This window comes from Phyllobates terribilis, unplaced genomic scaffold (assembly GCF_046119375.1).
Source record: "Phyllobates terribilis strain yellow unplaced genomic scaffold, ASM4611937v1 Scaffold_235__1_contigs__length_3068650, whole genome shotgun sequence".
In the NCBI taxonomy this organism is placed as follows: domain Eukaryota; kingdom Metazoa; phylum Chordata; class Amphibia; order Anura; family Dendrobatidae; genus Phyllobates; species Phyllobates terribilis.
Window position 1 is genome coordinate 1349154 of NW_027362995.1, and position 135813 is coordinate 1484966.

The window sequence follows — 135813 nt, forward strand, 5'->3', positions numbered from 1 at the left end:
GACTGCGGAGAAGTTTCTCCACCGGTTCTGCAGGTGGAGATATGTGGAGATCCCCCATTACTGGGCGCAGGGGGCATTAACCCCTTCAGCACGGAGACTCTTTTGGGGTCTCTGTGTGGTGTGAACAGTGAGGTAACAGCTGTGGACAGAATGCGGCTTAGCTGGTTCCCGTCCACATTAGATCCATTCAGACGACTGCAGGATGAAGGACAGAAGCCCAGAGAAGTCCTCACACAACGCCATTATTCCTCTCCTAGTTCTATCACAGAATACTGTATGTGGCAGGTACTCAATGGATCTTCTGCTTTCTGGACCGGTTCCTCCTGTAAGTCCTATTAACCCTTTCTCCCCAGAGCCTGTTTTTTCACCTTCCTGAGCAGTAGCACTTTATGAGGTAATAACTCTGGAGCTTCAGCGGACCCCATTGATTCTGAGATTGAGTTTTCTTGACAAATTGTTCTTCATGTTAGTGGTAAATTTAGGACGATATTTTTTGCTTTTATTTGTGAAAATATCAGAAATTTGGAGAAAGTTTCACAATTTTCAAACTTTTAATTTTAATGCCATTGAACCTAAGAGTTCTGTGACACAAAATAGTTAATAAATAACATTTCCCACATGTCTACTTTAGATCAGCACCATTATTGAAACATAATTTTTTTATGTTAGGAAGTGAGAAGGGTTAAAAGTTTATCATCAATTTCTCATTTTTCCAATGTGTGGTGAGCACCTTGAACCCCAATGTGCTTTATGAGCCGTGAAAATAAAAAATATAATTTTCCCCACAAAAATGTTGTTTTAGCCCCAATTTTTTTTTTCACAAAAGTTACAGGAGAAAATAGACTCCAAAATTGTTTGTGCAATTTCTCCTGAGTAAGCTGTTAACCCATATGTGGTGGAGGAAAACTAATGCATTACACGGCTCAAGAAGGGACGCCATTTTGGCTGGAATAGGTAGCGGACGCCATGTCTCATTTGAAGAGCCCCTGACATGCCAAAACAGCAGAAACCCCCTCAGGTGACCCCATTTTGGAAACTACACCTCTAGAGGAATTCAACTAAGGGAGTAGTGGGCATTTTAACCCTCAGGCGATTCACAGAATTGTATAACATTGAGCTGAGCAAAATAAATAATACCATTTTTTCCACCAAAATGTTACTTTGTCCCTAAGTTTGTAATTGGAGAAAACAAACAATAAAATTTATTATGCAATTTCTCCTGAATACGTCAATACCCCTTACGTGGTGAAAAATTACTTTTGAGGCACAGTGCATAGCTCAGAAGGGAAGGAACGCCATTTTACAGTGCAGATTTTTCTGTTATGGTTTGTGGGTGCCATGTCACATTGGCAGAGCCCCCCCTGAGGTCCCAGAACAGCAGAATCCCCCTTAAGTGAATAGAAGAATGGTAGCACTCACCATAAGTATGCGGGATCTGCAATATCTATTTGGATAAAGACATAAAGGAACAGCGGTGCAAGAGGAGTGCGGGGGAGAACGTTACTGGACTACGGCCGTTTCACGCTTGATTTCACTTCTACGGGTCTACATCCGTATAATGTACAGTGGACCTGTAGAAGCGCAATTAAACGTGAAATGGCCGTAGTCGAGTAACGTTCTTCCCCGCACTCCTCCTGCACCAATTCTCCTTTATGTCTTTATCCAAATAAAGATTGCAGATCCCACATACCTATGGTGAGTGCTACCTTTCTTCTATTCACTTACTGCATATACATGGACTCTGGGTATTAGCACCGCTGACCCTAGGCTGATCCTGCAGCAAATCTCTCCTGAGGACGTCTGCTCTGGATGAACGAGTCCTGGTGCTAGCTTAACTCTTTCATAGACCCCCCCTTAAGTGATCCCATTTATAAACGACAACTCTCAATGAAGACATCTATGGGTGCAGTGATCATATTGACACCAGAGGTGTGTCACAGAATAGTATGCACCATCACTGCAATGCATCACACCAGTGTTACACTGACATAAGCCTCTTACACCATGCTACTGGCATCTTGCAAAAAATGAAGGTTCTTAGCACATAAATTGGCAAATGTATGTATGCCCATCAACCACTGCAAGGTGACCTCCGCGTGATGGGTAACTATCCTCCTAAACATGCTTCTTTTGGGCTATAAGCCTAAGAACCTTAATTTTTTGTAAGTATATTTTATTTAGCAATAATGCAGTTTAGCTGTTATGTTCTCAGTGTTTGCATATGTCTTGGCCCTTACAGTGTGCTGCTGTGCTTTCTTATTATATGTTATGCAGTCATTGCAGCGTGCACCTGTTCACACTATATGGAGGTGCTGGTCAGGTTTTTTGTTTTCTTGCAGTTTATCATGGAAGTTTTGACTGCCTCCTTTTCTGACTCTGCACTCCACCCATCAGCCCAAGGGTGCTTTTAATTAGTGTTGGTTTCTACCTGCCCACTTAAAATTGTAGGCTTATAGCCCAAGAGAGGCATGTTTAGGAGGATAGTTACCCATGCTACTGGCATGATCCAAGCAGACCACTGTTGCTGGCAGACTGGATGTCATCATGACGACCTCAGGTTGATTTGATAACCATAGGGCCCTCTCGATGACATTCTGGGGGCAATGATTGGACAGAAGAGGGAATCCCTTACCTCTCCTAGCCTACTAAATATTGTGATTGATATCGATCGCAGCATTTAGTCGGTTAAACAGCTAGGGACAGTGCAGGCACTGCACCTGGCTATGAGAATTGTGGCTTGGCTATCATGTAGCCAAGACCCCGGCAGCGATCACGCTGTCACAGCTTCTGTGCCACGCATGATACCCATGTCGTACCTATACAACATCAGTCGGGAACCCCATCCGACCATGATGTATAGGTACGTCAAATGTCATGACGGGGTTAAGGATTAGGTGATAACTAATCGCAGCCTTCAAACTAGTTCTTTGTTCTCCTTTTAATGCATGGGGTGATACAGCATTCAAATATGCCAAAACAATAAAACTGTTCTCCAGGGGTTCTCCGGCAATGTGATAAAGATGGCCTTTGTCACATATTTCAGAGTGCAGTCTGTCCTAGTCACGTGTCAGGATGGGTTGCAGAATGAAGAAACACAGCTTGAGAAGTGTCTTAACTTTCAGAGAAGCAGCGTCATGAACAAACAAATCTCCGACAGCCAAAGAGCAGGGCTGTGACATGAGAAAAAATAAATCCCCCCGCTGACTGAGCACAACAGGGGTTTTTCTTCTGCTTCATCCTCCTCTATGCTTAACTGTATACCCGTTCTGCTCTGTCTGCCTGACGGCGTTACAACAGGGAATGGCGACGGACTGCGCATGTAGAACTGAGTCTGGAGAGAAAAAAACCCTGTTGTGCTCAGTCAGCGGGGAGGTTATATTTGTTCTCATGTCACAGCCCTGCCCAGTGGCTGAGTGACTTATGGTTGTTCAACAATTACCCCACGCAGCTCCTCTGACAATTGTTGCCTCTCTTGAGCTGTTTCTTAAGTCTGCAACCCACCCTGACACATGAAAAGGATGGGTTGCAGTTTGAAATATTTGATGAGGACCATTTGTAAACTTCGGTTTCCCTTAATAGTGAGATCTTAGTATTATGTATACCTATCCATGTACTATAGATTTGGGTTACTGCAAATCATGTTGGCTAAACATACTCATCAAAATTGCTAAGAGGAGTATTTTTACCCCTCTGTAAAATATGTAGCATGACCTCTTCCAGAGCCTGTCCTATGGAACAGTGGGGGTACCACCAGTCAGACCCTCAGCCAAAAGAAACTTATGTCACTTTACAATAAAGCTGTAAAAAATGTTTCATCCCATATGATCTCTGCAATTAATCAGGCTGCATGGGGCACATGAAAGGCCGGAATACACCGGGAATCACTGGCAGGACCTAACACCTTGGTTGTATAAGCGAATATCATGGATGTTTTTGTTGTTGTTTTTAACAGGTACTCCTGAAGACAGAACAATTGTCAGCAAGATCTGAACGACTTAGTGCAGGTCTACTGGTGAGGACTTTGCTGCAGATAGTTTCTGCAACAAATCACACTGTGTGAACGCACCCTGATAATGATCCAACTGGTAGTTACTGTTCTTTAACCCCTTTCCAACGACGTCAGTAATAGTACCTAGCTGCGCCCTGGGACTTATGGACCAGCTACGTACTAATACGCATAATGCGATCGCGCCCGCGCTCAAGCGCTGCGGGGCGATCGCCGCCGTGTGTCAGCTGATTGTCACAGCTGACACCCGGTGCTATGTGCCAGGAGCGGTCAAACACCACTGCTGGCACGTTAGCCCCCGAAATGCAGCAATCAAAGTCGATCAAAAAACAAAATACTAGAGCTCCAAATCATGTCTCTATTAAAATGAGGCATAAATAAATTGTTTAAATTGTAATTTTATTAGGAATAAATATAAAACATACATAAAATAAGCAAAGGTATCAGAACATGTAGCAATCAAATAGCAAAGCATATGACGGAATAGATTTTAAGTATATAGTGTTTTATAATCATCCCTAGAGGAGTATAAATGCCAATAAATATAAATGAGCAAGACGTAAAAAAGTATTAGAAAGTGCTAGTGCATAGATATATATATATATATATATATGATAGCAGCAAAATTAAACAAAGTGCAAAGTGCCAATGTGTGTCAGAACATAAATAAGTAATGAATAAATAAGATGCAAGTGCCTAAATTCATTTACATTTAACACATACTATCAGCTAGTCAAGATATTGCACATAGGGAAGTCTGAAAAAAAGAGCAAATTTATCAAGTCAAGCATAATGCCACTTACATATTGTAGTTGAGGAGCCTTGCTATCCAGCCACCACCCCCGAGGGTGGTGGCCGGATAGCAATCAATCAATCAACATTGATTTGATTTCTTCCTCAGGTCATCATGTGATAAATAAATGTTCACTGTTTTTCTACACCTTCTCATCTTGGTTGTAATCGTGACAGCACCCACCACAATGCCTTATTTTCTGATTTTTTGCCTCGCAACAGCTTCTATAAAGGGAATTTTGAGGAGAAGTTGCCTAAGAAGATCAAAGGGAGGCTATTGGAGAGCAATAAAAAAAAAAGGTCCCAAAGTTCCACCAATTGAATGTAAGGAGGGTGCAATGAGCCACCTCCTGTAGGAAGGTCTTAACCTGTTTGTGAAATGCTAGTATATAATGAAAAAGTATGGAAAGGGCAGAAACCTGTCCCTTCAAGTAGGAAAACTTTAGCGTAATATAGGATCTTCGTATAGTGGAGGATCTGGAAGTGGAGGGCTTTGTGGCCTTAAAATGGGTGTGTGAGGAAGGTCTAGGTTTGAATGAGGGCTGCCTGGAGTTGGAGGGTCGAGAGGAGTTTGTCGTCTCTGTAGGAATAGGAGTCACGAGAGGAGAAAAACCTCTGGGAGCACCTATATGGCAGTGAGCATAGAGGGAGACGGGCTAAACACATGGCAGACATTTGTCACAGCGCAAACAAAGACAATAAGTAACTAGAGCCACAGGAGGCTGCATGTGGGGCTCCTAGGAAGAGGACATGGTGCCTGGAAAATTGAAAATAGGCCCAAAATGGCACCTATTGCTAACCAGTAAAGGTGCAGGCATGAAAGCATGCTACTGTGTCCTCAAATGGCAATGGTGACAGATGGCACCTGGGTCTTCTGTTTGGATGCTTACTTAGGAAAGGAAGAGTGTGAGAACAGGAGAAGAGAGTCAGCAAGAGAGTCTGCAGCAGAAAACCCAGGAAAATAAGGCTCTCCCCAAGTAAACCCAGTGAAAACTGCTTGAAGGGAGAAAAATGCCAGTCTCTTATTCCACCCCCCACCCTCCCTTCGCCTCCGTCATACCACTCCACCACTGCACCCAAGCCAGGTGGGGGAGGTTGGAGTGGTATCATGCCACCCTATAGGCGGGACAAGATTTCAGACCTAGCCGCAAGAAAATAAACAGCACAGCCAAAGCAATGAAAGGAACTTTAAAAATTCCCCGAATAATTCATTTAGAAACAAAGCAAAAATGCAATGGTATTGATCAGCCAAGATCGCAAGGAAAATGCACACATGGGATGCAGCAGACCCCCTTACTAGAAGAGATAACACAGGTGCAGAATACTGATGAACAACCACTCTCAGCCTCTTCATCCATTGAGGGGGGCGATCGCCTTGCATTAGAACTGCACATAGATGAACTTGCAATATTGTGCAAGTCACACACATGTAGTACAGTACCTAGCCAGCAGCCAGGACCTGGGTGGGCCCCGTACCACCGATAAGACTTCCTCGAACTTCACAAAAAAGCACATGAACCCCCGAAAAAAGCCGCAGAGAAGCATCAAGAAAGTACAGAAAGGGAGAAAAGAATGGCCCAACGGAAATAGAAAGTTGGGAGACCCTCAATGGACAGACTCAAGCAAGCCAATAGTAATAAAGAGAAGGGGAGGGGGAGTTTGAAGGGATTATACTCATCTACTGTATCTGATTTCATTGGATGCTCACAGGGTCACCGCTTCCGTGACCTCACATGGATTGTGGAGACACCAGCACTCCACTGCGGTAGCAGTCATGGTGGACAATGGCCAGTGATGAAATGTAATTCGCAGGGAGATACACTACAGTGAAGTGAAAGGGATGGTGAAAAAAAGATGGAGGAAATCCGCACCACCTGGGAAAAAAATTGTGTAGAAGATTCAATGCAATTTGTGCCTAACTACTATGGACACTGGGCTAAAATTGAGCTGCACAGTGTCTGACTAGGGAATGTAGCCCGTTATGTGGAGCAACATTTTTTTAATGCAGTTTTGAGCCTCCAGGTGACACTGTGTGTACCCACGGTTCTGTGTCCCCCAATACTATTAACAAGAAAAAACATTTTATGTTCAAAACATGACTCACTCCTCACCTCTCAGCCCCTTCAGGCAGATATCCATGTAAATAACATTAATCCCTTCCTTCAGATAACCAACATCACCCCCATTCCTGTGACGTCCCCACCCCGCCACGTAAGTAACCTCACCCCTTCCCTTCACATAAACACCACCTACCTGCAGCCTCATGCAAGTAACATCCCCTTTCCTGCGAAGCCCCCAGCATGCAGCACCATGCAAGAAACAGCCAGCAGCCGCTGCCCTGTACAGTCTCCAACATGCAGCCCTATGCAAGCAACATCACCCCTTCCTGTGCAAGCCACCCAACATGCAGCATTGTGCATGCAGTATCAGCACAATCCCTATGCAAGACCACCGACATGTAACATCACCCCCTTCCCTGTGCAAGCTCCAAATTTGCAGCTCTTTACAGGCAGAATTGCCCCACTGCCTGTGCAAGCCCTCCCATATGCAACAATAGCCTTTCCCTGTGCAGCCCAGTCAACATGCAGCCCCGTGCTTACATCCTCCTCCTCCCTGTGCAAGCCCCCCAACATGCAGCATCAGAATATCCCTTATAAAAGTCCACTGACTTGAAGCCCCATGCAAGAAATATTAACCACTTTTCTGTGCTCTCAAAATACAGTCTCGGACGACTCACACATAGGACGCAGTCAGACAGCCGTATAAATCATGCATAGTGTAGCGTCGGCGTCCCTGCCTCCTGCTAGGCAGGGACGCTGTTCCCCTCACCTCTCCGCTCCGTGCCCGGCGTCTTCCTCCCGCTCTGCTGGCAGCGCGCGCTCCTCCCCGGTCACTGTGCTTAGGGCGCGCGTGCACTCCCCCTCTCTTAAAGGGGCCACGCGCGCCGCCCTAAGGAGTCCCCGGCCAATGGCCGGAGGACCTCTCCATATATAAGGCACCTCCTCCAAGATGGAGGTGCCCGAGCAATGTTGTTGCAAAGCCTTCACTCTGCTTCAGCCCTCAGGTCCCGTTACCAGTCACCTGCTTGTTACCTGCCAGTCACCTGCCAGATTCCTGCTTGTTACCTGCCAGTCACCTGCCAGATTCCTGCCTGTTACCTGCCAGTCACCTGCCAGATTCCTGCCTGTTACCTGCCAGTCACCTGCCAGATTCCTGCCTGTTACCTGCCAGTCACCTGCCAGATTCCTGCCTGTTACCTGCCAGTCACCTGCCAGATTCCTGCTTGATACCTGCCTGATATCCGCTTACCTGCTTGCAAGCCTGCGGTCCGACGGTCTGCCTTCCGACACCTGTCAGTCTGTCTATGGACCAGCCTGCCCGCTCACCTGGGAGCGTCCACCTGCTACCTGCATGCTAGCCTACCTGGAGGCTCTGCCGTCACTTGCCGTGACCACCTGCCTGTCCAGAGACTCTTGCCCGCTCACCTGGGAGCGCTCACCTGCTACCTGCCTGCTAGCCTACCTGGAGGCTCTGCCGTCACTTGCCGTGACCACCTGCCAGTCCAGAGACTCTTGCCCGCTCTCCTGGGAGCGTCCACCTGCTACCTGTCTGCTAGTCTACCTGGAGGCTCTGCCGTCACTTGCCTTGACCACCTGCCTGTTCAGAGACTCTCGCCCGCTCACATGGGAGCGCTCACCAGCCACCTGCCTGCTGTCCTTCTACCCAGAGACTGTCCCTGTCACTTGCCGTGACTACCCGTCCTTCTACCCAGAGACTGTCCCTGTCACTTGCCGTGACTACCTGCCCGTCTTCCCTGGGAGCCACCCGCTTCCTTACAAGGACCGCCCCCTTGTATAGTTGCTCAGAGGTTCCGCCTCCCAGACCCGTTACAGTTTGCTCGGGCCATGGAACCCGGTGGCACCCAAGCTCCCTCGCTCTCGGACCTATGTCATGAACTGTCCCGTCAGAGGTCCCAACAGGAGTCCATCCTGAGTCACCTGCGGAATGTCAACTCTCGCCTGGACAATCTGACTGCTCCACCAGCAACCACCGCTAGTGTCGTGACTCGCAACCCGGCAGCGCCGCTGCCCACCAATACCATGGTATCCTGACCCCGGCTTTCTGCACCTCCTCGCTTCGGAGTTGACCCCGCTCAAGCTCGGGGCTTCATAAACCAGTGCACCCTGCACTTTGAACTCTTGTCCCACCAGTTTATCTCCGACCGGTCCAAAGTAGCCTTTATCATGTCCCACCTCACGGGGGAGGCTCTGGCTTGGCTAAATCCTCTATGGGAGAGAGGAGACCCCCTGGTGTCCGACCTGCCAGCCTTTCTCACGGCTTTCCGGAAAGTCTTCGACGAACCCGGACGGAGGACCTCATCCGCATCGTCTCTGCTATGCCTCCATCAAGGAAATCTCACCGTGGGCCAATATGCCATACGGTTCCGTACCCTTGCTTCGGAGCTGGCCTGGGATAACGACACCCTGGTGTCTGTCTTCTGGGAGGGTCTGTCCGGCTGTATTAAAGATGAACTCGCCGGTCGGGACATTCCGACCACTCTCGACGACTTAATAACACTTGCCACTCGGATTGACATCCGGTTCCAGGAGCGCGCCAAAGAGGTCACCCGTGAGAGGAGGTTTCCACGTCTAGCCCCTACCTTCCAGAAACCCGTCACTCCCTCCGTTACTCCCCAGGCACACTCACCTGAGCCTATGCAGGTCGACCAGACCAAGATGGTCAAAACCCGTCAAGACTTACGCCGTGCCGAGGGGAGCTGCTTCTACTGTGGCAGTAAGGAGCTCCGGATCCGTTCCTGCCCAGAGAGGTCGGGAAACGCCTGTGTCTAGGATCGCTCAGAGAGGTCACCCTAGACAAAAGTAAACCCTCTCCATCCCTGATGCTGTCAGTCTCTATCATCTGCGGAGAGAACCGCTATTTTGAACTGGCTCAACTTGACTCAGGAGCTGCTGGAAATCTCATCTCTCAATCCCTGGTAGAAAAATACCACATTCCCACCAAACCTCTGGCCGTACCTTTATCTGTCGCCGCCGTGGATGGGGGTCTCTTACCACATCCCATCCAACTCATCACCGAATCTCTAACTCTACAGGTGGGAATGCTGCATTCTGAGAGCATCTCCTTTCATGTTCTGCCTGGACTCTCTCACGCACTCTTGCTAGGCCTACCTTGGCTCCAGAAACATGCACCCGTGCTTGACTGGCAGACCGGAGAAGTCCTTCGCTGGGGACAGGACTGCCATAAGACTTGTCTAGTTCCCGTTCATCCTGCTCGTCCTTCTCCTACCCCAGTCAATCTACCCGGTCTACCGGTTCCCTATTGGTCTTATGCGGATGTCTTCAATAAAAAAGAAGCAGAGACATTACCCCCTCATAGACCATACGACTGCCCAATCGACCTGATACCCGGCTCTACTCCTCCCCGTGGGCGTATCAACCCTTTGTCCGCTGCAGAGACCCGGTCCATGTCAGAATATATTGAGGAGAATCTGGCCCGGGGATTTATCCGGAAATCTACCTCCCCGGCGGGAGCAGGCTTCTTCTTCGTCAAAAAGAAGGATGGCTCACTCCGTCCATGTATAGATTATAGAGGTCTTAACCAGATTACAGTGAAGAATAAATACCCCCTCCCGCTCATTCCTGAATTATTTGACCGTCTGAGGGGGGCTAGAATCTTCACCAAACTGGATCTCCGTGGGGCGTATAACCTGGTCCGTATCCGTCAGGGGGATGAGTGGAAGACGGCATTCAACACCCGGGACGGCCACTATGAGTACCTTGTAATGCCCTTCAGTCTCTGTAACGCTCCTGCCATCTTTCAAGAGTTGGTCAATGACATCTTCCGTGACCTTCTCTACTCCTGCGTGGTGGTGTACCTGGACGACATCTTGGTCTTCTCTCCGGACCTTCCTACTCACCGGAGGGATGTTCGTCAGGTCCTGCTCAGGCTCAGGCAGAACCACCTCTATGCTAAATATGAGAAGTGCATCTTTGAGCAGACCTCTCTTCCATTTCTGGGCTACATAATCTCTCAGACCGGCCTACAAATGGATCCTGAGAAACTGTCTGCCATCCAGAAGTGGCCCCGACCAGAGGGGTTGAAGGCTATTCAGCGGTTCCTGGGCTTCGCCAACTATTACCGCCTCTTCATACCGCACTTCTCTTCCCGGACTGCCCCTATTTCTGCGCTCACCCGTAAGGGTACTAATCCCAGAGAATGGCCGCCCGAAGCTGAGGAGGCCTTTCTTTCCTTAAAACAGGCTTTCTCCTCCGCCCCGGTGCTGCATCGTCCGGACGGCAACAAACAATTCTTCCTAGAAGTTGATGCTTCCTCCTCCGGAGCCGGGGCGGTACTTACCCAAAAGTCATCTTCCGGAAGAATGGTAACCTGCGTTTTTTTCTCCAAACTCTTCTCCTCTTCTGAGCGCAATTATTCTATTGGAGACCGAGAATTATTGGCCATTAAGCTGGCACTGGAGGAGTGGCGTTACCTGCTCGAGGGGGCTCTTCACCCGGTAAAAATTTACACAGACCACAAGAACTTGGCCTATCTCCAGAACGCCCAGAGACTTAACCCGCGCCAAGCCCGGTGGTCCTTGTTTTTTGCCCGCTTTGATTTCGTTCTTCATTTTCACCCGGCTGACAAAAACATCAAAGCTGACGCCTTGTCCCGATCCTTCCTGGTGTCTGATCTTGAGGAGGAGCCTAAACACATCATCGATCTCGCCAGAGTAATGCAGGTGGCCCCCATGAGTCTAAATCGTCTCCCTCCCGGTAAGACGTTTGTAACGGTACCTGATCGGGAGAAAATCCTACACTGGGGTCACTCGTCTAAGCTAGCTGGGTACGCCGGTCAGAAAAAGACCCTCCAGCTTATTACCCGGCACTACTGATGGCCTACCCTGCACAAGGACGTTATAGACTTTGTTTCTGCCTGTGTGTCCTGCGCCCGCAACAAGGTTCCGAGACACCTGCCAGCCGGTCGCCTCCTTCCTCTTCCAGTACCTACTGCCCCCTGGCAGCATATAGCTATGGACTTCATAACTGATCTCCCTGTCTCTGCCGGTTGTACGGTCATTTGGGTGGTTGCTGACCGTTTTTCCAAAATGGCTCATTTCATTCCCCTGCCAGGCCTCCCGTCTGCACCCGAGCTGGCTAAAGACTTTATCCGCCACATCTTCCGTCTCCATGGCCTGCCCCTCCACATCGTGTCGGATCGTGGGGTTCAGTTCACCTCACGCTTCTGGAGAGCCACATGTAAGCTGCTAGACGTCACCCTGGACTTCTCCTCCGCTTACCACCCACAGTCCAATGGTCAAGTGGAGCGGATCAATCAGATCCTGACCAGTTACCTCCGGCACTTCGTTAATGCCCACCATTCAGACTGGGTGGATCTCCTACCTTGGGCCGAATTCTCTTACAATAATCACGAGAGCGAATCTTCCTCCAAATTCCCTGTTTTTTGTAGTCTTCGGTCAGCATCCTCGGATCCCATTTCCCGTCTCCACCTCGGTGGACAATCCGGCTGCGGAATCTCTCGTTAGCAAATTTTCCTCCATTTGGGAGAGTACCCGATCCGCACTCCTTCAGTCGTCCGAGCGGATGAAAAAACACGCTGACAAAAGACGCCTGGATCCTCCACAATTCCGTCCTGGAGATAAAGTCTGGCTCTCGTCCAAGTATGTCCGGCTCAAGATTCCTTCCTACAAGTTAGGGCCTCGGTTCATCGGCCCACTGGAGGTTATCAAACAGATCAACCCGGTGGCCTATAAATTGAAACTCCCGGCCAACTTGCGGATCCCTAACTCCTTCCATGTATCTCTCCTCAAACCCGTGGTACTTAACTCTTTTTCCAAGTCTACAGGTACGCCTCCTGCTCCGGTTTCCGCTGAAAACGAGTTTGAGTTAGAGAACATTCTGGCCACCAAAAGGGTAAGAGGAAAGACCTTTTTTCTAGTAGATTGGAAGGGGTTTGGTCCTGAGGAGAGAACGTGGGAGCCCCGGGAGAACATCCATGCCCCTCTCATCCTTGGTAAATTTCTGTCTGGCCTAAAAAAGGGGGGGCCTAAAGGGGGGGGTACTGTAGAGTCGGCGTCCCTGCCTCCTGCTAGGCAGGGACACTGTTCCCCTCACCTCTCCGCTCCGTGCCCGGCGTCTTCCTCCCGCTCTGCTGGCAGCGCGCGCTCCTCCCCGGTCACTCTGCTTAGGGCACGCGCGTGCGCTCCCCCTCTCTTAAAGGGGCCACGCGCGCCGCCCTAAGGAGTCCCCGGCCAATGGCCGGAGGACCTCTCCATATATAAGGCACCTCCTCCAAGATGGAGGTGCCCGAGCAATGTTGTTGCAAAGCCTTCACTCTGCTTCAGCCCTCAGGTCCCGTTACCAGTTACCTGCCAGTCACCTGCCAGATTCCTGCTTGTTACCTGCCAGTCACCTGCCAGATTCCTGCTTGTTACCTGCCAGTCACCTGCCAGATTCCTGCCTGTTACCTGCCAGTCACCTGCCAGATTCCTGCCTGTTACCTGCCAGTCACCTGCCAGATTCCTGCCTGTTACCTGCCAGTCACCTGCCAGATTCCTGCTTGATACCTGCCTGATATCCGCTTACCTGCTTGCAAGCCTGCGGTCCGCCGGTCTGCCTTCCGACACCTGTCAGTCTGTCTATGGACCAGCTTGCCCGCTCACCTGGGAGCGTCCACCTGCTACCTGCCTGCTAGCCTACCTGGAGGCTCTGCCGTCACTTGCCGTGACCACCTGCCTGTCCAGAGACTCTTGCCCGCTCACCTGGGAGCGCTCACCTGCTACCTGCCTGCTAGCCTACCTGGAGGCTCTGCCGTCACTTGCCGTGACCACCTGCCAGTCCAGAGACTCTTGCCCGCTCTCCTGGGAGCGTTCACCTGCTACCTGTCTGCTAGTCTACCTGGAGGCTCTGCCGTCACTTGCCGTGACCACCTGCCTGTCCAGAGACTCTCGCCCACTCACCTGGGAGCGCTCACCAGCCACCTGCCTGCTGTCCTTCTACCCAGAGACTGTCCCTGTCACTTGCCGTGACTACCCGTCCTTCTACCCAGAGACTGTCCCTGTCACTTGCCGTGACTACCTGCCCGTCTTCCCTGGGAGCCACCCGCTTCCTTACAAGGACCGCCCCCTTGTATAGTTGCTCAGAGGTTCCGCCTCCCAGACCCGTTGCACATAGATCGAAATGCAATGATTGGACTGGCTGGCAGCTCTCCCGACACGAGCGTGACAACTTCATGTATTCCTATAGAGCTGTCACACTTGAGTAGGGAGAGTCGCCGTTTAACATTGCACTCCGATATACGTCCGATTAATATGGCTGTCAGACTGCGTCCTTAGTCCCATATTTAAAAAACAGAAAGACATTGTTCCCATCTCCTTACAGCTCCATGATGCAACGCCTTCCTCCTCTCATTGTCAGTATAGAGAAGCCTCATCTCCAGCCTTCTATCTCCGGCGTTAACACGCCGTTTGAACCCATTTTCTGCAACACTCACGGCTTGTTCTACCGACTCCGGCACGTGTCTATCACCTCTAGTTGCAGTTGTGACTTCTTCAAAGGACCCCTGGAAGCAGCAAGCGTATATCTTCATTTGGACTACCATTTTCTCTTAGACAGGTAGGAATCACTCTTTTGGTATTTTGAGTGGTTTGCAGCGCATCTCTTTTCTTTTTAGCATGCACAAAGTTATCTTCACATGAGTATGATCAGGTCACTTACCAAGGGACCCGACACGTGTTTCACCACAGACGAAGCTGTGGTGAAACATGCGTCGGGTCCTTTGGTGGGTGAGCTGATCATTCTCATGTGAAGATAACTGTATGTGCATGCTATATGAAATCCCTTATATTACTTAGCAATTGAAAGACACTTAGTAGGAACATTCAATATCCCATCTTCCTTTTATTCATACAACATCTTGAACCTCAACAAACAAAATCTGTATATCACCGAAGGTAGATGCAGCATTAGAAGTATGGGGTGTACTCACTAACAAAATAAGTTCTATGCTAACTGCGCTCTATAAAAGCGCCTATAGAAACTTTAGAGCAATAAAATCCAGATTTTGAACTTAAAAATTGGTAACTTTTGGGTATTACATCAATTGGAGATTTGTATAAAAAGGAGGAATCAACCTCCTTCTCTTCATGTACAATTAAATATAATCTACCATATAAAGACTACTGTACAGTGGCATGCAAAAGTTTGTGCACCCCTGGTCAAAATGACTGTTATTCTAATCTCTTAAAGGGCTAAAGTTAAAGATGACACATTTCCTGTGTGTTTTAGGCAAAAATATATATACTGTATATAGTCATTTTTTTTTCAATTTAACAATTACAAAAATGAAAATGGGTTGATGCAAAAGTTTGGGCACCCTTGAAAATTTGTGTGCTCAGATAACTTTGACCAAGGTTTCAGACCTTAATTAGACTGTCAGGGTTATAGCTTGTTCACTATCGTCATTAGGAAAGGCCAGGAGACGCAAATTTCGCAGCTTTATAAAAATCCAGCCTTTTCTAACCTTGTGCTAAAAAACAGCAGCCATGGGTACTTCTAAGCACCTGCCTAGTACACCAAAAATAAAAATGGAGGCGCACAAAGCAGGAGGCTTTAAGAAGATAGCATAGTGTTTTCAAGTTGCCCTTTCCTCAGTTAAGAAATGACAGTTAACAGGAACAGTGGAGGTCAAGATAAAGTCTGGAAGACCAAGCAAAATTACAGTAAGAACTACTAGTAGTATTGCTAGAGAGGCAAATCAGAACCTCTGATTGACTGCAAAAGATCTTCAGAAAGATTTAGCAGACTCAGGAGTTGTGGTTCATTGTTCTACTGTTCAGAGACACATGCACAAATATCACCTTCATGGAAGTTTCATCAGAAGAAAACCTGTTCTGCATCCTCACCATAAAATTCAACATCAGAAGTATGCAAAAGAACATATAAAACAAGCCTGATGCATTTTGGAAACAAGTCCTGAGGAACGATGAGGTTAAAATAGAACTCAAAATCCACAATAGACTACCCCTAAAAAGGCGCAAGATAAAGGTTTCACAACTGCCCTGATATGAACACCATTGAACATATGTGGCTAGACCTCACAATCGCAGTGCATGCAAGACGACCCAGGAATCTCACAGAACTGGAAGAATTTTCCAAGGAAAAATGGATGAAAATCCCTCAAACAAGAATTGAAAGACTCTTGGCTGGCTACTAGGTAGTAACCATGCACAGTGCCCAAACTTTTGCATGGACCCATTTTACTTTTTGTAATTTTTAAAAAGTAAAAGATGACATCACTGTCCCCAACTTCGGACAAATCAAACATTAAGAGGGAATCGGAGAGCAGTCAAACCCCTGGCTTCCTGTTGATGTCCAATACGTCCAAGGTGGGGACAGTGAAGCTGGCGCTGATTGGGCGCAGGGCTCGTGTGATGAAACAACCTTACGAACCCCGGGAACACGAATACCAACACCGCCACAACGGAGCTGGCAAGGAAGGTGAGTATGAGTGTTTTTATGTTAACGAGGTCAAACATGAGGAATGACAAGAGATTGTCCTAGTAGTGGGCAACCCCTTTAAAAAGTTTTTGTACATTTTTATGTTAAAACATATCCAACATTCTGATCATGAAAAAGCCTTCTCCCCTGTGTGACTTCTCCGATGTTTATTAACAGTTGATTTCCGTGTAAACCATTTCCCACATTGAGAACATGAAAATGGCTTCTCCCCTGTGTGAATTCTCTGGTGTTTAACAAAATCTGAGTTATTGCTAAAACATTTCCCACATTCTGAACATGAAAAAGGCTTCTCTCCGGTGTGGGTTCTCTGGTGCCTAACCAAAGCTGATTTATCGTTAAAACATTTCCCACATTCTGAACATGAAAAAGGCTTCTCCCCTGTGTGAATTCTCTGGTGTTTAACAAGATTTGATTTATGGTTAAAACATTTTCCACATTCTGAACATGAAAAAGGTTTCTCCCCTGTGTGGGTTCTCTGGTGGCAATTAAGATTTGATTTTTGGTTAAACCATTTCCCACATTCTGAACATGAAAATGGCTTCTCCCCTGTATGGGTTCTCTGGTGTCTTACAAGATCTGATTTCTGGTTATAACATTTCTCACACTTGGAACAAAAAAATCTATTCTCTGCAGTGTGGAATTGTTCAAGTTTAAGAAAGGACTTTTCGAAGGGAAAACTATTTCCATATTCTGAACTTGAAAATGACTTATTTGCTTTATGATCAGTTCGTTTTTTAATGCTTATTTTGTGACTTTGATTTTCCTTAGGAGTCGGTAATGAATCAGAAGACAGGACCTGTTTCAAAGGATCAGATAATAGCTCTTTGCTGTGAAGGGATGATGGTAAATCTGGAGTAATGGCATTCACTTCAATTGTATCCTGTGGGATCTCAAGATCATCTGATTTAAAAATTGAAGATGTCAGCTGTCCCTCTGATCTCCTGGTGCAGTCATCTGCCAAGGATAAAAACAATTATTATTTTAGAATAAAATATCGTTGAATTTTATATATTATGACATTTCTACTTAAACTGTCCGTAAAAACGGCAAGTTATGCAAAAATATGGAATTATTCACTAAGACACTGAGAGATCACAGTTTAATAGAAAACCACATATAATGAACCAGTAAAGCGTGGCGTTCAACTATTTGTTCATTCTGCTTCCCAAATATGGAATAAAAAGCCACCAATGTTATGTAAGCTAAAATAATACCAATAAAACTTCTACTCATCTCATAAAAAACAAGTCCCCACTCAAGTCATTCATCTGTCGGTGGAAAAACAGGTTTCCACATTATTAGTGGCTCAAAGGCTCTTGTAAAGCAACATGGCTTCCATAAACCAATCCAGCAATATCCACTCTCCCAAAGTCAAATCTCCCCCTCACTTCTGAGCCTTGCAGTGTGCCCAAACCACATTTAGCATCCACGTATTTGGCATTACTATAGTGAGAAGAACCCACTTAATTTACGGTGTGTGTCTCCTGGAACACGATCTGGGCACTAAGTGTTACATAGTTACATAGTTTATAAGGCCAAAAAAAGACAAGCGTCCATCCAGTTCAGCCTATTTCTTGTGCACTGCAGCTATTCCGCAGTTGATCCAGGGGAAGGCAAAAAGGCCAATTTACATCATTGAGGAAAAATTCACTTCCTGACTCCAATCTGGCAGTCAGATTAAATCCCTGGATAAATTAACTATCCCTAAGCATAAGATGTAATTTTATTGTTCTCAAGAAAGGCAAGAAAATGTTGGGTAATAAAATGGCAAATGTACAAGATTCATTCTCCAACATCCACTACGTGCTAATTTCCGGAAAGTGCATGTGGAGTCAAAATAGTCACTACTCCTATAGATTAATTCACTGAGGGTTATAGTTTCCAAAATGGAGTCACTTTATGGGGATTTCTACTGTTCTGGTTTTCTGCCATTTTGTCATATTAGGGATTCTGCAAATGGTGTGTCCTATCTTCTCTGGGATCTGCTCCCATGAAGTCTGCTTCTGTCACCCGACGCCTTATTCATTTTGCAGGTGTCGCTGGTAATGGAGGAGAAGTCAGAACCAGAAGTTCTGGGCGACGCAGGCTCTATCCAGCCACTAAGAATAGGGCGTAAGATAACACTAAGAAAATGGAGTAGATAGCGCCAAGCCTGTTCGTGGTGGCCATCTTTTGAGCTGCCAGGTGACCATGAACAGTGCCTCCAATACATTGTGTCTGCCAACTATTCCAGCAAGATCTGCATTCATATAGCTAAATGGCGCACCTTCCCTTCTTAACCTGCCATGTGCCCAGACAGTAGTGTACAACTGTATATAGGGTACTGTCAGATTCAAGAGAAGTTGGAAAATAATTTGTAAGGTCCATTTGTTTCCTACTATCCTTTGTGAAGAATTCCAAAGTTATCACCATATAAAGTGACAAACGTCAGATTCGAAAAATGAGGCCTGATTAGAAACACAAAACTGTCTGTGGGAAGGGGATAAATCTGAGTATTTTGGGCACAAAATACTGTAGTCAAAAACTGTGAGTATAGACAATAACAAATCATAAAAGTTAAGTTTGGTCATAAAGACTGGACCTGGTCTTGTAGGGACCATATGAGCACATTCAGCAGCACAGAAGGGAGAAAAGGTAGATTCATCTAATACGATATCAGGATTCTAGGAAACCAATAGATCATTACCCTCCGCTTTCTCTTACAGGCTCATCATAATGTTTTTCTTCAAGTGATTTTTTAACTTGTCAGCAAATTATACGTATGTTGTCATTTGGCCTTGTAGTTCACAAACCTGGGCAGGTAACGGTCAGCATCTTCTAATCCCAGGGTTAGGTGGATCCTCCAGGTTGTAAGTTCTACAGGAAAGGTCTTTCAATGCCCAAAGTTATTTGAACAGTTTTGGATGGAGGAGAATGTTGTGGTCTAGAGGCAAAATGGTGATCACACGATTGTGATACAGCCGGACTACACAACCGATAAAGGAGCCACAGCCGGTGACTGAGAAGAATTTGTGACTTCTCAGCATTTAGTGGTTACTACTCACCTGGGTAGTCATATGTAGGAATCTCCTCTTTACACCGCTCATCACCCCTCACATATGTCTCTGTAGTATTAATATGGGTCAGATCTTCACCCTGAAACAAACATTGTAAAAGTCACAGACAGATGGAGAAGTCCCATCTATGATCAGCTCTAATCTTGCCATCTCCACCGTTCTCATTAAACAAGTATAAAACACATAATACTGGTGGATAAAACAAGACTGAGCACAAGACCTTCACAGCTGTCTACACATCATAGGGGAGATCTCATGACACCTTCTCTCCATCTACCTGATGATCCTGAGGAACATTGGGGTCTTCTTGTTTACAGTCCTGTAGAAGAAGAGGACGGGGACATCTCTCTGGTGTTGTCCTCTTACTGGATAGATCTGGAGGAAACACATACAGGGACTGAATTCATTCTTTACATACAGATAATTATAGGCCGTGTGTATTTAGTCCTGTCTATTACCTAGAGATGTGAGGGGCTGGGGAACCTCCATCATGACGTCCTTGTACAGATCTTTGTGTCCTTCTAAATACTCCCACTCCTCCATGGAGAAATAGACAGTGACATCCTGACATCTTATAGGAACCTGACACATACAATGATAGTCATCCCCCCGATCCCTCCATAGCGTTACTGTATAATGTCCCAGTATTCCCAGCAGTGTCACCTCTCCAGTCAGCAGCTCAATCATCTTGTAGGTGAGTTCTAGGATCTTTTGGTCATTGATGTCATCATGTATCAGGGGGTGAGGTGGAGGCCCTGTGATTGGGCTCAGGGGTCTTCCCCATCCCTCAGACACAGGGTCCTGACAGCGCTCACTAGAGGTCTTCTTCACAACTGTGTAACCCTGGTTATGGAGAGACACATTAATAAATCTCACTCCAGACATTTCCAGAGTCCTCACCTCTCCAGTTCTGTCCATCTGTTATTCCCATAGATAAGAATGATGTAATGTGACGTCATCAGAATCTCTCACCTCTCCAGTAAGCTGGAAGAGGATCTCTAGGGTGAGGTGGAATATCCTCTCCGCCATCTTGTCTCTTTCCATATCCATCCCTAATGGGATGGATGATTCAGAAAAATTCTGTTATATAGAAGATCTCCACTGAGAGGATCCGATATTGTAGAGACCTGAATAGGAAGATGATGAGCCGATGTAACATCATAAAGATCCTGTGTAATAATACAATTACTGAAGACCATGGGGGAAAACATATCAGGAGATAGAACGTGTAGTTGTTGTATTCTCTAGTCTTGTATGGATGGAACACCAGTTGAATTGCTGACTATGACATCTCCTTCATGCACTTTTCTGTGTTTGTTATGCCAGAACTGTTGGAGGATTATTAAAGGTGATAGTTTTCCCACCAATTAGAGGGGACACCTGTGGATATCGGTGTTTTTGTACCTGCTAGAGTTCTGGTGATTTACTAGTTAAAGTGCTCTTGTGGCAAAGTGGACGTTGGACAAACATCACGATCAATTACAATCAGACTGAAGGAACATCGTCCTCTATTCGGGTCTATGATTCTAGGATGAAATCCACTGCGGCCGCTGCTAAAAAAAATTGAAAAAGAGCAGAAGTTTGGTGAGACCACCGTGGCCAGACATTTCTCGGAGATAAAAGTTCTGATGTGCGATGGTCGGTGTTAGAAGAGGTTCTATAAGACAGTGTTCCCCAACTCCAGTCCTCAAGGCCCACCAACAGGTCATGTTTTCAGGATTTCCTTAGTATTGCTCAGGTGATGTAATTATCACCAGTGAAATCCTGAAAACATGACCTGTTGGTGGGCCTTGAGGACTGGAGTTGGGGAACACTGCTGTAAGACCCAATACGACCGGCCAATCACAGTAATGCCAGTATCCAACATGGCTACCGGATTACTGTGTATGGCGCGCAATCCCCGCATATTTATTGGCTGTGTAACAGCAGCAATTATTGTGCTGGACGGAACTAGGAGAGGAATAATGGCGCTGTGTGAGGACTTCTCTGGGCTTCTGTCCTTCATCCTGCAGTCGTCTGAATGGATCTAATGTGGATGGGAACCAGCTAAGCCGCATTCTGTCCACAGCTGTTACCTCACTGTTCACACCACACAGAGACCCCAAAAGAGTCTCCGTGCTGAAGGGGTTAATGCCCCCTGCGCCCAGTAATGGGGAATCTCCACATACCTCCACCTGCTGAGCTGCCACCACATATATGGCTGCTCTGTGCGCACAGGAGGGGAGGAGTCAGGGGTCACATGATCAGGGGCCTCAGTGGATGCAGGACTCTGCTGTGCTGGTTGTCATGGTGCTGGATGAGCTGAAGTTTATGTGTGGGGTCAGGAGGGGTTTACAGTGTGGATGTAGCAGAGCCGCGTGTGTACGAGGTGTACGGAGCAGAGCCGCGTGTGTACGAGGCGTACGGAGCAGAGCCACGCGTGTACGAGGTGTACGGAGCAGAGCCGCGTGTGTACGAGGTGTACGGAGCGGAGCCGCGTGTGTACGAGGTGTACGGAGCGGAGCCGCGTGTGTACGAGGTGTACGGAGCAGAGCCGCGTGTGTACGAGGTGTACGGAGCAGAGCCGCGTGCGTAGGAGGTGTACGGAGCAGAGCCGCGTGTGTACGAGGCGTACGGAGCAGAGCCACGCGTGTACGAGGTGTACGGAGCAGAGCCGCGTGTGTACGAGGTGTACGGAGCGGAGCCGCGTGTGTACGAGGTGTACGGAGCGGAGCCGCATGTGTACGAGGTGTACGGAGCGGAGCCGCGTGTGTACGAGGTGTACGGAGCGGAGCCGCGTGTGTACGAGGTGTACGGAGCAGAGCCGCGTGTGTACGAGGTGTACGGAGCAGAGCCGCGTGTGTACGAGGTGTACGGAGCAGAGCCGCGTGCGTAGGAGGTGTACGGAGCAGAGCCGCATGCGTACGAGGTGTACGGAGCAGAGCCGCGTGCGTACGAGGTGTACGGAGCAGAGCCGCGTGCGTAGGAGGTGTACGGAGCAGAGCCGCGTGCGTAGGAGGTGTACGGAGCAGAGCCGCGTGCGTACGAGGTGTACGGAGCAGAGCCGCGTGCGTACGAGGTGTACGGAGCGGAGCCGCGTGCGTACGAGGTGTACGGAGCGGAGCCGCGCGCGTACGAGGTGTACGGAGCAGAGCCGCGCGTGTACGAGGTGTACGGAGCTGAGCCGTGTGTGTACGAGGTGTACGGAGCAGAGCCGTGTGTGTACGAGGTGTACGGAGCAGAGCCGCGTGTGTACGAGGTGTACGGAGCAGAGCCGGAGGTGTACGGAGCGGAGCCGCATGTGTACGAGGTGTACGGAGTGGAGCCGCGCGTGTACGAGGTGTACGGAGCGGAGCCGCGCGTGTACGAGGTGTACGGAGCGGAGCCGCGCGTGTACGAGGTGTACGGAGCGGAGCCGCGCGTGTACAAGGGGTACGGAGCAGAGCCGCGCGTGTACGAGGTGTACGGAGCTGAGCCGTGTGTGTACGAGGTGTACGGAGCAGAGCCGTGTGTGTACGAGGTGTACGGAGCAGAGCCGCGTGTGTACGAGGTGTACGGAGCGGAGCCGGAGGTGTACGGAGCGGAGCCGCATGTGTACGAGGTGTACGGAGTGGAGCCGCGCGTGTACGAGGTGTACGGAGCGGAGCCGCGCGTGTACAAGGGGTACGGAGCGGAGCCGCGCGTGTACAAGGGGTACGGAGCGGAGCCGCGCGTTTACGAGGCGTACGGAGCAGAGCCGCGCGTGTACGAGGCGTACGGAGCGGAGCCGTGTGTACGAGGTGTACGGAGCAGAGCCGCGTGTGTACGAGGTGTACGGAGCCGAGCCGCGTGTGTTCGAGGTGTACGGAGCGGAGCCGCGTGTGTACGAGGTGTACGGAGCGGAGCCGCGCGTGTACGAGGCGTACGGAGCGGAGCCGTGTGTGTGTACGAGGTGTACGGAACGGAGCCGTGTGTGTACGAGGCGTACGGAGCGGAGCCGCGTGTGTACGAGGCGTGAGGAGCGGAGCCGTGTGTGTACGAGGTGTACGGAGCGGAGCCGCGTGTGTACGAGGCGTACGGAGCAGAGCCGCGTGTGTACGAGGCGTACGGAGCAGAGCCGCGTGTGTACGAGGTGTACGGAGCAGAGCCGCGTGTGTACGAGGTGTACGGAGCAGAGCTGCGTGTGTACGAGGTGTACGGAGCGGAGCCGTGTGTGTGTACGGAGCGGAGCCGTGCGTGTACGAGGTGTGCGGAGCCGCGCGTGTACGAGGTGTACGGAGCGGAGCCGCAGGTGTACGGAGCGGAGCCGCGCGTGTACGAGGCGTACGGAGCGGAGCCGCACGTGTACGAGGCGTGAGGAGCGGAGCCGCACGTGTACGAGGCGTGAGGAGCGGAGCCGCGCGTGTACGAGGCGTGAGGGGCGGAGCCGCGAGTGTACGAGGCGTGAGGAGCGGAGCCGCGCGTGTACGAGGCGTGAGGAGCGGAGCCGCGCGTGTACGAGGCGTATGGAGCGGATCCACGCGTGTACGAGGCTTACGGAGCAGAGCCTCGTGTGTACGGAGCGGAGCCGCGTGTGTACGAGGTGTACGGACCGGATCCGCGTGTGTACGAGGTGTACGGAGTGGAGCCATGTGTGTACGAGGTGTACGGAGCCGTGTGTGTATGAGGTGTATGGAGCGGAGCCGCGTGTGTACGAGGTGTACGGAGCGGAGCCGCGCGTGTACGAGGTGTACGGAGTGGAGCCGCGCGTGTACGAGGTGTACGGAGCGGAGCCGCGCGTGTACGAGGTGTATGGAGCGGAGCCGCGCGTGTACAAGGTATACGGAGCGGAGCCATGTGTGTACATGGTGTACGGAGATGAGCCGTGTGTGTACGTAGCAGAGTCGTGTGTGTACGGAGCAGAGTAGTGTGTGTACGGAGCAGAGCCGCAAGTGAACGAGGCGTACGGAGCGAAGCCATGTGTGTACGAGGTGTACGGTGATGAGCCGTGTGTATACATAGCAGAGTTGTTTGTGTACGGAGTGGAGCCGTGTGTGTACGTATTGGAGCCGTGTGTGTACGGAGCGGAGTCGTGTGTGTACGAGGTGTACGTAGCTGAGCCGTGTGTGTACGTTTCGGAGCCGTGTGTGTACGAGGTGTACGTAGCGGAGCCGTGTGTGTACGAGGTGTACGTAAATGAGCCGTGTGTGTACGGAGCGGAGCTGTGTGTGTACGGAGCATTGTCGTGTTCGTACAGAGCAGAGCCGTGTGTGTACAGAGCGGATCCATGTGTATAGAGCCGTGTGTATGGAGCAGTATGTGTACAGAGGGGAGCCGTGTGTGTACGGAGCCATGTGTCTGCGGAACAGTGTGTGTACGGAGCCATGTGTGTATGGAGTCGTGTGTGTATGAGGCATACGGAGCAGAGCTGTGTGTGTACGGAGCGGAGCTGTGTGTACGCTGTATACAGCTGTATACCCTCAGGTTCGGTTGCAGACCCCGCGGCTCTTTATCAGACTGTAGAAGAACTGACTCTGGACACTCGGTAAAACTGCGCCCGGACGTCTCTTGTTTCTCGCACAGATACTGATAACATAAGATGGAGTCAGACGAACCCTCCTACAAAACCTGATAACAGTCATTACTACAGGACTGGATGAGAAAGGGATTTATTCTACAAGAAACCCTGGGGCCACAAATGAGAGAATCCGGGCCCCGTGGCTGGATACTCCGGACCCCCATCGTGTTAGGAGCAGACGGGGTCTTTGTCCCTGGAGCTTCTCTGCTCGGTATAATGAGACTCTGATCTTGTTCTTATAAAGAGGGTTGGAGTAAAATAGAAGCTGCCTGAATATGAGGACCTTGTCTGATCTCTATGTCCTTGTGTACAGAGCTATGGAGATAGCGCTATTCTCTGTATAATAGATGTGATGTCGCTGGAGCCCTAATATTCCTGTACAGGGGTCTCTGTAGAGATAATCTTACCCCAGCATTATGGATTGGGAGAAGGGAAAAAGGGATTGAGGACATTTTATTGTAATTTACCTTTAAAAATAAAACTGTAATTAAAAATAACTGATTAAAAACAGTGGTTTGTTTTTCCACCATTTTGTCTGTAGGAGGTAAAGAGCCGAGGCTGAAGAAGTTTTATCTACAGAAGTCTACAAAAGAGGGAGGATTGGCAACTCCGAATGTCCTTGTCTATTTTGGGATTAGGAGTTAGGAAAAGGGGCAGGAGGACATTTTGGGATTTGTTTTGGGGGGTAGGGGCAAGAGATGCAATATTTGTCCATAAAGTGTAAGTATTAGTAATGAGCGAGCATGCCTGCCATTGCTTGATACTTGATCGAGCATCGCAGTGCCCGGGTATGTTTACTACTCGATCAAGTATAAAACCCATTAACGCGATGCGGCAGGCAAATCACAGTAATTCCAATAGCCAAAATGGCTACGTCATTACCGTGTATGGCAGGCAATCCCCGCGTGTTTTTTGGCGGTCTAACAGCTGCGAAACATGCGGGAGGGGGACTTAAGCACCCACGATATTCGATTGAGAACCTGAGCACCCTGATGCTCGATCAAGTATTGAGCAATGGCAAGCATGCTCGCTTATCACTAGTAAATATATGAATACAGTTAGGTCCAGAAATATTTGACCAAATCTTCGTGATTTCAGCTCTGCAGGCCACTAATGTAGATTTAAAATGAAACAACTGAGATGCAATTGAAGTGGAGACTTTCAGGTTGAATTAAAAAGGATTGAACAAAAATATCCTGTGAATCGTTTAGGAATTGCAACCATTTTTCTGCAAATCCTCCTCATTTCAGGGGCTCAAAAGTAAATGGACAAATTAACTTTGCCATCAAATGTTCATGTTGAATACTTTGTAGAGTATCCATTGCAGCAATTACTGCCTGAAGTCTGGAAGCCGTGGACATCACCAAATGCGCTGGCGTCACTATCCCCGCTTTCTGTCGAATTGAACATGAAGAAGTGTGGGCTGCAGCTGATCTTTGACTTCCTCTTTGTGTTCAATTCGTACAAAGGCGGGGACAGTGAAGCCAGCTATGATTGGGGTCCTGGCTCACGTGTCACAACAACCGCATGGGAGCCCAGGGATTGCGACTGCCAACACCACTGGAATGGCGCCAGCATGAGAGGTGAGTAGAAGCTTTTTCATTTTATCTGGGCCAAGCATGGGGTATGACAAGGAGTTGTCCAAGTAGTAGACAACTTCTATAAACCTATGAAATGCAGCTCAATTGGGTTGAGATCTGGTGATTGATGACCATTGCAGAATATTCCACCTCTTTGCTTTCACGCTATTTTTTGGGTCATTGTTTATCGGTACTGTGCAGCACCATCCAATCAACCTTACTGCATTTGGTTGAATCTGAGCAGAAAGTATCGCCGTGTACACACAGAATTCATCCAGCTGCTTCTGTCTTCAATCACATCATCAATAAACACTAGTGATCTCACACCATTGGAAGCCATGCATGCTTGCACCATCACACGGCCTCCACCATGTGTTACAGAGGATGTGCCGTGAATTGGATCATGAGCCGTTCCAAGCCTCCTCCATACCTTCTTCTTCCCATCATTCTGGTACATGTTGATCTTCGATTCATTTCTCCAAAGAATGCTTTTCCAGAACTGGACTGACTTCTTTAGATGTTATTTGGCAAAGTCTGGTCCTTGTATTTTTAAGTCTGATTAACAGTTTGCACCTTGTGGTGAACTCTCTGTATTTGCTTATTTACTCTCATGAAGTCTTTTCTTTTATGGTGGACCAAGACACTGAAACACCTTCTTCCAGAAAGTGTTATTCACTTAGGTTGATATTGTGGAGGGGTTTTCTTTACCATGTAAAGGATTCTGCAGTCATCCACTACTGTTTTCTTCAGTGGACGTCAACACCTTTTTAGTTCCAAAGCACACCAGTGCATTTTTATTCGCAGAATGTACCGTACTGTTGATTTGGCCACTCCTAACATTTCTGCTCTTTGGTGGATTTGATCTTTTCACTTCCATTGAGAGCTCCTTTCTGTGTTATGGGTTCATAGCAACAGCTTCCAAATACAAAAGCCACACCTGGAATCAGCCCCAGACCTTTTACCTTTTTAATTGATAATAGATTCATGAGGGAAGAGCCCAAAAAGCCAATGAAAGAGCCTTTGAGATCATTGTCTAATTACTTTTGATCCCTTGAAAAAGATGCAGCTCCATATTAAAGAGCTGGAATTCCTAAACCCATACTCAAATTAGGATGTAAATACCCTCAAGTTAAAGCTGAGAGTTGGCACTTTATTAAGACCAGATTGATTTTATTTTTGTATCTTGAATATGTTTCGGTAAACAGTGAAAATGCCCAAACTTGTGTCAGTGTCCAAATATTTTCTGGACCTAACTATCTAAAGGTGCTATTGAAGTGAAATTCTCACCAGATGTTGGTAACAACCCATCCAATCCACGCAGGCAAAGAAATTAAACCAAAGTTGGCCATAAATTAAAATATGTATTATAATGAGAAATGACACAGGGAAAAAGTATTTAACTTGCTTACTGAAGTTTATTTAATACTTTGTACAAACGCCTTTGTTGTTGATGTCAGCGTCAAGATTCCTCCAGTATGGAGAAACTAATCGCATTGCTCAGTAGCGATTTTGGCCCATTTGTCTACACTAATACTCTTAAAATCCTGAAGGTCCTGTGGGTTATCTTCATCATCTTGGTAGATGGCAGCAGATTTTTATCAAGAATGTCTCAGTACATTTGTCCATTCATCCTTCCTTCAATTATATGAAGTTTGCCAGTGCTATATGCTGAAAAACAGCCCCACACCATGATGTTCCCACCTCCAAACTTTGGTTTTGTGTTTTTGGGTGATATGCAGTGCCTTTTGGTGTCCAAACATGGTGTATATTATGGCATCCAAAGAGTTCAATTTTGGTCTAATCTGACCAGACTATGTTGTTGAGCAAACTTTAAACATGGTTGGATATGTTTTTGTTCAGCAATGGTTGTTGAGTGCATTACTTATAGTTTTCTTTGACACAATTGAACCTGCTTTGCAGTCTAGCTAGATCAAATGCAGAAGTTCTTCTGATTTACTAAGGAGGTACATAACATTTATAGCAAATCTCTTGGAGTATTTCCAAGGGTGCATCATCTTTAATATAATTGTTTAGCCACAATTATTGCCTTATATGATCAGAGGCAGAATATACAGTAAGTTCCTTAAAAGTCACATAGCATAGGTGTGGTGCAGGAAGCCAGCGCCATTTTGAATATCTTCATATAATATTGATATCTTTAACAATTCCAGTTCTTTCTGTTGCTCTCCTCAGATAATTCTTGGCTCTTTGACAATTTTTTGGATAATTCTTTTCACTCCTCTGCCTGAAACCTGGTTGTGGCTGGTTTATGGTGAAATGATGTTCTTTCAAATACTGGATTATTGCCGCAACAGTACTGTACGGTACCGTACTTTAGTAGTTCAGAAATTCTTCTGTAACCAATGCCACCAATATGTTTTGCAACAATAAGGATGCAAAAGTCTTGAGACAGCTCACTGGTTTTACTCATCATTAGATATTTCTTGTATGGCATTCTGGTGAGAATTTCATGTCAATAGCACCTTTAGAAATATACTTACATAGAAATTTGGTGAAGTGTTCAATACTTATTTCACCCGCTTTATAACAATGTGAAATATTGACTGTACATTGAAGATTGCTTTTTGGATTAAAGATAGTAGCAACTTCATATATTTTTAATTCTAATATACTATATTTTTCAGACTATAATACACACCTAATCATAAGACGCATCCAAGGTGTGAAGACCCAGGGTCTTCCGTGAGCAGAACACTACTCAGACAACACAGGGTAATGATAAACAGTGTGGCAATAATTTATTGAACCACCAGCAATCACATATAGAACAGTCCCAGCAAATTCACGAGATAGTGCAAAGTACAGATTCTCACCCTTCCACTGGCCCGCCGGATATAGAGCCATGTGATATGTGGCCAGGTGACCTGATGTTCCACCTGGATTCTTCAAATAGTCTCTGAGAGTTCAGCAATGGAGCAGTTCTGTATTTTTACAGCCAGGGCTGTGGTCCCTTAGGCTGTCATCTTGTGATGTCACACAGAACAGACACAGAGACCCCCTTTTAATAGTCCACATTTGTCCTTTCAAGCCATCATTCATAGGTCAAGGGTCGTGATATTAATTCACAATGCTCAACTATCCACAGCTCATCCCCCATAGTGTTGGCTGGCAAACACCCTACAATGGTATTTAACTTATCTAGCAAACATCCATTGTTCCAAGGCCCTGTATTGTAAAAGTGGCAGACAATACTTTGTAAGAGTTGATATGAGTTGAGAATAGCAGCCATTCATCAATTACCACCTCAAGTGATCAGTATTCAGGGTTATACAAACAATTGTCAGTGTTGAGCAACCAAAGAAGAACACAGGTTTAAAAGTCAACACAACAATAAGGGGGTATGGTTCCTGGCCATGAAATGTATGTCTGGCATAATTAAAAAGCTGTGTCATCATACAAGGTTTAAACAGCAGGAAGAAGGAAAACATTTTTTTCTACTAATTAAATATTTCTCGATGGTGTAAAGTGGAGGAGTGTGTAACGACTCAGCGCCACTGGAAATTCTGGCCACTTGAATATTGCAATTTATTGTTAGTGTTCAGCATCCCTTTTTGCAGCATTCTGCTGTTTTGATCCTTATATTTTAATGATAGTCTAATAAAATATGCTTTTATATTACTGGATCGCTTCTGTGCTCAGACTAATTATTATGGGAGGGTATTATTCCACAGGGCTCATGTCTCATTGTTTGAGCATTTAATCAGTTTACGTAGTTGGTATAGCAGGGGATCTCTTGTAAATCAACATCTAGCTGGCTTTAGTACAATATGCAATTAGTGCAATTAGCATAGTAACAAACTGTTATGCACACGCCCGGGCTAAGCGGCGTGTGCGTGTGATTGGTAGTGATTCCACTGGACCGTGCCGGAGAGTGTATGCCTGGAGGGGCGTGACTAAGTATTCACCCGATCCGACCAGGGTCGCACGACGGCATACGACGCCAGTGCACCAAGGAGGAACCGAGCAGAGGGACCAGGTGCTACTCCAGGACAGACCCCGGACACGGCTGTTGACCCACACAGGGGAATACAGGAACAGGCTGGTAGGCTGGCACACAGACTGGAGGGTATAGGCAGGCACGACTGGTATGCAGGCAGGCGGGTATGCAGGCAGGGAGGCACTAGCAGGTAGGAACACAGGCGGGATAGAACCCAGTACACACCGGGACTCAGGAACAATACAGGCAGGATAGGGCCCAGTACACACTGGGACTCAGGAACAATACAGGCAGGATAGGGCCCAGTACACACTGGGACTCAGGAACATTACAGGCAGAGGGGTACAGGCAGGGCAGGACAGGACTGCCGGAGCAGCGGGCAGAAGCAGGGCAGGACAGGACTGCCGGAGCAGCGGGCAGAAGCAGGGCAGGACAGGACTGCCGGAGCAGCGGGCAGAAGCAGGGCAGGACAGGACTGCCGGAGCAGCGGGCAGAAGCAGGGCAGGACAGGACTGCCGGAGCAGCGGGCAGAAGCAGGGCAGGACAGGACTGCCGGAGCAGCGGGCAGAAGCAGGACAGGACTCTGTTCACACGGAACAGACGGGAAGGGAAAGACAGAGCCAGACACCCACAGGGTACTTGCAGTGAAGTAGCGAGTGGACCACAAACTCACAAACGGGAGTACAGAGACAACAGGCAGGAGTTAGGTACAAGTTCAGACTCTGCAGAAAGAGGAAGGGAACGGACATAGAGGCAAAACAGGTAAAGGATAGGAGAGAGTTCAGACTGGAACTGAGTGTACGGAGGAGACCGACACTGCAGCGGGATACAGGAGCGGGTCTGGGAATACTGCCCCCAGAGAGGCGGAACGAACAGGCAAGAAGCGTGTTCAGACAGGACAGACTAAAGAACACAGAAAGGACTCAGTTCAGACTCGGGAACTAATACCGTAAAGCAGGAGACATACAGGACACAGTTCAGACACGGGAGCTGACACCGCAAGACAGGAGAAATACAGGACTCAGTTCAGACACGGGAGCTGACACCGCAAAGCAGGAGACATACAGGACTTAGTTCAGACACGGGAACTAATACCGTAAAGCAGGAGACATACAGGACACAGTTCAGACACGGGAGCTGACACCGCAAGGCAGGAGACATACAGGACTTAGTTCAGACAGGCCTGGAAATACAGCCTCCAGGAAAGGCGGACAGGGAAACAGGAACGGACCTGGCACCTTCAGAGTGCAAGCACACACTGAAAGAAACACTTATGCTCAGGCAGGGATAGAAGGGAGCTGCTGAGCTATATACCAAGTGTCAGACAGCAATAGGCTGAGGACGCACAAGGGGCGTGACCCACAGCAGGTACAAAAAGCAGGAAGTGATCGGGCGCCGCCCTTAAGCAGCAGAGACAGACAAGAGAACACAGACAGCATGGAGGGAAGCCAGAGAGACAATCTGGACAGGAGATCAAGTGCGCTCTCTTGCACAGTGGGAGATGGACCACCATGCAAGGACGCCGCCAGGTATGTTACAGTACCTCCCCCCTTACGCCCCCTCTTCTTCAGGCCTGCCAGAATCTTCCGCAGGGAATTCGAGGACCAGTCGTTCACTGGGTTGGAGGGGGACAGAGACTTGAGGGTAATCTCTGCTTCGAGGTACATCTTGTCAAGCTCACAGGAAAAAATAGACGGGTTATCAGGTACATAATGAGGAAAAGTCACTGTCTCTTTGTTATCTGGTGGTACCCCGGAGGATTCAGGAAACAACTGGAGGTCCTCCGCCGGGTCAGAAGAGTACTGAGGCTCAGAGAAAACATCTGCTTCAGAGTACACTAGGTCGGACTCACTGGAGGAAGCAGGCGAGGTATCAGGTACAGGAAATAGGAAAGTCTCTGTCCATTCACCACCAGGTGGCACCCCGAAGGGTTCTAAACACAACTGGAGGTCCTCTGCCTGGTCGGAGGGGTGTAGAGACTCGGGAGTAACCTCTGCTTCGGAGTACACTAGGTTGGACTCACTGGACGAAGCGAGCGAGGTATCAGGTCCAGGATATAGGAAAGTCTCTGTCCATTCACCACCAGGTGGCACCCCGAAGGGTTCTGAACACAACTGGAGGTCCTCCGCCTGGTCGGAGGGGTGTAGAGACTCGGGAGTAACCTCTGCTTCGGAGTACACTAGGTTGGACTCACTGGACGAAGCGAGTGAGGTATCAGATCCAGGATATAGGAAAGTCTCTGTCCATTCGCCTCCAGGTGGCACCCCGAAGGGTTCAGAACACAACTGGAGGTCCTCCGCCTGGTCGGAGGGGTGTAGAGACTCGGGAGTAACCTCTGCTTCGGAGTACACTAGGTTGGACTCACTGGACGAAGCGAGCGAGGTATCAGGTACAGAGTATAGGAGAGTCTCTGTCCTTTCGCTACCAGGTAGCACCCCGAAGGGTTCAGGAGGTCTCAGGGAGGACAGACCCTGGCGTGACTGCTTGCCTCTAAGTCTAGCACGTCTGGACTGCCTCTTGAGGTTGGGAGAAGTATTCCGGAAAGCGTAGTCACCCTGTGAGGATTCTGGGTGGGCAGTAGTCTCATTGGGCTGGAGAACTATTGCGCTACCCACACACATTACCCATTGGGGCTGCTCCGGGATATTGGGAAGTGAAGCTTCAGCAGGAGCCTCCGGGTTAGGATCATCGAAGACCATTAGAAAGGCCACCAGGAAGGCCTGCAGGTCAAGGATGACAGGATCCCATGCTTCCCATAGGGGGGTGACCCATTTCAAGGCATCACCCGCTAGGTAGTCAATCATAAAGGCCACTTTAGCCCAATCGGAAGGAAAATAGAGAGGGTAGGCCTTAAAGTGTAGCATGCATTGCTCCACAAATGCACGACACTGTCTTGGATCCCCATAGTAACGTGGCGGATCCGCAGGAACGAGGGCTGATAGATCCATCTGGACGGGTGCGTAATTCGCCTGGAACTCAGCTAAAGGGGGGGAAAAAAAATTATTTATTTATTTTAATGCATATATTCGCTGGAAAAACTTCTCAAAGAGCGAAGGCCGTGGGGCTCAACGGGAACCATGGCCTGAGCATGCTGTTATGCACACGCCCGGGCTAAGCGGCGTGTGCGTGTGATTGGTAGTGATTCCACTGGACCGTGCCGGAGAGTGTATGCCTGGAGGGGCGTGACTAAGTATTCACCCGATCCGACCAGGGTCGCACGACGGCATACGACGCCAGTGCACCAAGGAGGAACCGAGCAGAGGGACCAGGTGCTACTCCAGGACAGACCCCGGACACGGCTGTTGACCCACACAGGGGAATACAGGAACAGGCTGGTAGGCTGGCACACAGACTGGAGGGTATAGGCAGGCACGACTGGTATGCAGGCAGGCGGGTATGCAGGCAGGGAAGCACTAGCAGGTAGGAACACAGGCGGGATAGAACCCAGTACACACCGGGACTCAGGAACAATACAGGCAGGATAGGGCCCAGTACACACTGGGACTCAGGAACAATACAGGCAGGATAGGGCCCAGTACACACTGGGACTCAGGAACATTACAGGCAGAGGGGTACAGGCAGGGCAGGACAGGACTGCCGGAGCAGCGGGCAGAAGCAGGGCAGGACAGGACTGCCGGAGCAGCGGGCAGAAGCAGGGCAGGACAGGACTGCCGGAGCAGCGGGCAGAAGCAGGGCAGGACAGGACTGCCGGAGCAGCGGGCAGAAGCAGGGCAGGACAGGACTGCCGGAGCAGCGGGCAGAAGCAGGGCAGGACAGGACTGCCGGAGCAGCGGGCAGAAGCAGGACAGGACTCTGTTCACACGGAACAGACGGGAAGGGAAAGACAGAGCCAGACACCCACAGGGTACTTGCAGTGAAGTAGCGAGTGGACCACAAACTCACAAACGGGAGTACAGAGACAACAGGCAGGAGTTAGGTACAAGTTCAGACTCTGCAGAAAGAGGAAGGGAACGGACATAGAGGCAAAACAGGTAAAGGATAGGAGAGAGTTCAGACTGGAACTGAGTGTACGGAGGAGACCGACACTGCAGCGGGATACAGGAGCGGGTCTGGGAATACTGCCCCCAGAGAGGCGGAACGAACAGGCAAGAAGCGTGTTCAGACAGGACAGACTAAAGAACACAGAAAGGACTCAGTTCAGACTCGGGAACTAATACCGTAAAGCAGGAGACATACAGGACACAGTTCAGACACGGGAGCTGACACCGCAAGACAGGAGAAATACAGGACTCAGTTCAGACACGGGAGCTGACACCGCAAAGCAGGAGACATACAGGACTTAGTTCAGACACGGGAACTAATACCGTAAAGCAGGAGACATACAGGACACAGTTCAGACACGGGAGCTGACACCGCAAGGCAGGAGACATACAGGACTTAGTTCAGACAGGCCTGGAAATACAGCCTCCAGGAAAGGCGGACAGGGAAACAGGAACGGACCTGGCACCTTCAGAGTGCAAGCACACACTGAAAGAAACACTTATGCTCAGGCAGGGATAGAAGGGAGCTGCTGAGCTATATACCAAGTGTCAGACAGCAATAGGCTGAGGACGCACAAGGGGCGTGACCCACAGCAGGTACAAAAAGCAGGAAGTGATCGGGCGCCGCCCTTAAGCAGCAGAGACAGACAAGAGAACACAGACAGCATGGAGGGAAGCCAGAGAGACAATCTGGACAGGAGATCAAGTGCGCTCTCTTGCACAGTGGGAGATGGACCACCATGCAAGGACGCCGCCAGGTATGTTACACAAACATTGTTTCACCCTGAATCACTGTCCTTGAATAGCCAAAGAAACACACATACAGTCACAAGTCAACACAGACACAATAGTGTATTTCTCTTGGCTTAACAAATCTAGATGTCTGGCTGATTAAGATTAGAAGTTGTTTCATCAAAATCAGGAAGGACAAGGTCTCATTGTTCTCCTCTGTCACAGAAAGCTACCTCCAGTCTATAAGATGCACTCACTTATTATCAAGATTTTTTTCTTGCTAAAAGTGTGTCTTATAGTCGAAAAACAAAAAGTTTTAAAGTAATTTCCCTTTCTCATTTGATTATACAACTGTCTGTTATATGTTTTTGTACAATCTGTCAATAACATATATAGTTTCTCCACCGTCTGAGTTATTTTTGATGGTCAACAAAATGCGATTTTCCAGTAATTCATTTTTCACACTTAAGGTATAATAATGGATTCCCTCTGTGTGGGATTTTTGATCTTTAACAGGGTTGTCCAGTACTTGGACAACCCCTTCTCATTCCTCAAGTTTGGTCCTGTTAAAATAAAAACAATTATACAAACCTCCCATGCCTGTGCAGTTTCAGTCGTGTAAGCACTTCTGTTTCCGAGGCTCATGTGATGTTGCTACGTCATGTGAGCCATGCAGCCAATCAGCACTGGCGTCATTGTCCCCACATTCGGACACATCGAACAAAAAGAGCAAGCAAGAAAGCAGCAGCAGCCCTGGCTTCCTGTTAATGTTCAATACGTCCGAAGGCGGGGACAGTGAAGCCGGTGCTGATTAATCGCAGGGATTGTGTGATGTAATAACTTCACTTGAGTCCTGGGAACACGAGTGCAGACACCCCTGGAACAGCACCGGCATGGAAGGTGAGTATGAGTGTTTTTCTTTTTACGAGGCCACACATGAGGAATGACAAGGGTTTGCCCTAATAGTGAACAACCCCTTTAAGAAAATACAATTTTCAGTTAAAACATTTCCATCATTCTGAACATGAAAAAGGCTTCTCCCCCGTGTGAATTCTCTAATGTTTATTTAGAAATGACTTCAGTGTAAAACATATCCCACATTAAGAACATGAAAAAAGCTTCTTCCCTGTGTGAATTCTTTGATGACTAATAAAAGAAGATTTCTTCACAAAACATTTCCCACATTCTGAACATGAGAATTGCTTCTCCCTTGTGTGGGTTCTCTGGTGCCTAAGAAGGTGTGAGCTCTGGTTAAAACATTTCCCACATTCTGAGCAGGAAAAAGGCTTCTCCCCTGTGTGGGTTCTCTGGTGGATATCAAGATACGCTTTCCGGTTAAAACATTTCCCACATTCTGAACAGGAAAAAGGCTTCTCTCCTGTGTGGGTTCTCTGGTGGCAAACAAAATGCCCTTTAATGTTAAAACATTTTCCACATTGTGAACAGGAAAAAGGCTTCTTCCCTGTGTGGGTTCTCTGGTGGTCAACAAAAGTGGATTTCTGGATAAAGCATTTCCCACAGTCTGAACAGAAATAAGGCTTTTCCCCTGTGTGAATTTTCTGGTGCCTAACGAAAGTTAATTTGTGTTTAAAACATTTCCCACATTCTGAACATGAAAAAGGCTTTGCCACTGTGTGAGTTCTCTGGTGCTTAACAAAAGCTGATTTATAGTTAAAACATTTCCTACATTTTGAACATGAAAAAGGTTTTTCCCCTGTGTGAGTTCTCTGGTGGTCAACCAAAGCTGATTTCTGGTTAAAACATTTCCCACATTCTGAACAGGAAAAAGGCTTCTCCCCTGTGTGAGTTCTCTGGTGCATAACCAAAGCTGATTTGTCTTTAAAACATTTCCCACATTCTGAACATGAAAAAGGCTTCTTCCCTGTGTGAGTTCTTTGGTGCCTAACCAAATTTGATTTCTGGTAAAAGCGGTTTCCACATTCTGAACATGAAAAAGGCTTTTCCCCTGTGTGAGTTCTTTGGTGGTCAACCAAAGCTGATTTCTGGTTAAAACATTTCCCACATTCTGAACAGGAAAAAGGCTTCTCCCCTGTGTGAGTTCTCTGATGCATAACCAAAGTTGATTTGTGTTTAAAACATTTCTCACATTCTGAACATGAAAAAGGCTTCTCCCCTGTATGAGTTCTTTGGTGCCTAACCAAACTTGATTTCTGGTAAAAGCGGTTGCCACATTGTGAACAGTAAAAAGGCTTCTCCCCTGTGTGAGTTCTCTGGTGGCAAACCAAATCTGATTTCTGGTTAAAACATTTCCCACATTCTGAACATGAAAAACGCTTCTCCTCTGTGTGAGTTCTTTGGTGCCTAACCAAATTTGATTTCTGGTAAAAGCGGTTTCCACATTCTGAACATGAAAAAGGCTTCTCCCTTTTCTTCGCTGTGTGAATATTTTGATGTTTAAGAAAATTTTTTTCAAGTGGAAAACAGTTTCCATATTCTGAACGTGAAAATGGCTTATTTGCTTTAGGAGCAATTAGTTTTTTTAAGCTTATTTTGTGACTTTGATTTTCCTTAGTATTCGGCAATGAATCAGAAGACAGGACATGTTTCAAAGGATCAGATGACAGATCTTTGCTGTGAAGGGATGATGGTATATCTGGAGTAATGGTATTCACTTCAATTGTATCCTGTGGGATCTCAAGCCCATCTAATTTAAAAACTGAAGAAGTCAGCTGTCCCTCTGATCTCCTGGTACAGACATCTGCCAAGAATCAAACCAATTATTATTTTAGAATAAAATATCCTCAAGTTTTATATTTTTTTAACATTTCTACTTACACTGTCCGTAGAAACGGCAAATTATGTAAAACTATTAAATTATTCACCAAGACAATGACAGTTCACAGTCTAATAGAAAACCTCATAGCATGAACCAGTAGAGCGTGGTGTCCAACTGTTTGCTCATTCTGCCTCCAAAATATAAAATAAAAAGCCACAAATGTTATGTAGGTGAAAATAATACCAATAAAAACGCCTACTCATTTCACAAAAAAAAAATCCCCACTCAGGTTCATGATCTGTCAATGGAAAAACAGAGGTTTATACATTATTAGTGGCTCAAAGGCTCTTGAAAAGCAACATGGCTTCAATAAACCAATCCAGCAATATCCACTCTCCCAAAGTCAAATCTCCCCTTCACTTCTGAGCATTGCAGGGTGCTGAAGCCACATTTAGCATCCATGTATTCGGCATTACTATAGTGAGAAGAACCCATTTAATTGATGGTGTGTGTCTCCTGGAGCACAATCTGGGCACTATGTGTTGGGTAATGAAATGGCATATTAGCAATTTTCACGCTCCAACATTCACTGTGTGCTAATTTCTGGAAAGTGGGTGTGAAGTCAAAATAGTCACTACTCCTATAGATTAATTCACTGAGGGTTATAATCTCCAAAATGAAGTCACTTTATGGAGATTTCTACTGCTCTAGTTTTCTGCCATTTTGTTATTTTAGGGGCTTCTGCAAATGGTGTGTCCCATCTCCTCTGGTATCTGCTCCTGTCACCATGAGCCACCTTATTCATTCTGCAGGTGGTGCTGGTGATGGAGGGGACATCGGAACTAGGGTTGAGCGAGTATATTCTGTCCGAGTATGCTCGGGCCGAGCTCCGAGTAGTTACAGCTGCTCGGTGATATGGTTGAATCGCTCCCGCGTGCATGATTTGCAACTGTTTAACAGCTTTATTACATGTGAGGAATGTGTAAGAAATAGACATTCCTCACATGTAATAAAACTGTCAAACAGTCACAAATCATGCACACGGGAGCGATTCAACCATATCACCGAGCAGCTATAAATACTCGGAGCTCGGCCCGAGCATACTCGGCGAAAGGGTTAATTGAACATACTCGCTCAACACTAATCGGAACCAGAAGCTCTGGGCGGTGCAGGCTCTGTCCAGCCACTAAGATTAGGGTGCCTGGGGTCAGTAGTACCATCCAGTCTAGCAGTATAGGTGTGTGTGCTGTCCAGCTGGAGTAATCTGCTCCCTGCTTCAGCCAATTGGAGAGCACCACACCCTACTAAAGCTGGAAGCATATTTCCGGAAGCTGCCAGATCCAGGCTTGTTCTCCTCTGGGTCAGTCCTCTGTGCTCAGCTCTCGGCTTGTGTATCAGTTTCCTGTTGTGACCCCGGCCCGTTTACTGACTACTCTTGTGTCTTCTGATTTAGTATTTTCTCTGCCCTCCTGGTTCTGACCCAGCTAACAGACTATTCTTCTTTCCATCTCACACCACACAACAGCAGATAGCACCGTGGTCCAAGCCAAGGGGTCTCTCTGTAAGTCCAGATCCATGTAGAGGGGTTAAAGGATGATGGGCAAAACTGTGACTATAGACAATAACACATCTACTAAAATGATCAAACTCAACAGTCTTCTTAAGGAATAAAATGAGTAACTAGTGGTGAAATCTCTCTGGGATAATTAGAGTATGGGGCTCGGTGGCTCTTGGCAATCTAAACTATCGTAAGGAACAATATTTTCTGTCAGATGAGTTTCAAGAAGAAATATTAGACATTCAAAGAGAACTTTTTATAATAGTGCAGAGCTGAGGTGTCTTAAATATAGACCACGAGCATTCATAAGAGGTAATGGAGATCTTTTTTGAAAGACTACCAGGGAGTTACAGACTCACATAAGTGAGGCCGGCCGATCCCACCACAATGAAACTATCATACAGAATGAACTTGTAAAAAAAAGAAAGAATATAAAAACATGTAACATTCCCAACAACAACGTATGTATGAGGGGAGAAATCCAACACTAAACCGGAGTTGCACTCATTTATTTTGGACCATTGGAGCTACTAGGAGTCCTGACCAGATGAGTACAGAAAGTATTAGCGCCCCCATTTCAGGAGAGATTGTGCAGTAATCTGACTTCCTTAGGATTAAAAACATAATGTAATTTATGACGTGGAGTGAATCCATGAAACCAGGGTTCGAGCCATGCCAACACAAATTGACACTTGTCTCTCACTGCACATTTAATGTTGTCGATCATAAAAGTGAAGTTTGGCCAGAAAGACTGGACCTGGTCTTGTAGGGACCATATGGGCACATTCAGCAGCACAGAAGGGAGAGAAGGTAGATTCATCCAATAAGATATCAGGGATCTAGGAAGCCAACAGCATCATTACCCTCCGCTTTCTCTTACAGGCCCATCATAATATTTTTCTTCAAGTGATTTTCTAACTTGTCAACACATTTTATGTACACTGTCATTTGGCTTTGTAGTTTACAGATTTGGGAAAGTAAGAATCAGTATCTTCTAATCCCAGGGGGTAGGTGGATCTTCCAGGTTGTAAGTTCTATAGAAAAGGGCTTTCAATACCCAAAGTCATTTGAACAGTTTTTGGTGGAGGAGAATGTTGTGGTCTAGAGGCAAAATGGTGATTACACGATTGTGATACGGCCGGACTACACCACTGATAACTTCGGCACTCCATACATGAAAATATAAGAAATATTGTATTTAGACTAATGTCACTTTGAAAAATGGAGGTTTTTTGCGCATAATTTGGCCATACAGGCTTACAGCCCAAGAGTGGCATATCCAGTGGTAGCGTAGCGTAGTTTCCCATCATACGAAGGTGACCTTGTCGTGGTTGATGGGCACACATAAATTGGCCAAATTATGCGCAAAAAACCTTCATTTTTCAAAGTGACATTAGTCTAGATACAATATTTCTTATATTTTCATGTATGGAGTGCCGAAGTTCTTTTTGCAATTGAGATTACTCTTTTCTTCAGAGCACCCGAATAGACCAGTGAGCGACCCCTCTCTTTTTTCTATTAATCATTTTTGGGATCCCGCTCCTGGAGCATTGCAGCAGGTACGTGTTCACACTATTAGAAGTTTGACAGCCTTTTTTCTGACCATGTGTCCCTCCCATTCAGTCACAGGTGGTTTTAACTAGCTCTACCAGCCCATACATTGTAGGTTAAAAGCCCAAGCAGAGACATATTGTCCATACAGGCTTACAGCCCAAGAGTGGCATATCCAGTGGTAGCGTAGCGTAGTTTCCCATCATACGAAGGTGACCTTGTCGTGGTTGATGGGCACACATAAATTGGCCAAATTATGCGCAAAAAACCTTCATTTTTCAAAGTGACATTAGTCTAGATACAATATTTCTTATATTTTCATGAATGGAGTGCCGAAGTTCTTTTTGCAATTTACACCACTGATAAAGCAGCCACAGCCGGTGTCTGAGAAGAATCTGTGACTTCTCTGCATTTAGTGATTACTACTCACCTGGGTAGTCATATGTAGGATTCTCCTCTTTACACCGCTCATCACCCCTCACATATGTCTCTGTAGTATTAGTATGGGTCAGATCTTCACCCTGAAATAAATATTGTAAAAGTCACAGACAGATGAGAAGTCCCATCTATGATCAGCTCTAATCCTGCCATCTCCACCGTTCTCATTACACAAGTAAAAAACATATAATACTGGTGGATAAAACAAGACTGAACACAAGACCTTCACAGCCGTCTACACATCTTGGGGAGATCTCAAGACATCTTCTCTCCATCTACCTGATGATCCTCAGAAAAGTTGGGATTTTCTTGTTTACAGTCCTGTGGAAGAAGAGGATGGGGACATCTCTCTGGTGTTGTCCTCTTACTGGATAGATCTGGAGGAAACACATACCGGGACTGAATTCATTCTTTACATACAGATAATTATAGGCCGTGTGTATTTAGTCCTGTCTATTACCTGGTGATGTGAGGGGCTGGGGAACCTCCATCATGAAGTCCTTGTACAGATCTTTGTGTCTTTCTAAATACTCCCACTCCTCCATGGAGAAATAGACGGAAACATCCTGACACCTTATAGGAACCTGACACATACAATGATACAGTCATCGTCCCTATCCCTTCATAATGTTACCCTATAATGTCCCAGCATTCCCAGCAGTGTCACCTCTCCAGTCAGCAGCTCAATCATCTTGTAGGTGAGTTCTAGGATCTTCTGGTCATTGATGTCCTCATGTATCAGGGGGTGAAATGGAGGTCCTGTGATTGGGCTCAGGGGTCTTCCCCATCCCTCAGACACAGGGTCCTGACAGCGCTCACTAGAGGCCTTCTTCACTACTGTGTAATCCTGGTTATGGAGAGACACATGAATAAATCTCACTACAGACATTTCCAGAGTCCTCACCTCTCCAGTTCTGTCCATCTGTTATTCCCATAGATAAGAATGAAGTAATGTGACATCATCAGAATCTCTCACCTCTCCAGTAAGCCGGAAGAGGATCTCTAGGGTGAGGTGTAATATTTTATCAGCCATCTTTTCTGTGTCCATATCCATCTTTAATGGGTAAATCAGGAAAATTCTCTTATATAGAAGATCTTCACTGAGGGATCTGATATTGTAGAGACCTGAATGAGAAGAAGATGAGCTAATGTAACATCATAAAAATCCCATGTAATAATAAAATTACTGGAAATAAGAGAAAAACATGAGTAGATTTATTATTTTACAGTATTTAATTTTTTCTTTACATCTAATAATAAAACCTATATATGTTAGGCCACAGACAACAAGCAGTTTTTTCCTCGGAGCCTTCAGCTGAATACGTTTCTCAAAGACTCAACTTCCATAATGCTATTTCTCGTTTCATTTACCGATACTGGAATCAACATGAACAATACTGCAGGAGATATTCATTACACGTGTCATGAGAAATAACTACTAATGATGAATCTACTACAGCTCTAGAAACATATTTGGCCAGAGTTTGCCACTGACTACATCTCCACCGGCCGTCTATATGAATGTTTCCCGTCTTCCCCGGACTGTCATCTTCTATCATGTTAGATCTCATGTCTGATTCACACACAGAAGTTTGAGGCTTTTATAAAAGCTTTTTTATTTGCACAAATATCGCGGACAGAAATTATTTGATACCAAAGTCTCCATGTACAGTGTTTTATGGGGTTTATTTCTGGCCTTAGGCTTTCCTATATTACAAGAAAAACACCAGAAAAAAGCAGAAATTAAAATGTTTCAAAAGAAAATTGGCACCAACAAATCTTGTAATAAAAAAACATGAAAAAGCATTAGATACATCTTATTTTTTTAAATGTTAAAAAAAAAAAAAAAAAACTGTTTTGGGCATCAGAACATAGATGTACACCTCAGGCACGGCACAGGTACGGTTGCAACAAAAAAAACTGGCAGCTTAACCACTTGTTGCTGTCAAAAGCAAATCTCAGAATGTTTGACAGAGTTTGGCCCAATACCCCTCCTTCCCCAAGTACTCGATAGCATGGGGATGCCCAGTTACTACGATACTTAAATGCCTAATAATGGTGTCTGGGCCAGCAATATACGAAAATCTATTAGGCCGGGCCAGAGACAGCGTCCAATAAGTTACATTTTAATGTCCCCATTAGACTAAAGTGGCATGAAAGCACTGATTTCGGGGGGTTTGGTAGACTATATAATGTGTTTGGGGGCTTGCCGACAGATGATGTCAGGCAAAGAAGAATCTGGCATCCTAAATTTCAGAAGCTAATCCGTTTGTTCTTCCTGTAGATAATTCTCCGCTAGAGGAGTCTGGAGGTGACTCTCTCATACAGACCACAGGAAAGCTGGAACATTTGTGTGTATGGGGGAGTTGGGAGAGATAGCCGTCTGCCAAATGACCGATCAGACAACACTTATCTCATGTGTATGGGGCCATTAGCATTACACTGATAGGCAGTGATAATACACGGCAGTACAGTCGTAAAGTGCATCAACAGCACCAGCAGCACTACCATCAACAACAGTCGCCATAACAGTAGACAACAGCAGCAGCAGATGATTTACTCACAGAGGCGGTTCGTGGCACGTCAACGGCTTTGACTCCAATGTCAGCTGATGATTTCTCTGTCCCGAAGGCGGTGAGGAGAGCCTTGCAGCAAATTTCATCGGGTGGTGACATAGATGCCTTTTTAACCGTTTTTGAAAGGGTCGCCTATAGTTAGAAATTCCTGCCAGAGCAGTAAGTGGAAGTCCTGGCGTCAAACTTAGCGGGGGAGTCACAAAAGGCCTACTATGATTTAACCTTACAGGATGCCAAAGAATATGAAAAATTGAAAATGGAAATTTTGGCGCACTTGTGAGTGGCAATGTCTGTCAGGGCACGACTGGTTCACCGCTAGGCATATCACCATGAAAAACCCCCTTGCTCCCAAATGTTTGATCTACCTCACCCAAAAGTGGTTACAGCCAGAGTCCGCTACACCAGCACAGATGGTGGAGCGAGTTGTAATGGACCGGTTCGTGCACTCCCTTCTGAGCCCGATGCAGACGTGGGTTGCCCAGGGAGATCCCTGGAACAACTTGGTGGGACTGGTCGAAAGATATCGGGGGGGGTCGATGGGTCCGTGGGAAGGCAACCCATTCCATACTGGAGAGTGGATGTATAAAAGGGGATGGGGCGTCCAAAGTCCAAGGGAGCGGTGGAGGTCATGCAAAAGGTATCAGGGATGTAATTTGCTGGAGAGGTCACGGCCCAGGTCATATAGCTGCCCAGTGTCCCCTGACCACCGAGCAAATGGACTGTAGCATGGGATGCCGGTGTTCATTCTAAGCATATCCAGCTTGCAGTGTGGACTGTTCTCCAGGCAAGGGGCCCCAAACTTGTCCTGTAAAACTGAATGGCCTGCAAATGACTGGACTACTAGACTCAGGGAGTTTGGTGACCCTCGTGAGGGCCACACTCCTTCTCCAGTTGATTGCCAGGAAGAAGGTGGGCATCTGCTGCATCCACGGGAATGCTAAAGACTATCTGGTGGCCAGAGTGGTCATTGAGATGGCCAGAGGTACTGAATCCCATGAGGTCGGCGTGGTCCAGGATTTATTGCACCCAATTATCGTTCGGGACTTTGTGTTGTTTTAGGACTTGTGAGGGAGGGGCGGTGACCTCGATTATTTGGGTAAGAAATGGGTTGGCCCTAAAAAAGTCTCACCAACCCCAGAGTCTGACGAGTTTCCCTTCTGTGTAAAGGGCCAGAGAAAATTTGGGGTTCACCCAATATAGGAACCTAACTCTAAAAGAAGCATTCAATAAGGTAACCATTATAAATGGCATATCACAGGAGTCGGGGCTGACACCAGGTGTCCCTATTTCATGTTGAGTGGGGACTTATTGTACCGGGTTACTAAGGTGAGGAAGGAGATAGACTAGCAATTGTTGGTACCAGGACCCTATAGACAAAGGGTGTTGGACAGGGCCCATTCACATGTCTTGAGTGGCCATCTGGGGGTGGACAAAACTCAAGAATGGGTCATGCAAAGGTTCTATTGGCCCAGATGTCACCGTGAAATCCTAAGAAATTGCAAGTCCTGTCCCACCTACCTGTTAAACGTTACCACCTCTCCCTTCCAAAATCCTTTTGTGCCACTATCCATCTAGGCAGTGCAACAGAGAAACCACATTGAAATTCTATGTTGGCTGGACAGACCACAAGGTGACACTAAGAGTGTCACCGTGGCAGAAACAATTTCACCAGAAACAACAGTGCCGAGAACTGCTTCAGCGGAACCAGGACCTGTTTTCAGAGTTGCCAAGATGTACGCAGGTTGGTGAACATGGAATCCTGACGGGATCACATGTGCAGGTGAACCAAAAGCCGTATAGAATCCCCAAAGCCCGCTGCAAGGTGATTTTAAAGATAGGGGGCTAAATTTGACGCATATCCAATATTGCGCAACTATAAACTCATAGAGAAGCTAGGACCAGCCAGATACATCACCTCCCTGGACATAATGAAAGGTTACTGGAAAATTCTCTTCTCTCAAAGTGCCAAGTAGAAGACAGCCTCTTACAGTGACCGGACGGTTGCTTCCAGTATAGCAGAAGCCCATTCAGGCTGCAAACAGACCCAGCTACCTTCCAGAGGGCCATAGACCTGCCCTTAGCCCCTCACAAAAAGTATGCCGCAGCATACTTCGACGGTATTGTGATATTTAGCCCGGATTGGGAAAGTCATCTGCAGGAGGTCCAGGCCGTGCTGGATGCAATGAAGAAAGGGTGGTTTGTCATAAACCAAAGAAGTGTGCCATCGGGTAAAAGGAGGCAAAATACCTGGGCTATATTGTCGGAAGAAGCAAAGTAAAGCTGCAAGTGAATAAGCCGGAGGCAGTCCAAAATTGGCGGAAACCAGTCTCCAAGGAACAGGTGTTCGGACATTTCTGTGAATGGTGGAATACTATCAGTGGTTTATCCCGAATTTTGCCATGATAGCCGTACCCCTGACCGACCTTCTTAAGGGGACAAGTCGTCAATGGCCAAATTGTCTCCTGAAGCAGTCATGGCATTCTCTGAGTTGAAGCTCAGGGATACAGGTCTTCATCTTTCATGTGAAACAGGCCTGGAAATCTGCATAGTAACGCAGATGCCCTGTTTAAACTTCCCTGTTTGATAACTGAAGGTGCGAAAACCTACAGCTTTGGGCAGAGGGGGGTAAATGTGACAAAGTCACTGGCAAAGTACAGGAGGGGAGATATGTAGCACTGAGATTGTTAGCTTCAGTAATAAAAAAATAGGAAAAATGTTCCAGCACACGAAGTGATAAGGGGTTAGTCAGCAATCTTTAGTGCTAGGGTGATTAAACACCTATAGAGAGGGAGGAGGTCAAAGGATAAATTCCCAGCCTTTTAGAGCATTTGGTGTCGGATGGACCTGGAGGTGAAAGCTCTGAGCTGCTTTGTCATGTGAAGGAAAGCTAAACATTGGGTTTGTTTCTGAAGCGGGTTGTTACCCGTAGCAACAGGTAACCCGTTGTTACCGGTTGTGTTTTGTTTTCCTGTTAGGCCGGGAAGGCCGTGTTTGTTTTTGCTAACATTACCGTGGTTTATGCAGCACTCTTAATAAACCCAGTAGAAGATTTAAAGAGACTGTGTTCCTGTATCTATCTCTATATGTGTTAGCGCCATGCCGGATCCCCGCTCTAAAAGGCAGGGATTCCGGCGTGTCAGGTCACTCACCCGCTCCGCAGCTGGCGCTTTCCTCCCCCATGCTCTGCCTTTTTCCAGCAGAGCTTCTGGTCGAGTCCTTAGGGCAAGCGCGCGCACTTGCCATTACGTCCCCAGCCAATGGCTGTGGGACATTACATACAGTTGTGCTCAAAAGTTTACATACCCCGGCAGAATTTTTCCTTTCTTGGCCTTGTTTCAGAGAATATGAACGATAACAAAAAAACTTTTTTTCCACGCATGGTTATTGGTTGGGTGAAGGCATTTATTCTCAAACTACTGTGTTTTCTCTTTTTAAATATTAATGACAACCCAAAACATCCAAATAACCCTGATCAAAAGTTCACATACCCCAGTTCTAAATACTGTGTATTGCCCCCTCTAACATCAATGACAGCTTGAAGTCTTTTGTGGTAATTGAGGATGAGGTTCTTTATTTTCTCTGATGGTAAAGCTGCCCATTCTTCTTGGCAAAAAGCCTCCAGTTCCTGTAAATTCCTGGGCGGTCTAGCATGAACTGCGAGTTTGAGATCTCCCCAGAGTGGCTCAATGATATTGAGGTCAGGAGACTGAGATGGCCAATCCAGAACCTTCACTTTGCTCTGCTGTAGCCAATGAGAGGTCGACTTGGCCTTGAGTTTTGGATTGTTGTCATGTTGGAACGTCCAAGTATGTCCCATGCGCAGCTTCCGGGCTGATGAGTGCAAATTTGCCTCCAGTATTTGCTGATAACATGCTGCATTCATCTTTCCTTCAACTTTTACCAAGTTTCCTGTGCCTTTGTAGCTCACACATCCCCAAAACATCAGCGATCCACCTCCGTGCTTTACAGTAAGAATGGAGTTGCTTTCATCATAGGTCTTGTTGACCTCTCTCCAAATGTAACATTTATGGTTGTGGCCAAAAAGTTCAATGTTGGTCTCGTCACTCCAAATTACCTTGTTCCAGAAGTTTGGAGGCTTGTCTCTGTGCTGTTTGGCGTATTGTAGGCAAGATACTTTGTGGCTTTCTTCTGGCAACTCAACCATGCAGCCCGTTTTTCTTCAAGTGCCTCCTTATTGTGCATCTTGAAACATCCATACCACTAGTTTTCAGAAAATCCTGAATTTCAGCTGATGTTACTTGTGAGTTTTTCTTTGCATCCCAGACAATTTTCCTGGCAGTTGTGGCCGAAATTCTTGTTGGTCTACCTGACCGTGGTTTGGTTTTTACAGAGCCCCTGATTTTCCATTTGTTAATCACAGTTTGAACGCTGCTGACTGGCATTATTAATTCCTTGGATATCTTTTTGTATCCCTTTCCTGTGTTATACAGTTCAACTACCTTTTCCCTTAGATCCATTGAAAATTGTTTTGCTTTCCCCATGACTCACAATCCAGAAACGTTAGTGGATGGATGAAGGATGCAAGAGTCTGTCTAGATCCCAGAAACGCACTCCGCTTTTATGCAGACACTCTGATTACAAGAAAACAGGTCACAGGTGAGGATGTTACCTTTAGTAGCCATTCAAACCCATTTGTGTCAAATTCTGTGCATGTTATCAGGCCAAAATCACCAGGGTATGTGAACTTTTGATCAGGGTCATTTGGATGTTTTTGGTTGTCATTAAGATTTAAAAAGAGACAACACAGTAGTTTGACAATAAATGGCTTCACTCAATCAATAACCATGAGTGGAGAAAACGTTTTTTTGTTATCATTCATATTCTCTGAAACAAGGCCAAGAAGGCAAAAATTCTGCCGGAGTATGTAAACTTTTGAGTTCAACTGTATACCGTATATTGCTTCCTCCCTGCTGGGGAGGTGCCTGAGCAACCTTCCTGTTCTACAGTCTATGTTGTAAAGGTTGTGTACTACTTTATGCTACCAAGCCTGCTGCACTCCGGTGCAAACCAAGCCTGCTGCACTTTAGTGAAACCTTGCCACACTCCGGTGCTACCCACCCTGATGCTCTCCGATGCTATTCTGTGTGCCACTCTTGTGCACCATCCTACCTGACCACCTGGGCCACCTCCCTCGGGTCGCGGAGTCATAGAGCCGCCGTGCATCCAGGGTCAGATTGGGTCAAAGCCCCTCCAGGCACTCCTCGGTCCGTGGCACAGTGGTTCCACAAACCACGTTCGTGACAGTTTGCTCAGGCCATGCACTCCGCTGGACCCTGGATCCCGTCCGATCAGACCATGTACCAAGAGCTCTGCCAACAGAAAGGCGTGCAGAAGAAGTTGTCAATGCAGTTACAGTCCCTGACTACCAAGTTGGAGGCCATAAACATCTCTCCAGAGTCCCCCCATTTTTAAGGAGCCATATCTTCTTTGGAACCTTCTCAGTCTGTTTGCTTAGCTCGAGGTTCAGGCCCCCAACTCGCCCCCGACTCGCCGCTCCACCACGCTTTGATAACAATCCGAAGCTCTGCCGAGAGTTCATCAATCAGTGCTGGCTACATTTTAAACTTCTTCCTCACCTCTTCCCTTCGGACCGAACAAAGGTAGCATTCATTATGTCGCACCTTGGAGGCAAGGCCCTGACGTGGTTGAACTCATTATGGGAGAGAGAGGACCCGATCATCTCCAATTTTCCGGCATTCTTGGAGTCTTTTCACTAAACATTCGATGAACCCAGGCAGACCACCTCTTCAGCTTCCGCTCTTCTCCGTTTACGTCAGTCCAATTCATCTGTGGGACAATATGCGGTACGCTTCCGCACTCTGGCATCTGAACTCGACTGGAAAAACAAAGCTTCGATGGCGACGTTCTGGGAGGGGCTTTCTGGAAATATTAAGGATGAGTTAGTCGGTTGAGACCTACCAACTACCATCGAGGACCTCTGAGAGCGTACCTAAGAGGTGGCACATGAGAGAGGATCATGCTGCCTGGCTCCAACCTTCCAAGGGCCGCTTGTTCCTCCGTCATCCCCTGTCGAGGCCTCACCTGAACCCATGCAGGTCGACCGCTTTGCACTCGCCAGTGACAGAGGGATCGCCGCGCTAAAGGCCAGTGCCTGCATTTGGAGAAATGGGCCACTTCATTCGCACCTGTCCTGTGAGGCAGGAAAACACCAGCGTCTATGGTTGGTAGGAGAAGCCTCCCGAGACAGAAAAGACACCTCTCTACCCCTGACCCTTACTGTGGCTGTGTCAACCAGTGAATCTCAGTTTATGGAGACTGCGTATTTGAATCCTGGGGCAGCAGAAAATGTTATCCTCCTGGCTGTAGTGGATCGCATCCAAATCCCAGTTCATCTGCTCCAAAACCATCTGGCAATAACATCTGTCAATGGGAGAACTCTTCGGGAGACGGTTCGTCTGGCTACTGAGCCACTTGAAGTTCATATCGGGGTGCTTCATACTGAGAAGATAGTCTTCTATGTTCTTTCCCACATGTCTCACGCCTTTCTCTTAGGCTTACCATGGCTATGACAACATGAACCTGTGTTGGACTGGAGGACTGGAGAGGTGCTCCACTGGGGACATTCCTGCCATGAGAAGTGTCTGAACAATGTACGTCCAGCTAGGGCGCTGTCTTCTCCAGCTTTGCGGCCTGGTCTGCCGTCCAACTATTGGGCCTTTCCTGATGTATTCGACAAGTAGGAAGCAGAGACTTTGCCGCCTCACAGGTCGTATGACTGCCCTATTGACTTGATTCCCGGATCTACACCCCCAAGAGGCCAAATTTATCCACTGTTTCCAGCTGAGACTCAAGCTACGTCAGAATACATTCAGGAGAATCTGGCCAGGGTTCGGAAGTCCTCTTCTCCTGCTGGGGCCGGATTTTTCTTTGTTAAAAAGAAAGATGGACCGCTCCGACCCTGTATAGACTATCGGGGCCTCAACCAAATCACGGTGAAAAATAAATACCCTATCCCACTAATCCCTGAGTTGTTTGACCAATTAAGGGGTACCAGGTTCTTCACCAAATTAGATTTAAGAGGCACCTACAATCTAATCCGCATTCGCCGGGGAGATGAGTGGAAGACAGCCTTCCGCCCTCTTAAAGGGTCAGCGTGTGCACTTGCTATTATGTTCCCAGCCAATGGCTGTGGGACATTACATATACACTACCGTTCAAAAGTTTGGGGTCATTTAGAAATGTCATTATTTTTGAAAGAAAAGCACATTTTTTTTCAATGAAGCTAACATTAAATGAATCAGAAATTCACTCTATACATTGTTAATGTGGTAAATGACTATTCTAGCTGCAAACGTCTTGTTTTTATTGCAATATCTACATAGGTGTATAGAGGCCCATTTCCAACAACCACCACTCCATTATTTTAATGGTACATTGTGTTTGCTAACTGTGTAAGAAGGCTAATGGATGTTTAGAAAACCCTTCACAAGTATGTTAGCCAAGCTAAAAACGGTTTGGTTGATTTGAGAAGCTATAAAATTGACCTTCCTTTGAGCTAGTTGAGAATCTGGAGCATTACATTTGTTTGTTCTATGAAACTCTCAAAATGGCCAGAAAAAGAGAACTTTCATGTGAAACTCGACAGTCTATTCTCGTTCTTAGAAATGGAGGCTATTCCATGCTTGAAAGTGCCAAGAAACTGAAGATTTCCTACAAAGGTGTGCACTACCCCCTTCAGAGGAGAGCATAAACAGGCTCTAACCAGAGTAGAAAGAGAAGTGGGAGGCCCCGCTGCACAATTGAGCAACAATACAAGTACATTAGAGTCTCTAGTTTGAGAAATCGACGCCTCACAGCTCCTCAACTGGCAGCTTCATTAAATAGTACACGCAAAACGCCAGTGTCAACGTCTACAGTGAAGAGGTGACTCCAGGATGCTGGCCTTCAGGGCAAAGTGGCAAAGAAAAAGCCATATCTGAGAGTGGCTAATAAAAAGAAAATATTAATATGGGCAAAAGAACACAGACATTGGACAGAGGAAGATTGGAAAAAAGTTTTATGGACAGACGAATCAAAAGTTTGAGGTGTTTGGATCACACAGAAGAACATTTGTGAGACGCAGAACAACTGAAAAGATGCTGGAAGAGTGCCTGATGCCATCTGTCAAGCATGTTGGAGGTAATGTGATGGTCTGGGGTTGCTTTGGTGCTGGTAAAGTGGCAGATTTGTACAAGGTAAATCAGATTTTGAAAAAGGAAGGCTATCACTCCATTTTGCAACGCCATGCCATACCCTGTGGACAGCACTTGATTGGAGCCAATTTCATCCTACAACAGGACAATGACCCAAAGCACACCTCCAAATTATACATGAACTATTTAGGGAAGAAGCAGGCAGCTGGTATTCTATCTGTAATGGAGTGGCCAGCGCAGTCACCAGATCTCAACCCCATTGAGGGGTTGTGGGAGCAGCTTGACCGTATGGTACGCAAAAAGTGCCCATCAAGCCAATCCAACTTGTGGGAGGGGCTTCAGGAAGCATGGGGGGAAATTTCTCAAGATTACCTCAGCAAATTAACAGCTAGAATGACAAAGGTCTGCAATGCTGGAATTGCTGCAAAGGGAGGATTCTGTGACAAAAGCAAAGTTTGAAGGAGAAAATTGTTCTTTCTTATAAAAATCATTATTTCTAACCTTGTCAATGTCCGGACGATATTTTCTAATCATTTTGCAACTCATTTGATAAATAAAAGTATGAGTTTTCATGGAAAACACAAAATTGTCTTTGTGACCCTAAACTAATGTATACTGCTTCCTCCCTGCTGGGGAGGTGCCTGAGCAACCTTCCTGTTCTACAGTCTATATTGCAAAGGTTGCATAGCACTCCATGCAAACCAAGCCTGATGCGCTCCGGTGCAAACCAAACCTGCTGCACTCCGGTGAAATCCAAGCTTGATGCACTCCGGTGAAATCCAAGCCTGATGCACTCCGGTGAAATCCAAGCCTGATGCACTCCGGTGCAATCCAAGCCTGCTGCACTCCGGTGCAATCCAAGCCTGCTGCACTCAGGTGCAATCCAGCCTGATGCTCTCCGGTGCTATCCTGTTGTTATGATCTGCAACATGAACTAAGGAAAGATAGGGGAAAGCTGTCCCTACAGTAAGACTAAGCTGAATCCCTACGAAGTAGCGGGCTGCCTGTTCCTAGCTAACAGACCCGCCTCAGTCCTCGGCTAGTCTGAACGGAGACCTATAGCATAAAGGGAGGGGTCCCTAAAAAAACTAAGGACTGGAACAAATGGGACACCTCCTAAACAGAGAAGTTGTTGCAAAACACAAAAAGACAAACTGACAAAAAGGTACTAGAGGTCCCAGAAGGACCAAGTGAACTGACAGAGAAAGGCACCGAAGCACCTGGCTAGAGAAACAGTCAAACACTGAAGTCCAGCACAGCCAAAAGGGCGGAGCTGGAATATAAAGGCAGATGATCACGTGTCCACAAAAAACAAGATGGAAAAAACAAACAGGAGGGTTCTAACACCTGTGTGCTGCTAATGGGCACCATCCTACCTGTCCTACTGGGTCCTGGGTGCAGCTGCTGGGCGGCCATTGGCCTGTTCTGGAGTATCACCTAGGCCTCCGCCCTCGTCTATTCTCGGATCGCGGAGTCGTAAAGCTGCCGTGCGTCCAGGGTCAGATTGGCGAGGCCCCTAGTTACACCACTCCAAGCACTCCTCGGTCCGTGGCACAGTGGCTCCACAAACCACGTTCGTAACAATATGCAGCCAAGTGAACTGATCTACTACTATATATATTTTAATTTTTTTTTTAATATTATAAATAGAAGGCAGCACTCTAAAACTTACAAAATTGAAATAAAGATGGACTTTATTATGCCCAAATGGCAACTTTTTGGTTCATATAACCTCTCTCAAGCCAATCGTTGTCAATTGGGCTTAATAAATTCCACCTCTTTTATTTTTGGGGGGCTACTCAGCAATGAGAGTTGACTGTCTTTGAGGGAGCTATCAGTTTACATGTTATCTCTGCTTCCCTTGGAAGCATTGAGTGTAGGACTATACCTTGGCATCCTCTAGGATTATATCTGCATATTGTTGCCTGGTCAACCTCACCTAGGGGTAAAAACATTTCTATCGAATATTTACATGATATCTCAGCTCTATTGCATTAAGTATCTGAGCATTATTTGGACCATAATATTTTTATGATGATGTTTAAACTTGAATGTATAAATTTCTGAATACTACCTGCTGCAGTTATCATTGAGATTCACCTGAGGCCTTTATGCGGCAAATGTTATGCGTATCCATTGTGGAAGCTGTATAAATACCAAATATCTATCTGGGACTCTCAGACTTTGAGGTCCTACAATGACTTGACTTCACTTCAGGAGATGGGGTGTCATGACAACATCCGGGTCACCAGACAGCAGGAAGATACTTTGGTCATGTGCAGTGCATGACCAAAGTGTCTTCTGCATCTGCAGCGCTGACAGCCTGTATAGCACAGGGATGGTGTTCTATCTCTATACAGGTGATCAGAGTAAAAAAAAGAGAATGTTCCATAGTGGGACAAAGTATAAAAGTAAAAAAAGTGTTAAAAAATGAAAAATAAATAAATAAATAAATAAATAAAAAAAATAATCTACCAAAAATAAAAATATAATGTACCCATCAATAAATATTTTTATGAAAAAAAATAAAATAAAAGTACACATATTTGGTATCGCCGGGTCCGGAACGACCTGACCTATAAAACTGTCCCACTAGTTAACCCCTTTAGTGAACACGGTAAAAAATAAATATAAAAAACGAAGCAAAAAACAATGCTTTATCATCATACCGCCAAACAAAAAATGGAATAACACGCGATCGAAAAGACAAATATAAATAAAAATGGTACCGCTGAAATCGTCATCTTGTCCCGCAAAAAAACAAGCCGCCATACAGCTCCATCAACCGAAAAATAAAAAAGTTATAGTTCTCAGAATAAAGCAATGCAAAAAATTTTTTTTTCTACAAAATAGGTTTTATTGTGTAAAAGCACCAAAACATAGAAAACTATATAAATGTGGTACCGCTGTAAACGTACTGACCCGAAGAATAAAGCTGCCTTATCAATATTACCACACGCGGAACAGCATAAAACCAAACAAACAAAAAAACAATTCCTGAATTGTTGGATTTTGTTTATTCTGCCTCCCAGAAATCAGAATAGAAAGCAATCAAAAAATGTCACAAGCCTGAAAATGGTACCAATAAAAACGTCAACTAGTCCTGCAAAAAACGAGCCATCACATGACTCTGTCGGCCCTTATATGGAAAAATTATAGCTCTCAAAATATGGCGATGCAAAACCTAGATTTTGCAAAACAAAATGTGCCTTTTAGTGTGTGACAGCTGTCAATCATAAAAACCCCATATGATTCTGGTATCGCTGTAATCGCACCGACCCGAAGAATAAAGTCGTCTAATCACTTATACCGCACGAGAAACGGCGTAAAAAATAAATTCTAGGGTTAGGGTTGGGCTAGGGTTAGGGTTGTGTTGGGATTTTTTTCAAAAGTAAAAAAAAAAAAAAGATGACGATATGGTGACTAGTGTTGAGTGCAAGTGCTCACTACTTGAGTTTGCATTGGGTGCTCGGGCATGCACTGAGTATCGCGGATGCTCGAGGGACATGCTCGAGTCTCCGCCCCATATGCTTCGCGGCCCAAAAAAACTTGTGGGGACTGCCTGCCATGCACGAGCGATCCCCGCATGTTTTTTTACGGGTGTCTAATAACCGTGAAACATGCGAGCGGGCACTCGAGCATGTCACTCGAGCAGCCGCGATACATGGTGCATACCTGAGTACCCGATGCAAACTCAACTAGTGAGCACTTGCGCTCAAGACTAATGACAACTTATTCAATATGATGACCTAATGTTATCAAATTCTGTGTCGTACCTCTGGGTTCAAAATGTTCACTATACCCCTTGATAAAATACTTGAGGGGTGTAGTTTCCAAAATGGGGTCACTTGTGGGGGGTTTCCACTATTTAGGCATATCAGGGGCTCTCCAAACGCGACATGGCGTCCACTCTCAATTCCAGCCAATTTTGCATTCAAAAAGTCACACAGTGCTCCTTCCCTTCTGAACTCTGCCATGCGAACAAACACTGTATTTTCCCCACATATGGGGTCTTGGCGTACTCAGGAGAAATTGCACAAAAGTTTTTGGGGTCCATTTTCTCCATCTACCCTTGTGAAAATAAAAAAATTGGGGCTAAAACATCATTTTTGTGGAAAAAGTTAGATTTTTTTATTTTCACGGCTCCATGTTATAAACTTCTGTAAAGCACCTGGAGGTTCAAAGTGCTCACCACACATCTAGATAAGTTCCCTGAGGGGTCTAGTTTCCAAAATGGTGTCACTTGTGGGGGGTTTCCACTGTTTAGGCACATCAGAGGCTCCCCAAACGCAACATGGCGTCCGATAATTATTCAAGCAAGTTTTACATTCGAATAAGTCAAATGGCGCTCCTTCCCTTCTGAGCCCTGCCATGCGCCCAAACAGTGTTTATTCCCCACATATGTGGTATCTGCCTGCTCAGGGGAAATTGCACAACAAATTTTGGGTTTCATTTTTTCCTGTTACCCCTGTGAAAATAAAAAAAATTGGGCCTAAAGTAACATATTTGTGAAAAAAGTTAAATGTTAACTTTTTTCTTCCACATTTCAAATATTCATGAAGCACCTAAAGGGTTAATAAACTTCTTGAATGTGTTTTTGAGCACCTTAAGAGGTGCAGTTTTGGGTATTTTCTGTCATAAAGACCCCTCAAAGTGACTTCAAATGTGATGTCCCTAAAAAAATGGTTTTGTAAATTTTGTTGGAAAAATGAGAAATCGCTGGTCAACTTTTAACCCTTTTAGCTCCCTAATAAAAAAAAAATTTGGTTCCAAAATTGTGCTGATGTAAAGTAGACATGAGGGAAGTGTTATTTATTAACTATTTTGTGTGACATACAGTATAGACCAAAAGTTTGGACACACCTTCTCATTTAAAAAAATTTCTGTATTTTCATGACTATGAATATTGTACATTCACACTGAAGGCATCAAAACTATGAATTAACACATGTGGAATTATATACTTAACAAAAAAGTGTGAAACAACTGAAAAAATATCTTATATTCTAGGTTCTTCAAAGTAGCCACCTTTTGCTTTGATGACTGCTTTGCACACTCTTGGTATTCTCTTGATGAGCTTGAAGAGGTAGTCACCGGAAATGGTTTTCACTTCACAGGTGTGCCCTGTCAGGTTTAATAAGTGGGATTTCTTGCCTTATAAATGGTGTTGGGACCATCAGTTGTGTTGTGCAGAAGTCAGGTGGATACACAGCTGATAGTCCTACTGAATAGACTGTTAGAATTTGTATTATGGCAAGAAAAAAAGCAGCTAAGTAAAGAAAAACGAGTGGCCATCATTACTTTAAGAAATGAAGGTCAGTGAGTGCGAAAAATTGGGAAAACTTTGAAAGTGTCCCCAAGTGCAGTTGCAAAAACCATCAAGCACTACAAAGAAACTGGCTCACATGAGGACCGCCCCAGGAAAGGAAGCCCAAGAGTCACCTCGGCTTCTGATGATAAGTTTATCCGAGTCACCAGCCTCAGAAATCGCAGGTTAACAGCAGCTCATATTAGAGACCAGGTCAATGCCACACAGAGTTCAAGCAGCAGACACATCTCTACAACAACTGTTAAGAGGAGACTTTGTGCAGCAGGACTTCATGGTAAAATAGCTGCTAGGAAACCACTGCTAAGGCCAGGCAACAAGCAGAAGAGACTTGTTTGGACTAAAGAACACAAGGAATGGACATTAGACCAGTGGAAATCTGTGCTTTGGTCTGATGAGTCCAAATTTGAGATCTTTGGTTCCAACCACCGTGCCTTTGTGCGACGCAGAAAAGGTGAACGGATGGACTCTACATGCCTGGTTCCCACCGTGAAGCATGGGGGAGGAGGTGTGATGGTGTAGGGGTGCTTTGCTGGTGACACTGTTGGGGATTTATTCAAAATTGAAGGCATACTGAACCAGCATGGCTACCACAGCATCTTGCAGCGGCATGCTATTCCATCCGGTTTGCGTTTAGTTGGACCATCATTTATTTTTCAACAGGACAATGACCCCAAACACACCTCCAGGCTGTGTAAGGGCTATTTGACCAAGAAGGAGAGTGATGGGGTGCTACGCCAGATGACCTGGCCTCCACAGTCACCAGACCTGAACCCAATCGAGATGGTTTGGGGTGAGCTGGACCGCAGAGTGAAGGCAAAAGGGACAACAAGTGCTAAGCATCTCTGGGAACTCCTTCAAGATTGTTGGAAGACCATTTCCGGTGACTACCTCTTGAAGCTCATAAAGAGACTGCCAAGAGTGTGCAAAGCAGTCATCAAAGCAAAAGGTGGCTACTTTGAAGAACCTACAATATAAGACATATTTTCAGTTGTTTCACACTTTTTTATTAACTACACTGTGTTCCAAATTATTATGCAAATAATATTTTCTCAGATTTTCCCAAATTACCTATATGAATTGCAGTCATTGTAATTTTCCAGTCAAATAACTATTAGAGTACAATTGAAAGGTTTTTGTACAAACTGCCTATGATAACTGCCTTTATTCTAGGTGATGTTACATTTGCACATAGGACCGCTTGTTCAAAAGGAGCTTCTGAACTCTCTCGTCCATTGAATTTGTCAGGTTTTGGATGGTTTCTGCTTTAATTGTTTTGCATGAGGACAGAATACCCTCCCAGAGCTGTTGCTTAGATGTGAACTGCCTCCCGCCATCATAGACACTCCTTTTGATGATGCTCCAGAGGTTCTCAATGGGGTTGAGGTCAGGGGAGCATGGGTGCCACACCATAAGTTTGTCCCCTTTTATGCCCATAGCAGCCAGAGATGCAGATGTGTTATGTGCAGCATGAGAAGGGGCATTATCATGCATGAAATGATCTCGATGGTCCAGATGTATGGAGTGGAGGATGGCTGGTTGATGTACCATCACCTAGAATAAAGTTTTGAGTTGAAAACTGTTTGATTTCAGTTTGTAATAACCTGCTAACGCTTATAATTTCAAAAATGACCATTTTTTTGTTCTTTATTAAAATGAAAAGGTTGAAAACTCTGCTGTGCATAATAATTTGGAACATGCATTTTAAGTGCAGTTTGAGTTTTTTATTTTTTTAAAAATATACTGTTATCATAGGCAGTTTGTACAAAAACCTTTCAATTGTACTCTAATAGTTATTTGAAAATCTGAGAAAGTATTATTTGCATAATAATTTGGAACACAGTGTACATAATTCCACATGTGTTAATTCATAGTTTTGATGCCATCAGTGTGAATATACAATTTTCATAGTCATGAAAATACAGAAAAATCTTTAAATGAGAAGGTGTGTCCAAACTTTTGGTCTGTACTGTATCTCTCTGATTTAAGGGCATAAAAATTAAAATTTTGAAAATTGCTATATTTTCAAAATTTTCGCCAAATTTCCGTTTTTTTCACAAATAAACGCAAGTGTTATTGAAGAAATTTTACCACAATCATGAAGTACAATATGTCACTAAAAAAACAATGTCAGAATTAGTGAGATCCGTTGAAGCGTTCTAGAGTAATTACCTCATAAAGTGACAGTGGTCAGAATTGTAAAAATTGGCCTAGTCATTAACGTGCAAACCACCTTGGGTAGTAAAGGGGTTAATTAATCCGCTTTGACGCGGTTCTCCCACAGGTTCATCAGAAGGCTTGATACAAGGATGTTAATTCATGAAGTTCAGCATAGTGCGCCTAATAGCCAGGTGTCCATGCATAAATATCTCACTTCATCCAAAACCGCTCCCCAGACTAGGAGATCTATTACTATTGGTGAATTGACATAGGACATATAGAATGAAGTGTGTCTACAGTAATGTACTGTGCCTGCGCTACTTGTCATGAACGACCCTTTCTGAAAGTTATTGTAGGAGTAGATACCACAGAACCACGCAGGTCCGTGTCGGCCACAATTATATCCTAGTCTTTTCTGGAGTATATTAAAGATATGGTCACTCTATTGTCGTCAGTTCCTACTACTTGTGTTATCCCATCTTTTCTTGGTGTCTTGGTTAGGTATGGAGGATTGTCTGTCTCTTCCGTTTTTCTGCAAACGATCGTGCGGAATCCAAAATGTACTGTGGATACCTTTTTCCCTGAATCTGGTGTTCATGCATGTCTATTGCCTGTATATTAATATCTGTGACATTAGAACAATTCCTTCTCAACTGTAAAAATTGTCCCTTGGGTATTCCTTTTTTTAGTGGGATGGGGTGGTGACTATCCCACTTCAATAGTTTAATAGTGCTCATAGGTTTATGATAGATGAGTGTCCCTAGGGTCCCATCCCGTTCTTTCTTGATTAGTACATCCAGGAAAGGCAACTGGTTATAATTAACCTCTGATATAAATCTCAGGCCCACTCTATAGATATTGAGTTCCCAGACAAATTCAAGAAATTGTTCACTCGTCCCAGACCAGATGATAAAAATGTCAATATATCTATACCATACCCCAATACATGGATGTCACCACTTATGATCATCCCTGAATATTGTGGTTTCCTCCCACCAGCCCAGGAATAGGTTAGCATACAAGGGGGCACAGGGGCTCCCCATCACAGTACCCCTGAGCTGGTGGAAGTACTTCCTGTCAAAAAGAAAGAAGTTATGAGTAAGAGTGAATTTTAGAAGATCCTTCATGAAGTCATTATGTCTGCTACACTCTACTGATCTCGATTTCAAGAAATGTCTTACTCCTCTGATACCATCCTCATGCGGTATATTACTGTACAAAGCCTCGATATCTAGTAAGGCCTGCTCCCCTACATGCAAGTATACATGCTCGAGAGTCTACATGGAGGGGAGCAGGCAAAGGTAAAAACATTTTCTAGAGGGATTTTTCCAACTGTAAGGCTACGTTCTCATGATCAGGAACCAGCAGCGCTTTGGATGCAGAGTTATTTGGCTGCGTCCAAAGCGCTGAGTTCTAATCACGCACTTCAGTACGCATTTGTTCACTGAACCATGCAGATTTAATGCATCCTATACAATGTATTGTGGAAATTTCTGTTGCGGAGACTGGCATCTCTGCAACAGAAATTGACATGCTGCGGCTCGTAGACCCATGCCGCAGGTCAGTTTGCGGCAGTTGAGTCTAACAGAAGCACAGTGGGCATGGGATTTATAGAAATTCCATCCACTCTACTTCTACTGTAGAATGCAGCATTTTGGACGCAGCGCAGGTGAGCTTCGTCCAAAACACTGCTAGTCCGGATCATGGGCAAGTACCCTTAAACTTCAGGACTTATTCTAACTGCAGGACCTCAGGCAGTACTGTGGGAACATTATACTGTGTGGGGAGGGATAGCGGTACTGTGGGAACATTATACTGTATGTGGGGGGATGGCGGTTCTGTGGGAACATTATACAGTGTGGGGAGGGATGGCGGTACTGTGGGAACATTATACTGTGTGTAACATACCTGGCGGCGTCCTTGCATGGTGGTCCATCTCCCACTGTGCAAGAGAGCGCACTTGATCTCCTGTCCAGAGTGTCTCTCTGGCTTCCCTCCATGCTGTCTGTTTGTGTCTGTCTCTGCTGCTTAAGGGCGGCGCCCGATCACTTCCTGCTTTTTGTACCTGCTGTGGGTCACACCCCTTGTGCGTCCTCAGCCTATTGCTGTCTGACACTTGGTATATAGCTCAGCAGCTCCCTTCTATCCCTGCCTGAGCATAAGTGTTTCTTTCAGTGTGTGCTTGCACTCTGAAGGTGCCAGGTCCGTTCCTGTTTCCCTGTCCGCCTTTCCTGGAGGCTGTATTTCCAGGCCTGTCTGAACTAAGTCCTGTATTTCTCCTGCCTTGCGGTGTCAGCTCCCGTGTCTGAACTGTGTCCTGTATGTCTCCTGCTTTACGGTATTAGTTCCCGTGTCTGAACTAAGTCCTGCATGTCTCCTGCCTTGCGGTGTCAGCTCCCGTGTCTGAACTGTGTCCTGTATGTCTCCTGCTTTACGGTATTAGTTCCCGTGTCTGAACTAAGTCCTGTATGTCTCCTGCTTTACGGTATTAGTTCCCGTGTCTGAACTAAGTCCTGTATTTCTCCTGCCTTGCGGTGTCAGCTCCCGTGTCTGAACTGTGTCCTGTATGTCTCCTGCTTTACGGTATTAGTTCCCGTGTCTGAACTAAGTCCTGTATGTCTCCTGCCTTGCGGTGTCAGCTCCCGTGTCTGAACTGTGTCCTGTATGTCTCCTGCTTTACGGTATTAGTTCCCGTGTCTGAACTAAGTCCTGTATGTCTCCTGCTTTACGGTATTAGTTCCCGTGTCTGAACTAAGTCCTGTATTTCTCCTGCCTTGCGGTGTCAGCTCCCGTGTCTGAACTGTGTCCTGTATGTCTCCTGCTTTACGGTATTAGTTCCCGAGTCTGAACTGAGTCCTTTCTGTGTTCTTTAGTCTGTCCTGTCTGAACACGCTCCTTGCCTGTTCGTTCCGCCTCTCTGGGGGCAGTATTCCCAGACCCGCTCCTGTATCCCGCTGCAGTGTCGGTCTCCTCCGTACACTCAGTTCCAGTCTGAACTCTCTCCTATCCTTTACCTGTTTTGCCTCTATGCCCGTTCCCTTCCTTTTTCTGCAGAGTCTGAACTCGTACCTATCTCCTGCCTGTTGTCTCTGTACTCCCGTTTGTGAGTTTGTGGTCCACTCGCTACTTCACTGCAAGTACCCTGTGGGTGTCTGGCTCTGCCTTTCCCTTCCTGTCTGTTCAGTGTGAACAGAGCCCTGTCCTCCCTGCTCAGTCTTCTGCACTCTAGTTGTGCTTGCCTGTACCCCTCTGCCTGTATTGTTCCTGAATCCCGGTGTGTACTGGGTCCTATCCCGCCTGTGTTCCTACCTGCTAGTGCCTTCCTGTCTGCACTCTAGCTGTGCTTACCTTTACCCCCCGGCCTGCATACCCGCCTGCCTGCATACCCGCCTGCCTGCATACCCGCCTGCCTGCATACCAGTCTGTTCCTGTATTCCCCTGTGTGGGTCAACAGCCGTGTCCGGGGTCTGTCCTGGAGTAGCACCTGGTCCCTCTGCTCGGTTCCTCCTTGGTGCACTGGCGTCGTATGCCGTCGTGCGACCCTGGTCGGATCGGGTGAATACTTAGTCACGCCCCTCCAGGCATACACTCTCCGGCACGGTCCAGTGGAATCACTACCAATCACCCGCACACGCCGCTTTGCCCGGGCGTGTGCATAACACTGTGTGGGGGCATCATACATACGGCATAAGGGGCATAATGGGGGCATTACACTATGTGGGTGCATCATATATACTGCATAAGGGTCACAATGGGGGCATTACACTGTGTGGGGGCATCATACATACTGCATAAGGGGCATAATGGGGGCATTACACTGTGTGGGGGCATCATATATACTGCATAAGGGGCATAATGGGGGCATTACACAGTGTGGGGTCATCATACATCCGGCATAAGGGGCATAATGGGGCATTACACTGTGTTGGGTCATCATACATCCTGCATAAGGGGTATAATGGGGGCATTACACTGTGGGGGCATCATACATACTGCATAAGGGGCATAATGGGGGCATTACACTGTGTGGGGGCATCATATATACTGCATAAGGGGCATAATGGGGGCATTACACAGTGTGGGGTCATCATACATCCTGCATAAGGGGCATAATGGGGGCATTACACTGTGTGGGGGCATCATACATCCTGCATAAGGGGTATAATGGGGGCATTACACTGTGGGGGCATCATACATACTACATAAGGGGCATATTGGGGGCATTACACTGTGGGGGCAGTAAAGGGGCCCTGTACTATGAGAACAATAAGTTTCCTCCCTTCCTGTCTCCATAGTTGGGTCGTATGTATCTATTACAGGAAACAGAACAAAAACCTTATGATTCTTATAAAGGGGCAACACAAGACACCAAAAGAGTCTCCGTCCTGAAGGGGTTAATGCCCCCTGCGCCCAGTAATGGGGGTCTCCACATACCTCCACCTGCGCGCACAGGACCTGTGATGAGGTCACAGGAGGGGAGGAGTCAGGGGTCACATGATCAGGGACCTCAGTGGATGCAGGACTCTGCTGTGCTGGTTGTCATGGTGCTGGATGAGCTGAAGTTTATGTGTGGGGTCAGGAGGGATTGAGGCCTCTTTCACACATCAGTATCTCCGGTAGGAGTGGTGACAGTTTCCACACGTACCGGAGACACTGACACATGGAGATCCATTCAAATCTATGGGTCTGTGTACATCTCCGTGTTTTTTCACGGACTGTGTGTCCTTGTGCTCCACACGGAGACATGTCCATTTTTTTTTATTAGGGAGCTATAAGGGTTAAAAGTTGACCAGCGATTTCTCATTTTTCTAACAAAATTTACAAAACCATTTTTTTAGGGACCACCCTTCAGGTGCTTCACAGGAATTTTTGGAATGTGGAAGAAAAAAAATGAACATTTAACTTTTTTCACAAAAATGTTACTTTAGACACAATTTTTTTTATTTTTGCAGGGGTAACAGGAAAAAATGGACCCCAAAATTAGTTGTGCAATTTCCCCTGAGCACACAGATACCCAATATGTAGGGAAAAACCACTGTTTGGGCGCACGGCAGGGCTCGGAAGGGAAGGAGCGCCATTTGACTTTTTGAATGTAAAATTTGCTTGAATAATTAGCGGACGCCATGTTGCGTTTGGGGAGCCCCTGATGTGCCTAAACAGTGGAAACCCCCCACAAGTGACACCATTTTGGAAACTAGACCCCTCAGGGAACTTATCTAGATGAGTGGTGAGCACCCTGAGCCCCCAAGTGCTTTACAGAAGTTTATAACATGGAGCCGTGAAAATAAAAAGCACTTGCGCTCAACCCTAGTCGCCATATCGTCATCTTTTTTTTTTTACTTTTGAAAAAATCCCAACCCTAACCCTAGCCCAACCCCAACCCTAATCCTAGCCCAACCCCAACCCCAATCCTAGCCCAATGCCAACCCTAACCTAACCCCAACCCTAACCCTAACCCTAACCCCAACCCTAACCCTAGCCCAACCCTAACCCCAACCCCAACCCTAACCCTAACCTAACCCCAACCCTAACCCTAGCACAACTCTAACCTCAACCACAACCCTAACCCTAGCAGAACCCTAAACCGAGAGTTTATTTTTTACACCATTCCTCGTGCGGTATAAGTGATTAGACGACTTTATTCTTCGAGTCGGTGCGATTACAGAGATGCCAGAATCATATTGAGGTTTTATGATTGACAGCTGTCACACACTAAAAGACGCATTTTTTTTGTAAAATCTAGTTTTTGCATCGCCATATTTTGAGAGCTATAATTTTTCCATATTTTGGCAGACAGAGTCATGTGACAGCTTGTTTTTTGCAGGATGAGTTTTTACTGGTGCCATTTTCAGGCACGTGACATTTTTTGATCGCTTTCTATTCCGATTTTTGGGAGGCAGAATAAACAAAAACAAACAATTCAGGAATTGTTTTTTTTTTTTTTTATTATTCTGTTCCGCGTGTGGTAAAATTGATAAGGCAGCTTTATTCTTCGGGTCAGTACGTTTACAGTGGTACCACATTTATATCATTTTTTTATGTATTGGAGCTTTTACACAATAAAAACTATTTTCTAGAAAAAATAATTTTTTTGTATCGCTTTATTCTGAGAGCTATAACTTTTTTATTTTTCGGCTGATGGAGCTGTATGGCTGTTTTTTTGCAGGACGAGATGACGTTTTCAGCGGTACAATTTTTATTTATATTCGTCTTTTTGATCGCGTGTTATTCCATTTTTTGTTTGGCGGTATGATGATAAAGCATTGTTTTTGCTTCGCTTTTTTATTTATTTATTTTTTACCGTGTTCACTGAAGGGGTTAACTAGTGGGACAATTTTATAGGTCAGGTCGTTCTGGATGCGGCGATACCAAATATGTGTACCTTTATTGTTTGTTTTTTGTCATAATAATATTTATTGATGGGTACATTATATTTTTATTTTTGGTGGATTATTTTTTTTTAATATTTTTACAACAAAAAATTCTATTTTTTTTTTCACTTTGACACTTTTTTTTACTTTTATACTTTGTCCCACTCTGGGACTTTCACTTTTTTTATTCTGATTGCCTGCATAGCACAGTAATGGAGCACCATCCCTGTGCTATGCAGGCTGTCAGCGCTTCACAGGGAGAAGATAGTTTGATCATGCACTGCGCATGACCAAAATATTTTCCTGCTGTCTGGTGACTCGGATGTTGGCATGACGACATCGGGTCGTCAATGGCAACATCCGGGAAGCCGCGACAGCGCTGGAGCCCGGAAGAGGAGGTGAGTAATGCGATTATCTCCCCTTGCCACCGAAATGCTGCGATCAACTTCGATCGCAGCATTGCGGGGGTTAATGTGCCGGGAGTGATGCGGGACCGCTCCCTGCACCTAGTACCAGGTGTCAGCTGTGACAATCAGCTGACACCCGGCGGCGATCGCGCCCGCACAGCCTGTGTGCGATCGTGATGACGTACTAATACATATCAGGCTCTTAAAGCCCAGGGGGCAGATGCGTATTAGTACGTCTTGGGCTTTAAAGGGGTTAAAGTGTTAGTTCATTTTTAAAAAATGAAATAAATTAGCTGCCATGTGTACATCCAGTATGTGTGGTTATTTGTTTGGCCAGATCCTTTTAAATTTTTGCACCAAAACAAAGTGCAATATTGTTTGGATTTCCCTTCCATGGCCTTGTAACTTTCTGCTAGCATTTATTTTATTTCTGCTTCTTGCATTGCACCATATGTGAAGTGAATTTGATGCCTTTGAATTTTTACCCTTATGGATAAATTTTCACATATATAATCCAATGTATTAACTGTATGTTGCAAGGCGAGTGTAAGTTTTCTTGGCTTTTGGGGTTTTGGATCCATAATATCTGTGCCAAAATTAAACATTACATGTATCAACCATTAGGTGGCCATGTGTTGCCCGGTATTGTTCTCCATGCATATGGCAAACATTACTTAATACTACCCCTTTGTGTGAATGTTTGTTTTTTTGTGTTATCTGTTTGAGTAAACACGGACCATTTATTGCCCCTGCCAAGCCCACACATACAATGTGTTATAATAATTGTAATAAAGTCATTGCTTATTTTATTATTTATTGTATATAAGGCATTTTAGATGTAAAATGACATTCAGTTGAAATAAGAATGAGGAGTGTATCTTCTAAAGTTTGTGAATATCTGCTGATCTCCTGAAAATAGTGTTTTCACTTTCTTATCTCTTTAATTAGATGCTTAGTCAAAACTAGAGGGTCTTCATATCTTTTCTGTCCATATGTTCTTTATCTCTTTCTGTAAGTTTCCAGAAGTAGAATACACGCCTTTCAGTGTCTACTTAAACTCAAACAAATTGACAATGGGGTAGACATTTGATTTTGTGGCTATCAATTTGTCTCCTTGCTACAAAATAACTAAACAACAAATTATCTTGCGAATTCAGGTGTGGACGATTTCTAATTGGTAAGGAAGAAAACTCCACTGACATTTTGGTGCGTTGACCGGGAATCCAACATCTTTCCCTCACCGGTGAGGACTGCAAACTGTGGACGGGGGAGTTTTGTAACTCTTGTAGTAAGTCCTCCACCTTCAAATTTGGTGTCAACAGAGGCATTGTCAGTTATCCCGGACTGAGGGAGAGTGACGGATTTAGTATAGTTCAAGGATCTCTGGGAATCGTCTATATCTGAATACAGGTAAGACCATTCAATTTGGTAACTTTGTTAATCCAGTATTGATGTTATTCTAGAAATTGATTTGGCGACTGTGATTGTGAACATTTGCAATTGGAGTTTGTAGGCTCCTGTAAGTTGGAAGTTGTTCACATGCAATTGGGGTTGTAAAACTCCTGTAAGTTGCGAAACTCCATAAATGTGATTGGAGTTTGTTAGTTGTTGTAAGAAATTTTGTAGAATGGGTACACAGCCAATGTGAGAAGGCTACTGTGGAATAAAAAACTCTGTGTGCACGTTAAATTTATCTAGATGGTGAGGGTCGAGGACCCCCGGGGATTAAAGAATCCACTGGATTAACCCAATATAAGAGCTCAATATAAGATTACTTTTTACCGGTATTTTGCTTTGTCTTCTGTAGTTTGTTGAATTTTGATTCCTGTTGAATGTGCAGTTTTCATTCGTTTGTTTTTTGTAGAACTAAAACGCCATAAATATGTTTTATGTTACATATGAGACTCCTTGAATGATCTCTTGAGTGAATGTATAAGGATTGAAATATAAAATCCTGAGTGTATAAGGGAGTCCACTTAGGTGTGGTTGACAGTCATTTGTGGACTGGAGACAACTCATAGGTTATTGTGATGTTTAAAACACCAAGGTACACGCCATCTGATCCCTAAATAGAGAATATTTGCTGTTGTATTGTTATGTGTTTTTCTCTTAATAACACTGAGGAGTTCATAGAGTCCGCGCCGGTGGTGCTCTGAATACCTGATTTTAAGAACGGGAACGTCTCTGGAAATAAAGAGGCGGTGTCAATAGACTTTATCTCAGCACTTCAGCTCTAGGAGTACGAGGGAACTTTTATCTCTTGTCTTATATGTTTTTCTTGTCTATTACACACATACACAGAGACATATATTGTATGTCCAGTCTCTAACTGTGGAAATTGTTGTATATTGTGTGCTTGTACTGTTATAAACCTTTATTGGACGAAGGTGGCAGGATATAGAGATTCAAGCTGGTATATACCTAGGACATAGTGTAATCAGCGAGGATTATTTAGATCCTGGGTATTAGTAACAGTAATAAGAAACCAGTAGAATCTTCTATCTTATTAATGACATATGAATTCCACTGATATTTGTCAGACTTCTTACAAGTGGGTAGACATCTATTGTGCAAGGATTTACCTTGTACATATATCTCATCTTGTTGTTTTACCTTCGTCCTTATGGGACGTAGATCCACAGCTATATTTTAATGTCTTGCCCTCAATTGTAAGGTAGGATTGTTATTATGAATTTCATCTGAAGGCTGGAAAGTTGTTAAGACTGTATCAAGAAAGTAACCCTTGAATGAAACTGGATACGGTCCTTTTTCATAATGATACATGGAAATAACAGTCTTCAGATTAAATATCCATTGTGTTCCTGTTGGCCAAAAACTTATAGGCCTAACTCTTACAATTTTTCACTCTAGTTGTGTATGTTTCTAAAAAATAGACCATTCAGGTGCCCCTTTAATCTTGCACAACCAGGAATAACATACCACCGAAGCTGAACAAACAGTCTTGAGTTTGGGATATAAGTTGTGAACATGGGAAATGTTTCAGGCAATAGTGTGGATTGTGGTTGTGTCTGGTGTGACAACAAAAAGGGAACACTAGAAGGGGATATTAAGTATATGCAAAAAAATAGACCCTGAATGTGTGAAGTACCTTGATAAATGGCATAAAAAGTTTAGATTTTATGATAAACTTACTTTGACAAAATGTGAAAATTTGGTACAAGAGATACAACAATGTAATGAGAAGGAGAAAAGAAAGTATGGTCTTGCCAGTGTGAATAAATGGTTAAGTGAAGCAAGAAAAAGAGAAAATGGTAAACAAAAGAAAAAACAGGAGAAAAGGACTGAGATGATGCCCTTGTGTGATAAGGAAGATGTATGGCTGCGAATAGACCCCCACCTTATCACGCTTCCTCTCCTGCCCCGCAAGTGCAACCACCCTCTGCTCCAGAGTCTGGAGACATTCCTCCTACCATAGAGTTAACTCAGACCGGGGATTTAAGTATTCCAGACCTGGATGTAGTGTCTCCTATAAGGTTACACCATAGTTTGACCCGTAGTGGTACTGTCTATAGCCATTGGAGTGTGACTAGTCCCAAACTCCTTAGAATAGATGAGGCACAGAGTTACCCCATGATTGAGGTCCCCAATGGTCAAGGAGGAATGGTCCATGTGTACAGTACAAACTTTGGACTGACAAGGACATTATAGATGCCACTCAGAATATTCTTTACTAGTGATGAGCGAGCATGCTCGCCACTGCTCGGTACTCGCCCGCCCATCTCAGTTCTCAAGATGCTCGGAGCTCGCCGAGCACTTTATAGATGCTCGGGCGGGAGCTCGGGTCCCCGTCCTGCATGTTTGGCACTATTTAGAGCACCAATCATGCTGAGATTATCTGCCACTCACTGTAATGTCACAGCCATGGTGGTTTTGGCATTACAGTGATTGCCCAAATCGATGGGAACAGTGCTCACAGTGAAACATGAAAAGCCGGCAATTCAGCAGCGGTATACATCGGTACCCGACAATTTAGAACAGAAAGAATAGAGCATCACACATGGATTAGATAGATAGAAACATGTCAGTCACATATATAATAAGTACAGTGACATTGTTGGTTACTGTAGTTGTCATTGTTAAAATAAAGAATTTATTAAAAAAAAAAAAAAATTGGCATAGGGTTCCCCTTAATTTTAGCCTCTAGCGGAGGTTAAGCAGACGGCTGGGGCAGATGTTTGAAGCCTGGGAAGGGGGTAATACCCACGGAGCTTCCAGGCTACTAATATCAGCCCCCAGCTGAATACCTAGCCTTTACTAGCTATTAAAATGAGGGACGCCAAAAAAAATGACGTGTGGTCCCCCCTATTTTAATAGCTAGCAAAGGCTAGGCAGACAGCTGGGGGCTGATATTAATAGCCCAGGAAGGGTGCCATGAATATTGGCCCCCTCCCAGGCTAGAAACACCAGCCATCAGCCGCCCCAGAAATGGCGCATCCATAGGATGCGCCAATTCTGGCACTTAGCCTCGCTCTTCCCACTGCCCTGTAGCGGTGGCAGTGGGATAATAGGGTTGGGGTTGATGTCAGCTTATAATGCCAGCTGACATCAAGCCCAGGTTAGTAATGGAGAGGTGTCTATAAGACACCCCCATTACTAACCCCATAGTGAAAGTTTAAAAAAAACACAAACAGAATAAAGTCCTTTAATTGAAATAAAGACGCAATTCTTTAATGTTGTAAATTAAACTCTACTTACCGTCACGCCCATTCCAGCTGAAGCCAATGATCTCCTGAAATAAAAGTAAAATAATAAACCAACCTCATCCTTACCTTTCCATGGTTCCCAGGGCGGCTTCAGCTCTGCTACATTGACATGACAGGCTGGATCGCAGCAGAACTCTGGCATCCAGCTTGCCATGCCGCAGACACTGAGAAGCTCCTCAGTGAAGCTCCTCAGTGTCTGGCTGTGACGGCATCCAGATGAGCCGAGTTCATGTCCAATGAACTCACCTCACCTCATGCACGTCACTGACAGCGTGGGAGAATTCTCCTATGCACGCAGTGCCGGCTAATGATGTCACCGCTTGAGCAGGAGAATTCTTCCACGCTGGGACGGCATTGAGATGGCAGGCTGGATGGTAGCAGAATGCTGCCATCCAGCATGCCATCCTTCAGAGACACTGAGGAGCGCAGGCACGTTGTCAGAAAATACTGCCATTTCTGGCCTCCATTAAAAATTTCCTTTAGTGTGTAAGTGAAGCAATTCACAGCAGTTTACTGTTCAAACTACTTACCTACAGGCCAGGTATTTAAAACTGTGTTTTCTGCATCACACAGATTAAATATACGTTTTCAGAAAATACTGCCATTTCTGGCCTCCATTAAAAAAAATGTTTCAGTGTGTCAGCAAAGTTTTTGACACTGGTTTGCTGTTCAAAACAGTTGCCTACAGGCCAGGTATTTAAAACTGTGTTTTCTCCGTCACACGGATCACATATACGTTTTCAGAAAATACTGCCATTTCTGGCCTCCATTAAAAATTTGTTCCAGTGTGTCAGTGAAGCAATTGACACCAGTTTGCTGTTCAAAATAGTTACCTACAGGTCAGGTATTTAAAACTGAGGTTTGTCCGTCACACGGATCACATATAAGTTCGCTCCAAATTCAGTCATTTGTCGTGAGCGTGGAAGATATTGTCCTCCATTTAAAATGGGCAAGGCACGTGGCAAGGGACGGGGAACTGGACGTGATGGTAATGATGGTGCATGCAGAGGCTGAGGCCGTGGGCAAGCTGAAATTGTGCCACAACAAACACCCACATCTTTTCGCTTGACCTTCCTGTCCCAATTAATAGGGGACTGCAGCACACGACTACTGAACCCAGAGCAGTGTCAAAAGGTTATTGGTTGGATAGCAGATAATGCTTCCAGTCACTCAGCCACCACCACCACCACCACCACCACCACCACCACCATGGTCAAGTCTCAGTAGCTGTGAGTCTGGACCGCATATTCCTCACCCTGAACCTCCTTCCTCCCACCGTGCCCAGAGACAACTGATCCCATACTTGGACACTCCGAAGAGCTGTTTACTTTCCCATTTATAGATTCGGCCCTCTCGCCCGGTCCACTTGAAGTGGGGCAAGAGGAGATCGCATGGAGCGATGCTCAAATATTTGAGCAGCCACGGTCACACAAAGGTGACGGTGGGAAAGTGTCACAAGAGGTGAACGATGATGAGACACAATAGGCAGAAAGTCAGGATTAGGACCAGAGTGCAGAAGTGGAAGATGAGGTGGTGGATGATATAGTAACTGACCCAACCTGGCAGGAGGACATGCAGAGCGAGGACAGCAGCACACAGGGAGAGGGAGGCAGAGGACCCCAACAGGCAGGAAGAAGCATTGTGGTGGCCGCAGAAAGAAGGCAGGCAACCGTGGCAGGGGTGGCAAAACGACCAACTTGACCACCACCAGCATGGTCAGGCACATGGCAGAAAAGCACCTGACTTTGCAGGCCGAACCCCAGGGTCCAGGAACAGTGTCTGCGGGTGGCACCATTGCTTCTTCCGCTGTTGTGCATGCAAGCCAATCCTCTGTCCATGGTGCATGCGAAGATGCCTCCTGCCCTGCACCTGTCGTTGCACACTCTCAAGTAGCAGCATCAGGTAGCACGTCCACGTCCTTGTCCGAGCGCAGCATTCAGTTGTCCATACCCCAGTCCTTGGAACGCAAGCGCAAATACGCAGCCAACGCCTCACAGGCCACAGTACTAAATTTCCACATTTCACGACTGCTTGCGCTCGAAATGTTGCCTTTTAGGCTCATGGAGACAGAAGCATTCCGCAACCTGATGGCGCGGCCTTCCCTCAGTACTTGGTCCCGAGCCGCCACTATTTCTCCCGGTGTGCCGTCCCCGCATTACACAAGCACGTGTCCCAAAACATTAGCCATGCCCTCAACAACGCAGTTACCGGGAAAGTCCACCTAATCACGGACACGTGGACAAGTGCTTGTCGGCAGGGATGGTACATCTCGCTGACGGCAAATGGGTTAACATAGTGGATGCCGGGACCCAGTCGGACCTTGGGACGGAACACGTCCTCCCGACGCCGAGGATTGCGGGCCCTAGGTCAATCAGGGTTGCCCCCACAGTCTACAGCTCCTGCACCTCATCCTCTTTAGCCTCCTCCTCCTCCTCTTCAGTCTCCATCTCTGAAATGACCACATCAGTCATAAGCTGGAAGCACTGCAGCACTGCCTCAGCCAAGCGGCAACAGGCTGTGCTGAAGCTAATATGCTTAGGTGACAAACCGCACAATGCTGAAGAGTTGTGGACAGCTCTGAAAGAGCAAGCAGATCTGTGGCTGACACCGCTGAACCTACAGCCAGGCATGGTCGTGTGTGACAATGGCCGGAACCTGGTGGCGGCTCTGAGGTGAGGCGAGCTCACACACGTACCATGCCTGGCCCATGTGCTAAACCTCATGGTTCAGCGGTTTCTCAAATCCTACCGGGAGCTGCCGGATCTGCTTATTAAAGTACGCCGCCTGTGTGCCCATTTTAGAAAGTCACCTACAGCTTCCGCCCTTGCCATGTTTCAGCAGCGTTTGCAGCTTCCGGCTCACAGACTGGTATGTGTTGTCCCCACGCGTGGGAACTCTACACTGCAGATGTTGGGAAGGATTTGTGAGCAGAAGAGGACAGTTGAGTACCAGCATCAACAAGGCCATCGGTATTCAGTTCAGACTCCAAACATAAGACCTCAGGAGTGGACATTGATGTCAGACATATGTACCATCCTTCAAAACTTTGAGGACTCCAACAAGATTGTGAGCGGCGATGATGCCATAATTAGCATCACCATCCCGCTTCTCTGTCTTCTGAAACACTCTCTGCTCACAATCAAAGAGGATGCATTGCAGGCGGAACAAGATGAGATGGAGCAGGGTGATTACACACAGCCCAGCCTCATCTCATCCCAATGTGGATTTGATGACAATGAGGAAGAGGAGGAGGAGGAGGAAGAACAGGAGCTAGTTTCATGCACTATAGATGGTACTACCTGCACAGCTGTCATACCGTCTGTTCAGCGTGGATGGCCAGAGAGGGGGAGGAGGAGGAGAGCATGGTCAGTCATCCTCTTGGTGAGGACACGGAAGTCTTCTCTGTTAGCAGTCTGGCACGCATGGCTGAGTATATGTTGCGCTGCCTTTCCCATGACCCTCGCACTCTAAAAATTTTGGGTGACAGTCATTACTGGTTGGTGACACTTCTAGATCCACGCTACAAGGAGAACTTTATATCTCTTATTTTTGAGGCGGACAGGTCTACAAGAAGGGGGCAGTACCAGAAGGCCCTTGTTGCGGAACTATTAAAAAAATTCCCATCTGAAAACGCTGGTGGCAGAGGTCATAGTTTGTTGAACAACCAAGGAGTACAGGCGAGAGAGACACAAATGTAATCCAGCAGAGGCAGGGGAACACTGTCAAAGTTCTGGGACAGTTTATTCAGACCCTTCCATCGCACAGGCCCCAAGTGCGGGGTACTTTCACAAGGAGTGCAAAGTTTGGGAAGATGCTGAGAGAGTACCTTGCCGACCGTACCAACGTCCTCCGTGATTCCTCTGTGCCTTTTAATTATTAGGTATCCAAGCTGGATACGTGGAATGAACTGCCTCTCTATGCCTTGGAGGTCCTGGGCTGCCCTGCCGTTAGCGTTTTATCAGAGCGGGTTTTTAGTGACGCTGGTTGAATTATAACTGATAAGCGCATCCGCCTGTCAACTGAAAATGCTAGCAGGCTGACTGTTATAAAAATGAACAAGGGCTGGATTGGGCCAGACTTCTCAACACCACCGAATGATAGCAGCGTAACATGAACTCAAATTCAGTGTCTTTGTTTGGGAGGTGTATTCCCATGCACCTCCTCACACCCACACATGGGTATACACTTCCTAATTTTGGCTATGTGCTCTTGTCCTCCTCCTTCTCCTCAACCTCCACCACCATATCACCAGGGTGACCGTGATCAGTGATGCAACACCCACATAATTATTTTAAAGGGTGTTTATGCCCGTAAAAAGAAAAAATTATACAGTATGTTCATGTGTTTTTTTACTAAGACCCTCCTCTAGGTCTCTTCAAAGGGGTATTGGGTTGCGTCCAAATTTTTGGCAGCCCTTGCAGTCACTGCATACGCAATAACAGTATAGGAGACCCACTTGTTAATAATGGGAACAACAAAGCATAGCTGGCTGACGGCTCTCTAACAATAGCGAGGGCCGACTGCTGGCCTTTTAAGAATAGTAAGGGCCGTCTGATGGCCCTATAAAAATAGGCTTTATGACTTTCAGAGTCATAAATAAAACAGGATGTGTCTGATGATGTGTCACCCACCACATTGCCAGATAAGGTTGTAAAATGTTAAAATGACATTTCACGGTGAATGCATTGGTCTTAAAAAATAACGTAAAAAAACCCAAAACAATAGGATCTTTCTTTAGTATAAAATAATTTTAACCCCAATATTTAACCCCAATATAATCACATTGTTCAGCTCCTGCACCTTCTCCTCCATCTCCGAAATGACCACATCAGTCACAAGCTGACAGCACTGCCTTGGCCAAGCGGCAACAGGCTGTGCTGAAGATAATATGCTTAATACTTAGGTGACAAACCGCCCAGCGCTGCAGAGTTGTTGAAAGCTGTAACACAGCAGCCTGATCAGTGGCTCTCACCGCTGAACATACACCCAGACATGGTCGTGTGTGACAATGGGCGGAACCTTGTGACGGAGAAATGACAGCCAGAGTAGATACAGTTTCCCTCTATGCCAGTCCTTTCACCGAGCTAAAGAATATGGCTGTGGTGAAATACAAGTCCCACTAAGAAGCTGTTTCAGATTGAAAAACACTGTGCCCACCAAAGGATTTGATTCTGAGAGCTCACCTTTCTCCCCCGCTCAAGAGCCCCATAGCAGCTGCAAAGTTAGCGCTATCATGAACTCTCCTGAGGTAGAAGCCAGGGCACACCAGAGGATTCTCTGGTGGGACCGTCCAACCCTGCCGAGAAGCAGTCCTGGCTAAGAAAAGTGTGAGGAAGGTTCCTGAACACTCTATGGCTGCTATTTTATGTGGATCGGACGTGCTTGTGCATGTTATTTCTCAAACCGCATTGCAGATCAGGCCATTGTCCAACTCTGTATTCATCAAATTAAATGCGCAAAGAAAGATGTTTGTGTGTCAAAGCACCACCGACAAGTGCGAGTTGATGTTGGACGGGCTGCCATTGCTTCTGCAACAAGCTGCATTAGAGAACTTCCTGGGAGAAATGACACCCAGAGTAGATAAGATTTCCCTCTATGCCAGTCCTTTCACCGAGCTAAATACAACTCTCAGCAAAAAAAAGCTGTGTACTGGCTCCGTACCGTCCCTGGCCACATTTACCTGTCCACGAGTTTGTGGTTAGGCGGTCCTTCCCAGTAAGTGCACTGGGGAGGGCAAGGGTAATGTTGTGGGACCCGTGCTTGTGGAAGGCAGAGACTAAACCGGGAGAAATAGTGGGGGCTAGGGACCGAGTATTGACACCCAGCTGCCGCTGGCATGAGATTGTGAAAAGCTTCTATCTCCACGAGCCTAGAAGGCCATATTTCAAGTGCAAACAGCTGTCCAGAAATCTGGCAGTTTAGTATTGTGGCTTGTGGGTGGCTGCATACTTGCGCTTGCATTCCAAGTAACAGAAAACTAAGCAGATGGTGGCCTCTATCATCATCATGGCCTCATCTCAGGACTATGAACTCTCCTGAAGGAGAACCCAAGGCCCACCGAAGGAGTCTCCGGTTCTCTGGTGGGCCCGTCCAACCCTGCCGAGAAGCAGTCCTGGCTAAGAAAAGTGTGGGGGAAGGTTCCAGGGCACTCTATGGCTGATCCATTTAATGTGGATCGGACATGCTTATGCATGTTATTTCTCAAACCGCATTGCAGATCAGGCCATTGTCCAACTCTGTATTCATCAAATTAAATGCGCAAAGAAAGATGTTTGTGTGTCAAAGCACCACCGACAAGTGCGAGTTGATGTTGGACGGGCTGCCATTGCTTCTGCAATAAGCTGCATTAGAGGACTTCCTGGGAGAAATGACACCCAGGGTAGATACGGTTTCCCTCTATGTCAGTCCTTTCACCAAGCTAAATACAACTCTCAGTGGTCCTTCCTAGTAAGTGCACTGGGAAGGGCACGGGTAATGTTGTGGAAGGCGGAGACGATACCGGGAAAAATAGTGCCGGCTGGGGACAGAGTATGGATAACCGGTCGCCGCCGCCATAAGATTGTGGACAGCTTCTGCCTCCACGAGCCTAAAAGGCCACATTTCAAGTGCAAGCAGCTGTCAAAAATTTGGCAGTATAGTATTGCAGCCTGTGGGAGGGTGGGTGGCTGGCTGCATACTTACGCTTGCATTCCAAGGAATGGGGTAGGGACAACTGAACGCTGCACTGTGACAAGGACGTGGACAGTGATTGTTGCAAGTCTGCAACGACAGGTGCATGGCGGGAGGCATCTTCGCATGCGCCCAGGATCACTTATGATGGGCACACTTTTAGGCAGTGACCTGGGAGTCAGAAATGCTTCCAGAGGTCTTCCCCATGCTGTTCCCATGTCTTTTCAGCACTGTATGCATGTGTCTGATGATGTGTCACAAGCCACATGGTCAGATAAGGTTGTAAAATGTTAAAATGACATTTCCCAGTGAATGCATTTGTCTTGGTTGAAAGCAATGCAAAAGTGCAAAAACGCATCAAAAACGCTACGTGTGAACATAGCCCAAGGTGTGGAGGAGTATTTTTGTTTTTGGTTATTTATTTTGCCTTATATACAAGTCATTACCCTGGAAAGGAAGTTCCTTAACATATTTCCCAGGAAAATACATTTTGGTTTCGTTTTTGTATGTTTTATTGTGAGTCCGTAAAAGTGGCATAATACCTCTGACAACATTGTTTACAGCAGTGACCTGGGAGTCAGAAATGCTTGCAGGGGTCTTTCCTATGTCATTTGAGCACTGTTCCCATCGATTTGGACAATTTTTAGACCCTTTGCAGACCGCCGGGGGGAGCCGCCTGAAAAATACTCGAATTTCCCATAGACTTCCATTGGACTCGTTGCTCGGATCGAGCACCCGAGTATTCCAATTTGCTCTACCCGAGCAACGAGTACCCGATCATTTTAGTGCTCGCTCATCACTAGTCCTTAATGATTAATTTCTTACATTCTAGACTTTTCTTACACCAAACTGTGGAGTAGTGAGAGACAAGGATGGTGAGAGATGCATCTGTATATTTACAAAAATAATAATGTTTCAAAGTATTGAAACTTTTATCATTAATTATATGTAGCAGTAAAAGGAAAACTCATTGTCCAATTTAAATTCAGGTCAAACTCATTAAGAAATGGCACAGTTCATAACGGAACCTGACAACTTTTAAAAATATGTAAAACAGTTTTACATGATCTGAAAGGTCCATGAGCTAGGTTCTTCAGCTGCTAAGTCAGGACGTGCAGCCTCCGGACAGGTCCCGATACCTTCCTCTCCTCCTCTGCACCAAACAGTTAGATAAGTGTGGGGCTTGAGGAGAGAGCAGTTCTCTCACTGATCAGGAAGGACACGGTCTCATTGTTCTCGGTCACAGGAAGCTATCTCCAGTCTATAGGATGCACTCACTTATTAGCAAGATTTTTTCTTGGTAAAAGTGTGTCTTTTCAAGTAAAACATTTTCCACATTAAGGATATAAAAAAGGCTTCTCCCCTCTGTGACTTCTCTGATGTATATCAAGATGCGCTTTCCAGTTAAAACATTTCACACATTCTGAACAGGAAAAAGGCTTCTCCCCTGTGTGAGTTCTCTGGTGACTAAGAAGATGTGATTTCTGGTTAAAACATTTTCTACATTCTGAACAGGAAAATGGCTTAATCCCTGTGTGAGTTCTCTGATGTCTAACAAGATATGATTTCTGGTTAAAACATTTCCCACATTCTGAACATGAAAAAGGTATCTTTCCTGTGTGAATTCTATGATGTTTGATAAGACTTGATTTCTCTGCAAAATATTTCCCACATTCTGAACATGAAAAAGGCTTCTCTCCTGAGTGAGTTCTCTGGTGCTTAACAAGATTTGATTTCTGGTTAAAACATTTTGCACATTCTGAACAGGAAAAAGGCTTCTCCCCTGTGTGAGTTCTCTGATGTGTAACAAGATCTGATTTCTGGTTAAAACATTTCCCACATTCTGAACAGGAAAAAGGCATCTTCCCTGTGTGAGTTCTCTGATGTCTATCAAGATGCGCTTTCTGGAAAAAACATTTCCCACATTCTGAACAGGAAAAAGGCTTTTCCCCTGTGTGAGTTCGTTGTTGATTAAGAAGATTTGCTTTCTTGTTAAAACATTTCATACACTTGAAACAAGAAAATCTATTCTTTGCTGTGTGAATTTTTTGATGTTTAAGAAAAAACTTTTTGAGGGGAAAATTATTTCCATATTCTGACCGTGGAAATGGCTTCTTAGCTTTAGGATCAGTTTGTTTTTTAATGCTTATTTTGTGACTTTGATTTTCCTTAGTAGTTTGTAATGAATCAGAAGATAGGACCTGTTCCAAAGGATCAGATGGCACATCTTTACTGTGAAGGGATGATGGTATATTTGGAGTAATAGCATTCCCTTCAATTGTATCCTGTGAGATCTTAAGCTCATCTGATTTGAAAATTGAAGATGTCAGCTGTCCCTCTGATCTCCTAGTACAGTCATCTGCTAAGTAAAAAAAAATTAAATTTGAATAAAATATTCTTGAAATTTATATTTTTGAACATTTCTACTTAAACTGTTGGTACAAATGGCAAGTTATGTAAAAATTTTGAATCATTCACCAAGACAATGACAGTTCACAGTCTAATAGAAAACGTCATAGCATGAACCAGTAGAGCTTGGTGTTCAACTGTTTGTTCATCATGCTTCCCAAATATGAAATATGAGAAAATGATACCAATAAAAATTTCTACTCATCTCACAAAAAACAAGCCCCCACTCAGGTCCATCATCTGTCAATGGAAAAACAGAGGTTTCCACATTATTAGTGGCTCAAAAACTCTTGAAAAGCAACATGGCTTCCATAAACCAATCCAGCAAAATCCGCTCTTCCAAAGTTAAATTTGCTCCCTACTTAACTCAAATGGAAAGCACTACACCCTACTAAAGCTCATGCATAATGCCAGAAGCTGCCTGATACAGCCTTGTTCTCCGCTGGTTAAGTCCTCTGTGTTCAGCTCCCGTGTTGTGTATTTTCTTCTTCGTTTCTTCTTGTGATCCCAGCCCATTTACTGACTACTATTGTGTCTTCTGAATTTGTATTTTCTCTGCCCTCCTGGTTCTGATTCGGTAACCTGACTATTCTTCTTGTAATCTCACACCACAGAACAGCAGGCAACACCAAGTCCAAGCCTAGGGGTCTTAGTGTAAGTATAGATCCATGTAGAGGGGTTAAAGGATGATGGGCAAAACTTTGACTATAGACAATAACACATCTAATGAAAAGATTAAAAAAAAAAAAAAAAAAAAAAAAAAGAGTAACTAGTGGTGAAACCTCTCTGGGATAATTAGAGTATGCTTCTTGGTAGCTCCTGGCAATTTAAACTATAGTAACGGCCAATATTTTCTGTCAGATGAGTCTCAAGAAGAAATATACATTTAATGAGAACTTTTTATAATAGTGCAGAGCTGAAGTGTCTTAAATTAAGAACTCGGGCATTTGGAAGAGACAATGGAGACCTTTTTTGAAAGACTACCAGGGAGTTACAGACTCACATAAGTGAGGCAGGCCAATCCCACCACAATCAAACTATCATACATAATGAACCTGTAAAAAAAAAAAAAAAAAAGACAATAAAAAAAACACGTTACATCCCCAACAAGAATGTATGTTTGGGGGAAGGGGGAGGACTCCAACACTAAACCAGAGTTGCACTTATTTATGGTAGACCGTTGGAGCTACTATGAGTCCTGACCAGAAGAGTAGAGAAAGTATTAGTGCTCCCCATTTCAGAATAAATTGCATCTAAAATTCTTTAGGATCGATAATATAATTTATGACGTGGAGTGAATCCATGAAACCAGGGCTCGAGTCATGCCAACATATCTCCTGCAGGCATGAGTAAATTTTATTACAGCCATCAGCCACTCACAGGTAAGAGATATATCATGGCACAGGTGTAATGTTTTTTGTATACTTTATCTATTTGAAGTTATTTGGTTTAAAAACAAATTGAAAAGTCAGGGTAAAGGGAAACTCTGTTGTTATTCTACAGAAATTCACACTTGGCCCTCACTGCACGTTTAATGTTGCCGATCATAAAAGCGAGGTTTGGTCATAAAGACTGGACCTGGTCTTGTTGGAACCATATGAGCACATTCAGCCGCACAGAACGGAGAGAAGGTAGATTAATCTAATAAGATATCAGGATTCTAGGAAGCCAACAGCATCATTACCCTCCACTTTCTCCTACAGGCTCATCATAATATTTTTCTTCAAGTGATTTTCTAACTTGTCAGCACATTCAACGTACGCTGTCATTTAGCTTTGTAGTTTACAGACCTGGGCAGGTAAAAGTCAGGATCTTCTAATTTCAGTGGGAGGTGGATCTTCCAGGTTGTAAGTTTTATAGAAAAGGGCTTTCAATGCCCAAAGTCATTTGAACAATTTTTGGTGGAAGAGAAGGTTTTGGTCTAGATCCAAAATGGTGGTCACACGATTGTGATATGGCCAGCCTACATGACCAGTAAACTATCCACAGCCTGTGACTGAGAAGAATCTGTGACTTCTCTTCATTTAGTGGTTACTACTCACCTGGGTAGTCATATGTAGGAATCTCTTCTTTACAGAGGTCATCACCCCCTTCATATGTCTCTATAGTATTAATATGGAACAGATCTTCATCCTGAAAAAAATATTGTACAAGTCACAGACAGATGGAGAAGTCACATCTATGATCAGCACTAATCCTGCCATCTCCACCGTTCTCATTACACAAGTATAAACCATAAAATACTGGAGGATAAAACAAGATAAATAGGGGAGATCTCGTGACACCTTCTCTCCATCTACCTGATCCTGAGGAACATTGAGATCTTCTTGTTTACAGTCCTGTGGAAGAAGAGGACGTTGACATCTCTCTGGTGTTGTCCTCTTACTGGATAGATCTGGAGGAAACACATACAGGAACTGAATTCATTCTTTACATACAGATAATTATAGGCTGTGTGTATTCAGTCTTGTCTATTACCTGGTGATGTGAGGGGCTGGGGAACCTCTATCATGATGTCCTTGTACAGATCTTTGTGTCCTTGTAAACACTCCCACTCCTCCATGGAGAAATAGACGATGACGTCCTGACACCTTATAGGAACCTGACACATACAATGACAGAGTTATCCCCCAATCCCTTCATAGCTATACTATAAAATGTCTCAGCATTCCCAGCAGTGTCACCTCTCCAGTCAGCAGCTCAATCATCTTGTAGGCCAGATCTAGGATCTTTAGGTCATTCATATTCTCATGTACCAGGTGATGAGGTGGAAGCCCTGTGATTGGGCTCAGGGTTCTTCCTAATCCCTCAGACACATGGTCCTGACAACGCTCACTAGAGGTCTTCTTCACTACTGTGTAATCCTGTTTATGGAGAGACACATTAATAAATCTCACTACAGATATTTCCAGAGTCCTCACCTCTCCAGTTCTGTCCATCTTTCATTGCCATAGATAAGAATGATGTAATGTGACATCATCAGAATCTCTCACCTCTCCAGTAAGCCAGAAGAGGATCTCTAGGGTGATTTTTAATATTTTCTCAGCCATCTTGTCTGTGTCCATAACTATCTTTGATGGATAAATCAGGAAAACTCTAATATAGAAGATATTCACTGAGAGGATCTGATATTGTAGAGACCTAAATGAGAAGTTGAGCAGATGTAACATCAAAAAATCCTGTGTAATAATACAATTACTGGAGATAATAAAGGAAACATTTGAGATTTATTTTTTACAGTATTTAGATTTCGTCTTTATATCTACTAATAAAACCTATATATTTTAGGCCACAGACAGCAAGCAGTTTCTTCCTTGCAGTCTGCAGCTGAATACTTTTCTCATAGACTCCTCTACTTTATTGCTAATTCTTGTCTCATTTACTGACACTGGAATCAGCATTAGCAATACTGCAGGAGATATTAATTACACATGACATGAGAAATAACTATTTCATGATGAGGACGACATCTTCATCTTCTACTACAGGTCTATAAACATATTTAGCCAGAGTCTGTCACAAACTACATCCCCAACGGCCGTCTATATGTTTCCTTTCTTCACCGGACGGTCATCTTCTAACAAGTTAGATCTCAGGTCTGATTCACACACAGAAGTTTGAGGCATTTCTAAAAGCTTGTTTGTTTGCACAAATACCGTGGACAAAAATTATTTGATAGCAGTCTCACCAAGACAGGAGTTATTTGATGCCAAAGTCTCCATGTACAGTGTTTTATGAAGTCTATTTCTGGCCTTAAGCTATCTTATATTACAAGAGAAACTCCATAAAAAAGCAGATATTAACATTTTGTTAATTATTTTAAAACAAATGTTTATCATGTTAAAAAGTAACTCTTTTGGGCACCAGAACATAGATGTGCACTGCAGGGATGGCACAGGTGCGGCTGCTACACAAACCCTGGCAGTTTAACCACTTGCTGCTGTCAAGAGCAAACATGGCATCTAAGATGGTTTGACAGAGTTCTCCCAAGTACTTGATAGTATGGGGCTGCCTAGTTACTACGATACTTAAATAACCAATAATGGTGTCTGGGCCTGCAATGTAGAAAAGTCTATTAGGATGGGCCTGAGGCAATGTCCAATAAGTTACTTTTTAATGCCCCATACACATTAGACTAGAGTTGCATGAAAGCACTGATTTCCGGGGTTTGGTAGACTATATACATTATTTGGGGGCCTCCCAACAGATAATGTCAGGGCAGAGAAGGATCTGGCATCCTGAATTTCAGAGGCTAATCCATTTGTTCTTCCTGTAGATAATCTTCCAATAGAGGAGTCTGGAGGCGACTTTCTCATATAGACCACAGGAAAGCTGGAATATTTGTGTGTACGGAGAAGTCAGAAGAGATAGCAGTCTGCCAAATGACCGCTCAGCCAACACTTATCTCGTGTATGGGGCCGTTAGTATTACATACATACATACATACATACAGCTGACACCTATCGGGCGGCAATATTCCCTTATTCCCTTGTTCTCCTGTGTGCCCATCTAGCTCAGAATGAGGGCTCCCAGACAGTATGATTGCCCACCAAACTCCTGATATTTAAAAACAAACAAAAAAACACACCACACACACACACGGCTGAATGGTGGATCAGGGACCCTTCAACTCCCTGATTCACTGTTCTATTCAATGGTATCACCATCATGGGAATGTGGATATCACTGAAATTGTGATGATGGGTAAGGAGAGCGTGCTCGGTGCCGAGCCATCTCAATTCATGGGCACCATACAGGCCGCATGGGCGGCCACTATGGATGATACGGTCTTACCAACTATTGTGTGGCAAATATCTCATAGATACTGGGTTCATTATTATCTGAACCAACAATGGGGCTAAGTGAGTATTCATTCATTAGCTGTGGGGTACTCCGTGGGGTAGATGGTACCATATTGTGTGTGAAGGGGACAATACTGTGGGAACTCCCCCCTAAAATAAAATACTAAACCTTTTTTTAAATATATGGATTGAAAACGGGGACTAGCAACATATATATTTACTTATACTAAAAACTAGCAAAATTACCTGCTGAATGGCTTGTTGTGGATGTACATAAACAGATGTAAGCAATGATGCTGCTGAACAATTGAAACAGTCACTACTGTACCCTATCCTGTACCTAAACAAAGCTGATATTGCCTAGCTGCCGAGGTTAGCACCCTAAGGAACGACAATGGCGCCCACGCTCACTGGTGGCTGTCCTTCAGAAGCCCTAGTTAACTCTGACATACCGTTAGGTCCATATATATTTGGACAGAGACAACATTTTTCTAATTTTGGTTCTAGACATTACCACAATGAATTTTAAACAAAACAATTCAGATGCAGTTGAAGTTCAGACTTTCAGCTTTCATTTGAGGGTATCCACATTAAAATTGGATGAAGGGTTTAGGAGTTTCAGCTCCTTAACATGTGCCACCCTGTTTTTAAAGGGACCAAAAGTAATTGGACAGATTAAATAACTGTAAATAAAATGTTCATTTCTAGTACTTGGTTGAAAACCCTTTGTTGGCAATGACTGCCTGAAGTCTTGAACTCATGGACATCACCAGACGTTGTGTTTCCTCCTTTTTGATTCACTGCCAGGCCTTCACTGCGATGGTTTTCAGTTGCTGTTTGTTTGTGGGCCTTTCTGTCCGAAGTTTAGTCTTTAACAAGTGAAATGCTTGCTCAATTGGGTTGAGATCAGGTGACTGACTTGGCCATTCAAGAATATTCCACTTCTTTGCTTTAATAAACTCCTGGGTTGCTTTGGCTTTATGTTTTGGGTCATTGTCCATCTGTAGTATGAAACGACGACCAATCAGTTTGGCTGCATTTGGCTGGATCTGAGCACACAGTATGGCTCTGAATACATCAGAATTCATTCGGCTGCTTCTGTCCTGTGTCACATCATCAATAAACACTAGTGACCCAGTGCCATTGGCAGCCATGCATGCCCAAGCCATCACACTGCCTCCGCCGTGTTTTACAGATGCTTTGGATCATATGCTGTACCACGCCTTCGCCATACTTTTCTCTTTCCATCATTCTGGTAAAGGTTGATCTTGGTTTCATCTGTCCAAAGAATGTTCTTCCAGAACTGTGCTGGCTTTTTTAGATGTTTTTTAGCAAAGTTCAGTCTAGCCTTTTTATTCTTGATGCTTGAGTGGCTTGCACCGTGCAGTGAACCCTCTGTATTTACTCTAATGCAGTCTTCTCTTTATGGTAGATTTGGATATTGATACGCCTACCTCCTGGAGAGTGTTGTTCACTTGGTTGGCTGTTGTGAATGGGTTTCTCTTCACCATGGAGATTATTCTGCGATCATCCACCACTGTTGTCTTCTGTGGGCGCCCAGGTCTTTTTGCATTAATGAGTTCACCAGTGCTTTCTTTCTATCTCAGGCTGTACCAAACTGTAGATTTTGCCACTCCTAATATTGTAGCAATTTCTCGGATGGGTTTTTTCTGTTTTTGCAGCTTAAGGCTGGGTGCCCACGTAGCGTTTTTCAAGCGTTTATGCTGCGGAATTTCCGCAGCATAAACGCTTGTGAAACGCTAGGTAATCCGCACCCCATGGTCTCCAAGGGGATTCCGCATGTTCTATGCTCATGCTGCGGATTTTTCCGCAGCGTTTATGCTGCGTACAAAAATCCGCAGCATGTCATTTAATTTTGCGGAAGCGCAGCGGAACTCCCGCCATTGACTTGCATTGAGACGCATAGAAACCGCGACTGTACATTTGTACAAGCGGCTTCTATGCGTCTCTATGTGCGGATGGTACCCAGTTCTGGAGGAGAGAAGACTCTCATCCAGGCCTGGGTACCATTGTACCTGTGAAAAAAGAATAAAATAACAAAGTTTATACTCACCTTTCCGAAGGCTTTTCTCTGAATGCCGGCATCGCTTGAGGACCAGCGGTGACGTCACAGTCATGTGACCGCAGGCCCTTCACCGCTCTGTCTCGCGATATGCCGGCATCCAGGAACCAGACAGGAACGAGCGCTGCAGCCACGCCGGGCATCGGGGGTGAGTATAGCTTTATTTGTTTTAATTTTTACGGTTCACACTGTATAAATCCATGCTGTTTGCATGGATTTATACAGTGTAACCTAGTTGTCAAGCACTTTCCAAGTGATGCTATCGCCTGGAAAGCGCTTGTCAATCTGCATGCGGAAACGCATGTGAATCCGCATGTATTCTGCAGGAAAAACGCATGCACAATCTGCATGCGTTTTTTCTGCCAAGGAGATGCAGAAATGCTGCAGAAATTTTCTGCTTCATTTCTGCATCGTGGGCACATAGCCTAAGGCTGCGTTCACACATTGTGTATTTTCGCGCGCTTTTTTGCGCGCGCTTTTTCAAAATACGCAATGTGCCTTGTGTCTGCCAGCAAAGTGAATGGGAAATTCACTTTGCCGTTCAGACACTGTGTTATTTTACGCAGCGCGAAAGCACAGCTGCGTAAAGAATTGACATGTCAATTCTTTACGCAGCTGCGTCCTGCGCTTTCTCCTATTGTGCCCATTATAAGCGATGGAATTACGCAGCGGTGTTCACACACTGCGTAATTCCATCGCTTTTTTACGGAGGCGCAGGATGGATACTCACCTACCCGAAGTCAGGGGAGAGGCGTCCGGTCCGGTCCGCTCCAATCCCGCGCTTTCAGCATCTGCCGGTGAGCCGATCAGCTGTTAGCTAACCGGCTTGTAACCGGACGGTCAGCTGATTACAAGCCGGTCAGCTGACAGTCTGCTGATCGCTTCACGGCAGATGCTGCAAGCGCGGGACGGAGCAGACGTGTCTCTCATCCATCGGGTAGGTGAGTATCCATAGTCTGAACATACACTGCTAGGGACACACACGACACATAGACACAGACAGTACACACACGACACACAGACACAGACAGTACACATGTCACACTGAAATGAAGTGTGACATTACACATGTCACCCTTCATTTCACACTGCGTTTTTTGCTGCGCTTTTTTATGCAGTGTGTGAATGGAGGTGCTTTTTTTACCTGCGTAAAAAAACCGCAGGTAAAAAAAGCAGGAAAATACGCGCGCGTAAAAAACCGCAGGGAAATACGCGATGTGTGAATGCACCCTAAAGATGGCTTGTTTCACCTACATGGAGAGCTCCTTGGACCGCATGTTTACTTCACACCAAAACCTTCCAAATGCAAGCACCACACCTCAAATCAACTCCAGGCCTTTTATCTGCTTAATTGAGAATGACATAACGAAGTGATTGCCCACACTTGTCCATGAAATAGCCTTGGAGTCAATTGTCCAATTACTTTTGGTCCCTTTAAAAACAGGGGGGGCACATGTTAAGGAGCTGAAACTCCTAAACCCTTCATCCAATTTTAATGTGGATACCCTCAAATGAAAACTGAAAGTCTGAACTTCAACAGCATCTGAATTGTTTAGTTTAGAATTCATTGTGGTAATGTCTAGAACCAAAATTAGAAAAATGTTGTCTCTGTCCAAACATATATGGACCTAACTGTATATAAAAAAAAATGTCTCAAGGTATATACAGGGTGGTCCAAAAGTAGGTGGACAGAAAGTGTAATAAGGTTATGAAGGGGGAGAGTTATCAAACATGGTGTAAAGTGAAACTGGCTCAGTTGCCCTTAGCAACCAATCAGATTCCACTTTTCATTCCTCACAGACTCTTTGGAAAGTGGAAGGTGGAATCTGATTGGTTGCTAAGTTATCTAGTTTTCACAGATAGATCTCCCCCAAAATCTGTTTTCTTTTCAGATAATTCAGATAACACATAATGGCTAATAATTTAAATACAGATCAAAGAAAATGGATTTTAACAGAGTATTGGAAATCTCAAAATGCTGAAACCGTTAGAGCAAATTGGGTTGAAACATTGGGTACCCAAGCCCCAAAGAGACAAACCATTTACTGCATTCATGACAAATTCAATGCCACTGGCTCAATCCTTAAAGCTCCAAAAACTGGTCGACCCAAAACAGTCTGTACAGAAGATAATAAACAACTTGTTGCTGAAACATTTGTTCAGAGTCCAAAAAAGTCCACCAGAAGAGCCTCTTTGGAATTGGGATTTTCACGAGCTTCTATCATGCAAATCCTGAAATCTATTGGGTGGAAAGCTTATCGTCCACGTCTAATTCATGGTTTATTGGAGGATGATCCAGACAGGCGGCTGCAATTTAGTGAGATTATGCTTAACGAAATTGAAGAAAATCCAGTAATTTTATATAACATTATGTGGAGTGATGAAGCTTCTTTCAAATTATCCGGCCATATTAACAGACATAATTGTATTTACTGGTAGAATGAGAACATGCATTTAACATTAGAGCAACAACTAAATGAGCCTGGTGTCAATGTTTGGGGTGGTATTTCAAGTTTTGGTGTTTTTGGACCAATATTTTTTGATGGAACAGTCACAGGAGATAAGTATATCGAAATTCTAATGAATCAATGACCTTTATTTCCAACAAGATGGGGCCCCTCCACATTATTCAAGAGTGGTAAGAGAGTATTTTGATGAAACATTTCATAATAAATGGATTGGCCAAAGAGGCCCACTTGATTGGCCGGCACGTTCACCAGACTTGACCCAAATGGATTTTTTCTTTTGGGGAGTAGTCAAGGACAAAGTTTATAATCGAAAACCAAAAAGTGTGAGTGATTTGAAAAATTACCTAAGAGATGCATTTCAAGAAATTAATACCCAAAGAGACGTGTGCAAAAAAGTTTGTTGAAGCGACAGGCAGACTTCAAAGCTGTGCAAATTGTAATGGAAAACAGTTTGAGCACCTGCGTTGATAAAATTTAAGGGCTTTTGTATTATTGTTCAGAATATCTAATTGTCAATGTTATGCTTGTGTTAGTAAATATAATTTTATATATAAATCAAAATAAATGTTATTATTTTCTGTCCACCTACTTTTGGACCACCCTGTATAAAGGAAAGGGTATGGTACTCATCAGAGAATGTTTCAATAATCTGCCTCAGCGTGTTTCCCCAACAGGTCATCAGGAGGCTTGATACAGGGATGATAATTCATGATGTTCAGCATAGTGTGCCTAATAGCCAGGTGTCCATTTTTAAATATCCCACTTCATCCAAAACCCCTCCCAGACTAGGAGACCCATTCCCATTCCTAGAGGTGAATTGTCATGGGATATACAGAATGGAGTCTGTCTACAATAATATACTGCACCTGCGCTACTTCTCATGAGCTAGAGGTCCAATAATGTCCATCCCCTAGTGTGCACGTCCGGAAGTGATGCTCTTTACACTGAAACGCCTGATAAACTGATTGCCGCCACGCCACTCGTACCCGTGACTGCGCATGTCCGTAGTTATGTGTTCCACGTGGGAGAACTTAATGGCCTATATGTGTCCGGATCAACACCCTTGTCAGTAGATAAAGTAACATAAGGTTAGAGGGTTTCTGTTTGCCTGTGTGTTGTATCCTGTCACCTGATTACAGGGGCATAATGGGGGCATCATACATACTGAAAAAGGGGCATAATGGGGGCATTACACTGTGTGGGGGCATCATACATACTACATAGGGGGCATAATGGGGGCATTACACTGTGGGGGCATCATACATCCTGCATAAGGGGCATAATGGGGGCATTACACTGTGTGGGGGCATCATACATACTGCATAAGGGGCATAATGGGGGCATTACACTGTGTGGGGGCATCATACATACTGCATAAGGGGCATAATGGGGGCATTACACTGTGTGGGGGCATCATACATCCTGCATAAGGGGCATAATGGGGGCATTACACTGTGTGGAGGCATCATACATCCTGCATAAGGGGCATAATGGGGGCATTACACTGTGGGGGCATCATACATACTGCATAAGGGGCATAATGGGGGCATTACACTGTGTCCCCGGGGACATCATACATCCTGCATAAGGGGCATAATGGGGGCATTACACTGTGTGGGGGCATCATACATCCTGCATAAGGGGCATAATGGGGGCATCACACTGTGTGGGGGCATCATACATCCTGCATAAGGGGCATAATGGGGGCATTACATTGTGTGGGGGCATCATACATCCTGCATAAGGGGCATAATGGGGGCATTACACTGTGTGGGGCCAGTAAAGGGGTCCTGTACTATGAGAACAATATGTTTCCTCCCTTCCTGTCTCCATAGTTGGGTCTTAATCTATTACAGGAAACAGAACAGAAACCTTATGATTCTTATAAAGGGGCAACACAAGACCCCAAAAGAGTCTCGGTGCTGAAGGGGTTAATGCCCCCTGCGCCCAGTAATGGGGTCTCCACATACCTCCACCTGCAGCGCCGCCACCACATATATGGCTGCTCTGTGCGCACAGGACCTGTGATGAGGTCACAGGAGGGGAGGAGTCAGGGGTCACATGATCAGGGGCCTCAGTGGATGCAGGACTCTGCTGTGCTGGTTGTCATGGTGCTGGATGAGCTGAAGGTTATGTGTGGGGTCAGGAGGGGTTTACAGTGTGGATGTAGCAGAGCCGCGTGTGTACGAGGTGTACGGAGCAGAGCCGCGTGTGTACGAGGTGTACGGAGCAGAGCCGTGTGTGTACGAGGTGTACGGAGCGGAGCCGCGCGTGTACGAGGCGTACGGAGCAGAGCCGCGTGTGTACGAGGCGTACGGAGCAGAGCCGCGTGTGTACGAGGTGTACGGAGCAGAGCCGCGTGTGTACGAGGCGTACGGAGCGGAGCCACGTGTGTACGAGGCGTACGGAGCGGAGCCGTGTGTGTATGAGGCGTACGGAGCGGAGCCGTGTGTGTACGAGGTGTACGGAGCGGAGCCGCGTGTGTACGAGGTGTACGGAGCGGAGCCGCGTGTGTACGAGGTGTACGGAGCGGAGCCGCGCGTGTACGAGGTGTACGGAGCGGAGCCGCGCGTGTACGAGGTGTACGGAGCGGAGCCGCGCGTGTACGAGGTGCACGGAGCGGAGCCGCGCGTGTACGAGGTGCACGGAGCGGAGCCGCGCGTGTACGAGGTGCACGGAGCGGAGCCGCGCGTGTACGAGGTGCACGGAGCGGAGCCGCGCGTGTACGAGGTGCACGGAGCGGAGCCGCGCGTGTACGAGGTGCACGGAGCGGAGCCGCGCGTGTACGAGGTGCACGGAGCGGAGCCGCGCGTGTACGAGGTGCACGGAGCGGAGCCGCGCGTGTACGAGGTGCACGGAGCGGAGCCGCGCGTGTACGGGGTGTACGGAGCGGAGCCGCGCGTGTACGGGGTGTACGGAGCGGAGCCGCGCGTGTACGGGGTGTACGGAGCGGAGCCGCGCGTGTACGAGGAGTACGGAGCGGAGCCGCGCGTGTACGAGGCGTACGGAGCGGAGCCGCGCGTGTACGAGGCGTACGGAGCGGAGCCGCGCGTGTACGAGGCGTACGGAGCGGAGCCGCGCGTGTACGGGGCGCACGGAGCGGAGCCGCGCGTGTACGGGGCGCACGGAGCGGAGCCGCGCGTGTACGGGGCGTACGGAGCGGAGCCGCGCGTGTACGGGGCGTACGGAGCGGAGCCGCGCGTGTACGAGGCGTACGGAGCGGAGCCGCGCGTGTGCGAGGCGTACGGAACGGAGCCGGGCGTGTGCGAGGCGTACGGAGCGGAGCCGGGCGTGTACGAGGCGTACGGAGCGGAGCCGGGCGTGTACGAGGCGTACGGAGCGGAGCCGGGCGTGTACGAGGCGTACGGAGCGGAGCCGGGCGTGTACGAGGCATGCGGAGCCGGGCGTGTACGAGGCGTACGGAGCGGAGCCGCGCGTGTACGAGGCGTACGGAGCGGAGCCGCGCGTGTACGAGGCGTACGGAGCGGAGCCGCGCGTGTACGAGATGTACGGAGCGGAGCCGCGTGTGTACAAGGTGTATGGAGCGGAGCCGCGTGTGTACGAGATGTACGGAGCGGAGCCGCATATGTACACCCTCATCCCCATTCCTGGTATGCATGGCCCCCTCATCCCCAATCCTGCTATGTATGGCCCCCTCATCCCCCATCCTGGTATGCATGGCCCCCTCATCCCACATCCTGGTATTCATGGCCCCCTCATCCTGGTATGCATGGCCCCCTCATCCCCAATCCTGCTATGTATGGCCCCCTCATCCCCCATCCTGGTATGCATGGCCCCCTCATCCCACATCCTGGTATTCATGGCCCCCTCATCCCCCATCCTGGTGTGCATGGCCCCCGCAGACCCAATCCAATCCTGGTATGCATGGCCACCTCAGCTCCAATCCTTGTATGCATGGCCCCTTCAGACCCAATCCTGGTTTGCATGGCCTCCTCAGATCTAATCATAGTATGCATGGCCTCCACAGACCCAATCCTGGTATGCGTGGCCCCCTCATCCCCAATCCTGGTATGCATGGCCCCCTCCTCCCCAATCCTGGTATGCATGGCCCCCTCAGACCCAATCATGGTATGCATGGCCCCCTCAGACCCAATCCTAGTATGCATGGCCCCCTCAGACCCAATCGGGGTATGCGTGGCCTCCTCAGACCCAATCCTGGTATGTGTGGCCCCCTCAGCCCCAATCCGGGTATGTGTGGCCCCCTCAGCCCCAATCCGGGTATGTGTGGCCCCCTCAGCCCCAATTCTGGTATGCGTGGCCCCCTCAGCCCCAATCCTGGTATGAGTAACCCCCTCCGCCCCAATCCTGGTATGCCTGGCCCCCTCAGCCCCAATCCTGGTATGCGTGGCCCCCTCCCACCCAATACTGGTATGCGTGGTCCTCTCACACCCAATACTGGCATACAGTACAGACCAAAAGTTTGGACACACCTTCTCATTTAAAGATTTTGCTGTATTTTCATGACTATGAAAATTGTACATTCACACTGAAGGCATCAAAACTATGAATTAACACATGTGGAATTATATACTTACCAAAAAAGTGTAAAACAATTGAAAATATGTCTTATATTCTAGGTTCTTCAAAGTAGCCACCTTTTGCTTTGATGACTGCTTTGCACACTCTTGGCATTCTCTTGATGAGCTTCAAGAGGTAGTCACTGGAAATGGTCTTTTTTTTTCAGTATGTCAGCAAAGTTTTTGGCACCGGTTTGCTGTTCAAAATAGTTACCTACAGGCCAGGTATTTAAAACTGTGGTTTTAGCCATTTGTAGTGAGCGTGGAAGATATTGTCGTCCATTTAAAATGGACAAGATGCGTGGCAAGGGAAGGGGAACTGGACGTGATGGTGATGGTGCATGCAGAGGCCGAGGCTGTGGGCAAGCTGAAATTGTGCCACAACAAACACCCTTCTCGCCTGACCTTCCTGTCCCAATTCCTAGGGGACCGCAGCACACCACTACTGAACCCAGAGCAGTGTCAAAAGGTTGTTGGTTGGATAGCGGATAATGCTTCCAGTCACTTAGCCACCACAATCACCCTGTCTTCCACACGGTCAAGTCTCAGTAGCCGTGAGTCTGGACCGCATATTCCTCACCCTGATCCTCCTTCCTCCCACCATGCCGAGTGCCCAGAGACAAATGATCCCACACTTGGACACTCTGAAGAGCTGTTCACTTTTCCATTTATACATTCAGGCCTCTCGCCCGGTCCACTTGAAGCGGGGCAAAAGGAGATTGCATGTAGCAATGTCAGAATATTTGAGCAGCCACGGTCACACGAAGGCAACGGTGGGAAAGTGTCACAAGAGGTGGACGATAATGAGACACAAATGCCAGAAATTCAGGAGGAGGACCAGGGTGTGGAAGTGGAAGACGAGGTGGTGGATGATATAGTAACTGACCCAACCTGGCAGGAGGACATGGAGAGCAAGGACAGCAGCACACAGGGGGAGGGAGGCAGATCACCCAACAGGCAGGAAGAAGCAGTGTGGTGGCCGCAGACAGAAGGCAGGCATCCGTTCCCCGTAACACCAACACGAAGGAAGTTGCCAGTTAGGTCTTCCCGAGTCTAGTTGTTTTTTAAAGACTCTGTCGATAACCCCAAAAAGGCCATTTGCACCACCTGCCAGGCCAGCCTCAGCAGGGGTGGCAAAATTAGCAGCCTGACCACCACCAGCATGATCAAGCACATGGCAGCAAAGCACCCGACTTTGTGGGCCGAACCCCAGGGTCCAGGAAGAGTGTCTGTGGGTGGCACTATTGCTTCTTCCGCTGTTGGGCATGCAAGCCAATCCCCTGTCCATGGTGCATGCGAAAATGCCTCCTGCCCTGCACACTCTCAAGAAGCAGCATCAGGAAGCACGTCCTTGTCCCAGGGCAGCGTTCATTTGTCTATACCCCAGTCCTTGGAACGCAAGCGCAAATACACAGCCAACACCCCACAGGTCACACTACTAAAATTCTCACATTTCACGACTGCTTGCTCTCGAAATGTTGCCTACTAGGCTCGTGGTGACGGAAGCATTCCGCAACCTGATGGCAGCGGCCGTCCCTCGGTACTCGGTCCCGAGCCACCACTATTTCTCCCGGTGTGCCGTCCCTGCATTACACAAGCACGTGTCCCAAAACATTAGCCGTGCCCTCAACAGCGCATTTACTGGGAAAGTCCACCTAACCGCGGACACGTGGACAAGTGCTTGTGGGCAGGGATGGTACATCTTGCTGATGGCACACTGGGTTAATATAGTGGAAGCCGGGACCCAGTCGGACCTTGGGATGGAACACATCCTCCCGACGCCAAGGATTGCGGTCCCTAGGTCAATCAGGGTTGCCCCCACAGTCTACAACTCCTACACATCATCCTCCTTAGCCTCCTCCTCCTCTACAGCCTCCATCTCCAAAATGACCACATCAGTCACAAGCTGGAAGCACTGTAGCACTGCCTTGGCCATGCGGCAACAGGCTGTGCTAAAGCTAATACGCTTAGGTGACAAACCACACAATGCTGAAGAGTTGTGGACAGCTCTGAAAGAGCAGGCAGATCTCTGGCTCACACCGCTGAACCTACAGCCAGGCATGGTCGTGTGTGACAATGGCGGAAACCTGGTGGCGGCTCTGAGGCGAGGCGAACTCACACACATACCATGCCTGGCCCATGTGCTTAACCTCGTGGTTCGGTGGCTTCTCAAATCCTACTCAGAGCTGCCGGATCAGCTTGTTAAAGTATGCGCCGCCTGTGTGCCCATTTAAGAAAGTCACCTACAGCTTCCGCTGCCCTTGCCATGTTCCCACGCGTTGGACCTCTACACTGCAGATGTTGGGATGGATTTGTGAGCAGAGGAGGGTAGTTGTTGAGTACCAGCATCAACAAGGCAGTCGGTATTCAGTTCAGACTCCACACATAAGACCTCAGGAGTGGACATGGATGTCAGACATATGTACCATCCTCCAAAACTTTGATGACTCCACCAAGATGGTGATCTCGCTTCTCTGTCATCTGAAATGCTCTCTGCTCACAATCAAAGAGGATGCATTGCAGGCGGAGCACGATGAGATGGAGCAAGGAACCATACAGGGTGATTACACACAGCCCAGCCTCATCTCATCTCTCATCCCAATGTGGATTGGGTGACAATGAGGAAGAGGAGGAGGAGGAAGAACAGGAGCTAGTTTCATAGGCTATAGACGGTACTACCTGCACAGCTGTCATACCGTCTGTTCAGCGTGGATGGCCAGAGGACTGAGAGGAGGAAGAGAGCATGGTCAGTCATCCTCTTGGTGAGGACACGGAAGCCTTTTCTGTTAGCAGTCTGGCACGTATGGCTGAGTTTATGTTATGCTGCCTTTCCCATGACCCTCGCGTTCTCAAAATTTTGGGTGACAGTCATTACTGGTTGGTGACACTTCTAGACCCACGCTACAAGGAGAACTTTATATCTCTTATTCCTGAGGCAGAACTATTAAAAAAAATCCCATCTGAAAACGCTGGGGGCAGGGGTCACAGTTCGTTGGACAACCAAGGAGTACAGGCGAAAGAGACACAACTTCAATCCAGCAGAGGCAGGGGAACAGTGTCAAAGTTCTGGGAGAATTTTCTCAGCCCCTCCCATCGCACAGGCCCTGAGGCGCAGAGTACTCTCACAAGGAGTGCAAAGTTTGGGAAAGATGCTGAGGGAGTACTTTGCCGACCGTACCAACGTCCTCCGTGATTCCTCTGTGCCATATAATTATTGGGTATCCAAGCTGGATATGTGGAATGAACTGGCTCTCTATGCCTTGAAGGTCCTGGCCTGCCCTGCCGCCAGCGTTTTATCAGAGCGGGTTTTTAGTGCCACTGGTGGAATTATAAGTGATAAGCGCATCCGCCTGTCAACTGAAAATGCTGACAGGCAGACTCTTATAAAAATGAACAAGGGCTGGATTGGGCCAGACTTCTCAACACCACCGAATGATAGCAGCGTAACATAAACTCAAATCCAGTGTCTTTTCTTGAGAGGTGTATTCCCATGCACCTCCACACCCACACATGGGTATACGCTTCCGGATTTTGGCTATTTGCTCTTGTCCTCCTCCTTCTCCTCATCCTCCACCACCATATCACCAGGGTGACCGTGGTCCGTGATGCAACATCCACATAATTTTTTTAAAGGGTGTTTATGATCAGGGCCGGCGTCAGCACCCGGCGCACCCGGGCAAGTGCCGGGCCCTGAGCAGGCAGGGGGGCCCACTGGCGGTCGCGCACCCCGCCGGGCTATGGGCGGAGGAGAGCGGTGTCAGCGCCCGCCCTTCTCCGCCGCTTGCTCAGGGCCCCGGCAGTCGGATACTTACCTCTCCCCGTGCCTCTGCAGATCCGCTGTCTTCCTGCTCTGCGCTCCCTGTGACGTCTCAGGTCAGAGGGCGCTGTGACATCTTTCCACCAAGCCATCACAGGGAGCGCAGAGCGGGACGACGCCGGCAACGCTGGAGTCCGGACCCGAGCAGCGGGCAGCAGGTGAGGAGGAGGGAGGTGAGTATTTTGATTTTTTTTTTAATGTATGGAGGCATGGGGCATAATATGGGGGGTAACATTCTGCATGGGGCATAATATGGGGGGGGGTGACATCTTGCATGGGGCATTATAAAGAGGGGGGGGTGACATCCTGCATGGGGCATTATAGAGAGAGGGGGGGTGACATCCTGCATGGGGCATTATAGAGAGGGGGGGTGACATCCTGCATGGGGCATTATAGAGAGAGGGGGGTACATCCTGCATGGGGCATTATAAAGAGAGGGGGGTGTGACATCCTGCATGGGGCATTATAAAGAGAGGGGGGGTGACATCCTGCATGGGGCATTATAAAGAGAGGGGTTGGTGACATCCTGCATGGGGCATTATAGAGAGAGGGGGTGACATCCTGCATGGGGCATTATAGAGAGAGGGGGTGACATCCTGCATGGGGCATCACAGGGAGCGCAGAGAGGGACGACGCCGGCAACGCTGGAGTCCGGATCTGAGCAGCGGGCAGCAGTTGAGGAGGAGGGAGGTGAGTATTTTATTTTATTTTTTTTAATGTATGGAGGCATGGGGCATAATATGGGGGGGGGGTGACATCCTGCATGGGGCATAATATGGGGGGGTGACATCTTGCATGGGGCATTATAAAGAGAGGGGGGGTGACATCCTGCATGGGGCATTATAGAGGGGGGGTGACATTCTGCATGGGGCACTATAGAGAGAGGGGGTGACAGCCTGCATGGGGCATTATAAAGAGGGGGGTACATCCTGCATGGGGCATTATAGAGAGAGGGGGTGACAGCCTGCATGGGGCATTATAAAGAGGGGGGTACATCCTGCATGGGGCATTATAAAGAGAGGGGGGGTGACATCCTGCATGGGGCATTATAAAGAGAGGTGGGGTGACATCCTGCATGGGACATTATAAAGAGAGGGGGTGGTGACATCCTGCATGGGGCATTATAGAGAGAGGGGTGACATCCTGCATGGGGCATTATAGAGAGAGGGGTTGACATCTTGCATGGGGTATTATAGGGAGAGGGGGTGACATCCTGCATGAGGCCTTATAAAGAGGGGGGTACATCCTGCATGGGGCATTATAAATAGAGGGGGTGACATCCTGCATGGGGCATTATAAAGAGAGTGGGTGACATCCTGCATGGGGCATTATAAAGAGGGGGGGGGTGACATCCTGCATGGGGCATTATAAAGAGTGGGGGGTGACATCCTGCATGGGGCATTATAAAGAGAGGGGGTGACATCCTGCATGGGGAATTATAAAGAGGGGGGTGACATCCTGAATGGGGCATTATAAAGAGGGGGGTACATCCTGCATGGGGCATTATAAAGAGGAGGGGTGACAGCCTGCATGGGGCATTATAAGGTGGGGAACAGCCTGCATGGGGCATTATAATGGGGGGGACAGCCTGCATAGTGCATTATGTGGGGGGAACAGCCTGCATGGAGCATTATAAGGTGGGGGGGGACAGCCTGTATGGGGCATTATGTGGGGGTAACAGCCTGCATGGAGCATTATAAGGGGGGGGACAGCCTGTATGGGGCATTATGTGGGGGGTAACAGCCTGCATGCAGCATTATATGGGGGCCAGTATCCTGTATGGAGCTTTATAAGGGGACCAGTATCCTGTATGGAGCGTTATATGGGGGCCAGTATCCTGTATGGAGCTTTATAAGGGGACCAGTATCCTGTATGGAGCGTTATATGGGGGCCAGTATTCTGTATGGAGCCTTATATGGGGGCCAGTATTCCGTATGGAGCCTTATATGGAGGCCAGTATTCTGTATGGGGGCCAAGTATTCCATATGGAGCCTTATATGGGGGCCAGGATTCAGTATGGAGCCTTATATGGGGGCCAGTATTCCATATGGGGCCTTATATGGGGGCCAGTATTCCATATGGGGCCTTATATGGGGGCCAGTATTCCGTATGGGGCCTTATATGGGGGCCAGTATTCCGTATGGGGCCTTATATGGGGGCCTGTATTCCGTATGGGGCCTTATATGGGGGCCAGTATTCTGTGTGGAGTGATTCGCTGGTTTCTGAGCTACTGTGGAATTTACAATAGATATCGCTCATGTAATGTAAGAAGTGAAATCTTTGCATTGTACTATATATATATATTTCTCTGCGGTATCTGTGCATCATGAATCGTGGCATGTATTAAAGGGGCCCACTGAAACTCTTTCGCCCGGGGCCCAGAAAAACCTGGAGCCGGCCCTGTTTATGATGCCCATAAAAAAAAATTTTTATACAGTATGTTCATGTATACCCCCCAGGGGTAAATGTTTGTCGGCCCATACACTTAGTGCATGGCATTACAAGTATAGGAGGTCCGCTCCTTTCTAATAACATTTTTTTATGAGGCCCTCCTCCACGTCTCTTCCAAGGGGCTTTGGAGTGCCTCCCAAATTTTGGGAGCCCTTGCATTCACTGCATAGGCAAACAATAGGAGACCCACTTCCTAATAATGGGAACATTGTTTTCAGGAGACCCTCCTCTAAGTCTCTTCAAAGGGGTATTAGGGTGCGTCTAAATTTTGGGCAGCCCTGCCACTCACTGCATACGCAATAACAGTATAGGAGACCCACTCTTTAGTAATGGGAACAATAAAACATAGCCGGCTAATGGCTCTCTAAGAATAGTGAAGGCCGACGACTGGCCCTTTAAGAATAGTAAAGGCCGCCTGATGGCCCTATAAAAATAGGCTTTGTGACTTTCAGAGTCCCTCCATCATAAATGAAACATGATGCGTCTGATGATATCTCACACACCACATGGCCAGATAAGGTTGTAAAATGTTAAAATGACATTACCTATTCTATGGGGCAGCTCAGATCACCATTTTTTTTCTCAAAAATGATTGGAGAATAATAGTTGCAGAGAAAATAAATGCATTGCATACTGATGTCATACGGATACACGGGCGAGAAAATATCGCATTACACATGGATTACCATACGGAGAACTCGTGCGACTCTCATCAGTGAAAATCGGAACGATTTTGTCTACGTGTAGTGTGACTCCGGCCTGAAGCTTCTGTTCTGCTCCTATAGTCTCAGAGATTAACAAGAACACATCCATCACAATAAGACTTTATACACACAAGACTTGTGTTATTGCGGAAATTTATACCTCAAACTGTGTTTTCATTTGAACTTTATGTCTATATCCATATATAGATGTACTGTATATGTATATATATAGATAGCTGTATATTTACATATATCTATGTGAGGACACAGCATTTCTTCTTAATTCTGCCAAACGCAATGTTAGTCAGTGGGCACAGGGACAGGAGCTATTGTCAGTGACTCTAGTTGTAGATGTAATTAATTGTTGGAATCTTGAATGGCTGCTGTGTACGGATTATAGCGCCCCCTACAGCTTATTGTCCTGCTCTCCTTGTGGAACAAAGGCACATGCTAACTGACCCATTGATCATTGTTAGTTTCCTGTCTACCTATTGTATTAGTGCATTCAAGGTTGTTCTCATGCAAATATTGAAGGACTGGCTATGAACACTTGGACAATGAGAGACGACCTTCTCCCAATCCTGTTGGAAAATACCTGACTACAAGCTGTGACCAAGAAAAGTAGGATCTGCCTCTTTTCCCACACACTCTACAGCAAGCCACCGACCAGCTGGAGGAACACAGATCTGCTCCACTGACCATCACTGAACCCTCAAAGACACTGGAGAATCCAGGTTGGGGACAATCAGGTCACCTGGCCACATACCTCACTGCACTCACTCAGCTTCCTAAGCTTGCCGCTACCTCCTCCCTGGTTGCCGGCCAGAAGTTGGGGTAGTCGGCCCTGGATGCTCCAAAGTCACAGCTGCTCAGAGCCAGTGGAAAGGTGAGACTATGTCATGTGCACCATCTCATGTACTTGCTGGGGCTGTACTGTATGTGACCGGCTGGTGTTGGTGCAATAAATTATTGCCGCACTGTGTTACCCTCACCCTGTCTGGTCTGAGTAGTGTCCTGCCCACGGGAAAGGAGAGCGGGCGTTCAGTGGGGTGAGCCCTGGTCCATATGGTTTTCTAAAGATGAGACCACCCACTGACCCTCATGTCTCCACACTATCTATTTATTATATTTCAAAATGTTTATGAATTTCTCTATAAAATGATCTATGACAATGATTATATAATGTACATTGTGGACCATTCAGCCTCAGATGCAGAGTGTGAACATTGCCAAAAATCTATATTGTACATTTAACTGAAATAAATGATACAATTCATCAGAAATGTTAACCATTTAAACGGTTTTCGAAAAGTTCCAGATAAATATGAACAAAATGTAAATGTTCATTGATAAGACGTGAATTCAGCGGGTCGGTCCTGAGGGAGTTTACATCCCAGGTAGGAATTCAGGGGATCTGGGAAGGGATTTCGCACCATATGAACAACACTGGATGGATGGGCCCAGATAACCCGGCATCCAGGCTGGAAAAGATCCATACGCTGGTTTTCTTCGATTCCTATATGAAAGAAATAAAAACAAATATTTTCTAACGCTTTTCTATTTTGTTTTTTATAATTATTTGATATTAACCCCTTTACCACTTTGGGCTTCTCCATTTCGTTTTTTGCTCCCTTTCTCTCCAGAGCCATAAATGTTTTATTGTTCCGTCAATGGCCATGTGAGGGCTTGTGTTTTGCAAGACGAGTTGTACTTTTGAACAACACCATTGGTTTTACCATATTGTGTACTGGAAAACAGGAAAATAATTCAAAGTGTGGTGAAATTGCAAAAAAAGTGCAATTTCACAATTGTGACTCACCGGCGCCTGCGCACAAGTTTCCTGCTCCACCTGGCTACACAGATGGCAGGAAGAAGAGCGCCGTCCATACAGGGCAAATTGCGCAGGCGCGGGATCCGGCCGGGAACTGCACGTCACAGGCCCCTGTGACGAGCAGGGGAGGAGGGGGGATAAGGAAAGGAAGCTAATAGGCGTGAAGCTTGCCAAAACTAATTTAATAAAAAGCTATTACACAGCAAGTAGACCTCTAATATGGGACATACAGGTGAGTATAGATTCATACTTCTATCACCTGGATCCCAATATTAGAGGTCAGATAGGTCCCAGGGGTGACAAATTCCCTGTAACATGTTAACAGCCATGGATGGATTGCAACTGCACCTGTGGCAGTTAGGGGCACGTGACAGCTGTACTGATCAGCTGTCATGTCCCTGGAAAGGTGCGGTGTCATCGCCGGAGTCCATATGCCTCGTACACATGCGCGCTCTGCTCCGTAACCTAATACACGTGTGGCTCCGCTCCGTAAACCTTGTACACGCGCGGCTCTGCTCCGTACATTTCGTACACGCGCTGCTCCGCCCCGTACAGCTCATACACGCGGCTCCGCTCCGTACACCTCGTACACACGCGGCTGGGCTCCGTACATCTCGTACATGCGCAGCTCCGTTCCGTACGCCTCGTACACGCGCGGCTCCGCACGCCTCGTACACGTGCGGCTGCGCTCCGTACGCCTCGTGCACGCGCGGCTGCGCTCTGTACGCCTCGTGCACGCGCGGCTGCGCTCCGTACGCCTCGTGCACGCGCGGCTCCGCTCCGTACGCCTCGTGCACGCGCGGCTCCGCTCTGTACGCCTCGTACACGCGCGGCTCCGCACGCCTCGGACACACGCGGCTGCGCTCCGTACACCTCGGACACACGCGGCTCCGCTCCGTACGCCTCGTACACACACGGCTCTGCTCCGTACACCTCGTACACACGCGGCTCTGCTCCGTACACCTCGTACACACACGGCTCTGCTCCGTACACGCGGCTCTGCTCCGTACACCTCGTATACACGCGGTTCCGCTCCGTACACCTCGTAAACGCGCGGCTGCGCTCCGTACACCTCGTACACACGTGGCTCTGCTCCGTACACCTCGTACACACACGGCTCCGCTCCGTACACCTCGTACACACACGGCTCCGCTCCGTACACCTCATACACACGCGGCTCCGCTCCGTACACCTCGTACACACGCGGCTCCGCTCCGTACGCCTCGTACACACGCGGCTCCGCTCCGTACGCCTCGTACACACACGGCTCTGCTCCGTACGCCTCGTACACACGCGGCTCTGCTACATCCACACTGTAAACCCCTCCTGACCCCACACATAAACTTCAGCTCATCCAGCACCATGACAACCAGCACAGCAGAGTCCTGCATCCACTGAGGCCCCTGATCATGTGACCCCTGACTCCTCCCCTCCTGTGACCTCATCACAGCTCCTGTGCGCACAGAGCAGCCATATATGTGGTGGCGGCTCTGCAGGTGGAGGTATGTGGAGGCCCCCATTACTGGACGCAGGGGGCATTAACCCCTTCAGCACGGAGACTCTTTTGGGGTCTTGTGTTGCCCCTTTATAAGAATCATAAGGTTTTTGTTCTGTTTCCTGTAATAGATACATACGACCCAACTATGGAGACAGGAAGGAGGAAACATATTGTTCTCATAGTACAGGACCCCTTTACTGGCCCCACAGTGTAATGCCCCCATTATGCCCCTTATGCAGGATGTATGATGCCCCCACACAGTGTAATGCCCCCATTATGCCCCTTATACAGGATGTATGATGCCCCCCACAGTGTAATGCCCCCATTATGCCCCTTATGCAGGATGTATGATGCCCCCACACAGTGTAATGCCCCCATTATGCCCCTTATGCAGGATGTATGATGCCCCAACACAGTGTAATGCCCCCATTATGTCCCTTATGCAGGATGTATGATGCCCCACAGTGTAATGCCCCCATTATGCCCCTTATGCAGGATGTATGATGCCCCCACACAGTGTAATGCCCCCATTATGCCCCTTATACAGAATGTATGATGCCCCAACACAGTGTAATGCCCCCATTATGCCCCTTATACAGGATGTATGATGCCCCCACACAGTGTAATGCCCCCATTATGCCCCTTATGCAGGATGTATGATGCCCCCACACAGTGTAATGCCCCCATTATGCCCCTTATGCAGGATGTATGATGCCCCCCACACAGTGTAATGCCCCCATTATGCCCCTTATACAGGATGTATGATGCCCCCACACAGTGTAATGTCCCCATTATGCCCCTTATACAGGATGTATGATGCCCCCACACAGTGTAATGCCCCCATTATGCCCCTTATGCAGGATGTATGATGCCCCCCACAGTGTAATGCCCCCATTATGCCCCTTATGCAGGATGTATGATGCCTCCACACAGTGTAATGCCCCCATTATGCCCCTTATACAGGATGTATGATGCCCCCACACAGTTTAATGCCCCCATTATGCCCCTTATGCAGGATGTATGATGCCCCCCACACAGTGTACTGCCCCCATTATGCCCCTTATGCAGGATGTATGATGCCCCCACACAGTGTAATGCCCCCATTATGCCCCTTATGCAGGATGTATGATGCCCCCACACAGTGTAATGCCCCCATTATGCCCCTTATGCAGGATGTATGATGCCCCCACAGTGTAATGCCACCATTATGCCCCATATGCAGGATGTATGATGCCCCCACACAGTGTAATGCCCCCATTATGCCCCTTATGCAGTATGTATGATGCCCCACACATTGTAATGCATTATGCCCCTTATGTAGTATGTATGATGCCCCCTCACAGTGTAATGCCCCCATTATGCCCCTTATACAGGATGTAGGATGCCCCCATTATGCCCCCTGTGCAGTATGTATGATGCCCCACACATTGTAATGCATTATGCCCCTTATGTAGTATGTATGATGCCCCCACACAGTGTAATGCCCCCATTATGCCCCTTATGTAGTATGTATGATGCCCCACACAGTGTAATGCCCCCATTATGCCCCTTATGCAGTACGTATGATGCCCCCCACACAGTGTAATGCCCCCATTATGCCCCTTGTGCAGTATGTATGATGCCCCCCACACAGTGTAATGCCCCCATTATGCCCCTTATGCAGTATGTATGATGCCCCACACATTGTAATGCCCCTATTATGCCCCTTATGTAGTATGTGTAATGCCCCCATTATGCCCCTTATGTAGTATGTATGATGCCCCCACACAGTGTAATGCCCCGATTATGCCCGTTATGCAGTACGTATGATGCCCCCCACACAGTGTAATGCCCCCATTATGTCCCTTATTTAGTATGTATGATGCCCCCACACAGTGTAATGTTCTCCCAGTACCGCCTGAGGTCCTGCAGTTGGAATAATCCCTCTGGAGTTGGTTTTCCCTTTGGCTGCTCCCCTACATGTAGACCCTCGAGCATGTATACATGCATGTAGGGGAGCAGGCCTCACTAGATATCGAGGCTTTGTACAGTAATATACCGCATGATGATGGTATCAGAGGAGTAAGACGTTTATTGAAATCGAGATCAATAGAGTGTAGCAGACATAATGACTTCATGGAGGATCTTCTAAAATTCACTCTTACACATAACTTATTTATTTTTGACAGGAAGTACTTCCACCAGCTCAGTGGTACTGCGATGGGGAGCCCTTGTGCCCCCTCGTATGCTAACCTATTCCTTGGCTGGTGGGAGGAATCCACAATATTCAGGGATGATCATAAGTGATGGCATTCATATATTGGGGTATTGTACAAATATATAGTCTACATTTTAATCATCTGGTCAGGGACGAGTGAACAATCTTTTGAATTTGTCAGAGAACTGAACATCAATAGAGTCGGCCTGAGATTTACATCGGAGTTTAATTATAACCAGTTGACTTTCCTGGATGTACTAATCTAGATAGAACGTAATGGGACCCTAGGAACACTCATCTACCATAAACCTACAAGCACTAATAAACTATTGAAGTGGAATAGCCACCACCCCATCCCCATAAAAAGAGGAATACCCAAGGGTCAATTTTTATGGTTGAGAAGGTACTGCCATAATGTCACAGATTTTAATATACTGGCAATAGACCTGAACACCAGATTAAGGGATTATAGGGTACTCATGGTACATTTTGGATTCCACATCATCGTTTGCAGAAAAATGGGAGAAACAGACTCCTCCATACCTAACCAAGAGACCAAGAAAAAGATGGGGTAGCATGAGTAAGAAAAACTTATGACAATCAGAGTGACCTGGGATATACTTGTGGCCGACCCAGCTCGGAGGGTGCTGTGTGATCTACTCCCACAATAACTTTCAGAAAGGGTTGGTCAATTAGGGACCGTTTAGTGCATAGTTTCTACCAAAAAACTGCACCCAAGGGGACTTGGCTAGATAGAAGAATCTGTGGTTTCTTTAGATGTGGAGAATGTTGTACATGTAATTGGATGAGACCATGTAAATCTTTCTCGAGTTCCTCCACGAGTAAAAACTTTTTTCAGAGGGGTTATTCCAACTGTAAAACCTCAGGACTTGTATATATGGCCACATGCACCTGCCCCCTAGATTATATAGGTAACATGTAAGCAAATAAGAAAGGGTAGCACTCACCGGTCCGTAAAACGTACTTCTTTATTGTATGACATCGGTACACTATTCCTGGACCAATTGTCTTCCCCGTACAAAGTTGCCGGTTCTTGTTTTATTTTTTGTGTTTGGACAGATTATGTAGGCAAGACCAAGAGGGAGTCTAGGAGGAGGGTGGGGGGCATTTGGGTGACATATGCCATGGTCAGGACACCCGATTAGCGAGACACATGAATAGTGTACATCGAGGTGAAACCAGAGACATCTCCTTTTGTATCATTGATGTGGTTAAACCCAATGTGATAGGAGGTGATCACAATAGATATATCCTCAAAAAGGAAAGTGAGTGGATTTCCAGACTGGATTGACTAGACCCTAAGGGACTGAATGAGCCAATTTCCTATGCTTGTTTTGTGTGAATACAGCCCCATTCCGGATTACATTTTGGATTTTATACTCTATTCATTGCTACTCAGTTCCCAGTGATTGGAGTTCACATATTATTGTACGTCATCGAGATATCTGAGCTTCTATATCAGAATTATTTCTTATCAGTTATATCCTACATATACTATTTAGTAACTAGCAAATGTGATGATCCTTGTGTATCTCTAATTATGCAATGGGGGTCTAATGTGATCATTTAGGAATATACTGTGGGCCATCATCCCATATTTTATGTAGTGATAAAGTAGATCTACGTGCCTATTGCATGATGGGAGGATGTGAAATACTTGTTTTTAGTCTCCCATGACGCTGATCTCAGAGATAGGACTTTTCTATGTTGGTGGTATGCAATCCAAAACCATTATGCGATCCGGCGTGGAACGCATGCTTCCGGACATGCGCATTCGCAGATAGGAGACCGTGATGCACTCCAGCATGGAACGCACATGTCCGGTCACATTTGAGCTTTCTTCCGGCCTGTTGTTTTGTGCTGAATTGTGGGGAATACTTGAGAATTTATTTTTGTTCCATCTGTCTTTAGTTGATCCCACTGATACATCAGATAAGTCCTCAGAGAATTATAATTAGAGGAACCCATGGACACATTAGGATTTGTGAAGCTGACCTCCGCTCTCCTCTATTTCCTTTGAATTTATTGTGCGACCTGTATTTCAGAACAGTAGCTCTTGGTTTTTCATTTCCATGTGTAAATTGAATTTGACTCGTCTTTGATATCTCTTTCAAACTTAGTTTTTTCGATGTCTGAGATCCATCCTCCAGACTTTGTAAATTCTTTTACATATTTTGTTTGAGTTTTGTATCCTAAAAGGCGGAAAACTTTCACCTAGTTTTTTTTTCAAGAAACAAATATCAAACGCATTTTGACTTGGTTATCCTTTATAAATTTATCTTTATTAAGTTTTGAAAAGGAAATACAAATACAAACGCCGGGTACTAGTTGTGCAACAAGTAGTAGGTCAAACATGACCACATAACCATAACAATAACCAGTATTTCCAAAACATTTGAAAACAAAATGAAAGAAGTTAACACAATCCAAAGTAGAGTCGCTGGTAGAACATTGGTTCAATGTGTTTTAGGATATACCAGCGTGGTGACTCTGACTTAAACATTAAGTCATTACATATTCATGTTGGTTAACAAATAAGGGTTATAAAAGAAAAAACGAGTAGTTAAAACCAAAAACACAAATATACACAAAGACAAAGGGAAGTGGGGGAAGGGATGTATGGGTAAAAGGGTTAGGGTAACGTCAGAGAGGCTCCTGAAGTATAGACTTTACCTTGACCTCATAGGGGAAAGTTATCAGCGGAAGATTTAAACTCCAGTAGGACCATGTTTTATAAAATTTATCATGGGAGTTATTGATCGTGTAGGTGAGCTCCTCCCTTAACATAATCTCATTTATTTTGGAGAACCATAGTGAGATTGTCGGGATAGTGTTACTTTTCCATAGCGAGGGAATACATGCTCTAGCAGACGTGATCAAGAGTCTCAGTATCGAGTTTTTATATGTTTTTAAAGGGATGTTGCTGTGATGGAGAAGGACGAAAGCTGGGTCATGTCTTGCTCCATCCACCAACGTCACGTTACAACACAGACTGTCCAGGAGTTTGCGAACCTCATCAGGAGAATTCCCAGGCGTTGTAGGAAGGTCATACAGGCACGTGGAGGCCACACACAATACGGAGCCTCATTTTGACTTGTTTTAAGGACATTACATCAAAGTTGGATCAGCCTGTAGTGTGTTTTTCCACTTTTAATTTTGGGGGTGACTCCAAATCCAGGTCTCCATTGGTTAATAAATTTGATTTCCATTGATGATTTTTGTGTGATTTTGTTGTCAGCACATTCAACTTTGTACAGAATAAAGTATTCAATGAGAATATTTCATTCATTCAGATCTAGGATGTGTTATTTGAGTGTTCCCTTTATTTTTTTGAGCAGTGCATTTAATAGAATGTATAGTGAGTAAACTATAATATGTGGGATGCACGTCAGAGTCGCTAAAAAAAATGTATTAGAAGACATTTATCTGATGCAATCAATCCCACAACATTAAACGTCTGTGGTTTCAAGACGCTTCACCATGACATATGATTCAAGCCGTGTTAGTTTCCTTGATACCATGGTGATCAAGGATACACAGGGCCACCTAACTGACCACTATTCCAAGCCCACCGATCTCAATGGCCTATTACACTTTTCTAGCAATCATCCAAGGTCGATGAAGAAATCTATACCTACATCACGATTTCAGAGGGTCAAACGGATTGTGTCCAGTGAAACTATCCGCAATCAGAGGTTACAAGAAATGTCGACCAAATTCACTGAACGAGGCTATCCACCTAGCTTCTTGCATCCCCAGGCGTCGAATTCCAGAACTGATCGTCCAAACAGGACAGAAGGACAGAATCCCCTTTGTTCACACGTTACACCCCTTCGCCTACATCTTACATAAAACCATTAGGAAACACAGGAACATCTTACAAACCGGTTATTCCACGATCCCTGCGTTCCAACAACCCTTCCTACCGTGTTTTAAGAGAGCAACCAATATTAGAGACTCTCTGGTATGTGCCGATTTGGGCGCAGCGTACCTAGGTCCTAAACAATGTTTTTTGCAGAATCCCAAAATGGGCACATTCCCATGTCTCCAATGTCGTCAATGCAACAATGTCCTCAGGGGTAGCATTGTTCATCACCCACAAACTGGCAAAATATACAACATCAAAGGGTACTTTACATGTGACAGTTCATATGTGGTATATCTTATTAAATGTGCATTCGGCCGAATCTATGTGGGGGAGACGGCACAGCCCATAATGGATAGGATTTCAAAGCACAAGTCCACAATTTGGTGCAAAATCCTAATGTTACCCATTCCCCAACAGTTTATCACGGCAGGACATAGTATTTCTCAATTCAAATACCAGTTATTGGAACAAGTTTTGACACCACGTCGGGGAAGCGACCGAGTGAGCCTTCTCAAACGTAGATAAGCCTACTGGATTCATGAATTACAGTTCTTAGAGTCGAAAGGCCTTAATAGGGACTATGAACTACTGGCTTTTTATATAAGGTTTTTTTATGATTGGAGTTTGGTTCTCATTGAACAATTGGTATAGAGAAACTTGTCACCCAGGGATCTTATGTGACCCTATGTTGAAATGTATTTGACATTTGGAAATGTGGTCTTCAATTTGAATAGGTCAATAATATACATGTTTTGATCTCCATATCCTACTCATATATTGTATCCTTTATTGCAGATTATTCCTCTCTGGCACACTCTTGTCCCCTCTCCTGGATCCTTCTCCACTCCAACAAAGGCTCTGCCTCATGCCCATTGGGTCTTATGCTCTATACTGGTGGAACCCACATTCTCTCTCCCTGGCACTCAAACTTCCGGCTCACTGGAACGCATTTACACCAGCCTGCGGAACGCACAGCTTCCTGGGAGCAACGCGTCACTTCCGGTGACGTCACACGTGCACTTCCGAAGTGCACACTACACAGCACTGCGGGATTGGTGGCAATTGGTCAGCTGATACCATCCTGCCCCTGACAACGCTCACAGCACCAGGAACTAGCGGTGGACACCGCGTTCCTCTAAGCCACTACGTGCAGTACCACCTTATAACCAGGAACTAGGGGTCACAGGTATGCTACGTCCAGCTCTATTCGGTCTATCTCTGCCTCCACAGTCCCTCTCAGCTGATAACTCTGAGTCTGCCACTCTCTGCTCTTTTCTGCAGACCCAAGTAACCAGTGTCACCATATCTCCACACTTTTGAATTCCTACCTTTGAATACCATCCAGGAGGCTAGTAGGTGTCGCCTCTCTTCAATTTGTATATATACTTGCTCTATACTATGATGTTGTATCCGCATTAATGGGGTTTGACGAAATATTATACACTGTTTAAGAGGGGTTTGGGAGAAATTGTTAATATTTTCTCAATATTTCCCTGACAGTGCGTCTATGAGAAACGTATTCAGCTGCAGACTCCAAGGAAGAAACTGCTTGCTGTATGTGTCCTAAAATATAAAGGTTTTATTACTAGATATAATGAAGAAAACTAAATACTGTAAAATAATAAATCTCCTTATATGTTTCCTCTCATTATCTCCAATAGTTGTATTATTACACAGGATTTTTATAATGTTCCATCAGCTTATCTTTTTCTCCTTCAGGTCTCTACAATATCGGATCCTCTCAGTGAAGATCTTCTATATAAGAAAAATTTTCTGATTTACCCATCAAAGATGGATATGGACAGAGACAAGATGGCGGAGAGGATATTACACCTCACCCTAGAGATCCTCTTCCGGCTTACAGGAGAGGTGAGAGATTCTGATGACGTCACATTACATCATTCTTATCTATGGGAATAACAGATGAACAGAACTGGAGAGGTGAGAACTCTGGAAATGTCTGGAGTGAGATTTATTACTGTGTCTCTCCATAACCAGAGATTAATCACGGGGCCTCCACCTCACCCCCTGATACATGAGGACATCAATGACCAGATCCTAGAACTCGCCTACAAGATGATTGAGCTGCTGACTGGAGAGGTGACACTCCTGGGAATGATGGGACATTATACAGTAACACTATGAAGGGATCGGGGAGATGACGGTATCATTGTGTGTGTCAGGTTCCTATAAGGTGTCAGGATGTCGCCGTCTATTTTTCCATGGAGGAGTGGGAGTATTTAGAAGGACGCAAAGATCTATACAAGAACGTCATGATGGAGGTTCCCCAGCCCCTCACATCACCAGGTAATAGACAGGACTAAATTCACACGGCCTATAATTATCTGTATGTAAAGAATGAATTCAGTCCCTGTATGTGTTTCCTCCAGATCTATCCAGTAAGAGGACAACACCAGAGAGATGTCACCGTCCTCTTCTTCCACAGGACTGTAAACAAGAAGATCCCAATGTTCCTCAGGATCATCAGGTAGATGGAGAGAAGGAGTCATGAGATCTCCCCTATGATGTGTAGACGGCTGTAAAGGTTTTGTATTTTTGGATTCAGTCTTGTTTTATCCACCATTATTATGTTTTATATTTGTGTAATGAGAACGGTGGAGATGGCAGGATTAGAGCCAATCATAGATGTGACTTCTCCATCTGTCTGTGACTTTTACAATATTTGTTTCAGGGTGAAGATCTGACCCATAGTAATACTACAGAGACATATGTGAGGGATGATGAGCGGTGTAAAGAGGAGATTCCTACATATGACTACCCAGGTGAGTAGTAATCACTAAATACTGAGAAGTCACAGATTCTTCTCAGTCACCGGCTGTGGCTGCTTTATCGTTTGTGTAGTCCGGCTGTATCACAATCTTGTGATCACCATTTTGCCGCTAGACCACAACATTCTCCTCCGTCCGAAAATGTTCAGATTACTTTGGGAAATTGTGAAAGCCCTTTTCTATAGAACTTACAACCTGGAGGATCCACCTACCCCCTGGGATTAGATGATGCTGACCGTTACCTGCCCAGGTCTGTAAACTACAAAGCCAAATGACAGCGTACGCAGAATGTGCAGATGATCAGGCCCCATTTTTCAAATCTGACAGATGTCACTTTATGTGGTGATAACTTTGAAATTTTTCACAAAGGATAATAAGAAACAAATGGACCTTACAAATTATTTTCCAACTTCTTTTGAATTTGACAATACCCTATATACAGCTGTACACTACTGTCTGGGCACATGGCAGGTTAAGAAGGGAAGGAGTGACATTTAGCTATTAGGAATGCAGATTTTGCTGGAATAGTTTGCAGACACAATGTATTGGGGGCACTGTTCATGGTCACATGGAAGCTGAAAAGATGGCTACCATGAACAGGCTTGCCTTAACTACCCCATTTACATATTTCACAAATTACTTTCCTCATCACCCTTTAACCTCTCTACATGGATCTGGACTTACACAGAGACCCCTAGGCTTGGGCCACGGTGTTACCTGCTGTTCTGTGGAGTGACATGGGAAGAAGAATAGTCAGATAGCCGGGTCAGAACAGGAGGGCAGAGAAAATACAAAATCAGAAGACACAAGAGTAGTCAGTAAACGGGCCGAGGTCACAACAGAAACAAATACACAAGCCGGGAGCTGAGCACAGAGGACTGAACCAGAGGAGAACAAGGCTGCATCTGCCAGCTCCCGTCAATATGCTTCCACCTTTAGTAGGGTGTGGCGCTTTCCAAATGGCTGAAGTAGGGAGCAGATTATTCCAGCTGGACAGCACACACACCCATACTGCAAAACTGGATGGTACTACTGGTCCCTGCAACCCTAATCTTAGTGGCTGCGCAGAGCCTGCGCCTCGCAGAGCTTCTGGTTCTGACGTCTCTTCCATCACCAGCGCCGCCTGCAGAATGAATAAGGCGGCTTCTGGTGTCAAAAGTAGACCTCACACAAGTCGAAGCAGGAGGAGAAGTAGACGTCCCAGAGGAGTTGGGACACACCTTTTGCAGAAGCAGTAGAAATCCCCATAAAGTGACTCCATTTTGGAAATTATAACCCTCAGTGAATTAATTTATAGGAGAAGTGACTATTTTGACTCTACAGTCACTCTCCAGAAATTAGCACGCAGTGGATGTTGGAGAGTGAAAATTGCAAATATGCTATTTTATTACCCAACACATAGTGCCCAGATTGTGCTCCAGGAGACACACACCGTAAATTAAGTGGGTTCTTCTCATTATAGTAATACCAAATACATGGATGCTGAATGTGACTTAGGCACATAAACTACTGCAAAGCTCAGAAGTGAGGGGGAGATCTGACTTTGGGAGAGTGGATATTGCTGGATTGGTTTATGGAAGCCATGTTGCTTTTCAAGAGCCTTTGAGCCACTAGTAATATGGAAACCTCTGTTTTTCCATTGACAGATGATGGATCTGAGTGGGGACTTGTTTTTTGTCAAATAAGTAGAAGTTTTTATTGGTATTATTTTCGCCTACATAACATTGTTTGGTGGCTTTTTATTCCATATTTTGGAGGCAGAATGAAAAAACAGTGGAACTCGCTCTACTGATCCATCCTATGAAGTTTCCTATTAGACAGTCATTGTCCTGGTGAATAAGTGAATTTTTTTTTATATAACTTGCCTTTTTTATGGAGAGTTTAAGTAGAAATGTTCAAAAATATAAAATTCAAGGATTTTTTATTAAAAATAATAATTGGTTTTATTCTTGGCAGATGTCTGTACCAGGAGATCAGAGGGACAGCTGACATTTTCAGTTTTCAAATCAGATAATTTTCAGATCCAACAGGATATAATTGAAATGAATGACATTTCTCCAGATTTACCATCATCCCTTCACAGCAAAGATCTGTCATCTGATCCTTTGATACAGGTCCTGTCTTCTGATTCATTACCGACTACTAAGGAAAATCAAAGTCACAAAACAAGCATTAAAAAACAAACTGCTTCTAAAGCAAAGAAGCCATTTTCACGTTCAGAATATAGAAATAGTTTTCCTCTCAAAAAGTCTTTTCTTAAACCTCAAAAAATTCACACAGAGAAGAATAGATTTTCTTGTTCCAAGTGTGGGAGATGTTTTAATCAGAAATCAGATCTTGTTAGGCACCAGAGAACTCACACAGGGGAGAAGCCTTTTTCCTGTTCAGAATGTGGTAAATGTTTTACAGAGAAATCAAATCTTATCGCACATCAGAGAACTCACACAGGGGAGAAGCCATTTTCCTGTTCAGAATGTGGAAAATGTTTTAACCAGAAATCAAATCTTAATATACATCAGAGAACTCACACAGGGCAGATGCCTTTTCCATGTTCAGAATGTGGAAAATGTTTTAACCAGAAATCTAGTTTTCTTAAGCACCAGAGAAACCACACAGAGGAGAAGCCTTTTTCATGTTCAGATTGTGGGAAATGTTTTGTACAGAAATCATATCTTAGTATACATCAGAGAACTCACACAGGGGAGAAGCCATTTTCCTGTTCAGAATGTGGGAAATATTTTACAGAGAAATCAACTCTTATCAACCATCAGAGAACTCACACAGGAGAGAAGCCATTTTCCTGTTCAGAATGTGAGAAATGTTTTTCAGAGAAATCAAATCTTATTGTACATCAGAGAACTCACACAGGGGAGAAGCCATTTTCATGTTCAGAATGTGGGAAATCTTTTGCAAAGAAATCAAATCTTACCAAACATCAGAGAACTCACACAGGGGAAAAGCCTTTTTCATGTTCAGATTGTGGAAAATGTTTTGGACACAAATCATATCTTAATAAACATCAGAGAACTCACAAAGGGGAGAAGCCATTTTCCTGTACAGAATGTGGGAAATATTTTACAGAGAAATCAACCATCAGAGAACTCGCACAGGAGAAAAGCCATTTTCCTGTTCAGAATGTGGGAAATGTTTTACAGAGAAATCAACTCTTACCAAACATCACAAAACTCACACAGGGGAGAAGCCTTTTTCATGTTCAGAATGTGGGAAATGTTTTACAGAGAAATCAAGTCTTATCAAACATCAGAGAACTCACACAGGAGAGAAGCCTTTTTCTTGTTCAGAATGTGGGAAATGTTTTAACCAGAAACCAGATATTGATAAGCACCAGAGAACTCATACAGGGGAGAAGCCTTTTTCATGTTCAAAATGTGGGAAATGTTTTAACCAGAAAGCGCATCTTGATAGCCACCAGAGAACCCACACAGGGGAGAATGCCGCAACTACACCCAACTAGTGTCTGTAGAAACTAGAAAAAAAACCTAGCTGCACAACTAAAAATGCCACCACACACCTAACTAACTAATAAGCTATTGAGGAGTTTCTCATACCTCCTGAGGAACCAGAGAGGAGGCTGCAAAACACTCTCAACAAGGGGAAAGGAAAGTATGAAGTAAAATATGAAAACTCTGAATGAGAAACAAAAACACATTCATATAGGGCAAAGAAGGCAAGCTAAGGAGAACCAAAAATAAAAGGAACAAGTATAATCTCCCAGAAACTCATCACTGTTAGAATTAAAAGGTACTGGGAGGGAAAGCAAACTGACCGGGAGGATAGTTTCACCTTTGTGGTGAAACTTACAAAATTTATCCTCACCAACTGTGTACGTAAAACCCATCCATTTATAATGACCACGGACAAGATAAAGATTCCCAACTCACATCAGGACCACAAGATCCCAGGGACTTTCAGCTGCATCACAACTAATGTAATGTACTTAATTATATGTAGCAAATGTCCAACTGGGGGTCTGTATGTAGGGGAGACCAGGCAAAAACTTAAAACAAGGATGAATTCTCATCACCACCCAAAAAAAGAAAAAAAGAATAGATCTACTTGTGTCCACACATATTTACCGCCACAACTGCTTATCCCTTTCCGAAACTGATAGTTCTGCTTCACGTCACTTGTCTTATCTATTGCATTATTCCTGTGCCCTGTTGTGTATAAATATGTGACTCTTCAGATTTTGTGTTATACTATGCCTGATGAAAGACCTGAGTAGTCTAGAAAGCTTACTGACTAATGGCTAACTGAAAAGATGGTATCCTCCACTGAGGACTTTCAAATTTTAAAGTTTTTCTCCAAACAGCAATTTTAAGATCTCTCCACAGGTGTTCAATGGGATTTAGATCCGGATTCATTGCTAGTCAGAACTGTCCAGCACTTTGTTTCCATCCATTTTCTGGGTGCTTCTTGAAGTATGTTTGGGGTCATTGTCATGCTGGAAGACCCATGACCTAGCACGCAAACCCAACTTTCTGACACTAGGCACTACATTGTGCCCCAAAATCCTTTGCTAATCTTCAGATTTCATGATTCCTTGCACACAGTCAAGGTACCTGACCTGAGGCAGCAAAACAACCCCAAAACCTCTTTGAAGCTCCACCATATTTGACTGTATGTGTTTGTAAATTTATTGATTATGTTGCACATTGGACAGAGGAACATCCGGATCTCAAAAGATGGACTTATAACCTTGAAATTATTGATATTTTTCAACAATTTTGGTTCTCAAGTCCTCAGACAGTTCTCTTCTCCTTTTTCTGTTTTCTCCATGCTTAGTGTGCCACACATATGCACACAATGCAAAGATTGAATCAACTTCTCCCTTTTTTATCTGGTTTTAGTTGTGATTTTCTTATTGCCCACACCTGTTACTTGCCACAATTGCGTTTGAACAAGCTTCACATGCTTGAAACAGAGTTGTTTACCCACAATTTTGGCAAGGTGTCAATAATTTTGTCCGACCTATTTTATGTGGTTTTGTGTGAAATTATGTTCAATTTGCCTTTTTTTTCTCTGTTTTCTTGTGCTGTTTCAATAACCGCAAAGGAAATAAACGTGTATAATAAAACATGTAATTGCAATAATTTTCTGGGAGAATTACTTCATTTTCTGGCACAATTTCAAGGGATCCAACACTTTTGACCATGACTTGTTTTTGTTGCCTTTTTAATTTGTTGCAGCATATCATCCTCTTCATGTTTAGCTATATTAGGAGGCTTGTAGCAAAGTAGCTTTCCATTATTGCCATTTCCATGTACATTACCCATACTGACTTTACATCAGGGATGTAAAGCTCAAAACATGTAGAGGGCCAAAATGAAAAACTTGGACAAAGTTGTGGACCAACCAGTATACAGTATAATGGGCCCCACATAGTCCTCCATACAGAATAATGGGCCCCACAAAGTCCTCCATTCAGTATGATTGGCCCCACAAAGCTTTCCATACAGTAAAATGGATCCCACAAAGTCCTCCATGCAGAATAATGGCCCCACATAGGTGTGGTGGTTCTGGTGTCGTGGGTCAAATATAATCACCAAGAGTTGGGCATGTGTGCTGTACATTGTCGAAACTGCCCCCCATGTCGTCATTGAGCTTGAGGTCTTAAGTTGGTTTTAACGAAAATACCCACCCGTCTACCTATTTTTCTTTCCTATCCATTTGAATGTAGTGTAACCATCTATGTTTGACACCAAGTCATGGCTTTCATCCAACCAGGTTTCTGTAATCTGTGGCTGACCTAAGAGTCTAATTCATTCATTTTGTTTTCAAGACTTCTTTCATTTGCCTGCAGACATTTAATACTATTAGCACATTTATTACTGCTACTCGCCTCCTTACTTTCCTTGAATGTCTCACTCTGTCTATTCTACCCCCTTATTTGCACGGCTACCCTCCCTCCCCCAGATCCTAGTTTGAAAGCTCCTCCATCCATCTGACCATTTTTTTTCCCCAGCACATCTGCTTTCTCCCCATTGAGGTGCAGCCTGTAGCCGACAGAGAAGTCAGCCCAGTTCTCCATGAACCTAAACCCTTTCTTCCTGACAATTATCTCCTTAAGTTCCCGCTGACTTTCTAGTGACGTAGTGGTATCAGCAGTATTTCTGAAAACACCAAAATGCCCTTCAGTAGGGTTATCAATAAGGGAACAACAAAAACATTAAACTTTAGGAGGGCGAAGTTTGATCAGCTGATAGAAAACCTTCAACTTATTGACTGGGACAAAGTTCTTAATCAAGGAAATACGAATAGTAAATGGGAAACCTTCAAAAGAATTCTGAATACTCAGTGCGAGAGGTATATACCATATGGGAATAAAAGGGCCAGAAATAAGAGGAAACCAATATGGTTGAACAAGAACGTAAAAGGGGCGTTAAATAGCAAAAAAGAGGCATTCAAGAGATTAAAACAGGAAAACAGTAAGGAGGCACTAATGTGTTACAAGGAAAAAACGAGAACCTGTAAAAAAACAAATAAAAATAGCGAAGGAGGAAACAGAGAAACGTATTGCTAGGGAAAGTAGATCAAATCCCAAACTGTTCTTTACGTATATAAATAGTAAAAGGATTAAATCGGATAATATTGGAGCGATAAAAAGTGAGGAAGGCAAAATCATAGAGAAAGATGAGGATAAAGCTAATCTATTAAATAATTTTTTTTCGACAACTTTCACAAAGGAAATAGAACTAACAGGAGAAATGAGAAGTGACAAGCTTAATCCTCCACTAAGTATGACAAATCTAACCCAAGCTGGGGTACAGAAACGCCTCAGTAACATTAAAATAAACAAATCACCAGGACCTGATGGCATACACCCACGGGTACTAAGGGAACTAAGTAAAGTGATAGACCGTTATATCTTATATTTAAGGACTCTGAGACTGGGTCTGTACCACTTGATTGGCGACAGGCGAATGTAGTGCCAATATTCAAAAAGGGAGCGAAAAGTGACGCCGGAAACTATCGGCCGGTGAGTCTGACGTCCGTTGTGGGCAAAATTTTTGAAAGCTTCATTAAAGAGGCAATTACGGAGCATCTTGATGCTAATAATCTTTTAATCCCGAACCAACATGGATTCATGAGGAATCGCTCCTGCCAAACAAACCTGATTGACTTCTACGAGGAGGTTAGCTCTCGAGTAGATCAGGGAGAACCAATGGATGTCGTGTATCTCGACTTCTCAAAAGCGTTCGATAGCGTGCCACATAATAGGTTGGTATACAAAATGAGAATGATGGGGCTGGGGGAAAATGTCTGCAAGTGGGTAGCTAACTGGCTAAAGCATAGAAGGCAGAGGGTGGTTATAAATGGAATATACTCAGATTGGGTAAGCGTCACTAGTGGGGTACCACAGGGGTCTGTACTAGGCCCAATGTTATTTAATATCTTTATTAACGACATAGTCAACGGGATAAATAGTAAAATATCAATATTTGCAGATGACACAAAGTTATGTAAAACAATTAATACAAAAGAGGACAGTGCAGACCTACAGAGGGATTTGGATAAGCTGGGTAGGTGGAGCATTAAATGGCAAATGAGGTTTAACGAGGAGAAATGTAAGGTCATACATATGGGAAGGAAAAATGGAAGTCACCAGTACTCACTGAATGGGAAATCATTGGGGCATTCAGAGATGGAGAAGGACTTGGGCATCTTAATTGATAGCAAACTAAATTGGAGTGCCCAAAGTCAGGAAGCTGCTGTAAGGGCAAACAGGGTAATGGGATGTATCAGAAGAGGTATAGCTGCAAAGGATGAGAACATTGTTCTTCCACTGTACAAAGCTCTGGTCAGACCACACTTGGAATACTGTGCTCAGTTATGGGCCCCAATATATAGAAAGGATATAAATGAGCTTGAAAAGGTACAAAGGAGGGCAACAAAATTAATAAAGGGAATGGAGGGACTGCAATACCCAGAGAGGTTGACAAAACAAGGACTATTCAGCCTGGAAAAGAGAAGGTTGAGGGGGGACATAATAAATGTGTACAAATATGTTAGGGGACAGTATAGAGATCTTGCCCGGGATTTGTTCAAAAGGAGGGATATTACGGTAACAAGAGGGCATTCACTAAGACTGGAAGAGAAAAGGTTCCAGCACCAGCATAGGAAGGGGTTCTTTACGGTAAGAGCAGTGAGAATATGGAATTCACTGAGTGAGGAGACGGTAATGTCAGATTCACTACACCAGTTCAAGCGGGGACTGGATGCATTTCTAGATACCAGGCAGATTTCAGCATATACTTAAAAATAAAATAAAATAGTAGGTTGATACAGGGATTTATTCTGACTGCTGGTTTCAGAGTCGGGAGGGAATTTTTCCTCAGGTGAAGATTGGATAAATCATTTGGGGTTTTTGCCCTCCTCTGGATCAACTTTAGCAATTACAGTACTAACAGGTCGAACTTGATGGACGCAAGTCTTTATTCGGCTTTACAAACTATGTTACTATGTTATGTATGTCACTTGCGCTCAACACTAGTCGCCTGTCACGCTGTCTCTGTGTACTGGAGGTAGGGGGCCTAAGCTAACCCTAAGCTGGGGCCCTGACTAATCCCTCTACCTGGAGGTACTGTTAAAGGTACAGAGGTCCAGGCCGCCAGCGTAACCCCTACCTCCTGAGGATCCCTGCACCTAAGTAATCTAGTCCTGAGAAGGACCCCGATCACAACAAAAGGGGACGAGTAATAATATGCCCACACTCAGTACTTTGACGAACGAGACAGTACAAGGGAAAAACCAAAACCACCTTGCATACAAAAACTACACAACTACAACAGAGGGAACACCAACGGGAAAGGAGATAAATGATAAAGCGAGGAAGGGAAAAAACTCTCCGAATACACTTATCTCTGAAACTCCAAATACCACGATCCGCTCTGTTAGTCTGCATGAAATGCTTTCACCGACACTTCCCTAACAGACCGGCAGGCATTTGAAGGAGTCTCACTACAGCAGCATTGATTGCAGCTGGGCGAGGCTGGACCTCGTCTAGCACAGAGAGAGAGAGAATTAACTCCCTCACTGCTGAAAAACACAAAGCACCAAAACCTCAGCTGCGAGAAGTCAGGCTGTGTAATCGTGACGATCTTCGTGGCGACACACCCGTGACAGTACCCCCCCTTCTACGAGGGGCCTCCGGACCCTCAGGGCCAGGTTTATCCGGGTGAGTCGTGTGGAAGGCCCGAACTAATCGGTCTGCGTTAATATCTGACGCAGGAACCCACATCCTCTCCTCAGGACCATACCCTTTCCAATGAACCAGGTACTGAAGGGACCGGCGATTAAAGCGTGAATCGATGACCCTCGATACCTGGAACTCCAAGTTACCATTGACCACCACTGGAGGGGGAGGTAAAGGTGACGGTACCACCGGCGCCACATACCTCTTAAGCAACGATCTGTGGAACACGTTGTGAATTTTAAACGTAGGGGGGAGGTCAAGACGGAATGCCACCGGATTAATTATAGAACTGATTCTGTACGGCCCGATGAACCTGGGACCCAGTTTCCAGGAGGGAACCTTAAGTTTAATATTCCTGGTAGACAATCATACCCGATCGTTCACACTTAGGTCCGGACCAGACACTCTCCTCCTATCAGCCATACGTTTGTATCGGTTCCCCATAGTATTCAGATTCTTCAGCACCCCTCTCCATACTGAAGCGAGTGATGAGGAAAATCGTTCCTCCTCAGGAACCCCCGAAGAGCCCCCTCTACTGAAAGTACAAAACTGGGGGTGAAAACCATATGCCCCAAAAAACGGGGACTTACCAGTGGACTCGCTCCGCCTATTATTAAGAGCAAACTCTGCCAGAGGTAAGAAAGAAGCCCAGTCCTCCTGGTTCTCTGACACAAAACACCGGAGATATGTCTCCAAGCTCTGGTTCATTCGTTCCGTCTGACTATTGGTCTGAGGATGAAAAGCCGATGAGAACGACAAATGCATCCCCCGCCGTGCACAAAACGCCTTCCAGAACTTGGACACAAACTGAGACCCCCGATCAGACACCACCTCGGAGGGTACCCCGTGAAGCCTCACAATCTCCCCAATGAACACCTGCGCAAGAGTTTTAGCATTAGGGAGAGCAGGAAGAGCGATAAAATGTGCCATCTTGCTGAACCTGTCCACTACAACGAGTATGACCATTTTACCCGAAGACGGAGGGAGGTCCGTAATAAAGTCCATAGACAGATGAGTCCAAGGACGCTCCGGGATCTTCAAAGGTAAGAGGGCCCCAGACGGACGGGTATGTGAGGTCTTAGAGCGCGCACAAACCCCACAGGACACGACAAAAGTTACCACCTCCTTATGTAAGTTAGGCCACCAAAACCGACGCGAGAGGAGATCCACAGTTGCTTTACTCCCCGGGTGTCCTGCAAAAACTGAGTTATGGTGTGCCTCGATCACCTTTTGTCGCAACTGATCTGGAACAAACAGTCTCCCCAGAGGTCCAACAGGGCGTCCCCCTGAGCCTCCAATACCTCCTCCTCCAGCTCAGAGCATACTGCCGAAACCACCACCCCCTCCTGAAGGATAGGAATCGGGTCGTCCGTATTCCCGGCCCCAGGGAAACTACGAGATAAGGCATCCGCCTTTACATTTTTTGACCCAGGACGATATGTAACGACAAAATTAAACCTGGTAAAAAACAATGACCACCTAGCTTGTCTGGGATTCAGACGTTTCGCGGACTCCAGATATAGCAGGTTCTTGTGATCGGTGATGACGGTGACCGGATGGACTGCCCCCTCCAAAAAATGGCGCCACTCCTCAAAAGCTAACTTAATGGCCAAGAGTTCCCTATTGCCGACATCGTAATTCCTCTCAGCGGACGACAATTTTTTAGAGAAAAAGGCGCACGGATGCCACTTACCAGGGGACGAACCTTGTGACAATACTGCTCCCACCCCTACCTCGGAAGCGTCTACCTCTACAATGAATGGCTGTGACGCATCAGGTTGAATGAGTATGGGTGCCGAGGCAAAACATTTTTTCAAGGAGGAAAATGCTTGACAAGCCTTGTCAGACCACCTAGAAAAATCCGTCCCCTTTTTAGTCATGTTTGTGAGAGGCTTAACCATGGACGAGAAATTACGAATGAACTTCCGGTAATAATTAGCAAACCCCAGGAAACGTTGTAGTGCCTTAAGATTCTCTGGCCGATCCCACTCAAGAACTGCCCGCACTTTCCCAGGGTCCATACGAAAACCGGATGCTGAAACCAGGAAGCCTAAAAACTGGAGTTCCTGTACGGCGAACACACACTTTTCCCATTTGGCATACAGTTTATTATCCCGCAAGATCTGTAACACCTGCCTAACGTGCTCCTGATGAGACACCAGATCCGGCGAGTAAATTAAGATATCATCCAGATATATGACAACAAACTGTCCCACCAGTCGGCGAAAAATGTCATTAACAAAGTGTTGGAACACCGCCGGGGCATTAGTCAGACCGAATGGCATGACAAGGTTCTCATAATGCCCCTCCGGAGTGTTAAACGCCGTCTTCCACTCATCCCCCTCCTTCATCCTAATCAGATTGTACGCCCCCCTAAGATCCAACTTAGAGAACCATTTGGCGCCCACGATCTGATTAAAGAGATCGGGAATAAGTGGGAGCGGATACGGATCTCGGACCGTAATCCGATTAAGTTCACGGAAATCCAGGCAAGGGCGTAGGCCTCCATCTTTCTTCTTAACAAAGAAGAACCCCACAGCCATCGGTGAAGATGAAGGTCTAATATGCCCCTTAGCCAGACTTTCTGAAATATAATCCTTCATGGCCTGCCTCTCAGGACCAGAAAGGTTATACAACCTAGCTTTAGGTAACTTGGCCTCAGGGAGCAGTTTTACAGAACAGTCATACTCGCGATGAGGAGGTAGTTCCTGACACCCTTTCTCCGAGAATACATCCTCAAAGTCCGCCAGAAATGGAGGTAAGACCCAAGGAGTAACCGCACCGATGACCGTGTTCATGCAGTTTTTATTACAGAATTTACTCCATTGGCTTATCTCTCTGGATTGCCAATTAATAACCGGGTTATGCTTAGTTAACCAAGGAAGGCCCAACACTATAGGAGTGGGAAGACCCTCCAACACGTAGCAAGACAACAGTTCTTTATGTATCGCCCCCACTTGAAGTTTTACGTTATGCACAGCTTGCAAAAAACTTCCCTGACCGAGAGGCCTGGCATCGATCGAGAATATGGGGATGGGTTTAGCCAACTCACTCAATCGCATACCTTGAACCCGGGCAAACCGAGCGTCCACCAGATTAGCCCCGGCCCCACTATCCAGAAGAACAGATATCCTCTCAGTTCTCGTACCCACCACCACCTCCGCAGGTACGAGAAACTGAGACGAACCTAGGGACGAAATACCTACTCCCAGATTGCCGTCCACCACACAACCTGGGATCAACAGTTTTCCGACGACTCTTCACTCTGCAAGGGACGGGATGGACACCCCCCAATAAAATGTCCCTTTCTCCCGCAGAAGAAACACCTTCCTGTCTTATGGCGCACCACCGGTCCCCTCCCCCGAAATGATGTCCCTCCTAATTGCATAGGCTCCTCTGGACTGACCAGGGGAACCACCATATGAGGGGACCTTGTAGGAGGTGGAGTCATCACAGGGGGTGGAGTTATCCCGCACCTCTCCCGAAGCCGTCTGTCAACGCGAATAGCAAGGGCCATAGCGGCTTCCAGTGACGCGGGAGAGTCATACTGTGCCAACACATCCTGTAATTTGTCGGATAAACCTTGACAAAACTGGCTCCTAAGAGCCGGGTCATTCAACTGGGTGTCCGTGGCCCACCTACGGAACTCCGAACAGAATTCCTCCGCCGGACGATCTCCCTGCTGGATCCTACGTAACTTAGACTCAGCAAGGGAGATCCGATCCGGGTCATCATATACGAGTCCCAGAGCAGCGAAAAACCTATCCACTGACTGGAGAGCCAGGGAACCCGAGGGAAGAGAGAACGCCCAAGATTGTGGGTCCCCTTGTAGGAGCGAGATGACAATTCCCACCCTTTGTTCTTCACTCCCCGATGACCGAGGCCGCAGCCGAAAGTACAACTTGCATGCCTCCCGGAAAACAAAAAACTTGTCCCGCCCCCCAGTGAACCTGTCAGGGAGAGCTACTTTAGGTTCTGGTCCGGCTTGCTCCTGAGGATACAAAACCTTGGACCTAACGTTCGCCAGCTCCATGGACAAACTCTGCAACTGCCGAGCTAGACCGGCTACTGGATCCATGGTAGCTGGAGAAAATCTAAGTGGTCGGTGAAAATGTCACGCTGTCTCTGTGTACTGGAGGTAGGGGGCCTAAGCTGACCCTAAGCTGGGGCCCTGACTAATCCCTCTACCTGGAGGTACTGTTAAAGGTACAGAGGTCCAGGCCGCCAGCGTAACCCCTACCTCCTGAGGATCCCTGCACCTAAGTAATCTAGTCCTGAGAAGGACCCCGATCACAACAAAAGGGGACGAGTAATAATATGCCCACACTCAGTACTTTGACGAACGAGACAGTACAAGGGAAAAACCAAAACCACCTTGCATACAAAAACTACACAACTACAACAGAGGGAACACCAACGGGAAAGGAGATAAATGATAAAGCGAGGAAGGGAAAAAACTCTCCGAATACACTTATCTCTGAAACTCCAAATACCACGATCCGCTCTGTTAGTCTGCATGAAATGCTTTCACCGACACTTCCCTAACAGACCGGCGGGCATTTGAAGGAGTCTCACTACAGCAGCATTGATTGCAGCTGGGCGAGGCTGGACCTCCTCTAGCACAGAGAGAGAGAGAATTAACTCCCTCACTGCCGAAAAACACAAAGCACCAAAAACTCAGCTGCGAGAAGTCAGGCTGTGTAATCGTGACGATCTTCGTGGCGACACACCCGTGACATCGCCATATCCTCATCATTTTTTTCTTTACTTTTGAAAAAATCGCAACCCTAACATAACCCTAACCTTAACACAACTCTAGTCCTAACTGTAACCCTAATCCTAACCCCAACCCTAACCCTAACACAACCCTAACCCTACCCCAAGGGATCTATTCACTATAAAGAGGCAGCAGAGTTTCTCTGGACTCTATCTGGCCTCTGTTTAGCGCTGTCCTTTTTTTCAGAGGTTCACAAAACTGTGGCTAATGGCACTTTTATGCACATCTAATTAAAAGACAGACACCGTGGGATCACAGGCAAGACTGCGTCCACGTTGCCTCCATCTGACTCATTACAGGGAGTCTTCCGCAGGGGGTTCCATCTGAATCATGTATTTCAGAGATTTACACAGAAACCCCGGTGTAAGCCCTCAGCGCAGAATACAGGATAAATGTGAGCTGAGCCATCCTGCGATCTTTGGGAGGCAGAATGAACAAATCAGCAGCAGGTAAAGAATTGATTTTATTTATTTTTTATACCGTTCCTCATGTGGTATACCGTATTTTTCGGACTATAAGATGCACTGGACCATAAGATGCACCTAGGTTTTAGAGGAGGAAAAAAAAAATGTAAGCAAAAAATGTGGTCATGATGCACTTTTAAGGGGGAGGGGGTCTTCTGCTGACACTGGTATAGGGGTAATGTCCCCCAATTCTGACAATATCCCATATTCTGATATATGTGCCGCCCCCCTTCCTTTTATACGTGGTCCCCATCCCCATCCTGGTATGCCTGACATCCCTCCATCCTGGTATGCATGGCACCCCTCATCCCTATCCTGGTATGCATGGCACTCCTCATCCCTATACTGGTATGCATGGCACCCCTAATCCCTATCCTGGTATGCATGGCACCCCTCATCCCTATCCTGATATGCACGACACCCCTCATCCCTGTCCTAGTATGCATGGCACCCCTCATCCCTGTCCTGGTATGCATGGCACCCCTTATCCCTGTCCTGGTATGCATGGCACCCCTCATCCCTGTCCTGGTATGCATGGCACCCCTCATCCCTGTCCTGGTATACATGGCACCCCTAATCCCCATCATGCTGCACATTAAAAAAAAAATAAACACTCCTACTCACCTCTCTTCTCTCCTCCAGCGCTGCGTCCTGTCTGCCTGCACTGATCTTTCCATGTGAGCCGCGCATGACGTCACTGCGATGCGCGGCTCACATAGAAAGCTCAGCTGCCGGAAGACACTGCTCCCCACGCCGGGACTGTGTGCACGGGGAGCAGTGACTTCACTCTCCTTCATAGCGGCACACAGCGGAGCTGCGCTGCGGCTGCTGCTGGCTATCTCCTGTGCTCGCTCATTAAAGGGCATGAATATTCAAACCCTCCCCACACCCATGGGCGTGGAGAGAGGTTTAATATTCATTCCCTTTAACAGAGTGCACAGGTGATTCCGGCAGCAGCAGGAGCCGCAGCGTGGCTACACTGTGTACCGCTATTAAGGAGCATGAATATTCAGTGCTCCCCACGTCCCATGGGGCGTGGGGAGCAGTGAATATTCATTTTCTTTAGCAGCAGGGACAGTGTAGGCTGCAGCGGGCGGCTGCTGCCTCCTGTGCCCCGCTCCTCCACCGCTACCGCTCCCCCCACACCCCACATATATAAACACCACCCACCCCCAACATTCGGACCATAAGACGCACCCCCCATTTTCCTCCAAAATTTGGGAGGAAAAAAGTGCGTCTTATGGTCCGAAAAATACGGTAAGTGATTAGACTACTTTATTCTTTGGGTCGGTGCGATTAGTGATACCAGATTTATATCGGGTTTTTATGTTTGGCTGCTGTCACACTAAAATACACTTATTTTTGCAAAGACTAGTTTTTGCATCGCCATATTTTGATAGCTATAATTTTTCCATATTTCGACCGACAAAGTCATGTAAAGGTTTGCTTTTTGCCGGACAATTTGAAGTTTTTATTGGTGCCATTTTCTGGCATGTGACATTGTTTAATGGCTTTTTATTCCAATTTTTGGGAGGAATAAACAAAAACCAACAGTTCAGGAAGTTTTTTTTTATGCTGTTCCACATGTAGGGTGACACCACTGAATTTAAATTCTTAGTGATATTGGACGTTTTTTGATATCTGAATTATTTCTGTCGTTACAGAGTGTCCAAGTAAAAAATTGTTTGATTAAATCCAAAATGGATCTTAAAGGCAGAGAACAGGTCTGGCAATCTAAGGCTATAGACATTTTTAAAAAAGGTAGTACATGTGGTTTTAGTGACACCTCCACCTCAAATAAAGAAACCATAGGTCAATACAAAAATCTATTATTCAAGAAAACCAAACTTTGGTGGACCAAAACTTCACTTGAGAATTATCTAGATCAAAAAATAATTCCTGGGAGTCTGAGAATCCAGCTTTTTCCCACTTTAGAACTTGAAGATGAAACCCTTGTTAGTAAATGGATCACAGTAGCCACTACATGCTCCATGTTGTTCATTAAGATCAAAGTGGACAAAAATACCTCCTAAGGCTAAGTGCCAACGATGCAGAAATGCTGTAGATTTTTTCCGCATCTCCCTAGCAGGAAAAACGCATGCGGATGTTACATGCGTTTTTCCGGCCATATAGAAGCGTTTGTCAAGCGTTTTTGCATGCATTTCCGCATGCGGGTTATCAAGCGCTTTAACAAGCAATTTTAGCATCACTTGGAATAGTGCTTCACAACTTGGTCACACTATATAAATCCATGCAAGGCATGGATTTATATAGTGTGACCAAGTGAATAGTTAAAAAAAAGAATAAAAATGGTAAAAAATAAAAATAAACATTATACTTACCCAGGGGTGGATTAAGAGTAGCAAGGGCCCCGGGCAGTTTAGAAGGCGCGGGCCCCCTCCCCACACCTGATTTATCACGTGACATGTCACATGATCCCCTGTGATAGATCATGTGATAGTTCACGGGAAATTAATTTGGCACAATATTAATTTTGCTTGCTTATCTGAGAGCAGCACAATATTGGGGCAGATACCCTGATTCCAGCGATGTGTCACTTTTTCAGCTGCTTGTTGTCATTTTGAGAAAATCACCGTTTTATCTGCTGCAGATCTAGCAGCTCTCTGAATGCTGCGCTCTGTATAGCCCCACCCACACCACTGATTGGCAGCTTTCTGCCCATGCTCAGTGTACACAGAAATTACTGATCAGTGATGGGGGTGGGGTCCTACAGAACTTACTAGTCATCTAGTGATAATTACCTTCTGACAAATCAATGATTTTATCAAAACAACACTAAGCAGCCCAGTAAGTGACACATTACTGGAATCAGTGCCTCTAACCCTACATTATGCTGCTCTCAGATTAGGTGGCAAAAACCTGATGACAGATTCCCTTTAAAGGAGCTGTAAAGACAAAAAAGTTTGTATTAAAAAAAATACAAGCCATTTGTTAAATTAACTTTTTTTCATTGTTAATTCACATTAGACTGTATCTTCAACACTTTTGTCAGCAGGTCTTATTACAGACTCTGAATAGGGCAGCTCTCTCCCTCTCCCTCAGCAGAAAGTCACAGCATGGTTAAAAAACGGGATCTTTTATGATTTTCTCATAATAAATAAAAAAGGACATGCAAGTCCTCCAAACTATTTTCCATTTCTCTATAGGGGAGGTCCTAAATCTTTCTTGTTCTTTAGTTGATCACATGTCAAAAAGGCAAAGCATTTACTATGAACTCGCCTAAAAAAATATACACTTGGAGAGTAATATCATCATCTGCATGTAAATATTCCTTGACTCTAAGGCTCGCTCACACTGTCGTATAACACGGCCGAATGCTATGTGATGTTTTATCGGATAGGACTCGGCCCTATGTTATACTATGGGACAGTGCGATTATTGGCATGAGAAAATAATCTCATTCGATATTCGGACCATGTGCACCCATACAAGTCTATGGGTGCACGTAAAACATTGGACTGCACTCGGATGTCATCCAAGTGCAGTCCGATGAACACTCACAGAGACTATGGAGAAGATGGAGAAATTAAGCTCTCCATCTTCTCCATATCTGTGCTGCGAGAGAATCGGATCACACTCAGTTGAAGCTCTGACAGAGTTTGAGCCGAGTGTCATTAGCATAATTGGCCCTATTCTCTTGCATGAGAGAATATATGGCTTAGTGAGTGGACCCTAAAACTGAATAGTAGTGACGGACAGGCACCTCACAAGCGGGATCCATGTAGCTCTCAGATGTCATGTAGGTAGGGCTTCATTCCATGGGGTAGGGCTTAATTTCAAGGTATATAAAAAAATGAACTTCAAATAAAAATTAAATGAACACAAAAAGCACTAATTGAATTATTTTTTTCGTATTTATGTTTGCAGCCCCTTTAAAAACCCTTTGAGGACCAAGGCACATATATGTCCCATAGTTTTAAACTGGAAATAAATTTGATTGAATAAAATTTAAGGTCCTCAAAGGTTTAAGTAGGTCATAAATTCATATGAATACTTGCTCATACAATTGCACATGCCAAAAGATGAAGAACAGAATCAAAAATATGACATTAAGTGGAGCACTTACAGGTATTTAAGGTGAAAAAGACCAGCAAAGGCATCGTCTCGAATGACAATAAATGAGTTAGAATTCAACAAGACAGCAGGTTAGAAGCGAACCAGACTTTATGGTGCTCAGAATTAGTCAAGCAGAATTTATTGACTGCTCTTGCAAAGCACTGAGACTCCCGCTGTGTATAGATGGCGCCGTGCGGCCTCCTGCTGTGTATAGATGGCGCCGTGCGGCCTCCCGCTGTGTATAGATGGCGCCGTATAGATGGCTACGTGCGGCCTCCTGCTGAGTATAGATGCCACACGGCGCTCCCCCCAGAGACAGCAGGAGGCCGCACAGCGCCATCTATACTCAGCGGGAGACCGCACGTAGCCATCTATACTCAGCGGGAGGCCGCACGTAGCCATCTATACACAGCAGGAGGCCGCACGGCGACATCTATACTCAGCAGGGGGCCGCACGTAGCCATCTATACACAGCGGGGGGCGCACGTAGCCATCTATACACAGCGGGGGGCCGCACGGAGCCATCTATACACAGCGGGGGGCCGCACGGCGCCCCCCCGAGACATCAGGAGGCCGCACGGCGCCAACTATACTCAGCAGGAGGCCGCATGCAGTCATGCACACACACAAACATATACAGACACGCATAAACACATTTGAAACACAAAAATACATACAAACAGACATCACACAATGACATCTGCCCACACACACACACAAACAGACAGACATCACACACACACACACCTGCCCACACACACACACACCTGCCCACACACACACACCTGCCCACATACACATGTGTGTGTATAATGTGTGTGTATGTATAGTGTGTGTGTGTGTGTGTGTATAATTTGTGTGTGTGTATTTTTTTTTTAAGTTAAAAACAAGTAAAATGCTTGTGGCATCAATATCAAGACTCCAGATATAAGGGCCTATTCACACTGAATTTTGCAATGCATTCATCTCCTCTTTCCAGGCTTCTATCTAAATCCCTGAAAAATGGCATTCAGATGTACCTTGACATAGCCATTGATTTGAACAAAGGCAAACCGAGGCTAAAGTCTGAATCTTTAGGCTCCATTTTCTCTGCTTTCAGATGTCTCATTTCAGACAGCACAATCCTGAATTTCAGGGATTCAGTTGTAAGCCTTGTGTAAAGACCTGAATGCAGCGCTGAATGTAGTGTGAATAGGTCCTTACATCCTACACCACCTCAGGGGATTGTTGTTATGGAGTATTGCCCCTGGGTGGCCGCAGTTATGACCACCACCAGGGCTCGCGGTCACCCACCCTAGCTTTGGTATTCTGGGGAGCTGGTATAATGAATATCTGAGAAGAGCCCTAGAAAAGCAAGAACATTGGACAACCAAGAGGTGGTGGCCTCAAGTCAGGTGTAGTGTTCAACAGGGCAAGACTTTCTAACCTGCCCACACACACACACACACACACACACACACACACACACACACATACACACAGACACACCTGCCCACACAGACACACACACACACACCTGCCCACACAGACACACACACACCTGCCCACACAGACACACACACACCTGCCCCCCCCACACACACATATACACACACCTGCCCCCACACACACACACCTGCCCACCCACCCACACACACACCTGCCCACACACACACCTGCCCACCCACACACACACACTGGACATGGGTATACAGAGGATATGCAGCCGGTAGCATGCATACACACACACACACACACACACACACTGGACAGGGGTATACAGAGGATATGCAGCCGGCAGCATGCATATACACACACACACTGGACAGGGGTATACAGAGTATATGCAGCCGGCAGCATGCATATACACATACACACACTGGACAGGGGTATACAGAATATATGCAGCCGGCAGCATGCATATACACATACACACACTGGACAGGGGTATACAGAGTATATGCAGCCGGCAGCATGCATATACACATACACACACTGGACAGGGGTATACAGAGTATATGCAGCCGGCAGCATGCATATACACATACACACACTGGACAGGGGTATACAGAGTATATGCAGCCGGCAGCATGCATATACACATACACACACTGGACAGGGGTATACAGAGTATACGCAGCCAGCAGCATGCATATACACATACACACACTGGACAGGGGTATACAGAGTATATGCAGCCGGCAGCATGCATATACACATACACACACTGAACAGGGGTATAAAGAATATGCAGCCGGCAGCATGCATATACACACACACACACTGGACATGGGTATACAGAGGATATGCAGCCGGCAACATGCATATACACACACACACTGGACAGGGGTATACAGAGTATATGCAGCCGGCAGCATGCATATATACATACGCACACACTGGACAGGGGTATACAGAGTATAGGCAGCCGGCAGCATGCATATACACACACACACACTGGACAGGGGTATACAGAGTATATGCAGCGGGCAGCATGCATATACACACACACACACACACACACACACACTGGACAGGGGTATACAGAGGATATGCAGCCGGCAGCATGCATATACACACACACACACACACACTGGACAGGGGTATACAGAGGATATGCAGCCGGTAGCATGCATATACACACACACACACACACACACACACTGGACAGGGGTATACAGAGGATATGCAGCCGGCAGCATGCATATACACACACACACTGGACAGGGGTATACAGAGTATATGCAGCCGGCAGCATGCATATACACATACACACACTGGACAGGGGTATACAGAATATATGCAGCCGGCAGCATGCATATACACATACACACACTGGACAGGGGTATACAGAGTATATGCAGCCGGCAGCATGCATATACACATACACACACTGGACAGGGGTATACAGAGTATATGCAGCCGGCAGCATGCATATACACATACACACACTGGACAGGGGTATACAGAGTATATGCAGCCGGCAGCATGCATATACACATACACACACTGGACAGGGGTATACAGAGTATATGCAGCCGGCAGCATGCATATACACATACACACACTGGACAGGGGTATACAGAATATATGCAGCCGGCAGCATGCATATACACATACACACACTGGACAGGGGTATACAGAGTATATGCAGCCGGCAGCATGCATATACACATACACACACTGGACAGGGGTATACAGAGTATATGCAGCCGGCAGCATGCATATACACATACACACACTGGACAGGGGTATACAGAATATATGCAGCCGGCAGCATGCATATACACATACACACACTGAACAGGGGTATAAAGAATATGCAGCCGGCAGCATGCATATACACACACACACACACACTGGACATTGGTATACAGAGGATATGCAGCCGGCAACATGCATATACACACACACACTGGACAGGGGTATACAGAGTATATGCAGCCGGCAGCATGCATATATACATACGCACACACTGGACAGGGGTATACAGAGTATAGGCAGCCGGCAGCATGCATATACACACACACACTGGACAGGGGTATACAGAGTATATGCAGCGGGCAGCATGCATATACACACACACACACACTGGACAGGGGTATACAGAGGATATGCAGCCGGCAGCATGCATATACACACACACACACACACACACACACACACACACACACACACACACACACTGGACAGGGGTATACAGAGGATATGCAGCCGGCAGCATGCATACACACACACACACACACGTGTGTGAACCTGAACCACAAAGGAGCAAGTATGTACACGTAGAATGAGGCCAAGTGTGTAAAGCAATATGCCTAGTGCTTAGTGTAGCATGTCAATGATCCTGGGGTAGCCTAAAAATAATAACATATAGATGAGCTTAACTGTATAGCATAAGATGATTGTAGATATAAAGTGACCCTACACAGGC

At 46.0% G+C, this 135813-nt stretch overlaps 2 protein-coding genes and 1 pseudogene across 2 annotated transcripts; 1 reads left to right on the forward strand and 2 right to left on the reverse strand.

Annotated features, from left to right (window-relative positions):
• Nucleotides 1-16328: 16328 nt before the first annotated feature.
• LOC141215255 (uncharacterized) lies at nt 16329-91701 on the reverse strand (annotated as a pseudogene).
• Nucleotides 41471-50131, reverse strand: LOC141215258 (uncharacterized). Its single transcript, XM_073665580.1, has 7 exons — nt 50122-50131; nt 49888-49959; nt 46306-46412; nt 42150-42329; nt 41943-42066; nt 41706-41859; nt 41471-41565 (listed from the first exon to the last, which is right to left on the reverse strand). Exons 1-6 carry the CDS (start codon nt 50129-50131, stop codon nt 41738-41740), a joined length of 615 nt encoding a protein of 204 aa, XP_073521681.1. The 3' UTR covers nt 41471-41565; nt 41706-41737.
• Nucleotides 91702-104405: 12704 nt separating the features above from the next.
• LOC141215257 (uncharacterized) lies at nt 104406-118479 on the forward strand. The gene is made up of 10 exons (XM_073665579.1): nt 104406-104494; nt 111372-111762; nt 111858-111928; nt 112077-112130; nt 112296-112676; nt 112760-112883; nt 112967-113064; nt 113269-113359; nt 115322-116390; nt 116462-118479. The coding sequence occupies exons 5-10, from the start codon at nt 112500-112502 to the stop codon at nt 116838-116840; spliced, it is 1938 nt and encodes a 645-aa protein (XP_073521680.1). The 5' UTR covers nt 104406-104494; nt 111372-111762; nt 111858-111928; nt 112077-112130; nt 112296-112499; the 3' UTR covers nt 116841-118479.
• Nucleotides 118480-135813: the final 17334 nt, after the last annotated feature.

Excerpts from the sequence above, each read along its gene's own strand:
- LOC141215258 (XM_073665580.1), bottom strand. Across the intron at positions 46,413-49,887 it reads AGATGCCAGAGTGCGGAAGC|AAATGTCCGAACACCTGTTC; the intron begins GTACCGCATATT and ends CACCATTCACAG. Across the intron at positions 42,067-42,149 it reads TTGAGCTGCTGACTGGAGAG|GTTCCTATAAGGTGTCAGGA; the intron begins GTGACACTGCTG and ends TGTATGTGTCAG.
- LOC141215257 (XM_073665579.1), top strand. The coding sequence starts at position 112,500 with ATGAACAGAACTGGAGAGGTGAGAACTCTGGAAATGTCTGGAGTGAGA. Across the intron at positions 113,065-113,268 it reads ATGTTCCTCAGGATCATCAG|GGTGAAGATCTGACCCATAG; the intron begins GTAGATGGAGAG and ends TATTTGTTTCAG. Across the intron at positions 113,360-115,321 it reads TCCTACATATGACTACCCAG|ATGTCTGTACCAGGAGATCA; the intron begins GTGAGTAGTAAT and ends TATTCTTGGCAG.